At 36.0% G+C, this 144,179-nt stretch overlaps 1 long non-coding RNA gene across 1 annotated transcript; it reads left to right on the forward strand.

Annotated features, from left to right (window-relative positions):
- The first annotated feature begins 30,141 nt into the window (after positions 1–30,141).
- On the forward strand, positions 30,142–104,617 carry LOC133260220 (uncharacterized). The gene is made up of 3 exons (XR_009740692.1): positions 30,142–30,280; positions 39,949–40,047; positions 102,983–104,617. It is a non-coding gene; the product is annotated as an uncharacterized LOC133260220 (long non-coding RNA).
- Positions 104,618–144,179: the final 39,562 nt, after the last annotated feature.

Consider the following 144,179-nt stretch of genomic DNA (forward strand, 5'->3'; position numbering starts at 1 on the left):
CATGAAATTAAAAGACACTTACTCCTTGGAAGGAAAGTTATGACCAACCTAGATAGCATATTGAAAAGCAGAGACACTACTTTGCAACAAAGATTTGTCTAGTCAAGGCTATGGTTTTTCCTGTGGTCATGTATGGATGTGAGAGTTGGACTGTGAAGAAGGCTGAGTGCCAAAGAATTGATGCTTTTGAACTGTGGTGTTGGAGAGAGTCCCTTGGACTGCAAGGAGATCCAACCAGTCCATTCTGAAGGAGATCAGCCCTGGGATTTCTTTGGAAGGAATGATGCTAAAGCTGAAACTCCAGTACTTTGGCCACCTCATGTGAAGAGTTGACTCATTGGAAAAGACTCTGATGCTGGGAGGGATTGAGGGCAGGAGGAGAAGGGGATGACAGAGGATGAGATGGCTGGATGGCATCACTGACTCGATGGACGTGAGTCTGAGTGAACTCCGGGAGTTGGTGATGGACAGGGAGGCCTGGCGTGCTGCAATTCATGGGGTCGGAAAGAGTCGGACACGACTGAGCGACTGAACTGAACTGATTCTATTGTATGGATATTCCACACTTTATTTATTTATTTATCAATTGATGGACATTTAGGTTATTTCCATTTTTTAGTTATTGTGAATAATGCTGCTGTGAATATTCATGTGCAAGTCTTTGTGTGGACATGTTTTGTTATATAACCTGGTTATAGACTTAAGTGTGTTAGACTCTACAGTAATTTATAAGAAACTTTCAAACTGCTTTCCAAAGTAGCTGTACCATCTCATTTTCTCCCATAAATTGTATGAAATTTCTCCACATTGTCACCACTGTTAGTTATTGTTAGTCTTATTTTGTATAGCTGATCTAGTGGATATAAAATATTTCATGTGGTTTTAATTTATATTTCTCTAATTATGAACTTGTACTTATGAATTCTGATGTGTTTTTTTCAAGGCCACCAAGCAATTAGCTTAATCCTGACACCATCTGTCTGGAGATAGCATGAGATTGCACAGGTAAAGGGTTAAGTAATATAAGACTGCCCCCTACCCCACTCAAATGCACAAATTTCAGAGACCAAACGCACGCTGGATTGCTGCTTGTGCTTCTGACCAAACAGCTATAGATAAGAGGGTCCCATAACTTTCTTCTTGTGATTTGTCATTCAGTTGTATCACCCTCTTTATGACCCTTTGGACTGTAGCCCACCAGGCTCCTCTGTCCATGGAATTTTTAAGGCAAGAATACTGGAGTGGTTGCCATTTCCTTCTCCAGGGGAACTTCCTAACCCAGAGATCGAATGCGTACCTCCTGTGTCTCCTGATTTGCATGTAGGCTTATTCTTTATTCACTCAGCCTTGGGTTCTGTTAAAATGTTACAGTAGTTCACAGGATTTAGAGAAACATTTTACATATGATTATTTTATAAAAGTATATAGCTTAGGACTTTGTGGGAGGAGTTTCATTGAAAGCTCTCAAAATCCTGTCCTTTTCAGGTGTCTAAGATGGCTTCATTATATTGGTATGGTTGATTAGCAAGACCTTCTAGAACTAACATCTAATTAAGATGTCTTTTTCATCAGAGGAGACTGGAATGCAAAAGTAGGAGATCAAGACATACCTGGAGTAACAGGCAAGTTTGGATTTGGAGTACAAAATGAAGCAGTGCAAAGACTAACAGAGCTTTGCCAAGAGAAAACACTGGTCATAGCAAACACCCTCTTCCAATAACACAAGAGATGACTCTACACATGGACATCACCAGATGTTCAATACTGAAATCAGATTGATTATATTCTTTGCAGCTAATATATGGTCAGCAAAAATACTGACTGTGGCTCAGATCATGAACTTCTTATTGCCAAATTTAGACTGAAACTGAAAAAAAAGTAGGGAAAACCACTAGACCATTCAGGTGTGATTTAAATCAAATCCCTTATGATTATACAGTGGAAGTGACAAAGAGATTCAAGGGATTAGATCTGATAGTGTATGTGATGAACTATGGACTGAGGTTCATAACATTGTACAGGAGGCAGTGATCGAAACCATCCCCAAGAAATGCAAAAAGCAAAATGGTTATCTGAGGACGTCTTACAAATAGCTGAGAAATGAAGAGAAGTGAAAGGCAAAAGAGAAAAGGAAAGATATGACCATCTGAATGTAGAGTTCCAAAGAAGGGCAAGGAGAGATAAGAAAGTCTTCCTAAATAATCATTGCAAAGAAATAGAGAAAAACAATAGAATGAGAAAGGATAGAGATCTCTTCTAGAAAATTAGAGATACCAAGGGAATATTTCATGAAAAGATGGGCACAATAAAGGACAGAAACAGTATAGACCTAACAGAAGCAGAAGATATTAAGAAGAGGTGGCAATACACAGAAGAACCATACAAAACAGATCTTCAATTCAGTTCAGTCGTTCAGTCGTGTCCGACTTTTTGCAACCCCATGAATTGCAGCACACCAGGCCTCCCTGTCCATCACCAACTCCTGGAGTTCACTCAGACTCATGTCCATCGAGTCAGTGATGCCATCCAGCCATCTCATCCTCTGTCGTCCCCTTCTCCTCCTGCCCTCAATCCCTCCCAGCATCAGAGTCTTTTCCAATGAGTCAACACTTCACATGAGGTGGCCAAAGTACTGGAGTTTCAGCTTTAGCATCATTCCTTCCAAAGAAATCCCAGGACTGATCTCCTTCAGAATGGACTGGTTGGATCTCCTTGCAGTCCAAGGGACTCTCAAGAGTCTTCTCCAACACCACAGTTCAAAAGCATCAATTCTTCGGCGCTCAGCCGTCTTTACAGTCCAACTCTCACATCCATACATGACCACGGGAAAAACCATAGCCTTGACTAGACGAACCTTTGTTGCAAAGTAATGTCTCTGCTTTTCAATATGCTATCCAGGTTGGTCATAACTTTCCTTCCAAGGAGTAAGCGTATTTTAATTTCATGGCTGCAGTCACCATCTGCAGTGATTTTGGAGCCCCCAAAAATAAAGTCTGACACTGTTTCCACTGTTTCTCTATCTATTTCCCATGAAGTGATGGGACCGGATGCCATGATCTTCGTTTTATGAATGTTGAGCTTTAAGCCAACTTTTTCACTCTCCTCTTTCACTTTCATCAAGAGGCTTTTGAGTTCCTCTTCACTTTCTGCCATAAGGGTGGTGTCATCTGCATATCTGAGGTTATTGATATTTCTCCTGGCAATCTTGATTCCAGCTTGTGCTTCTTCCAGCCCATTGTTTCTCATGATGTACACTGCATATGAGTTAAATAAGTAGGGTGACAATATACAGCCTTGACGTACTCCTTTTCCTATTTGGAACCAGTCTGTTGTTCCATGTCCAGTTCTAACTGTTGCTTCCTGACCTGCATATAGGTTTTTCAAGAGGCAGATCAAGTGGTCTGGTATTCCCATCTCTTTCAGAATTTTCCACAGTTTATTGTGATCCACACAGTCAAAGGCTTTTTAAAAAAAGATCTTAATTAAGATCATTAAAAAAGATATTAATGACCCATTAATCATGATGGTGTGAACAGTCACCTAATGCCAGACTACCTGGAATATGAAGTCAAGTGAGCCTTAGGAAGCATCACTACAAACAAAGGTACTATAGATGAGGGAATGCAGCTGAGTTATTTCAAATCTTAAAAGATGATGCTGTTAAAATTCTGCACTCAATACAACAGCAAATTTGGAAAACTCAACAGTGGCCACAGGACTGGAAAAGGTCAATTTTCATTCCAATCACAAAAATAATGCCAAAGAATGTTCAAATTACTGCACAATTGCACTCATCTCATACACCAGCAAAATAATGCTCAAAATTTTCCAAGCTAGGCTTCAACAGTACATGAACTGAGAATTCTAGATGTTCAAGCTGCATTTAAAAAGGCAGAGGACCCATATTTTAAATTCCCATCATCTGTTGGATCATAGAAAAAGCAAGAGAGTTCCAGAAAAACATCCACTTCTGCTTCGTTGACTATGCTAAAGCCTTTGAGTGTGTGAATATCAAGAAACTGTGGAAAATTCTTCAAGAGATGGGCATACCATACCACCTTACCTGCCTTCTAAGAAAACTGTATGCAGGTCAAGAAGCAACAGTTAGAACTGGACATGGAACAAAAGACAGGTTCCAAATTGGGAAAGGAGTATGTCAAGGCTGTATATTGTCACCCTGCTTATTTAACTTACATGCAGAGTACACTATGTGAAATGCTGGGCTGGATGAAGTACAAGTTGGAATCAAGATTGCCAGCAGAAATATCAATAACCTCAGATATTCAGATGACACCACCCTTATTGCAGAAAGTGAAGAGGAACTAAAGAACTTCTTGATGAAAATGAAAGAGGAGAGTGAAAATCTGGCTTAAAACTCAAGATTCAAAAAATGAAAATCATGGCTTCTTGTCCCATCACTTCATGGCAAATAGATGGGGAAACAATGGAAACAGTGACAGACTTTCTTTTTTTTGAGCTCCAAAATCACTGCAGATGGTGACTTCAGCCATGAAATTAAAAGATGCTTGCTTCTTGGAAGAAAAGTTAGGAGCATCTAGACAGCATATTAAAAAGCAGAGACATTACTTTGCTGACAAAGGTCCGTCTAGTCAAAGCTATGATTTTTCTAGTAGTCATTTATGAATGTGAGAGTTGGACCATAAGGAAAGCTGAGCACTAAAGAATTGATGCTTTTGAACTGTGGTGTTGGAGAAGACTCTTGAGAGTCCCTTGGACAACAAGGAGTTCCAACCAGTCCATCCTAAAGGAAATCAGTCCTAAATATTTGTTGGAAGCACTGATTCTCAAACTGAAGCTCCAATACTTTGACCACCTGATGCAAAAAGCTGACTCATTGGAAAAGACCCTTTTGCTGGGAAAGATTGAAGGCAGGAGAAGGGGACAACAGAGGATGAGATGGTTGGATGGCATTACTGACTAGATAGACATGAGTTTGAGCAAGGTCCAGGAGTTGGTGATAGACAGGGAGCCCTGGTGTGCTGCAGTCCATGGGGTCACAAAGAGTCAGACATGACTGTATGACTAAACTGAAATGACTGATGGTTGATTAAGTCATTGCCCTTGGTGATGGAACTCGATTTCCACCCTTTTCCCTTCCCCAGAGGTGAGGGGCTGGTGGGATGGGACTGAAAGACCAACCAACTAAACACAGAATGGTCTCCCTTGGCAACCAGATCTCACCCTCTGTTACCTAGGGGCTCTCCAAAGTCACCTCACTAACATAACAAAAGAAGCCCTTAATGTTTTCCTTGCTTAGGGAATTCTAAAAGTTTTAGAAGCTCTGGGCCAGGAACTGGAGAAAGACCAAATCTGTATTTCTTATTATAAACCACAGGACTACATTATTTGGGTTTCCAGGTGGTGCTAGTGGTAAAGAACCCACCTGCCAATGCAAAATGCTTAAAAAATGCAAGATGGATCCCTGGGTCAGGAAGATCCCCTGGAGGAGGGCTTGGCAAGCCACTCCAGCATTCTGGCCTGGAGAATCTCATGGACAGACAAGCCAGGCAAGCTATGATCCATAGCGTCTCAAAGAGTGGGACACGACTGTTGTGACTTAGCATGCATGAACACTGTCCATTTCTACATCTTTGGTAAAATGTCTATTAAAATCTTTTGCTCATTTTATATACATATATATATATATATAGTCTTGAATATTATATAGTATAAAAGATAAAGTATTATGTATACATTACATACAATGTTACATATAGGTATATATTATGTTTAACAATTGTATGTAAATAATGCATAGAAAATAATTAAAATCTTTTTTATCAATTAATGAAATAAAACTAAAGCTTTTGGGGGAGAAAACTGATGACCTAACATATTTAGTTAATGGAAAACAAAAAAGTGAAAAACAGGTGAGTTAATCATTCAACTCAACAAATTTGAAATTACAAAAATTCACATAAGAAAAACTGAAAATAAACTATAAATATACAGAAATAAGTGGATTATGATAAATAAATTAATAAACAAATGACCTATCTTGGGGGAAAATTAAGAAAATATATGTCATATTCTAAATCAAACAAGGAAGATCGACATCACACACATATATGACATACAGACTAATAAGAGAATAATCACAGATACAGGGGATGTTAACTAAATCACAAGAGACTAATTTTCTCCATTCTATGCCTATGCATTTACAAACTTAAATTATATGTGCATATATATGTGTGTGTGTATGTGTGTGTATGCATCTTTTTAAAAATTTTTTTTTAGGAAAGTGTAAAATGCCACCACCAATCACAGAACAGACAGATAGTCTGAACTGAGTAATGTGAACTACAAAACAGATTTGCCAAAGCGATATACTAAAAAAAAAACCAAAAAACCAGACTGTTTCCCAGAGCAGTTCATTAAAAAACAGTTAATTCTAAGCTATTTAAAATCCTTTGAAGCACAAAAAGAGCTTCCAAATCTTTTTTACCAAGGTGGAAAAGTATTAACACAGAACAGTAATAAAAATATATATATAATCTATCTTCTACATAGCCCCTACACTTTCAAAAAGATGAAGAAAAATAAAGGGAACTCCAAACTAATCTCACCCATGACACCCATTTACAGAAATATTAAATAAAACCTACCAAATATTACCCAGAAGCATGGGTAATATTACCCAGTCTTAATTACCCATTAAGACTGAGACTTATTCCATGTATGTACCTATTCTGTTATCTCCTTGAACTTGACTGCTTTAGCACCAACATCTGCAACATTAAAGCATCTAAACAATATTTGGTAACATTCGATGCTTTTTTATTTGTGCTCACAGAGTGCCTAATGTCCAGGTAACTCTTAGGTGACTTGAATCATTGTTATTCTTTATAAATGACTTCATAGTGGATGATTCATTCTCCATTTCTTCTTTAAAAACTCAGAAATGTCCAAGTGTCCTATTTTCCTTTGCATTCTATCCTATATTTCATCTCAGATTTGTTTTGTATTTGTGTGAAGGGGCAGAGGTTTCCCTGGAGCATAATTAATTGTTAGGGCTTTCATTTGTACACTATTTACTTTAGTATGCAACTTTAGTATTTAACTAATTAGATATATAGCAGTAGTTTTGCATTAAATGCAATGTATACATTGATAGCTTTGCATTCAAAATAAACAAAACACCAATATAATATTTAAATGCAACATTTTCAAATTTTAAGAATAAGCAAACCAAAAAGGCCAATTATTAAACTAGTACACCTAGAGTAGTGATTAACAACTTTCTGCATCTCTCTTTGTTCCCCCCTCTCTTATATCAGTCTCTTATGTTTATCCATCTCTCTTTCTATAAAGCTATTATCTAACCATTTCCTTGAAATTCCTTAAAGTTCTACTCTCACAGAAGTCCTAAAAAGGCTTTTAGGATAAGCTGTACATTCAGATTCTTTTCTGAGGGCAATAGACATCATCTGATTATCTTACTAATGGAGGTAAATGTCTATCTTGATTGGGAGAAAAATACCACAGCCTTGTATCAAAGTGTATCATGGTATAATAAGAAATGAGTATAATGCATGGCTTTTATCTGCATTTTCTCTTCTTATTGAAAGAAGGAATGAGACTAGAATAGGTGCTGCAGAAGGCCATTAAAAATAAGGTTGTTCGCTCTGGGTCTTGCCTGGACTGGCATAAAGACACTGGGATAAGATGGGAACCAAGGTGTTGGGAAAGCACCTCATTAAAGATAGGCTGCCCAGAGAGAGCAGAAGGAATACTACGGCTTGAGAGCAGGGCAGTAGCAAGTCCAGACATACAGGGATTCATACACCTGAAGTCTGGAACAGTCAAACCAGCTTGAGGCCATCTATCGCCATAGTGGTTAGCAGCTGCAGGGGCTGTTTGAACCCTAGATTCCTGGAGAGAGTACAATACCAGAGTGACTACATCACAGAGCTTCTGACCCTGAGATCCAGTAAGTAAATGTTCATAAAGCAAGGATCAAGAGGTTTGGTTCTCCCTGGGCACTTGGCTCTGAGGGTGAACAGGCATTCATTAGAGAGATAAGACTCAAGTTTGAGAGATAGGTCTTAAGCATTAGCAAGAGCATATCTGAGGCTTCCTAAAGTAAAACAGCAGGCCACCCACCAGAGTGGAGAGGGCTCAGAGAAGGCACAGCTGTGGCTGTCATAGAACGATTGGACCAAGGAAAATTTTATTATAAATGAGGCTGTCTCTAAGAAAAGCAAAATTTACTGGGTGTGATAGTGTTAAACACTCATCCTTCCTATTCAATGTACAATGCAGCTTGTTTTTGACTAAAGACTTGAGTAACATTCTGTTCCTAGTATATCTAAAGAACAAGTATGCAAATTTTAAATTTTATGTTTTAAAAAATTTAAAAAAAAACTTGAGAGCTAGGAAGGATTGTCAAGATAATATATTCTATCACATACCCACAAAATCCATTTCCAAATGAGAAATGTGACACTCAGGGAGATTCTATAACTTGCCTAGAGTCATGAGTGGTAGTGAAATAATTAATAATCATATTGCTGATTCCTAGCACAAACTTAACTTCATTATGCAATATGGAATGCTGCTAATAGAAAATAAACTTGCTAAATAAAATTTCTACTTTATTCCACTTTTCAAAACATCAACAAAAACAACTAATGGTTTGCTACTTACAGGAACACAGGTTTTTTTGTGTTTTTAATAAAAATCCTTATAGATATAACTCATACTGGCACATTCTATATAGGTGTATAAAAATATATAATGTCACTATACATACACTGCATATATAGAGATATACTATCTAAATATATATCTATCCATCCAGATATATATAGACAGATATATATATAGCTTTATATATAAACAAATATATGGATATATATATGTATATGTACAGTTTTCATTGAAGATGTAATTTCAAGTTGTGAAACAGACTTCCCTGGTGTCTCAGAAGGTAAAGCATCTTGCTTACAATGCGGGAGACCTGGGTTCTATCCCTGGGTTGGGAAGATCCTCTGGAGAAGGAAATGGCAACCCACTCTAGTAATCTTGCCTGGAAAATCCCACGGACAGAGTAGCATGGTGGGCTATCAACTGAAGAGTAGAATCTGTGTGTGTTTAGTCACTTCAGTGGGTCTGACTTTTTGTGATCCTATGGACTGTAGCCTGACAGGCTCCTCTCTCCATGGGATTCTCCAGGCAAGAATACTGGAGTGGGTTGCTGTTCCCTTGTCCAGGGGATGTTCCCAACCCAGGGATCAAACCTGGATGTCCTATATTGCAGGCAGATTCTTTATTATCTCAGTCACCAGGGAAGCCCTTTTGTTTGCATGTTTTATCACTAAGTTATGTCCGACTCTTTTGTGACCTCATGGACTGTAGCCCACCAGGCTTCTCTGTCCATGAGGATTATCCAGGCAAGAATACTGGAGTGGGTTTCCTTGCCCTCCTACAGGGGATCTTCCGGATCCAGAGGTCAAACCAACATTGCTTTATATTTCCTGCATTGGCAAGCAAGTTCTTTACCACCAGCACCACCCGGGAAAGGAAGATAGAAAACACTGCCTCAGAAGGTGCCGTATTGGCATGTGGATTGTTTTGAGTGACAGGCAATCGAGATAGAGCAGATTTAAAAAAAAAAACTTTTTTGCCTTCACCTTAACTACCTAAAATAATTTAAATAAAGGGTCTGTTCTAGGAAGAAACTATCACCAGAGATAACTATGACGAGTATGGGTTACATGTGATAAGCTGGGGGTGCTCAGCAGGGTCTGTTCAAACTCCTCTCTGTCCCATTGTCTGTGCTTGGCATGGAAAACACTTGTTTGCCAAACATTTGCTCTTTCCATCTTGCTGTGATTTGTCATCATTTGAGGACCTAGACCCCTACCTTCTTCTCCTTAGTTAAGGATGACATACTTGCCTGTGTGCTCAATATAAGTCTCAATTGCCTGAGTGCCTGAGAACCTCTTATGTCTATGGGAGGTTCCTGTACACATGAACTTAATTTTGTTTTTCTCCTGTTAATCTGTCTTATGTCAATCTAATTATTAGATGAGTTAAAAAACTATGAAAGTAGAAAAAAAGTTTTCCTTCCTGACGCAACTTAAAAACTTGAACATAATACAACAAGCAAACATAGGAAGATTCTGACTGATTGGAAAGAAAATGTGGAGCTGACTAAGGACAATGAGATTTGATGAATGAAAATACAGTGAGCTTCCTGGCTGTCATTTTCAACTTTTATATAGCCAGGATGAGGCACAGGGGCCTGCAACCTGAAACTCAAAAGAGGTAGACAAAACCCCTAAGAGAAGCCTGCTCTACTTAGCCAAAGAAGAAGGAAAATGGTAGCTTAACAGAGTGGTAAAATTGTTGACGATACCCACTGTATTTTATCTAAATACCAGTGGAAAATTTTTCCTCTCCCCTTTCTTGGTGTCAGGGCAGCTGAGCACTGGGCCAAAGTTCCACACATTCTCCCCTCATCCATACCAACAATAGATAGCAACATATGGTGCTCTGATTATCACACCAGATTGTTCTTGTTTGAGCTAAGCAAAGAGCCAAACTTTGACCCTATTAGGCAGCAAAACTGTGGAATAAAGCAGTGCTCGTTGGTGTTATCCAGCACCCTGGCATCTGCGCCAGTATCCGGGAAGCTCAGTGGAGTGATGAACCTCCACCCTCACTGTTCTCCGCCTTGCTGTCAGCACTGAGGAAGCACAAAATGGTGTGAGGCAGCACTGAGTGACATTCTGCTTTTGCTCATAGGATAGTATTGGTGGAGATCATAAAGGGCTGAGTTTCTACCCCTGTCCACCAGTAGCAAGGTAGTAGAATGCCATGCTCTGCCCTTTCAAGGGCAGTGTCAGTAGAGCCCAGTGAGCATCTGAACCTCCACTTCCACCCTATCTCTACCATCACTAAACAGGGTGACTCTTCACTAAAACAGATTAAATTGTGAATCCAGAATCTCACAACATATTCTAGAAGTCCAAAATACAATCCAAAGTCACACACCAATCCAAGAACCAGAATAATCACAACTTGAATGATGAAAGATAATCTATAGATGCTAACACTGAGATAATTCAACTATTAGAATTATCTGACTAGTATTTGAAAAAAGTAATCATCTACTTGCTGCAGTCCATAGGGCTGCAAAAGTTGGATATGACTTAGCAACTGAACAACAGTAATAAATCATCTACTTCTTTCATGAACAATTATGAACTCTTTTAATAAGTGAAAAAATAGAAAAAGTCCAGGTTGAGATGCATCATGATCAAACTTCTGAAAACTAAAGACAGAAAAAAGCCTAAATACAGCAAAATAGAAATGATCCATTTCCTATACAGGAACAATGGTTTGAGTGACAGGATATTTCTGATCTGAAGCTATGGCTTCAGAAGGAAGTGCAATTTGTTTTTCAAGAAAAGAAATATCAACCTCAGATTCTATATATAGCAAAAATATTCTTAGAAATAAATGCACTCTCAGAAGAAAGAAAACTAAGAGAATTTGTCATCAGCCTACTTACCTTTAAAGAATGGTTATAAGAAGTTCTCCAAAGAGAAAGGAAAATAATAACTGTAAACTTTCATTTGTATGCCATAGTTGAATCACATATGGATTTAGCAGCCTAACACAGTTCCATTCCAATGGTAGTTTTTTCAGTGGGATTAATTTTGTTTATGTATGTAAGTACTCAGTTTGTTAGTTGTTCACATAATAGATACTAGGCAAATGATTGCAAGCCCTTGCCAAGTACTAAGCTAGGTAGTGGGAACACAGTGCATGTTAAAATTGCCCATGTTAGACTTTTATACATGCAGAGAACATAAAATTTCATGGGAGAAAATGGCATTGGACACATAATGAGACATTTTTTAAATTTTACAATTATTTAAGATCCTAATGAAAATATATAAGATCAAGGAGATGGTATGTCAGAGGAGCCTTACTTCATCTAGTGGATCGGGTAGGCAGGGTTTTCTGAGAAGCTGTGATTTAAGATATTTAAAAATGAGGGAGATAACAGGCTTACTGTTGATAGGAGCAGGGAAGGGTGAAGGAAGAGCGTTCAAAATAAAGGGACACCATGCACCAGGGCCTGATGTGGAAAGAAAGGAATTTGGGGACATTCTAAGAACTAAAAGAAAACCAGCACAACTGAGATTTTAGTGTGTAATATGGGAAAATGACATTTTTGAGATAAATGGAGCCTGAGTCACACAGTTCATTTTAAATTTTAAACTATATGTATGATCAACATGGAGCTGCAGTGTTTTGCTGTTACTATTTGTTTGTTTTTAATTGGGGTATAGTTGCTTTATGATGTTGTGTTAGTTTCTGTTGTACAAAGAAGTGAATTAGCTACGTACATACATATATACCCTCCCTCTTGGACCTCCCTGCCCCCTACATCCCATCCAGGTCATCAATGAGCACCATGCAAATCTCTCTGTTCTATACAGTAGGTGCCTACTAGCTATCGGTTTGACATCCGGTCCCATCACTTCCTGGTGGCTCAGACAGTAAAGCATCTGCCTACAATGCGGGAGACCTGGATTCAATCCCTGGGTGGGGAAGATCCCCTGGAGAAGGAAATGGCAACCCACTCCAGTATTCCTACCTGGAAAATCCCATGGACAGAGGAGCCTGGTAGGCTGCAGTCCATGGGGTCACAAAGAGTTGGACATGACTGAGTGACTTCACTTTCCCATCACTTCATGGCAAATACATGGGGAAACAGTGGAAACAGTGAAAGACTTTATTTTGGGGGCTCCAAAATCACTGCAGATGGTGACTGCAGCCATGAAATTAAAAGACGCTCGCTCCTTGGAAGAAAAGCTATGACCAACCTGCTGCTGCTGCTGCTAAGTCGTTTCAGTCGTGTGTGACTCTGTGTGACCCCATAGATGGCAGCCCACCAGGCTCCCCTGTCCCTGGGATTCTCCAGGCAAGAACACTGGAATGGGTTTCCATTTCCTTCTCCAATGCATCAAAGTGAAAAGGGAAAGTGAAGTTGCTCAGTCGTGTCCGACTCTTCACGACCCCATGGACTGCAGCCCACCAGTCTCCTTCGTCCATGGGATTTTCCAGGCAAGAGTACTGGAGTGGGGTGCCATTGCCTTCTCCAATGACCAACCTAGACAGCATATTAAAAGCAGAGACATTACTCCTCCAGCAAAGATCCATGTAGTCAAGGTTATGTTTTTTGGAGTAGTCATGCATGGGTGTGAGAGTCAGACTATAAAGAAACCTGAGTGCAGAAAAATCGATGTTTTTGAACTGTGGTGTTGGAGAAGGCTCTTGAGAGTCCCTTGGACTGCAAGGAGATCCAACCTGTCCATCCTAAAGGAAATCCATCCTAAATATTCATTGGTGGGACTGATGTTGAAGCTGAAACTCCAGTACTTTGGCCACCTGATGTGAAGAGTTGACTCATTGGAAAAGACCCTGATGCTGGAAAGATTGAGGGCAGGAGGAGAAGAGGACAACAGAGTATGAGATGGTTGGATGGCATCACGACTCAATGGACATGAGTTTGGGTAAATTCCGGGAGTTGGTGACAGACAGGGAGGCCTGGCATGCTACAGTTCATGGTGTCGGACATGACTGAGAGACTGAACTGAACTGAACTGATGGGGCCAGATGGCATGATCTTAGTTTTCTGAATGTTGAGTTTTAAGACAACTTTTTCACTCTCCTCCTTCACTTTTATTAAGAGGCTTTTTAGGTCTTCTTTGCTTTCTGCCATTAGGGTGGTGTCTTCTGCATATCTGAGGTTTTGATATTTCTCCCAGCAATTTTGATTCCAGCTTGTGCTTCATCCAGTCCAGCCTTTCTCATGATGTACTCTGCATATAAGTTAAATAAGCAGGGTGACAATATACAGCCTTGACATACTCCTTTCCTGATTTGGAACCAGTCCATTGTTCCATGTCCAGTTCTAACAGTTGCTTCTTGACCTACATACAGATTTCTCAGGAGGCAGGTCAGGTTTCTGGCATTCCCATCTCTTTAAGAATTTTCCACATAAACCCCAGTTTACACAAGTATTCATGAGCCTTTTACTGATAGGTGAGGAGAAGTAGCATCAGGAGATATACATAAAAATAAACTTTAGGAATATTAAATAAATTAACACAGTACTAGAGAAATTTCCATTGCAACCACTTGAAAAGGTTAGAATACATAACAATCAACTTGAGCTTGGAAAGCAAATACATTTCTGCTCTTACTCTCCAGACAGGGCTATCTGTGGGCATACAGCTGATGGAAACATGACTACAATCAGTAAGTAGTGTTATTCAAGCTTGCTTCCCTAGGACATCACAGGTGAACTTTAAAAAAAGTTGCATGCATGCATGCTAAGTCCCTTCAGTCACGTCCGACTCTTTGTGATCCTATAGACTGTAGCTTGCCAGGCTGCTCTGTCCATGGAGATTCTCCAGGCAAGAATACTAGAGAGGACTACCATGCCCTCCTACAGGGGATCTTTCCAACCCAGAGATTGAACCCTGTGTCTCTTAGGTCTCCTGCATTGGCAGGCAGGCTCTTTACCCCTGCCACCATCTGGGAAGCCCAAACCATAGGTACTACCTTAAATGAATGCATTTCCTTGCAGTTATGTGTCAAGGATTATTCTAAGTATAATTTTATTGATTTCATTTAACTAAGAAAATTAGAAGCATACTGGAAAAAGTCCTGTAGATAAGGTGTTGAAAAAGTAATGATTGATTGAAATGTTCTCCAGAAAATGGGCAATAAATTGATAAGGAAGATAGAAGTCACTTGGAATATTTGTTGTCAGTAGCTGCCCCTGTAACAGAGGAAACTGATGATAACTGCTATCCTTGGGAATCACTAAGAACTAAGAATCACCCTGTCATCCACCTGTGTTTCCTGAAAGAAAGAAGAGGCTTTGAAAAGCACTAACAGGAACCAATGGTTTGATCATAATGCTTTTGCATTCAAAACACTGCTGCATAATATATGATATTTATTTTTCTCTTCCTGAATTATTCACTCTGTATGACAGACTCTAGTGGAAATCTAGAAAAATGGTACTGATGAATCTATTTTCAGGGCAGGAATAGAGATACAGACGTAGAGAATGGACATGTAGATGCAAGGTGCGGAGGGGTTGAATTGAGAGATTGGGACTGATTTATGTGCACTGCCATGAAGAATTGATGGTTTTGAGCTGTGGTGTTGGAGAAGACTCTTTAGAGTCCCTTGGACTGCAAGGAGATCGAATCAGTCCATCCTAAAGGAGATCAGTCCTGAATATTCATTGGATGGACTGATGTTGAAGCTGAAACTTGAATACTTTGGCCACCTGATGTGAATAACTGACTCATTTGAAAATACCCTGGTGCTGGGAAAGATTGAGGGCAGGAGGAGAAGGGGACGACAGAGGATGAGATGGTTGGATGGCATCACCAGCTCAATGGACATTCAGTTCAGTTCTGTTCAGTCACTCAGTCGTGTCCAACTCTTTGTGACCCCATGAATCGCAGCACTCCAGGCCTCCCCTGTCCCTCACCAACTCCCGGAGTTCACTCAGACTCGCATTCATCGAGTCAGTGATGCCATGCAGCTATCTCATCCTCTGTCGTCCCCTTCTCCTCCTGCCCCCAATCCCTCCCAGCACCAGAGTCTTTTCCAATGAGTCAACTCTTCACATGAGGTGGCCAAAGTACTGGAGTTTCAGCTTTAATATCATTCCTTCTAAAGAAATCCCAGGGCTGATCTCCTTTAGAATGGACTGGTTGGATCTCCTTGCAGTCCAAGGGACTCTCAAGAGTCTTCTCCAACACCACAGTTCAAAATCATCAATTCTTTGGCACTCAGCCTTCTTCACAGTCCAACTCTCACATCCATACATGACCACTGGAAAAACCATAGCCTTGACCAGACGGACCTTTGTTGGCAAAGTAATGTCTCTTCTTTTCAATATGCTATCTAGGTTGGTTATAACTTTCCTTCCAAAGAGCAATGGACGTGAGTTTGAGTAAACTCTGGGAGTTGGTGATGGACAGGGAGGCCTGGCATGCTGCCATCCATGGGGTTGCAAAGAGTCGGACATGACTGAGCGACTAAATTGAACTGAACTGTACTGAATGAAGACTTCTGCGTATATCCCAGAGTTGTACATGGCAGAGAGGCAAACTCAACTTAATAGAAACAACCAAAAAAGTTCATGAACCAATCTGTGAAACAACAAGATGTTTATTTTTGCTTGGTTGTAAATAATATTAGTTTATCCAAGAATTCTTTATCGAGAGAGTAGGGTAGGCAGATCACTGAAATGTCGCCTACTGGCCACAGTTAAAAGAGAAGCTAGCTGCTGGCACCTATTCCTTTGTGGATATTCTGCCCTTTTCACATCTTAATCTCATTCTCACTGACACAAATTATTTTCCTTTCAGGATCCCATCACAGTTGTACTCATATACTTGCATAGAATCTTTCCCCCTCTCTTCTAGCCAATATCATAGCCTCTATGTTTTTATATCTGACTTGAAAACCAAATTCTGACCTGATGGTTTTATTTGTCTGTACCAACTGTGGTATAAGAGTGGTATAAAAATCTGCTTGCCAGTGAAAAAGATGCGAGAGATGGGAGTTCAGTTCTTTGGTTTGGAAGATCCCCTGGAGGAGAAAATGGCCACCCATTCCAGTACCCTTGTCTGGGAAATTCCATGGACAGAGGAGCCTGGCAGGCTGCAGCCCATGGATTAGCAAAGAGTTGGACATGACTTAACGACTGAGCAAACACACATATATTCCTTAATATTTGCCCTCTAGATTAAATCATGTAGGGTTAACATTTACTAACCAGAGTTATACTGCCAACTCTGAGAAAAAGCGCCAGACTCTTCCATTTGAAAATAAGCAAAAAATAATAATGGTGCATTGTTCTGTTAAACGTAATTTTTTTTATTGAATTATGACTTATTTCTTAACCTAACATCACATTGTTTTTAAAAATTCCATAGACTTCCTTTGATATATTTATTTTATATTATAAAAACATATCAAGGAGATACTTAAACACATTATCGTGGGGAAATCTTTCGAAAGATACTGATATAAGAAGCTAAGGAGAAAGTCACTTTTCAAAAATGAGATTAAAAAATAGAGTAATTTTTATACATGGCGGCTCTATAATAATTTTTAAACTCTTTAGTTGAAATGAACTTTTAATGTAAAAGATCACTCTATGATAATATTAACAGACTTTTATTGTGTGCCTACAGTGTCAGAAATGTACCAGATATATTACTATTTTTCTTTTTTTATCTTAGCATCTCTATGATATAAATATTATAGCTTCGCTTTAAGGTGAGCAAGTTGGGATTCAGGGAGGCTTAATGGCTTAATTAAGCTTACATGTTAATAAGTAGTGAAGCTTTGATGGAAACAAGTCTGATTGGAAACTCTGTTCTGGATTCCAGTTCAATAGCATGATATATTGATTTTGGCTACTTTTAAATTACAATTAAAATAAAAAAAACAACACTGAGACAGAAATTTCAGTGAGAATCAGTATAGCTCTGACAGTCACATACCCTGTATTTAAATAACAAAGACCATTTTTTGAAAACACTTGAAGACTATCACTTTTGTATCTCTAAACAAGACTGGCTATGAGGTTTTTTTTTTGTTTTTTTCCCCTAAATTTTGCTTTTAAAAGACTTATATGTTCTTTGTGATAAATATAATCTTCATGGTTATTCCTCAGAATTAGACATTTATTTTCACAAATTCATTGTATGCTTATGAGAGAATATTATAGGTTATAAGTCTAACTACAATTACTCACTACCTGTTCATTTTCCAGATTTTGGAAACTATGACTTATTTATTGCATAATTTTTATTACATAAAATTCCAAATTAGTGAATTTATCAGTTATATAATACTGTCTCTTTGTGGATATTATCCTCCCTACATAGTGATTGGGTGTACATTTACCAGGTCACTATCACATTTATTGTTGCTGCTGAAGACTTCAGTTCACTCCAACAGGTCTTTGAGCAATTTCCATGTGCCAAAACCAAAGCAAGGGCTGATGAATGAAAAACAACACAGTTCCTACCCTCAATAAAGGCCTAATTCTAGTACACTGGCTCAGATGGTAAAGAATTTGCCTGCATTGCAGGAGACCTGGGTTCTGTCCTTGGGTTGGGAAGATCCCCTGGAGGAGGGCATGCAACCCACTCCAGTATTTTTGCCTGGAGAATCCCCATGGGCAGAGGAGCCTGGAATGGGTTACAGTCCATGGGGGTCACGAAGAGTCAGACATGACTGAGTGACTCAGCACAGCATAGTACACTGTCAGATCAGATCAGATCAGTCGCTCAGTCGTGTCCAACTCTTTGCGACCCCATGAATCACAGCACACCAAGCTTGCCTGTCCATCACCAACTCCCGGAGTTCACTCAGACTCACGTCCATTGAGTCAGTGATGCCATCCAGCCATCTCATCCTCTGTCATCCCCTTCTCCTCTTGCCCCCAATCCCTCCCAGCATGAGAGTCTTTTCCAATGAGTCAACTCTTCGCATGAGGTGGCCAAAGTACTGGAGTTTCAGCTTTAGCATCATTCCTTCCAAAGAAAACCCAGGGCTGATCTCCTTCAGAATGGACTGGTTGGATCTCCTTGCAGTCCAAGGGACTCTCAGGAGTCTTCTCCAACACCACAGTTCAAAATCATCAATTCTTTGGCACTCAGCCTTCTTCACAGTCCAACTCTCACATCCATACATGACCACAGGAAAAACCATAGCCTTGACTAGATGAACATTTTTTGGCAAAGTAATGTCTCTGCTTTTGAATATGCTATCTAGGTTGGTCATAACTTTCCTTCCAAGGAGTAAGTGTCTTTTAATTTCATGGCTGCAGTCACCATCTGCAGTGATTTTGGAGACCAGAAAAATAAAGTCTGACACTATTTCCCCATCTATTTCCCATGGAGTGATGGGACCAGATGCCATGATCTTTGTTTTCTGAATGTTGAGCTTTAAGCCAACTTTTTCACTCTCCACTTTCACCTTCATCAAGAGGCTTTTTTTTTTTTTTTAGTATTTTTTTTTAATTTTATTTTATTTTTAAACTTTACATGATTGTATTAGTTTTGCCAAATATCAAAATGAATCCATCACAGGTATACATGTGTTCCCCATCCTGAACCCTCCTCCCTCCTCCCTCCCCATACCATCCCTCTGGGTCGTCCCAGTGCACTAGCCCCAAGCATCCAGTATCGTGCATTGAACCTGGACTGGCATCTCGTTTCATACATGATATTTTACATGTTTCAATGCCATTCTCCCAAATCTTCCCACCTTCTCCCTCTCCCACAGAGTCCATAAGACTGTCTCTTTTGCTGTCTCATATACAGGGTTATTGTTATCATCTTTCTAAATTCCATATATATGAGTTAGTATACTGTATTGGTGTTTTTCCTTCTGGCTTACTTCACTCTGTATAATAGGCTCCAGTTTCATCCACCTCATTAGAACTGAAGTTCCTCTTCACTTTCTGCCATAAGGGTGGTGTCATCGGCATATCTGAGGTTATTGATATTTCTCCCGGCAATCTTGATTCCAGCTTGTGTTTCTTCCAGTCTAGTGTTTCTCATGATGTACTCTGCATATAGGTTAAATAAACAGGGTGACAATATACAGCCTTGACATACTCCTTTACCTATTTGGAACCAGTCTGTTGTTCTATGTCCAGTTCTAAGTGTTGCTTCCTGACCTGCATACAAATTTCTCAAGAGGCAGGTCAGGTGGTCTGGTATTCCCCTCTCTTTCAGAATTTTCCACAGTTGATTGTGATCCACACAGTCAAAGGCTTTGGCATAGTCAATAAAGCAGAAATAGATGTTTTTCTGGCACTCTCTTGCTTTTTCCACGATCCAGCGGATGTTGGCAATTTGGTCTCTGGTTCCTCCGCCTTTTCTAAAACCAGCTTGAACACCAGGAAGTTCACAGTTCACATATTGCTGAAGCCTGGCTTGGAGAATTTTGAGCATTACTTTACTAGCGTGTGAGATGAGTGCAATTGTGCAGTAGTTTGAGCATTCTTTGGCATTGCCTTTCTTTGGGATTGGAATGAAAATTGACCTTTTCAAGTCCTGTGGCCACTGCTGAGTTTTCCAAATTTGCTGGCATGTTGAGTGCAGCACTTTCACAGCATCATCTTTCAGGATTTGGAATAGCTCAACTGGAATTCCATCACCTCCACTAGCTTTGTTCATAGTGATGCTTTCTAAGGTCCACTTGACTTCACATTTCAGGATGTCTGGCTCTAGGTCAGTGATCACACCATTGTGATTATCTGGGTCGTGAAGATCTTTTTTGTACAGTTCTTCTGTGTATTCTTGCCATCTCTTCTTAATATCTTCTGCTTCTGTTAGGTCCATACCATTTCTGTCCTTTATTGAGCCCATCTTTGCATGGAATGTTCCTTTGGTATCTCTGATTTTCTTGAAGAGGTCGCTAGTCTTTCCCATTCTGTTGTTTTCCTCTATTTCTTTGCATTGATTGCTGAAGAAGGCTTTCTTATCTCTTCTTGCTATTCTTTGGAACTCTGCATTCAGATGTTTATATCTTTCCTTTTCTCCTTTGCTTTTCACTGCTCTTCTTTTCACAGCTATTTGTAAGCCTTCCACAGAAAGCCATTTTGCTTTTTTGCATTTCTTTTCCATAGCGATGGTCTTGATCCCTGTCTCCAGTACAATGTCACGAACCTCATTCCATAGCTCATCAGGCACTCTATCTAAGATCTAGGCCCTTAAATCTATTTCTCACTTCTACTGTATAATCATAAGGGATTTGATTTAGGTCATGCTGAATGGTCTAGTAATGATAGGACACTGAAAGAGAAACTCCCCAGGTCAGTAGGTACCCAATATGCTACTGGAGATCAGTGGAGAAATAACTCCAGAAAGAATGAAGGATTGGAACCAAAGCAAAAACAATACCCAGCTGTGGATGTGACTGGTGATAGAAGCAAGGTCCAATGCTGTAAAGAGCAATATTGCATAGGAACCTGGAATGTCAGGTCCATGAATCAAGGCAAATTGGAAGTGGTCAAACAAGAGATGGCAAGAGTGAATGTCAACATTCTAGGAATCAGCGAAGTGAAATGGACTGGAATGGGTGAATTTAACTCAGATGACCATTATATCTACTACTGTGGGCAGGAATCCCTCAGAAGAAATGGAGTGGCCATCGTGGTCAACAAAAGAGTCCTAAATGCAGTACTTGGATGCAATCTCAAAAACAACAGAATGATCTCTGTTTGTTTCCAAGGCAAACCATTCAATATCACAGTAATCCAAGTCTATGCCCCAAGCAGTAATGCTGAAGAAGCTGAAGTTGAATGGTTCTATAAAGACCTACAAGACCTTTTAGGACTAACACCCAAAAAAGATATCCTTTTCATTATAGGGGACTGGAATGCAAAAGTAGGAAGTCAAGAAACACCTGTAGTGACAGGCAAATTTGGCCTTGGAATATGGAATGAAGCAGGGCAAAGACTGATAGAGTTTTGCCAAGAAAATGCACTGGTTATAACAAACACCCTCTTCCAACAACACAAGAGAAGACTCTATACATGGACATCACCAGATGGTCAACATCGAAATCAGATTGATTATATTCTTTGTAGCCAAAGATGGAGAAGCTCTATATAGTCAGCAAAAACAAGACCAGGAGTTGACTGTGGCTCAGACCATGATTTCTTTATTGCCAAATTTAGACTTAAATTTAGTACACTGTATAGAGTAGCAATTACAGAAGTTCATTTTTGAATTTCAAAAGTGATTAGTTAAGCTCCTAATAATGTAACTGGCTAGAATTAGAATTTTCAGATTTTATTACACATTAAGTGCAGCAATTTTCAGTTAGGGCCCTTTGTAAAATGAGATTTAGAGGAAATACTGACTCTGCTCTGTACTTACCTCACTGGGTACTCTCTGCCTACAGCCTAATATCTATTGATTTTAACTTATAATCTTCGATGTCTTGCAGTCTATTATTCCACCACAGGATTTTTTACTAACTGCCTATAGACTACTTTTTCTGATTCTACTTTGTGAAACACAGTGCCAACTGCTGTCAGGGTCATATCCCCAGTTCTTCAGGACTTTGAATTATTCTGTTATTCTTAAGCATGTTTCTATCTTTACTTATCTTCTGACCAACATCCCAGTTACAATATGGTCAAACTAAATATTTGTAGCTAATGGTGTTATCTAGCTTTTGATAAGGATTGTATTTCTGGTTTCAAGGAAATCCTCCAGCATGCAAATAGTAAAAATATAGCCCCATTAAAAAACAAGAAACAGAGAGATTTATTTTCTATTGCTAAGTGGAGATTATAGTTACTATTTAAAATAAGTACATGGTAGAGCTCAAATCACAATGCCAAAATTTTAGAGAGGACTCCTTTAGATACATGATTGATAATGGATTTGTGATGTATGTTGGGGCCAATGTTATCATTCTCAATGTTATATTATGATTATTAAAATATAAACATATTTTAATTAAAAATCATTTTGTTAATCGATTAATGAGTATCATGAAACTGATCTCTCAAGAAAAATAATAGCATGGTATAGTAGAAAGTGAAAGTGGAGAGTGAAAAAGTTGGCTTAAAGCTCAACATTCATAAAATGAAGATCATGGCATCCGGTCCCACCACTTCATGGGAAATAGATGGGGAAACAGTGGAAACAGTGTCAGACTTTATTTTTCTGGGCTCCAAAATCACTGCAGATAGTGACTGCAGCCATGAAATTAAAAGACGCTTACTCCTTGGAAGGAAAGTTATGACCAACCTAGATAGCATATACAAAAGCAGAGACGTTACTTTGCCAACAAAGGTTCGTCTAGTCAAGGCTATGGTTTTTCCAGTGATCATGTATGGATGTGAGAGTTGGAGTGTGAAGAAGGCTGAGCACTGAAGAATTGATGCTTTTTAACTGTGATGTTGGAGAAGACTCTTGAGAGTCCCTTGGACTGCAAGGAGATCCAACCAGTCCATTCTGAAGGAGATCAGCCCTGGGATTTCTTTGGAAGGAATGATGCTAAAGCTGAAACTCCAGTACTTTGGCCACCTCATGAGAAGAGTTGACTCATTGGAGAAGACTCTGATGCTGGGAGGGATTGGGGGCAGGAGGAGAAGGGGATGACAGAGGATGAGATGGCTGCATGGCATCACTGACTCGATGGACGTGAGTCTGAGTGAACTCCGGGAGTTGGTGAGGGACAGGGGAGGCCTGGAGTGCTGGGATTCATGGGGTCGCAAAGAGTCGGACACGACTGAGTGATTGATCTGATCTGATCTGATAGTAGAAAGACGAAGGGACTTGAAGTTTAGTTTCTAAAATGGAGTGATAATACTTTACAAATTTATAAGAAGGACAAAATAAGAAAGTCATATGAAACACTTTTATAAAATTCTATCGTAGTTTTAACTCAGATAACTATCAGGTAATTAATTGTAAAAATAGGACATCAAATTGACTAAACATATTGGAATGATTCTTATGAAAGGAGAAATATCTCAATTACACAAAACAAGTGTGTAGAAGTCCTACTTATAGATAGCTCCTTGATTCCCTAAGATGTCTAAACAGTAGATATGAAACTACCTCTGAGATAATTGGTTTCGCTTTTATATTGCTCAGTTTCTACATTTACATTAGCTGTACTAACAAAGAGGCAGGCTTGTTTATTTTTTTCAAAGTAGACCTATAATAATGTTTAGAGAATACAATGGACAGAATATATCTCATATCATGCACATTAATTTCTCATTTTAACCACAATTTTTAAATGCAATAAAAACAACTGTGTTTAAGAATGTGAGTCGATCACAGAGGAAGAGAAAACTGAAAGGGCTAATATACTTGACCAATATACTTGTATCTGGGGTCACGTGTGGGGGAGAAAGCGGTTCTTACCATTGAAAAGCTACAAAAGACCTTGTAGTCACTGCATTTGGATGTAATAGCTAACCAACAGAAACACAAAGTGGAACTTGCTCAGCTAGAACAGCAGATAACACAGCTTGAAAGCGACTTTACAGCTGCCAGGAAACTTTGTAGTTAGAAAGATCAGCTACACCCTTGAGATTGTGAGACATGGGGAAGCAGATATCTGTTAAAAAAATCACATTGCTATTGATAAGGAGAGGGAACTGGAAACATACTACTTTGTTCATTTTTTCTGAATTATTGAGAAGTATCTATTTTGCCATAAATTTTGTGAATCCATCTTTCTCTTGTTGTTTGTCTCTAAATTCAATATATACCACAAGTGCTGGTAATAGAAATGCCATCAGGTTTCATTTAGATAGAGATTAAAATGAAATAAAAATGCAGTATTTATTAACTTATGCCTGAAGATGGCTTGAAGATAAATCTGCCAAAACTGTAAGTGTAAATCCTTCCCTATTCTCTTTGTATTTCAGAGGCAAAGCAAACGACACACTTTTCCTGGTGGGGAAAATGACACGTGTCTGACAGGTGAAATTAACACCATCTATCCAATTCAATTGACTAAGCGCTTATTGTATAGAGAGCTAAATATAGGACTCTGGGCTAGATGCTGGCAACACGCAGATAGGCAAATAGGACAAAGTCCTGATCTACATGGAGCTTATCTCCTAATGGGAGTTCATTGAGTGGACTACTATGTGGTACACAGGCTGCTATTATGTTCATTAAAAAGTATGCAAGTTCACTTTACTAAGTATGCAATTTTTATTATTCATTAAGAGTAGGTTTCCTTTTTTAAAAATTAGCACGAAAATCAATTATCTGAAATCTAATCAACAAATACGTAATCTCTACATTTCAGAATTTTTCAATTTCTAAATTTTAAGCACACATGCATAAAACATGGATAAATGAGTTCTACTTCCTAGTTCTTTTAAAGCTGGTGTTACTATATAACTTTTATAATGCAGTGTTTTGGGGTTTTTGTTTTTTTTAATCTGGATATTTGCACAGCCTGCTCAGAATAAGGATATGGAAGAAATGGCCACTGAGAGATCTAGGACTTTGAAATTTCCCATAGAAAACAAACAAAACAATATAATTCTTAGATTTGTAACAACTGTTGAAGTACTTCATTATGTTGAATTATTTAAAGACTATTAGCTATAGTAATACCAAATCATTCTTGCATTGAACTTACAATTTAACAGTTGGTTAGGGAAAAGCCATGTAGAATCGAATAGACCGAACCCACACCTTTTATTAATAATATCGGAAGTAATAGAACAATGAAATACATATCCATACGAAGATATCATATGCCATTTACTAAGTTTTGTACACCTGAGAAAATGTTAATATAAATAATTGTTATGTTAAAAATATAGCCAAACGTGTGTAGGTTTTAAGCTGTCTAGTGTAATTCTACATTCTCAGTGAATAATGTTTAACATTTGAACCAAAAACAGTTTGGCACGAATAATTAAAGGCTTAAGTTAAATACATAGACAGTCATTTAAATTTAGATCTGCAATAACATTTACTATTATTCTCCAAGGCTTTGACTGTTTGACAGAAACAAAGTACTCTGGGATTAATTTCAAGAAATGGTGCCAACTGTGCCGCAATTTGCTGTAATTAAGACATGAAAGAACACTAAATATTCAGATTAAAAGAAGCATGATGGAGCATGATAGAAAGTCAAGGTGTGGCGGAGAGCCAAAAAAAAAAAAAAAAAGAGAGACACAGCCAGGAATACCATATTGATGGATATGAAAACAGCACAAGTAAAGGTTGGTGAATTTTCTTTTAAGGAAGCACATCATTTTCATCTTAGATTACTTTTTATGCCTTTCTTCACTCAAATTTAAAGCTGAGACCTGGTGTGTTAGAAAGATATAAAAATTGAAAAAGAAAGTGACAAACATTGTGTTCTTCTACAGCTAATTAGTTTAAGTGATGTGGAGAAGTCATTAGGAGGGTATCATAATTATCTTTATGGTGAAGGAATTTCCCTGTGTGTTACATTAGTGTAGTTTGCTTTAGAGCTAAATGAAAAAGCCATATAGGTGTTAACTACAAGAAATTAAATACACTTTCTGTGTTCATTAAATTCTTCTTTATAGTTTAAAGAGAAAGAATTCATTTTGATCTAACAAGTCTCCTTTTTAATTCCCTAAGAATCGTGGGAAATATTATTCTTTAGTCTTGGAATGTTTATGTATTAACACTTCATTTAGGATAATGATGGGTGAATCTTCTCCCCAATTGACTTTTTACATTTTTTTTCCTTTTATTTTCCTTGTTTGGAAGTCCCTTTAAGGTTTTGATCCTAGAAAAGAAGTAGATACTTGACCCAGTTGCTAATGAGGGGTTGAATAATCTCTAGTATCCTATAGCTCAAAATAGCAGGATGGCAGTGTAAAAAGTCCATCATAAAAGGCAATACGTAAAAAAAAAATAAGACTTTGTAAGAAAGTCAGAAGCTGGTCTCCGCAAGCTCACGAAGCCATCAAAGTCAAAGTGGGTGATGGGGAGGCGCCTGGACAGTGTGGTCAAGAAACTGAAAGAAAATCCAGAATCTACAAGGAGGGAAGTCTTAGTAAGATCAATCTTCCTCGTCAGAGCAGGTCTGCAGCAGCCACGTGGGGACATGCAGAGTCTGCAGAGAGCAGGGCTTTGTGAGAGAAACCAATGTACCCCAAATTGTGAGCTTCACCAGAATGGAAATCTGTTCAGCCTGACAAAAGAGAATTTCCTGTTCCAGGTATATGATTAAGGCTCGAAATAGAAAATGTGGATCTTTTCAGGCTTTGAAGAAGATGCTGCGAAGAGTCAGCATCTTCCGGAGAACCATAAAAATAAAACTGAGTTGTTTCCATACACAGAAATCTTTGCAGAAAATGTATAATGTCTTTTGAATACAGACTTTTTATCTTAGCTTTTCCCCTTGATGTTGCAAAAATCTTCATTTGGGAATACAAAACTTGAAATAAAGGTTTTATTATATAGTACTCTGAAGCAGTTCAAATTGATATTCTGTCTAGAATCTTACTATTCTAACAACAAAAAAAAGTAGTTGAAGAGACATCAAAGAATTTCATAGGCACTAGAATTTACATAACTTAGATAAGATAGAAATAAGATAATTTATTTTGTAGCAAAAATAAATCATTGGTATTACTTGTAATCTATGACACATAATATTCACACAACATTGAATCTCTATAGTTAAAAGTCTATATGTTTGCTAGGTGTTTTTGTTTCCATATAAGTAAATAGTATGAAGCTATGAGAATTATTATTATTACCTGTGAGCTGTTGTTTGACTAAAGTTTGTGGTGTAATACTTTTATGAACTAGAATATGAATGAAGTCATCGGGTACCTAATAGACAGTCATCATCAACCCCTTAATTTTTCCTTCTACTATTCACAACGTTTCCAAATACATGTTTCTGGATAAAACCCCCTAGAGGTCTCCTGCAAATTCTTTTTCAATACAACCAGATCATTGCAGATAATTGTATTACACAGTGTATCGATCCAAAATCGTTGTGCACCGGAAACATCTGAAAAAACATGATTATAGCTTTCTGTTTATTGTTCGTACATCATATAAGCAGGCTTTTGTGTGAATCACCTGTAAAAAAGGCAAGGTGGAAACATCAGAGAAATTACCTCTTTACAAGAATCTATTGATCACTTTAAATCAAAGAAGTATGTTTGACATAAGATTACCTGCCAGTTTGAACATTAGGTACACTATGTTATAGCCTGGGGCAGTTGTAAGTCTGACAAAGGGATTGTAAATAAAGCATGCAGCTGCGAGTGCCTCTGGCTTGGGATCAACTCCAGCTCAAGTCCAAGGCATAGGTAAACTTAAAATAATTTACCCCTTTTTAACCAGCATATAATGAATTAGAATAGACTCTTAGGAGAACCGTGAAGCATAAATCTCTTAGTCATTTTGAAATGGCAAACTTCATAGGAAATTCACAACATACATAGTTGATAAAAGGTCTTTTTTGCACATATGCCACAAGTTGACTCTAGTAGTCTAGAAGTCAATCTATTGGTACAAGTAGGTTCTTCAAACAAGAGACTTCCTGAAACAATGTTATATCTACAATATTTTGTACATAGCTTGATTGCTCAAAATCATGGCCATCAACCTCTCAATTTCAATATCAGAAAATTCTCCTTAAAATTATCTAAAAAGTTTTGGTGCAGTTTTTTTTTTTTTGATAAGAGATATGTATATTGTAAAAGGTGAAAAAGCGTATAAAATGAAATATCATACTTTATTTATGGAACTACATGTACAATGTTAAAAATCTATCACTATAAAAATACTGATTATTTTCACTTGATAACTTGTTTATAGTTTTTTATTGGTCAAGATCAAGGAAAGCTAAAGTACATTTATATATATTTTAAGCTTGATGGATTTTTTTAAAATTTTGAAATCAAGCTTGTAAGTTCTTTATTGGATTTTTTTCCCCATGCTTTAACATATGTTGAAATTATTAAACATTTAGCTCATTTGTTCAGAGAGATTTCAAGGTATTTGAAATTTAATAAAGATGAGCTCTGGGTGATGCATTCTTCCTTGTTAAATATTTAGCTGTTTGTGTTAGCTCTGTGGTTTCCTGAGGCACAAATTTAAACTGTTAATATAGAGCAGGTTTAAGCTATAAAAATAGTAGATGCCATAATTTCTTCTGTGGTAAACTGGTCATTTTGAATATTTGCAAGAAAACAAAGCAAATGTGTGTATATATTTATTAAAGTATAAGCACACAGTTGTTTATATATAATCTAGAATCTTAAAAAAATCTATAAATGAGAAACCAAGAATCAGATATTCTTAGATCTAATTTATAAAGGAGACATCATTCAACTTCAAAGATGAGTGATAAATGCAGAATATTTATATGAGTTTCTTCTTTATGAGGTTGACTGTAAAAGATACCTCTGATGTAAGACTGTAATACCGTGGTTTCCAACTTTATTGAAGCTTAAAATAAACACCATTTTTGGACATAACATGAGAATCATTAAAAGGGAAGATGCTCTTTTTATAAAAATCTGATCTTTTCTATTTCCATTTCTATTTTTATTGATTTGGAGATACTAAAAAGCATTTCTTTTTTCTTCTTCAGTTGGACTGCAAGACTGAAATTACTAATTTTTGTAAAATATCATGATCTTTAATGCAATGGATTATAAATCCAGTTATATTTAAGAGTACTTCTAAAAAGATACTTTTAAAATAAAGCAAATAAATAAATCTAAACATATGATTAAAAATAAAATTTAAAACCTGGTAACATTTGCAATTGATGATATGTATTTAAGCCAGTTGAAAAGAAAAAAAAACAGATAAACATTTTTATAAAGGGGGGATAGTCAAATAAAATATGCAGATATATATCTCTAAGAATACAGTCAACAAAGAACAAAGGAAAAATGTCTTTGTCTTAAATCACTTATTTTTTGAGAGCTTGAAGCATACCGCCTGTCTGCTTTGGTCCTAATGAAAGAGTGCCATCTATTGGATGACCTTGAAAAAGTGTTTAAATTTCATCAATATTATACATGAAAATAAATCAGTGGAGAGTCATCATTTTGGCATAATTTATAATGTGTCCGTCTTTGTCTATGTGAATATATATACACATACCCAAGGCCTATGCTAAAGAAAGAACAAGAGTACTATACATTAATGTTATTTTATAATACACTTACATTGTTGCAAAGGTCTTACAAATTATCTTGGGGAGTTGTCTGATGAAGACATTTAAGTTTTTCATTCAAATGTTTTATAAATTCAAGATTACTGACAAGCATCTTGTATTTCTTCATACATACCTTTGTTTACTTGTGCTTTAAATAAAGGAATCTGAAAATGTGAATACACGAATTTGTATTTGGACAAGAAGGATCTGTTTAAATCTTTCTCAAAGTTGCATTGCATAAAATTTAAACCAAAAACAAAAGAAAAAAAAAACAGATTAGCTTGGTTTTTTAAAAGGCAATGTTCTTGTTTTATCTTTCAGCCCAAGAACTTGCCAGTCAAGATGAAAAACTTCTTCTAATGGAATCCAGCTTTAAGGCTACTCAAGAGCAGCTAACTGAGCAAATAGCAGAAACAGTTCGCCAAGAACAGAACAGTAGAAAACCCCAGGCAGAGCCGAAGACAGTGACAGAAGGGATTATTGCTTCTGAAGAAGAAAAAAATGATTACAAGTGAGTTGTTTTTCAGTTTTTCAGAAAGTTTTACTTTAGAAAGTGAAATCAAGTCAGTCCTTTTGACTTCAGTTGCTAAATGTTTAATTCTCTCTGCTTGCAAAAGGTTATGTGTAAATATTCTAGCTTGTTCAATATATTGTTCTTTCCAAAATAGATAAACTTTCAGTCTGCAACATTTCTTAACTGAAATGGCACATGTTGAAAACGGTAACTGTCTTATTCCAGATTCTGAATAATGATGTGGCAGTCAACTTTCTTGTTAACTATCAAGAAATGTTGAAGGTAGGATTCAAGGGAAAGAGTACACTGTGTTTCTGTAACACCTATCTGCCAATGGCATTCTCATCTTTCTCCTTTCAGAGTCCAAAGGTTACATATGGCTCTTGTTGCTTTTCTTTTTTGTTAAAGTAGCAGCTCTAAGCAAGACACTATTAAATTGGGAGACATTGAGAGTGGAAAATTTTTGATCAGACCATTGAGGCATGGAAGAAACTCTGAAAAGTAATAAAGACTTATGTTGTTCTGAAACATTCATGAAAACTGTCCTTAGTGAAGCCTCTAGTATTTAATTTCTGTTTTTATTATCTAAATCTTAATGCAATTACTTTATATCTCTGCAATGTTTTCAGATTTTATCATTGGCAATTCAAATAAATATTAGTTTCTTTTTTATTTTGGTGTTCTGATAATTAAGTATTCTATCATCTTTGTGTTTTTTTTTCCTGTATTCATTCTCTTAGTCTGTTTTCAAAAAACAAATTGAAAGTAGCATAGCTCAGATGAACTTCTCTGTCTCTCTCTTTCTGTTTGTAAAGAATTGAACTTTACTCGCTGAACTTGCTTGAATCGAGTAATTGCAGTTAGATGAAGCATTCACACCTGAAGTTTTTTCCCCGGTTACTCATACCTTTGAACAAAGTCCTACAGCCAGAAGTAAATTTGGCCTATTTTATTTGATCTTAACTGCTCTTTGGAAGTCAAATTCTAAACTTATACTCCTTAATGCATATCTTGATATACCTATCAAAAGGATTTCAAAATAATATATATAGTAAACATTTCTTTCTTGATTTGTAGTGTATAGTGCACATAAAATATAAAAACACATTTTTGAAATTTATTCATGAGCAATTTATTTATGTTTTAATTCAATGATTTAATATTACAAGGCACCAAAACAATTATAAAATCTAGGATAACATTTTGTGTGCTTCCAAATAAAATCAAATCCTATAATAAACCCTGTTTGCCATTCATGTACCTTTAATCAGATGCCAGGACACACAAAACAACAAAAAAAGACACATTTAACAAATATTAAAAGGTAGAAATTGGTACCAAGAATTAAAAGCATATAGGGCAAAGTTTGTTTGGGAATGCATATATTGTTATATATTATTAACTATTGTTAATAGTTATGTACTATTGTTATAAATATTATGGTGTCTTAAAAAAGCAAAATTATATTAGGGGAATAATATGCCTAAGATATGTTTATAAAATAAGAAATATATAAAAATGGTTGTGAACTCATATAAAACTAATGATAGTATTTGATGTTAGCATATTGCTATTAAAATAATGCCAACATTTTTTTCTACAGTTAAATAGTACTATAAAGGCACATTATTCAGTATGCCCACAAAAACATAATTTTTGATCTGAAAACTGACATGCAGTGATCTGCTTTCAATCTTGAATTTTATAAGTAAATAGACTATACAGTGATTCATCTAGTTAAAATATAATGAAAAATCAAACTTAAGTTCTATATGTTTGATTTATATTTATCCACTTTAATTTCTAACATAGATTCATCATGAAATTAAGTATGATATTCTCTCTTAATGTGAAACTGCTGGCAAGGTATACAGATATCATCTAAGAGAGTATTTAAAATTGTAACTGCATGATTTCAAATCTAACTATTTGAAATGGTTTTTAGCAATTAAATATCTTAAAAATCATAAAATTAGAAATATTATTAAGACATAAGAAAATGTTATTAAAGTTTAAAGGGATTGATAAATGATCATAATCAAAACAGTGATTTCTTAGGAGGAACACATTTATCTTTCTTTTCAAATAGAGCTTCAACATAGATTGTCACAGGATATGAGTACATGTTAGATATATGTGTCTATATGTTTTCCAATGTACATGGAAAAATACACTATTGTTTAAATGTCAAATAAAAATCAAAACCTTTTTGGCTTAGCAAACAAAATATTCTGTTTATTAGTTTTGATTTTTTTTTTCCCACTCAATCGACAGGTGGCATGAATTGATCAAATTTACCAATTGATTTGGTTTGGGGCAGTGCCAGACACCATAGGTTTCGCCAGTCAGAAGAAAGAAAGACCATGTTAGGTGTCATAAGGCATGAAAGTATTATAGTTAGTTCCCTTAACCTGTCATCCCTTTATCTGGAAAACTCTTTGAATTTTGACTAGCAGATACAGGAACAAAATGTGTGGAGGGTAAATTTAAGGTCTTGAGTAGCTTCTAGAGTTTATAATCAATGTAGAATCTTTCTGCAGAGAGCAGATAATCTCACTTAGAACAAAACATTCTGGGATTTTTATTTAGAAAAACAGCAACTCATTTTTGAAATTATAATTTTTTATTTTAGAAAAAATTGAATACCTCAAACATGATTTTTTAAAATGTGTTGGGATAAGTCATAAAAACAACTAGAATGTGTATTTTAAGGGATCTGCTACAATTTGAAACATTTGTCACTCAGGGTCCTATATGTATCTCTCTAACAGTGATAATGTATTCAAGTGACTGTATGATAAGTTATCCTAAAGGTATTTCTTTCATTCATTTATTTTGGGAAACATTCAGAGTTAACCAGGTTGCTATATCACCTACATCTATTATTAGAGTAAGTCATTTCTTAACTAAATGTGAAACAGTTAAAAAAGAAATGTGCACAAAACTTGGCAATCAAAAGGAAGATGTTTTTAACATTAAAAGGTAACTCGTAAGTTATTTTCCATAGAGCTGAAGTTTTAAAGAACACATAGGATTTAGATTTTATTTTTCCCCTTCTCTTTTTGAAATAAATGTAGAGAACACACACCATATACTCAGTATAAGACTGTTACACTTGAAAGATTTGTTCTGAATGTCCAGTGGGAACCTGGAAATCGTAATAATTTGTAGTATCGATTGAGTGAAGCTATGCAGCTGGGGCCTCCAGTGAATAGACAGGAATAGACATTTTATTGATTAACTTTTACAGTCATATTTTCAAGACTCCACTGCAACATAATTTTCACTTCCCAGCTTTGTGTTGCTGCATCATGAAACTTGGATTCTTCTCTCTTAACATTTACCCACTTGAGGAAAAAAGTATGAAAGTATGGACATGTCTTGCCAGGGCTGTGATCTACAGAGATGCAAAACTTTCTGGAAAAATGATTTATCTCAAGTGCTATTCCACTACAAACAGTAGAAAGGAAGTAACTGGTTGTAACAGTTTTTAGAAATACCATGATGACAACTACGTAGAATTAAAATTCTTATTTTCCTCATTTTTTTCGTATTCGGGAATCTTAATTTTCCTAGCCTAACTCCATACATGTAACTATTAAAATGAAATATCTTGTGATGGCTTTGCTTTCATTCACATGTACTTTACGTCTCATTTAATGTAAGCCACAGAAAAAAAATTATTGTAATAATAGGCTAGAATTTAGTCTAAAATGAAAGCTGTTACATACTAAATCATTTTGGCCAATAATTCCAAAGTATGAATATGTGAGTATAGACCTATTGGACATATGTGCTATTTCTCTAGTCCTATGAAAGTTTTTAAAATTATTTGAACAGTAAAAGATTGTATTTGCACGGGTGAAAATATTGCAATATTTTCTTCTGTATATAGTCATATATTTATTTACCTCAGGTTCTTTTCTGCTTGCATATTTGGCCTCTGAAATTGCAGATTTTATACTCTCATTTACATACATGGAAATATTTCACTGCAATTTTATGTAAGAGTTGATGACAGAGATATTTAGACATTAGATTGGATTTTAAAATGAGATTAAGAAAGATGACATCAATTTCTTTTTTTAACTCATATCTGCATTTCTTTTATTTATGACTTTGAAAAATCTAATGTAAGTATAAATTGATCCAAAGACAAAATTCAGGAGCTTCATGTGACCACCCAGAGTCATGAAATATAACTAAATTAGACCAAAAATTTAGCACAAGCTTTAATAGTTATGCAAGATAATTCGTATTCCTTAATGTTTGTGTCTCACATAGTTAATTTTAGGAATTTTGTCTTTATTAAAACTCATGAATTATTAATATGGGATTTTGGTTATGAAATTCATAATTTGAGTTGAGAGGCATTTTAAGGTTCTAATTTACTTCTATTTCAATCCAAAGAAACGAGTAAAATCTCCTATCTTAATAGTGAGAATGTGAAACAAAATTTTTTCTCATACTGAATATTCCTTTTTTTTGATATTCAGCAAGCTTATGGCTTTTTTCCTATTGAATTTCAGAAATACAAATATTGAGAATTTGCTTTGATTTTTCTTACAGGGAGTACTAATTTATCCTGTTAAAAGTCTTATAAACACTTTTATGTGCAAAATATATATATATATATATATATATATATACATAGACTGTGCTGGTTGAAGCTTCACAGTTATCACAATTAATATAGCACATTAATGTGTGTCTAGATTTTTCAGTTACTCATATATATATACAAAGCTGTGTTTTTTCTTCTAATAGAATAGATCTTCATTTACAATGCAACGATATTTGAATAAAATATCTATGGCTAATTCTTTCCTACTTCACATTGAAAGAATGGACAGAATAACATATAAAGAATACAAGTTATTTTATAATATACATGGATCTTGAAAGACTCTAACCTCTGTAATCAACTAGGTGTTTTAAAATTATTTACCAAAATAAGGAATGCAATTAAGATGGATCTAGTAATAAACATAAAATACGAAAAGTCTGAATTGAGATTGATTTCAGCATAATCCTGTAGAGGAATCCCCACTTATTGATCAATTTTAAAGCCCATGCATAGCACTTAGAAAGATAAAGTAAGCAAGGTCAGATAATCAAAGCATTTAAATAGTAAAAACAGCAACTGCCACTGTAGACTGCTAAAATAAATCCATAATACAAATTGCTTTAGCAAAAAGTGGATGAGCAGCTGATCTTCCTATTGAACTCTGATACTGTTCAGTGACCACACTGGGAAAAGGATTGGGAGAAATGCCTTAAAGATCAATATTGAGTGAGATGTAGCAGGGATTCATTTTGAACATGAAAGCATTACAGGTGTGAGAGTATAGTCATCTTCAGGAGAGATGCCATCAAGAGGAGATTGTTTAATACCGTTAAAAAATGCCATCTATGCCTGATGTTCCCAAACCACACTCACAGAAATGCTCTCTTAACTGTTTCAAGAAATTGAATGAAGTTTAAAACAGCTCTCAACTTGAAAGTGGAGTAGGTTGACTTTATACTAAAATAGTGGTACAACTACTTACCAAAGACAGTTAATATATCTCTATAAATAAAGTCTATGTAAACTTGTGTCACTAATACATATTTGAGATATCAAATAATTATATGATAGTGGTCTCCAGTCTTGTACAAAAGTATATAAATTAATCATAGAATAAGGGAAGGAAGAAATATTTTTTGGAATTTTGTGAAAATGTACTATTGTTGTGAGTTTCTTTTAAAACTTGCTGCAATTTGGGCAGTCTTATTTTTCATGAGTATTTAAATTCTATTGGCTAATTATATTCTTGACTGTAGAGAACAATTGGAATTTCCAGTATATAGATCTATGAGTGACAGAATTAAGTTTAACAAACTTAACTACTCTTCTTATTGGAGAAGGAAATGGCAACCCACTCCAGTGTTCTTGCCTGGAGAATCCCAGGGATGGGGGAGCCTGGTGGGCTGCTGTCTATGGGGTCGCACAGAGTCAGACACGACTGAAGTGACTTAGCAGCAGCAGCAACTACTCTTCTCATACAACTTGAATTTAACTTCTACACTTAATGAGACATTGTCATGGCTATAATGAAGTTTCATGGGAAACTAAATGCACTAGCACAAATACACACAGTGTTACTGCATTTTGAAATAAAGTGGTTCTTCAATAATGCAATTGAATTGCTTCTTACCTTTTCTTCAGGTTCCCATAGGTGTCATTCTTATGTCATTATCTGTTTTCATAGCTTCTGAATTCATCCACATGCTCATTACATGAATGGTATGTGTCTTAATCTGTTAAGTACACCAATAGGGTTTTCTGTACAGATATGTCTGTGGAATATCATCACAGTCTCCTAGTAGTCTGACTATAGTATTTAGAGCCTTATAATATTATTGACTGGTGATTTTACTTCATTTGCAAAAACATTTCAATACTGAACTTCTCAAGTAAATAATATAAAACATTGAATTATTTTAATGTCTTTTCATCTGGAATAGAGAAGAAAGAATCTAAATGATGAGTGGTTACAGACAGAATTTCAACATCAAAATGATTAGCATTTACACACTACTGAATATAAAATAATCAAGAATGACCTACTGTATAGCACAGAGAACTCTATTCAATATTCTATAATAACCTATATGGGGAAAAAATCTGAAAAAGAAAGGACATAAGTATATGTATAACTGAATCACATTGTTGTACACCTGAAACTAATAGAACATTTTAAGTCAACTATACTCCAATATAAAGTAAAAATTAAATTAAAAAACTAAAAATAAATTCTAATGTAAGTCAGAAGTATAAATAAATACTGTGATCAAATGTGGGAAAAAATAAGAAAAATGAAATATAAAAATCAGGCTGAGGCTTAAAAGTTGCATAACTTAGGCTTAGTTTTTCCCATTCCTTTCTTGCCATAATGAATGGTTATTTACAACTATTGTAGTCTCCATGTTTGCTGTATGAATTGCTGATAGCAGCAATTTTAATGGTAAAACTATGGAACAATATTCATAGTTGTCAGAAAAAGGTCATTCTATTTGCATTCATTAGGAACCTGGAGGACTGTAGTCTGTGTTTCCTTTGGGATGTTGCAACTATTGATTTATATATAGCTGTAGGAAAAATTAATTAGGATTATATTTCACTTATTACTGCAGGCTGTGTAATAAGAAAGAAAACCATTTTTTTGGTTAGAAAGTTGAACTGAAAATCCTAACTGGAATCATTGTTTCTTAAATCACAACTACTTTATCATAAGATTTTTCTTTTATAATCTGGTTAAAGGCTGAGTGCATTTATGGAAATTTAATTAGCACATTGAAAAATGAGTGTTTTAGTATATATCCTATAACAATAATTATAATTCAAATTAAGCCAAAGAGACATTGTTTCCTTGTTAAATGAAACTTTCCTTTCTTTAAGCAAAATCCATGTATACTTGTCTGAGTTTGCAAGCACTGAGACGTTATTGACAAAAGAAGTAAATCAAAAACCAGAGACCAAGATCAGGTGAATTCTCAAGGTTAAGAAACAGATTCCCAAATCGAAAGCTTTAGAAGTATAACAAATGAGAAAGAAGTCTTAATTTTTACATTTTCAGTCTAAACCTGCTTATAATTAAGTTCTCCTGTGGATTTAATGCATCAAATAAACATGATGTATTTATATTTGAGAATATGTTACATTGATAATATCCCGTTAGTGTGATAATATCAGATTTCAGATTATTTGGAAAATATATGTGTCTCCTTTCTGTGAACACCCTGCATACTCCAAGTGAAAAAAAAATTGAATTCAGTTTTTCACATTGTTTATACATGACACATGTTTGAGATTAATCAAATTGTAGTCACTTCTAATTAACAGCAGAGAATAATTTCAAAATGGGACAAAACCAGATGACAAAAAATAGTTTGTGTGTGTTTAAGACATACTTTATGAATGGAAACACATGCTCGTTGTGATGTTTCTAACTTGAAATTTTTATTAACTCAGCTATCATCTTTTAGGTGCATCACATTTTCAGAGAAACCCACTGCCTGGCCTCTGGTGGACACTTAGGCATAGAATCAGCATTTAGGGAAAAGCCAAATCAAAGAGAGGTAACTCGATGCCCCTATAAAAGCTAAAACTAAAGTACAGTATCAAAATCCTTTCATATTATTGGAAGTTCTGGGTTGTACAAAAGGGGCAGAGGTCAAAAGCAAAACCGTACAAATACAGGCTTCTTCTCTCTATTGTACAGATTAGACGTTGTTTAAAATTAATGACTAGGATTGAAAACACACTACTTCCCTCTCCAAAACTTTTAACATAGTTTTTCTTAGCTATGATCATACGGATCTGCTCCTTAATTCCTTAATGTACCTAGTAGAATGTAAATTGGTAAACATTCTGTGCCTCACTTCTTCATTTCAAATATTTGGGACCCCTTTGAGAGAAAGTACTTATCTTGAGTAATATAGAACTTTGTTTTTCCAGGGTAATAAGTAATATTTTCCACCATGACACATTTTGTATTCTGTTACAAAAATTATATGAGGTAATTATACCGAGATTCATTGCAGGTCTTTGGCTTTTGTAGTGAATCTAACATTTCCAGTTTGTTTTCAAGCTAATGCTATGTTGGACTAATAATGAGGTAACTAACTAAGAATTTTATAAAATCACGGAGGTCTAGGGCAAAATTTTTGAATTACTTTTTTGACTAAAACAAAATGATCAGAACTGTATTTCTTAGGAAAATTTATTGATCAAACTATATATTGGCTCACAGTTTATTGAAAAGCTAATGTTTTAAAGGCACTGTTTCTTTGGGTTGTGAGGAACACAAAAAACAGCTAAGGTAGGGTTTTTTACCCTGAAGGGGTGGGCTGCAGTCCATGGGTCTCAAAGAGTTGAACACGACTGACTGAATAACACACACACACATTCATAAGCTAATGAGGAGAAGACTCTTGAGAGTCCCTTGGACTGCAAGGAGATCTAACCAGTCCATTCTGAAGGAGATCAGCCCTGGGATTTCTTTGGAAGGAATGATGCTAAATCTGAAACTCCAGTCCTTTGGCCATCTCACGTGAAGAGTTGACTCATTGGAAAAGACTCTGATGCTTGGAGGGATTGGGGGCAGGAGGAGAAGGGGACGACAGAGGATGAGATGGCTGGATGGCATCACTGACTCGATGGACGTGAGTCTGAGTGAACTCCGGGAGTTGGTGATGGACAGGGAGGCCTGGCGTGCTGTGATTCATGGGGTCACAATGAGTCGGACACGACTGAACGACTGAACTGAACTGACTGACATGATAAAAAACATTCACAAACCTAGGTAATGCGTGATTTGTCCTTTATATTGAAAAGAAAATTATCATAGTATTGAAATAATTGTCTCAGAAGGGGTAATTAATTAAAGAGGCAATAATTGGCAACTATCTTTTCAAATTGTGTAAATATTTGATGGGATGTTTTGTTGTTGTTGTTTAGTCACTCAGTCATGTCCAATTCTTTGCGACTCCATGGACTGCAGCCCACCAGGCTCCTCTGTCCATGAGATATCTCAACCAAGAATACTGGAATGGGTCGCCATTTCCTTCTCCAGGGGATCTTCCTGACCTGGGGATTGAATCTGTGTCTCTTGCATTGGCAGGTGAATTCTTTACCGCTGAGCTGGATGAGATGTTTACATGGACAAAAAGATTGAGAAGCAAAAACACAATGAGAAAGTGTATTTTTGGCCTAGAAAATGGTAAGTGATTTTATTTTATAGAGAATAGTTGGATGTATAGAAAGGCAGATTGAAACCACATTGTAGATAGTCTCCATGACCCTTCTGGGAATTTATAATTTGCTTAGAAGTAATGGGGAGATTTTCAAGAGTTATAATAGTCAAGGGCATATAATCGCACTAATGTTAGAGAAGCAATGGGCTGAATCTCTCACCATTTTCTCTTAATATTTCAACTAGCTAATTCCTATTCATCCTTAAATATTGGTATCTAGGTCACCTCCTCCCTATGACTGCCTCTTCACTCATTCCAAACTGAATTATGTTAAATATTTCACATTCTCTATGGGACCTAATGCATACACTACTATAGTAAGCATCTCCCTTATTTTACCTATTATTGTAATGGTAAGGCCCATTTACCCCAATGGCTAGCTCTGTGTTCATTGCTACCTTCCTGGACCATGATAGGCACTGCACTCTTTTAACTAATTTTTGGTAAACTAGTACTTAATGAAAGGAATGAACTTAGCTATGTGCCTGGTTCAATATATCATCCATCTCCTAGTAAAACATTCAGAATTGCTGTCCTGACTCCTAGCATGTATTGCAAATATCAAAAGAAGACTTGATTTTTTATCTAAGTGTAGTAACAATATTAGCCCTTGGCTGAGATATGGTCAGACAATTTATTCAAGTTTGAGAGAAATGGATTTGAAAAATGGAAGCTTTATTGACATAGATGAGAGTTGGTAAATTGCAACAAATTGACACAGAAATGTATAGTAAGCCAGAGGTACCTGCATTATTGCTTTAAATATTTGGTGATGCTATGGTCTCTACGTGTGTGTTCCCTCAAATTCTCAAGTTTAAATACTAATCCAAAGAGTGGTGGTATTAATAAGTGAGGTCTTTGGGTGATTATGTTATAGGGGTACAACCTTCATGAATAGAATTAGTGTTCTTATAAAAGAGCCCTGAGAAAGGTCCCTTGCCCCTTCTATCCTGTGAAGACATAAGAAAAAGGCAGTCATGTGTGAAGCGAGAAGCAGGCTTTCACAAAGCATGAAATCTGCCAGTGACTCCATCTCTGATTTCCTAGCCTCTAGAACTCTGAGAAATAAATTTCTGCCCTTTATAATCCATTGAGTTTATGGTGTTTGTTATAATAGCTCAAAGTCACTAAGACAGGTGGGGAGAAAGAAAAGAAAAGAGAGAAAAAGTAGAGTAGCTGATTAAAAGGAGTGAGGAAGGACTAAGTCCTCATGCAACATCGACTTGAATTTGACGATAGACGAAAGATAAAGAAAACGTGGACAAGGAAGATACAAGACTGAAAGTGAGTCATTGATGGGGCAAGTATTCAGAACATAGAGTAGACATTTACGAAGTGTAAAGATAGACACTTACAAGGATATCTGTTACATCTGAGAGAAGATATGAGTGAATGATGGGTACAGATGGCAGGAAAATGAGAGTAGCTTTTGAAATAAAGTCATCTGACAGAATGAATATAGCAGGGGTTTAGAGGACTGTAAACAGGACTGTCAAAAATGACTCAAACCATTGAGAATTGAGTGGAAAATGAGAAGGCAGCATATACTAATGTGTATGTGCTGAAGGTAAATTAGACTCATAAGATATTGAGGGGCAAGGATTAACTGAGCTAAAGTGAATTTGAAAATACCAAATTAGCTTGTTCAACAATTATTTCCTTAGATCCAGCTTTGCCTCTAACACTGATCTTATGTTTAAACAGTGAACACAATAACAATCCTTGCCCTCAAAAAGGTTACATTCTAGAAGGGAGTCAGATAACAAAAAAAGGAAAAAAAAGTTCAATAAAATTATACAATGGGGACTGTATCTTTTTTGGGTTTTATAAATATCTCTTTTTTGATCTTTTTAAACTCTTATTGAAATACAGTTGTGTTAGTTTCTGGTGCACAGCAAAGTGATTCAGTTATATATATATATTTTATAAATAAATATGTGTATATATACACTTTTTAAGATTCTTTTCCATATAGGTTATTACATAGTGTTGAGTATAGTTCCCTGTGCTATACAATAGGTCCTTATGTATAATTTTCTTTGTTATATTAAAAAAGACTTTGTTATTAGGGATGTGAAAGTGCTTGAATGGCATAGCATCCTCCAGTTCTGGGAATATTTTTTCCTCAGAAATCCATGTCTTTGGATTTTATGATTTGCATTCCTTCTGAAGACTAGAAAAGAGAATATTTTAATATTTCTTTATAATAAAAGCCATGAAAACTTTATGACAATGATTGACATACCATTACAATACATACTCAAATCACATTTTCACTTTCATTTGGAAACATCTTGTATTTTTTTATTTTGATGCAACTCTAAAATCTAAATTTTTCTTCTTTTCGCCATCCTCTTTACTGTTGATCTCATGGATTCACTTACAGAGATGAATCTAAAGTGTAAGAACCTGTGGACTATAGCACAGAAGTATTAAGGATTCTCTCTCCCCTGTGCTTCTTCTGCTCCCAGTAAAGTTATTTTAATTTTCATGTTGGAATTATTCTATTTTTATCATTTTTGGCATTGAATCTCTACTCTCCTGGAAGCCTGAGCTGTCTTCTCCATCAGTTCAGTTCAGTCACTCAGTCACGTCCGACTCTTTGCGACCCCATGAATCCCAGCACGCCAGGCCTCCCTGTCCATCACCAACTCCTGGAGTTCACTCAGACTCACATCCATCGAATCAGTGATGCCATCCAGCCATCTCATCCTCTGTCGTCCCCTTCTCCTCCTGCCCCCAATTCCTCCCAGCATCAGAGTCTTTTCCAATGAGTCAACTCTTTGCATGAGGTGGCCAAAGTACTGGAGTTTCAGCTTTAGCATCATTCCTTCCAAAGAACACCCAGGACTGATCTCTTTTAGAATGGACTGGTTGGATCTCTGGGCAGTCTTACTTTGCCAACAAAGGTCCATCTAGTCAAGGCTATGGTTTTTCCAGTGGTCATGTATGGATGTGGGAGTTGGACTGTGAAGAAAGCTGAGTGCCAAAGAATTGATGCTTTTGAACTGTGGTGTTGGAGAAGACTCTTGAGAGTCCCTTGGACCGCAAGGAGATCCAACCAGTCTTCTCCATAGTCCATACATAAAACACTTGATCAAAGATGGATTCAAACTAGTGGTGACTGCTCTTTGTCTGGATTATTCTTGATTTGGATTAAGACAACAGATAAACCAAGGCTGACTAAATATCTCAAGAGAGCACAGAGAATCTATTCATTAACCAATTAATTTAATATCAAATAATTTAATGTCAAAGAATGACAAATGATAAATATGGAACTTAGAAAGGGTTTAGACTTTACTGTCACAGTCAACAGCAAATGTTTCTATGACATTGTTCCTAACCTATCTAATTGAGCCGTGCTTTCAGTTGCCAATGTACCTATTGCTTGTGCTTCTCATGTAGCTCAATGGTAAAGAATCTGCCTGTTAATGCAGGAGACTCTGGAGATGCAACTTCAATCCCTGAGTCAGAAAATCCCCTGGCATAGGAAATGGCAACTCACTCTAGTATTCTTGCCTAGACAATCCCATGAACAGAGGAGCCTGGTCGGTTGCGGTCTATGGGGTCACAAAGAGTCAGACACAACTGAATGACTAACACCCTGGAAATGGAGTTCCATGTATACTTGGTAGACATTTAACAGAGCTAAGACTCTAGGATACTTTGAGAAAAATTCTGAACATTCACCCTCCAGTGAATTTTAAATTTCTTAAGGTGTAAAATGATGTTCACAAATATATTATCAAAATATAAAATATATATTGATGCATTTGTTTATTAAGTCCAAGAAAAGATTTGGAAAGATAAAATTAAAGCTCTTTTTTTTTTTTCTCCAATCAAAATAAATGACAAACAACACAACAAAAAGAACAAAGTGTAAAGATTGTAGGAAGTGTCTAGCTATGAAAATCACTACATTTGTGCATCTGACTTCAATAAATTAATACTTGGCCTAAAATCCAGTATGTCTGATGCTGCAGTTTTACTTGAGACAAGACACCTGGGGCAAACTTAAAATATTGAAATGGGAAGGAAAAATAAGGGAGATTCACCCTGTCCCACTATGCTGAAAAAACCTGACACATTTGAGGTTGCAATGGGACCACAAACTGTTTGTGGAAAGGATTGTAACTCCACTGGCAAAATGGACCAAAGGTGAATTTTAAAGGCCAAAAAAATGCTGTCAAATCATCAGCTGTTGGTATTTTTGAGAAACAAGTAGGCAGGGCTTTATTTTTTTTTTGAAGTCCAGGTAGTGCTGTGCTGTCATTATGACTTAACAAGGCTGAGTTTGTTTGCTTGTGTAAAAGACTTTTCAGGAAAATTTGCTCTTATTTTCAAGTTACGCACTTGAATAAATATACATTGCTTTGCCTAGATTTACTTTCCTCCTAACAAATTAGTCAGGCTTTCTGGTCTATTGTCTTATTGTAAACAACATTTTTTTTTTCTTTTCAACAAAAAGGAATTTGTGAAACCTTGCCCCTGCTTTCATAGGAATGAACTGATTATTAGGACCTCTCCCCTGCTCTCTCACCTTCAAGATGCTTTGTGCTCAGTGAGCACAGAAGTTAGCTTCTGTAACAAGTGAAGATACTTTAGGAGCGTACTACTTTCTATGGAATAGCTTTCATTTTTTTCCCCTGATGAATCTGGAAGTCTCAATCTACTTTAATAAAAATTATTAATTTGTTTATGACTGATCTGGGTCTTATTGCTGCCTGTGGGCTTTTCCTAGTTGTGGTAAGCAGGGCTTACTCTTCCTTGTCATGCACAGGCTTCTCATTGTGCTGGCTACTCTTGTGGAGCAGGGCTCTAGAGCGACGGCTCAGTAGTTGCGGCACACACATTTTGTTGCTCTGCATCATGTGGGATCTTCCCGGATGAGGGATCAAATCTGCTTTGGCAAGGGGATTCTTAACCACTGTACCACTAGAAAAGTCCTCTTCCCCACTTTTAAAAATTTTGTGGAAGTATAGTTGATTTGCAATGCTATGTTAGTTTCGGGTGCGCAGCAAAGTGAATCATATACAAAGTTATACATATACATATATCGACTCTATTTTAGATTCTTAGGAGTATTATGCAGAGTTGCCTATAACTCTACTTTTAAATTCAGCTGTGTGCTTAGACAAGCAAAGGTACCACAGTGCCATGCCTGTGGTTAAAGAGAACTTATACTAGCATTTAGGAAATATATCGGCACAAAAAGAAGAAAAGAACAAGATTGAAAAAATAAAAGAAACATGTCAACTTGAACTTTCAGTGTATTTTAGCCTCATCTATATGCTAGAATTTTAATTTATATTATCTCAGTAGAAAATTAATACATATATTAAGCATGGAGGTTTGCAGGATAGTCCATCCCATTTTTTTTTTTTTAATTATGGAGAAATAACAAAGAGAACTAGAGAAGGAAATGGGAACCTACTCCAGTAATCTTGTCTGAAAAATTCTGTGGACAGAAGGATCCTGGTGGGCTACAGTTCGTGGGCCTGCAAAGAATCGGACATGACTGAGAGACTGAACACACACGCAAAGGCATAGACAAAGTCTGTGAGCTACTCCCTGTCTTGTGCAGGATCTGAGACCAGAACACTGATTTTCTGACAAGTGTCAATAATCTTCTAATTTGGAGCTCCATTAAATGAAATCTGACCATTATAAAAATGTCTTTACCAAAGGACTCTATCTCCTCCTCATATGGCTTAGACTGAGTCTGAGAGTTGAAATTCAGTAGATAAGCAGTAAGAATGTGAAGTACAAAATAATTCTTAGCCTTAGGTGAGTATTTCAAATATGATATTCTGCACTTGAGGTTAAAGTAAATTTTTGCTTATGCAAGAAATAAATTTCACTTAGGTAAAATGTAGTGTATTATTTTTCTTCTTATAATTAATAAATGACCTTGAGGAATCAAAATCACCCAGTAGTATAAAAACACTTATTAATGGCGATACATTTATCCAAAGACATATTTGTTTTTTTCTGAAATGAAACTTCTTCAGGTAAGTTGTGTCACATAGTCAATCTCCATCCCCTTCCCCACCTTTAAAAATAATAAGTCATTAAAATTACACAGTAATGCTCAAAGCTGAACCTGACTGGGCTAAAGAGAAATGTTGCTTGACACTAGAGAAAGTTTGAGATGTCTTGCCTCAAATGTTTTTAGCTGGATTTGACTGTTGCAGGTAAAGGAACAGAGCCCTCAATTGCTCACAGAGGAAGTTGATATAAGGTGAACAAATACATTCATTTCAATAGTAATACAGGAGTGATTCTTCAAAGATTTTTACTGGAAATATTTGTAAGCAACATGTATGGTTAATGCCACACAAAATTCAGCTTGGTTTATAAAAAATATTTCACAGAAATAAAACCAACATTGTAAAGTAATTATCCTTCAATTAAAAATAAATTTTATAAAATTAAAAAAATATTTTAATGTGTTGAATGAATTATTTTTTTTCTTTAAAAATAATAGAATGAGACCTCCAAGACTAGAGCAGCATCTCATAATGGATAATAGAGTTCAGATACACCTGAATTCGAATCCTTTTAAGCTATAACCAGTTTGAACCAATTACTTTATTTATTTATTTATTTTGGCCATGTCCCACAACACATCTGGGATCTTAGTTTTCCAACTGAAACTGCACCCCCTGCAGTGGAAACTCAGAGTCTTAACCACTGCACCACCAGGGATGTTCCTCAATTACTTTACTTTTAGGATTCAGTATTTTCAGCTTTAACTTGGAGATAATATTTTCCTCATAGGGATGTTACAGGAAAATAGACAATTTTATAGGGGGCATGCACTGTGCTTGACATAGTCATGATTCTCAATTACTGGTAGACATTATCAAACTAGAAATAAAGGTTCTTTTTCATAAGATACAACATGTTATACATTTTCTAACAGCAAAACTCCACCATTAACCTCTGCATGGAGCCATGATGGATACAAGATTAAACAGATTAATGTATTTAAAGGATATTGCCCTTACTTAAACGGATATAAAGTAGCCTTTGGCAACCCCTAAATAAGGGTTTTTTGGTTATTGACTAGTATCAGCTCTCAAGAAAACAAAGGTTTTTCCTCCACAACTCAGCAGCATCATATTTGCAATATTATTAACCTCATTAGAAAAAAGAAAAATCTGGTTCTCTTAGAATTGTCTAGAACTATTCTCTTTAAACTTACAGTCTCCTAAATTTAGTATTTTGTTAACTATTTTAGATATAGTTTTAACATAGCCCCTGTAAAGAAGAAAGAGATTGATTAATTTGCTGCTGACAAGAGTTCACATTCTTTTTGTTTTTCTCAGAGAATGCATCTGCTTCCTATTCGGAACATGGTTCCACTTTTACAACCTAATTGCGCTACCCTACACTGCTGTACTATTTTCTGAGTCTGAGCCTACATTTTAGGCCAATCATCTCAGAGTCCAGGAAGTGTAGACTTGGAAATTGAAGGTTTCACAGATACATAGTACTGGATATATATGCATATATATATACAGATACATAGCACTGGATATATACATATGGCAGCATAGCTGCTTCATATTGTATAAGCATGTGGTTATATGTTTTAGACTTGTCCTCACAATTTCCTGAGATAGGTCAAGATTATTGTCTCCATATGATGTGTGATATTTGTCATCTAATAATAAGTGGTTGAATGATTTAAGCACTTACTTTGGCTTTAAACTTAATTTGCTCCTTTCACTGGATCTTGGGCTAAATAGTTAGAATATTTTGTCCAGATGTATAAACAGAGATTTTGAACAATTTAGGCTTCAACTTACTGCTCTATTAAGTTTAACTACTAAAATATCACTATGAGTAGTAATTAAATTAACATCCATGAAACACTATAGTCAATGAGATACAAGTTAGTGCAAATTTTTCAGATGCAGAAGCTAAATACAAAGTAAAATCCCCTTTTCTCCAGGTTAAAATTATGAATTAAAGTTTTGTTGCAATGTCATTTTATTCTGTAGAAAATCATCACAGTGATACCAAATTTAGCAATGTTGTTGTTGTTTAGTCATTAAGTCATGTCAGACTATAATCCTCCAGGCTCCTCTGTCCATGGAATTTCTCAGGCAAGAACACTGAAGTGGGTTGCCATTTCCTTCTCCAGGGGATCTTCCTGACCCACGAATTGAACCCATATCTCCTGCATTGGCAGGTGGATTCTTTACCACTGAGCCACTAAGGAAGCCCAATTTAACAATACTCCCATCATGTATTGGAATTAGGAGGTTTTGAGAGATTAAACTTTTGGAAGAATCTGTATGTTTGAGCTTGGTGCACATGGTTGAAGTTTTGATCTTCCGTTTCTTCTCTCTAGACACCAAATCTTTAATTAGCAACTTGCCTAATTACTTCTTCTGCTTAGCACAAGAAAACCTTTCTGCAACATTTAGTAGGATAGACAAATCCTCCTTCCCAACCAAATCATCAACCAAAAGATTACAGAAAGCAAAACTGTTCAAGCTCATCTTGTCAAGTTCTCTCTTGTGAAATTTGATCTAATTTATTATAATTCTAGATTCACTGATAATATACTAAACATGCAAGCACTAAACATTTATTAAAATAAGTTGCTAACATGTTCTACCAGAATGTTACTGGAAACTTTCATACATCAGAAATACAGTCTCAATGTGATTATTTTACAAGTGAGCAGAAGAATTCAGAGATATGATTTAACTCTGTTGAGGTCACTTAACTGATAAGCTCAGGTTAGAATTTTAAATCTAGGACCTCTAATGTCAAGGCCAACATTTTATTCAGTTATACTATACTTGACTCATAACACTATAAGATTTAATAGGATTTTGGAAAAAATGTATTTTCTTCATTAGTCTTGGTTTTCTCCCTGTTCAGTGGTTGAAAACAATGATCCAATTATTAGTAAGCTCATCGAAGGGCAGGGAGCAGGTCTTCTGCCCCTCTGTATATTCTCAGCATCTAGCACAGTGTTCTGCATGAGTGGACATCCAATAAGTGTTGACTCAGACAGACAGAAATCATTCCTTAAACCAAATATATGCCATACCTCACATTGTTGTCCCCACAGAACACGTCTAAGTTTCCCAGAAATAGAAATACTCATTCAATCTATTGCAAGGTTTCCTGCTTCTGTCTTATTTTAATGTGTTAGGTTTCTTTTTTTCTTTTTCACTATTACACCAGGAAATTTTTTGGCAAAATATATTGGATTTCCTCTAAGAAAAAATAAGATTAACCATAAAAATATTCCTATGATCATGATACAATATCATACTTCTTTCTTTATATTTGGAGATTAAGACAATATTAATAAAGCTACAGTAAAACTTGTTGCTGCTGCTGCTGCTAAGTCACTTCAGTCGTGTCCAACTCTGTGTGACCCCATAGACGGCAGCCCATCAGGCTCCTCCGTCCCTGGGATTCTCCAGGCAAGAACACTGGAATGGGTTGCCATTTCCTTCTCTAATGCATGAAAGTGAAAAGTGAAAGTGAAGTTGCTCAGTCGTGTCCGACTCTTAGCAACCCCATGGACTGTAGCCTACCAGGCTCCTCTGTCCATGGGATTTTCCAGGCAAGAGTACTGGAGTAGGGTGCCATTGCCGTGATAATAAAACGTGTTTGTTCTTTGTACTGTACTATTCTATATAGTGTGGTTTTCTGTGTATTGCAGTATACAAAATGGAAAATTAGAAAACTAAAATTCACAATAACTTTTACAAAGAAAACTCTCAGGCAATAATTGACAAGATAATCTTTACTTTGAATCCTCTATAATATTATTTTCAGTTCAGTTCCATTCAGGTCAGTCCCTCAGTTGTGTCCGACTCTTTGTGATCCCATGGACTGCAGCACACCAGGCTTCCCGTCCATCACCAACTCCTGGACCCTACTCAAACTCATGTCCATCACGTCGGTGATGCCATCCAACCTTTCATCTTCTGTCGTCCGCTTCTCCTCCTACCTTCAATCTTTCCCAGCATCAGCGTCTTTTCCAATGAATCAGTTCTTCACATCAGGTGGCCAAAGTATTGGAGTTTCATGTTCAACATCAATCCTTCCAATGAATATTCAGGACTGATCTCCTTTAGGATGGACTGGTTGGATCTCCTTGCTGTCCAAGGGACTCTCAAGAGTCTTCTCCAACACCACAGTTCAAAACCATCAATTCTTTGGTGCTCAGCTTTCTTTATAGTCCAACTGCTAGGTGCAGATGAATTCCATGTTTTTGAACAACAGTGAAAAATCTTACTGGTGGTGTGTGGAGACTGATTATTTTCCTGTACATTCAGAGAAATCATATATATTCTTAAAAGCAGCTCAATCACAAAATTTTCCTCTCACAGATGTTACTGATATAAGTACTGTTGTATCTGTTTATCTGCATATATATATTTATATATATATATATTTTATATATATATATATATACAGTGAAGTCGCTCAGTTGTGTCCGACTCTTTGCGACCCTGTGGACTGTAGCCTACCAGGCTTCTCCGTCCTGGGATTCTCCAGGCAAGAATACTGGAGTGGGTTGCCATTTCCTTCTCAGGGGATCTTCCCGACCCAGGGATTGAACCCAGATCTCCCGCATTGGAGGCAGACGCTTTAACCTCTGAGCCACCAGAGCTAATTCTATATATATATATATATATATACACACACACATACAATACATGTATATATATATATATATGTATATATACATGCATTCATATATATGTATATGCAGTGTTGATGACATCCATGAAAGAAACTATAATACACTATTCAAATAAAGAACAAAAACATATACATGAGTAACAGATAGGCTCTTAAAATAGCATTCTTCATGGTTATGTAGGGTGTTTTGTTTATATTATGTTTCCTTATATAAATAGTGCACTCTATTTTTAAGAAACCAGACATAATAATCACCATTCACTTAGAACCACAAATATTTCTGAATCTGTTACTTTCCTCATAGGTCTCTTTTCATTCATACTATGGTTTTGGACTGTAATTTTCAAATACATATATTTATATTTATGTGGTATCAAAATAAATTATTATATGTTTAATATTCCATTATTCGTTGACTCATTTTGTTACTGAGCAAATATCTATTGATATGGCAGTGTGCCAGGTACCTTTTAAAATCCTTGAGAATTATGACAGGAAATCAAGCAGACAAAACAATTCCTTTCCTGATGGGTATGTATGAAAGTCACTCAGTCGTGTCCAACTCTTTGTGATCCCATGGACTGTAGCCTGCTAGCCTCTTCTGTTCAAAGAATTCTCCAGGCAGAAATATACTGGAGTGGGTTTCCATTCCATTCTCCAGGGGATCTTCCTGACCCAGTGATCGAACCCAGGTCTCTTGCATTGCAGGCAGATTCTTTACCATCTGAGCCTCCAGGGAAGCCTATATCAAACAGAAGAGACAGACACAAAAGAAAATGACCAATTTTCACTTGTGGTTTGTTTTGCAAAGGAAAAACACATTTGTGATAAAAGCATATATAAAAATAATTTAAATCTTCACAATAGAGTCTTTTTAAATTAAAAGAAAAATAAATAATGGTTTGGTTTGCAAGCCAAGAATTGTGTAACTTTCAGTAGTATTTTGTGCACTGCTAGAGCACACATTTCTTTTGTGTGGGGTTTGTTCGAGATTTTTTGTTTCACATCCTGACAAAATTTTAGATATTAAAAAATAAACTGCATAATATCACAGTTTAGAAATTACAAAAATGACTTTTCAATCCTTCCCTTTCTTTCCATAGAAAAGGAAAGGTGAACCTTTTGATTCATATCTGCTTTTTGATAGGGTGAGCAAATTCATTAAAAAAAATCAAAACAACCATATAAATACTTAAAATGATCAATTTTACCATATATTAAATTAGAAAAACTTCAGAATTCTGAATTTTAAATTATTGTTAATATCATTAATTAAATGTAAACACACCCTGTGGAAGTTCTACTGGAGAATATTTCTGTGTTCCCATATTTTATATACATGGAATGTAATGGGAGCTTTGTGGTATATTTACAATTAGTATGTAAACAAGAAAAAAAAGTCTGTGTAAAAATTGTGCTGTTTATTGAACATTGAAAAATGTTAATAAATTTTAAATATCACAATAATTATAATTGGCCAACTGCAACATACCTGACTTTACAATGAGACTTTACATGATAGGGTTAATAGATATTTGCCAATATTTTCTTTTATAATATTTGCCTATAAATTATAGAGTTCATGATATTTAATTCATCTGTGTTTTTTAAACATCCATCTCCTGCTCTGACTGTAATTTATGTGAATACAAAATTCATGTCTGTTGTCCACCCAGTGCACAGCACTTGGGAGTTGGTATACAATCAGTTACTATCTGGTGAATAAATAAATGAGCAGATACATGAATAAAATGAAATGTGGGCTAACAGAGTAATAATGACCATCTTTTATCAGTGAATTTCAAAATCAGGTACCATTTATTGAATAATTATTATACTCCAGGTTTTGAGCTTAGCTTGAAATGATCATGTATATGATCATGTATATGAAAGTATACAAATTTAAATTTTTGATCTCTTCATGGAGGATTATAAATCATTATGAAATGTCCTTTTTTATCTATATTCTTCCTTTTTCTAAGTTTTCTTTTTCTGAAATGACTCTAAATGTTCTGTTTACTAGTGTTTGATGTTTTTTTCCATCTTGTCACTCACTCAATTTGTACCTTTATAATTAACATGTCTTTTATAAGCATTAAATTGTTGGGTTTTACTTTATCTATTATGACAATGTTTGTCTTTTATTTGGAGCATTTAATCCATTTACCAATGATCATTTATATCAGTCATTCTACTATTTGTTTTGTTTTTCCCATCTACTTTACTCTATTTCTTATCTTGTTCCTTGCCTTCATTTGTGTAACACAAGATAATATAACATTTTTGCTTTCCCCTACTAACAAGTTCATTACCTAATTCTTTATTATTACTTTAATGTTTATCCTAAATATTAAAACATGCATTTGCAACTCATGGAGCTTTCAAAATATCGTTTTTATTGCTTTGCCAAAAATTCTTTAACTTTGCTAACTTCCATTTTGTGTTTTGCATTACTGAGAACACAGTTCTTTGTTTGTTTGGTTTTGCTTTTTGTTTTCTCATATATTTGAAATTCTAGGAGGTAGTATGATTATTGTTTTGTATAGTTAATGTTTATGATGCCTCACAGAGTGTAGTATTTTCCTTAGAGAACATTGTTGTTTGGCCCAGAGAATTTCTTTTGCTATTTCTTTTAAAAAAGAACTACTGGTAATTTCTCTTAGCTGTGATTTATCTGAACACTTTATTTTGCCCTAATTTTAAAACTACTTTCTCTGGATATATAATACTATATTGGTAGTTGTTTGATTCAATACTTTAAATAGATCTTTTTTTTTTTTTTCCCAAGCTTCCATCATTTTTGGTGAGAGGTCAAATCTCTGTCTTATTATTTCTCATTTTTCTTTGACCTTTTTTCTTATTTTGTCTTTATTTTTCATAATTTGACTTTGGTAGATATGATGTTCTTTGTATTTATCTTTCTTATCTATGACTATATACCTTTTCTCAGTATTGAAAAATCTTAGATCAACTTTTCAAATACTGATTTTGTTCATTCTTCTTCCTCACTTTCTGAGACATCATCAACATGCAAGCTAGAATAATTGACTGAACCATTTATAGGTATTATGTTCCCATCTGTACTTTTTATTTTTTCTCTTTATTTTCAGTTTGCATATTTTTATTGACCCATCTTCAAATCTATCAATCCTGACTTCTGTTTTACTCTAATTGCTCTTAAACAGATATACTGAGGTTTCAAATTTCTTAGTCTGATTTTAAGTTTTAGGGTTATTTTATAGATTCCTCTAATTTGATGAAAATTTCCATTAAAACATTTTTTTCTGTCTCATTACAGCTATTTTTGAATATATGAATTATTATTTTAAAATCCTTTCAGATAACCCCAATAACTTCATCTCTTATTATGTCCTTTAGTCTTTGGTCATTTGGTCTCATCTTTTTTTTTGTCATTTGTATTGAATGATAAGACTTGCAAATGACTTGCAATTTTCACTTAATGGCATATATTTTATGTATTTATTTATTTTTAAGAGTGTGCTGCTGCTGCTGCTAAGTCGCTTCAGTCGTGTCCGACTCTGTGCTACCCCATAGACGGCAGCCCACCAGGCTCCCCATCCCTGGGATTCTCCAGTCAAGAACACTGGAGTGAGTTGCCATTTCCTTCTCCAATGCATGAAAGGGAAAAGTGAAAGTGAAGTCACTCAGTCGTGTCCAACTCTTCGCGACCCCATGGTCTGCAGCCCACCAGGCTCCTCCGTCCATGGGATTTTCCAGGCAAGAGTACTGGAGTGGGGTGCCATTGCCTTCTCCATTAAAGAGTGTAGCTCCCAGTAATATTAACTTCCTCCTGAGAGAAGACATCTTTTCCTCTAGAAGGCAGATACACGTGGGAGCTATCAGCTTAATCAAATCCAAGATTGCCTTGATTCAAAACCGGACCATGCTGTAGGTATGGTACCTTTTGTTTGCCTTATTTTTGAGGCATAAATCTCCAGGGAATTCAGTTGAATGCCTATTGTTTTCACCAAAGCCCCTCTACCAGTGTGACTTGAACTTTAAAGCTCCATTCTCAGCATTTTGAGAATGTTACAAAACATGCTCTGCTTTTCAAGGGTTTTTGGCTTAGACTTTAACCTACCATTCCCCACAGGTTCAGCATTTGGACAACTGTTTTAATGGTAAATCAAACTATTAACTTTAAACTCTTCAGGCACTGAGGCATTTTTTTTTTTTTAATTCTAAAAATGCCAAAAGCTTTGCTATTTTCTCTATCTCCACCCACAGCACTCAACTTGGGTTCTTGCTTCCTTGCCTACAGAGAAAATTACTGCTGTTTCAACTGCTAGTTAACTAACCTTTCCACAATTTATTCCAAAAACAAAACGAAACAACAACAAAAAATGGATAAAGGTAGCAGCTTTATGAGTTGATGAGTTGATTTCTATGTCTTTGCAATTTCAAAATTTGTAACAGTAAATACTAACATGTTTCAGGATATTGCAATTCAGATTAGTGTCTCCTCTAAAGAGTCATTAATAAAAGATGAAAAGATGTTGATGGAAAAATATAGCTCTTATTAAGCTGCATAATATAAATATAAATATCAGAAACTATTAATTAAATTTATTTCTTGGATTTTATTGTCATTGAATAGATGAGGTGACAAACTTAAATGTTCATGAAAATTTAAGTGTAAAAATTGAAATTGTTTTTAATAAGGCATTTTATCAGGCTTATGATGGCATATCTTACATGATTTGAACAGTATTGGTTTATCACTGTTTATATTTAGGAAGTATGTAAAAAATCTTTTTACATACAAATTATCATTTACAGTTTTATTTTTAATAGTGAGGAATTTTAATGAAGAATAAAAACTCTTATCAATAGAATACTTTCTTTATAGCCTTCTTGATGATTTTTTTTAAATTACAGAAAAATTAAAAAATATTTGTAAGCCACATTATGGACATAATTTAGAAAAAGTGAAAGTCACTCAACTGTGTCCAGTTCTTTGAGACCCCATGGACTGTAGCCCCACCAGGCTCCTCTAGGCATGGAATTCTCCAGGCAAGAGTACTGGAGTGGGTTGTCATTTCTTTCTCCAGGGGATCTTCCCAACCCAAGGAATGAACCCAGGTCTCCCATGGGAATGCATTTGAGTCAGTTCTAATGAGGTGGATGAACCTAGAACCTATTATACAGAGTGAAGTGAATCAGAAAGAGAAAGATAAATACTGTATTCTAACACATATATATGGAATCTAGAAAAATGGTACTGAAACATTTATTTACAGGGCAGCAATGAAGAAACAGACATAGAGAATAGACTTATGGACATGTGGAGAGGGGAGGAGAGGGTGAGATGGAAGGGACTAGGGAGGAGAGGGTTAGATGGACTTTTAGGAGGTCATGTGCTAATGCTGTGATTGAAGAGTATATGAAGATTATGGAAACACAAAGTTATGCCAATATCTTTCTTTAATTTAAGTGAATAGAGAATTATATGACATTGGTTTCTATTTATTTTCTTTTGGTTGTAATCACTACATAAGTGTAAACTATACCAGCAGTGAATTTAAAGTACTTTAAGGTAAAACTAATGGCTTTTTCTTAATTTAAAAATATAGGTGCAGTGATCAGTATGCCAAGATTATTTAGGAGAAAACATGGGAATTAAAGTAAATATCTCATGCTTTTATTTTTTAATTAATTTATTTTTTATTGAAGGATAATTGCCTTACAGAATTTTGTTGTTTTCTGTCAAATGTCAACATGAATCAGCCATAGGTATATATATACCACCTCCCTTTTGAACCTCCCTATCATCTCCCTCCCCATCCCACCCCTCTAGGTTTATACAGAGGCCCTGTTTGATTTCTGGAGCCATATAGCAAATTCCCATTGGCTATCCATTTTACATATGGTAAAATATGTAAAGGTAAGCTTCCATGTTACTCTTCCCATACATCTCACCCTCTCCTCCCCTCTCCACGTGTCCGTAAGTCTATTCTTTATGTCTGTTTCTCAATTGCTGCCATGTAAATAAATGTTTCAGTACTATTTTTCTAGATTCCATATATATGTGTTAGAATACAGTATTTATCTTTCTCTTTCTGATTCACTTCACTCTGTATAATAGGTTCTAGGTTCATCCACCTCATTAGAACTGACTCAAATGCATTCCTTTTAATGGCTGAGTAATATTTCATTGTGTATGTATATCACAGCTTCTTTATCCATTCATCTGTCAATGGACATCTAGGTTGCTTCTATGTACTAACTATTGTAAACAGTGCTGCAATGAACAATGGGATACATGTGTCTCTTTCAATTTTGGTTTCCTCAGGGTATATGCCTAGGAGTGGGATTGCTGGATCATATGGTGGTTTTATCCCTAGTTTTTTAAGGAATCTCCATACTGTCTTCCATAGTGTCTGTATCAATTTACATTCCCATCAACAGTGCAAGAGTGTTCCTTTTTCTTCACACCCTTTCCAGCATTTATTGTTTGTAGATTTTTTGATGAGAGCCATTTTGACTGGGTATGAGATGATATCTCGTTGTAGTTTTGATTTGTATTTCTCTAATAATGAGCAATGTTGAGCATATTTTCATGTGTTTGGTAGCCATCTGTATGTCTTCTTTGGAGAAATGTCTGTTTAGGTTTTTTTCCCACTTTCTGTTTGGGTTTTTATTTTTCTGGCTTTGAGTTGTATGAGCTGCTTGTATATTTTGGAAATCAATTCTTTGTCGGTTGTTTCATTTGCTATTATTTTCTCCCACTCTGAGGGTTGTCTTTTCACGTTGCTTAGAGCTTCCTTTGTTGTGCAAAAGCTTTTAACTTTAATCATGTCCCACTTGTTTACATTCGTTTTTATTTCCGTAACTCTAGGAGGTGGGTCATAGAGGCTCTTGCTTTGATTTATGTTATCGAATGTTCTGCCTATGTTTTCCTCTAAGAGTTTTACTGTTTCTGGTCTTATATTTAGGTCTTTAATTCGTTTTGAGTTTATCTTTGTGTATAGTGTGAGGAAGTGTCCTAATTTCATTCTTTTACATGTAACTGTCCAGTTTTCCCAGCACCATTTACTATACAGGCTGTCTTTGCCCCATTGTATATTCTTGATTCCTTTGTCAAAGATAAGGTACCCATAAATTCATGGGTTTAGTTCTGGGCTTTCTATCTTGTTCCATTGGTCTATATTTCTGTTTTTGTGCCAGTACCATACTGCCTTAATGACTGTAACTTTGTAGCATAACCTGAAGTCAGGAAGCTTGATTCCTCCAGCTCCATTCTTCTTTTTCAAGACTGCTTTGGCTATTCCGGGTTTTTTGTGTTTCCATATGAATTGTGAAATTTTTTGTTCTAGTTCTGTCAAGAATGCCATTGGTAATTTGATAGGGATGGCACTGAATCTGTCTATTGCATTTGGTAGCATAGTCATTTTCACAATATTGATTCTTCCTACCCAGGAACATGGAGTAGCTTTCCATCTGTTTATGACATCTTTGATTTCTTTCATTAGTGTCTTATAATTTTCTGTGTAGAGTTCTTTCTTCTCCTTAGGTAAGTTTATTCCTAGATATTCAATTCTTTTTGTTGCAATGGTGAATGGGATTGATTCCTTAATTTCTCTTTCTGATTTTTCATTGTTAGTATATAGAAATGCAAATGATTTCTGTGTATTGATTTTATATCCTGCAACTTTGCTAAATTCACTGATTAGCTCTAGTAATTTTCTGTTTCTATCTTTAGGGTATTCTATGAACAGTATCCTGTCATCTGCAAACAGTGAGAACTTTACTTCTTCTTTACCAATCTGGATTCCTTTTCTTTCTTTTTCTTCTCTGATTGCTTTAGCTAAAACTTCCAGAACTATGTTAAATAATAGTGGTGAAAGTGGATACCCTTGTCTTGTTCCTGATCTTAGGGGGAGAATGCTTTCAGGTTTTCAATATTGAAATAATGTTTGCTGAAGGCTTATCATACATGGCATTTACTGTGTTGAGGTAGGTTCCTTCTATGCCCATTTTCTGGAGTTTTAATCATAAATAGGTGCTGAATTTTGTCAAAGCTTTTTTCTGCATCAAGATGATCATATGGTTTTTATCTTTCAATTTCTTAATATGGTGTATCACATTGATTGATTTCGATATATGTGAAAGAATTCCTGCATCCCTGGAATAAACCCAACTTGATCATCTTGTATGAGCTTTTTGATGTGTTACTGAATTCTGTTATCTAAAATTTTGTTGAGGATTTTTGCATCTATATTCATCTGTAATATTGGACTGTAGTTTTCTTTTTTGTGTGTTGTCTTTGTCTGGTTTTGGTATCATGGTGATGGTGGCCTTGTAGAATGAATTTGGAAGTGTTTCTTCCTCTGTAATTTTTTTTTTTCCCTCTGTAATTTTTTGAAAGAGTTTTAAAAGGATACGCATTAGCTCTTCTCTAAATGTTTAATAGAATTCTACTGTGAAGCCATCTGGTCCTGGGCTTTTGTTTTTTGGGACATTTATGATCACAGCTTCAATTTCAGTGCTTGTAATTGGGTTGTTCATAATTTCTACTTCTTCCTGGTTCAGTCTTGGAAGAGTGAACTTTTCTAAGAATCTGTCCATTTCTTCCAGGTTATCTATTCTATTACCGTAAGTTGTTCATAATAGCCTCTTATAACCCTTTGTATTTCTGCATTGTCTGCTGTAACCTCTCCTTTTTCATTTCTAATTTTGTTGTTTTGATTCTTCTCTCTCTTTTTTTTTACTTGATTAGTCTGGCTAAAGGTTTGTCAACTTTGTTTATCTTCTCAAAGAAACAGCTTTTAGTTTTATTAATCTTTACTATTATTTCTTTCATTTCTTTTTCATTTACTTACGCTCGGATCTTTATGATTTCTTTCTTTCTACTAATTGTGGGTTTTTTACTTGCTGTTTTCCCAGTTGCTTTAGCTGTAATGTTAGGTTGTCTATTCAATGTTTTTCTGTTTCTGGAAATAGGATTGTATTGCTATAAACTTTCCTCTTAGAACTGCTTTTGCTGCATACCATAGGTTTAGACTTGTCGTGTGTTCATTGTCATTCGTTTCTAGAAATTTTTTGATCTCCCTTTTGATGCCTTCAGTAACCTGTTGGCTATTTAGAAATGTGCTGTTTAATCTCTATGTGTTTGTGTTTCTTACAGTTTTTTTCTTGTAATTCATATCTAGTTTCATGGCATTGTGGTCAGAGAAGATGCTTTATATGATTTCAATTTTCTTAAATTTACTGAGGTTTGATTTAAGACTCAAGATGTGGTCTATCCTGGAGAATGTTCCATGTGCACTTGAAAAGAAGGTGTATACTTTTGCATTTGGATGGAAAGTCCTGAAGATATCAATGGAATTCATCTCATCTAATATATCATTTAAGATGTGTTTCCTTTCTAACTTTCTGTTTTTATGGCCTGTCCATTGGTGTGAGTGGGGTGTTAAAGTCTCCTACTATTAGTGTGTTACTGTCAATTTCTCCCTTTATGTCTGTTAGTGTCTGTGTTATGTATTGCGATGCTCCTATGTTGGGTGCTTAGATATTTACAATTGTTATTTCTTCCTCTTGGATTGATCCCTTGATCATTATGTAGTATCCTTCCTTATCCCTTGTAATCTTCTTCATTTCAAGGTCTGTTTTGTCTGATATGAAGGCTGCTGCTCCAACCTTTTTTAACTTCCCATGTGCATGGAATATATTTTTCTATCCTCTCACTTTCAGTCAATATGTGTCTTGAGGTCTGAAGTGGGTTTCTTGTTCAGTTCAGTTCAGTTTAGTTGCTCTTTGTGTCTGACTCTTTGCGACTCCATGTACTGCAGCATGCCAGGCCTCCCTTTCCATCACCATCTCCCAAAGTTTACTAAAACTCATATGCATTGAGTCAGTGATGCCATCCAACCAATTCGTGCTCTGTTGTCACCTTCTCCTCCTGCCTTCAATCTTTCCCAGCATCAGGGTCTTTTCCCAAGAGTCAGTTCTTCGCATAAGGTGGCCAAAGTATTGGAGTTTCAGCTTCAGCATCAGTCCTACCAAAGAATATTCACAACTGATCTTCTTTAGAATGGACCGGTTGGATCTTCTTGCAGTCCAAGGGACTCTCAAGAGTCTTCTCCAACACCACAGTTCAAAAGCATAAATTTTTTGATGCTCAGCTTTCATTATAGTCCAGCTCTTACATCCATACATGACTACTAGAAAAACCATATCCTTGACTAGATGAAACTTTGTTGGCAAAGAAATGTCTCTGCTTTTTAATATGCTGTCTAGGTTGTTCATAGCTTTTCTTCCAAGAAGTAAGCATCTTTTAATTTCATGGCTGCAGTCTGCTTCTGCAGTAATTTTGAAGTCCCAAATAATAAAGTCTCTCATTGTTTCCACTGTTTGCCCAACTTTTTCACTCTCCTTTTTTACTTTCATCAAGAGGTTCTTTAGTTGTTCTTCACTTTCTGCCATAAGGGTGGTGTCATCAGAATATCTCAGGTTATTGATATTTCTCCTGGCAATCTTGATTCCAGCTTGTGCTTCTTCCAGCCCAGTGTTTCTCATGATGTACTCTGCATATAGGTTAAATAAACAGGGTAACGATATATAGCCTTGACATACTCTTTTCCCTATTTGGAACCAGTCTGTTTTTCCATGTCCAGTTCCAACTTTTGCTTCCTGACCTGCACACAGGTTTTTCAATAGGCAGGTCAGATGGTCTGGTATTCCCATCTCTTGAAGAATTTTCCACAGTTTGTTGTGATCCATATAGTCAAAGGTTTTGGCATATTCAATAAACCAGAAATAGGTGTTTTTCTGGAGCTCTCTTGCTTTTTTGATGATCCAGCGGATGTTGGCAATTTGATCTCTGGTTCCTCTGCCTTTTCTAAAACCAGCTTGAACGTCTGGAAGTTCACATCACATGTACTGTTGAAGCCTGGCTTTCAGAATTTTGAGCAATACTTTATTAGTATGTGAGACGATTGCAACTGAGCAGTAGTTTGAGCATTCTTTGGCAATGCCTTTCTTTGGGATTGGAATTAAAACTGACCTTTTCCAGTCCTGTGGCCACTGCTGAGTTTTCCAAATTTTCTGGCATATTGAGTGCAGCACTTTCACAGCATCATCTTTCAGGATTTGAAATAGCTCAACTGGAATTCCATCACCTCCACTAGCTTTGTTTGTAGTGATGCTTTCTAATGCCCACTTGACTTCACATTCCAGGATGTCTGGCTCTAGGTGAGTGATCACACCATCATGATTATCTGTGTCATGAAGATCTTGTTTGTATAGTTCTTCTGTGTATTCTTGCCACCCCTTCTTAATATCCTCTGCTTTTGTTACATCCATACCATTTCCCTCCTTTATTGAGCCTATGTTTGCATGAAATCTTCCTTTGGTATCTTTAATTTTCTCTAAGGGATCTCTAATCTTTCCCATTCTGTTGTTTTCCTCTATTTCTTTGCACTGATCACTGAGGAAGGCTTTCTTATCTCTCCTTGCTATTCTTTGGAACTCTGCATTCAGATGGGTATATCTTTCCTTTTCTCCTTTGCTTTTTGCTTCTCTTCTTTTCACAGCTATTTGTAAGGCCTCCTCAGACAGCCATTTTGCCTTTTTACATTTCTTTTTCTTGGGGATGGTTTTGCTCCTTGTCTCCTGTACAATGTCACGAACCTCCATCCATAGTTCATCAGGCACTCTTTCAGATCTAATTCCTTGAATTTCTTGTAGACAGCATATATATGGGCCTCATTTTTGTATCAGAGAAGGCAATGGCACCCCACTCCAGTACTCTTGCCTGGAAAATCCCATGGACGGAGGAGCCTGGTAGGCTGCAGTACATGGGGTCACGACTGAGCGACTTTACTTTCACTTTTCACTTTCATGCATTGGAGAAGGAAATGGCAACCCACTCCAGTGTTCTTGCCTGGAGAATCCCAGGGACAGGGGAGCCTGGTGGGCTGCCAACTATGGGGTCACACAGAGTTGGACACAACTGAAGTGACTTAGCAGCAGCAGCAGTAGCATTTTTGTATACATTCAGCTAGTCTGTGTCTTTTTGTTGGAGCATTTAATCCATTTAAATTGAAAGTAATTATTGATATTTATGTTCTTATTGCAATTTTCTAATTATTTGGGGTTCATTTTGTAGATCTCTTTTCTTCTGTTTTATTTCTTAACTATAGAAGTCCCTTTAACATTTGTTGCAAGGCTGGTTTGCTGGTACTGAATTCTCTTGACTTTGGCCCTTTTGAAAAGCTTTTTATTTCTCCATCAATTTTGAATGAGATCCTTGCTGGGAGAGTAATCTTGGTTGTAGATTTTTCCCTTTCAGTACTTTAATTATATCCTGCCATTCCCTTCTGGCCTGCAGAGTTTCTGCTGAAAGATCAGCTGTAAAGCTCATGGGGTTTCCCTTGCATGTTATTTATTTCTTCTCCCTTGCTGCTTTTAATATTCTTTCATTGTATTTAGTCTTTGTTAATTTGATTAATATGTTTCTTGACATGTTTCTCCTTGGGTTTATCCTGTATGGGACTCTTTGTGCCTCTTGGACTTGATTGGCTATTTCCTTTTCCATGTTGGGGAAATTTTCACCTATAAGCTCTTTAAAAATTTTCTCATACCTTTCTTTTTCTCTTCTTCTTCTAGGACCCCTATAATTTCAATGCAAGTGCATTTGATATTGTCCCAGTGGTCTCTGATACTCTCCTCAGCTCTTTTCATTCTTTTCACTTTTTCTGTTCTTCAGAAGTTATTTCTACCATTTTATCTTCCACCTCACCAATTCATTCTTCTGCTTCAGATATTCTGCTACTGATTCCATCTAGAGTATTTTTAACTTCAGTAATGGTGCTATTTGTTTTGTAGGCTTTTGCTTTAATTCTTCTAGGTCTTTGTTAATTGATTCTTGTGTTTTCTCCATTTTGTCTTCAAGGTTTCTGATCATCTTTACTATCGCTACTCTGAATTCTTTTTAAGTTAATTTTCCTATTTCCTCTTCATTTATTTGAACTTCTGTGTTTCTAGTTTCTTTATTCATTTGTGCAATATTTCTCTGCTTTTTCATTTTTTTTAAAGTTATTGTGTTTGTATCCTTTTCCCAAGCTTCAAGTAAAGTTGAATTCTTTCCTTGAAGGGTTTCTGCCCTCCTAAGTTTGGTCCAGTGGTTTATGTGAGTTTCGTATAGGGTGAGCTTTGTACTGAGTTTTTGTTTGTTAGTTTTTCCTCTGATGGGCAAGGCTGAGTGAGGTGGTACTCCTGTCTGCTGATGACTGGGTTTATATTTTTGCTTTGTTTGTTGCTTAGATGAGGTGTTCTGCACAGGGTACTACTGGTGGTTGGGTGATTCTGGGTCTTGTATTCAAGTGATTTCCTTTGTGTGAGTTCTCACTATTTGATAACTCCTTAGTTTAGTTCTCTGGTAGTCTAGAATGTTGGAGTCAGTACTCCCACTGCAAAGGCTCAGGGTTTGATCTCTGGTCAGGAGTGAAGATTCCACAAGTGGTTTGTTGTGGCATTAAGGGAGAGTAAAACAGATATCCGAAAATGAGAAACCAAAGATGAACCTCAGACAAATGGCAGCTGCAAAATCAGGCAAATAATAATTAAAACAATGGGATATACACATATACATATACACCCATGAGCAAAGTGAAAATAGTCCAACAAAAATAAAGTATAGTAGATTGTTAGGCGAGCAAAGGAAATAAAAAATTATATTTGCCAGTTATAAACAAAACTAATTTAAGCACAAACTGGAAAACAAAAATAAAGCAAGGGGCCAAGTGTCAAATAAAGCAATGAAAACAAAACTAACAAATATGTTGAGAGGAAAGGAAAGAAAGAAAAGAAAGTATAGATATGAAAGTTAAATAGAGGTAGATAAAGAAGATTTATATACATTAAAGATTAACTGCAAAGGGAAAAAACAGTAAGAAAGACAAATGAAGGAACCAATGTAGAAAAAAATATAATAGGTTTAACAAAATTAAAAATTCAAATTATAAAAAAAGAGCAAAGAGAAAATAAAAAACAGAAGAAGAAAGAAAAAGGGGGAAAAAAGAAAATTCCACAGAACTGCAAAAGCCCAATGTAAAGGCAGAGGTTGATAACAACAATAGAAACTGTGATTGAATATACACATTTATATACACACACACAAGCAAAATCAAAACAGTTCAACAGAGCCTAGATACAATAGATTGACCTGGTGAACAAAGGAAACCAGAAATTATATCTACCAGAACAAAACTAACTAAAGCACAAACTGGAAAACAAAACTAAAGCAAGGTGCCAATTGGGGAATAAAGCAATGAAAATAAAAGTAACAAATTTGTTGAGAGGAAAGGAGAGAAAGAAAAGAAAGAATAGATATGCAAAGTTAAATAGAGGTAGACAAAGAATATTTATATACATTAAAGATTAACTGCAAGAGGAAAAGAACAGTATGAGAAGCAAACAAAGGAACAAATGTAGGAAAAATAGTAATAGATTTAAAAATTTTAAATTAAAGAAGAGATAAAAGAAAAAAAAAAAAAAAGAGAGAAAAACACAGACCTGCAGAAGCCCAAATATAGAGGCAGAGGTTTGTGACAGCAATAAAAAATGTGACTGAGGTGAAAGAAAAAAATAATAAAACAACCTCAGAAGCTTAATTGAAATTCTTAGTATCAATAAAATCGACAATTACAACAGAGGGGGGAAAAGAAAAAAAATCTGAAAGAATCTACAGCAAGTCAAAAAATAAGAATAATAAATGTTTTTCTTGAGTCATTGCTGTCAGAGTCCTTTCCCACAATGGGAATCACAGTCCACCTTACCTCCCTGGGATGCCCTCCAACACTATACTGATCTCTGGACCTGCCATGGGGGCAGGTCAGATTCTAATCTGGTTCTACTCCTGTGCGTTCTTGCCTCCAATGTCCACAGCTATCAGAGCTAGTGTGTTTTCTTTTGTGGGAGCTCTTAATGGCTTTTTATGTATTCCATAGGCACAGAGTCTGTTTAGTTGATTGGGTGGATTTAATCTGCAGCTTGTACAGCTATTGGGAAAGTTTTGGGTCTTTTTGCTTAACCACACTGTCCCTGGGTTTCCATTGTGATTTTATTTCCACCTCTATGTGTGGGTCGTCCACTGGGGCTTAGCTCCTGAGGCTGCCCTGGAGGGCTTGGGTTTGCCCCTGTGAGGGCCAGGTGTGGAAGTGGCACAGCTGCTTGGGTCGCAGGGGTTCTGGGAGCATCAGCTATTCAGGGGGGTTGGTGGCTAGGGCAGCAGGAAATATAGTGCTCTAGAAGGGATGGCAACCAGTATTAGCCAATATGTGCCAGTATTCTTGCCTGGAGAACCCCCTCTCTGACAGAGAAACCTGGCAGGCCACCACCTACAAGGTTGCAGACCAAAGTGACCCTGCACACATAAACACAAGACTTTTTTTTTTTTTTTTTTCGCCTGTGACAGCTCTGCCCCAGTGAGAGTTGAGCATAAAAGTAGTGCAGTTGCTTGGCACGCAGGGACCCTGGTGGTGCCAAGTGTTCAGGGACACAGACGCCTCTGTGGCAGGACTTATGGCCCTATCAGAGCCTTTTTTCAAGCCTCTTGTAGCTGGCAGTCAGAGGTCTCTTTGGCCAGACTTTCTCCTTAGCTCTGCCTATTCAAGCACTTAGAGGAATCCCTTGCCTGGGGCCCTTCTCTACTGTTCAGCATGTCAGGCACATAGAGAGGCCCCTTTGGCTGGGGTCCTACTCTGTAGATCAGTGCATCAGTCACTGAAAGGAGTACCCTGGGAGGGGTCCTACTCTGCAGTTTAGTGCCTCAAGCAGTCAGGCATTTGATGGGCCAGCCTGTCTATTGTTCAGCTGTGATGCTGCCGTTTGGGGAGAGAGAGGCTTGGTGATGGCTCCACCCTCTACACATGACTCAGCAGTATTGCCTTGTTTTATGGCTGCCTGGCTTTCCTCCACAGGCATTTCCCATCACAATCTCCTCCCTCACATCCCCTCGATCCCTCTGTCTACAATCAACAGCAGCCCTCACAGTGGGTTTGCTCCACAATCCCTGAACTTCAGTTCCCAGCTGCTGCCCCTTCCAGGATACCCACGTTCCTACCAGGCATATGTATGGCTTTGACAAGGACTGTCTGATTCTCATTCCACTTAGGCTGCCACAGATCAGCTGTTTCACTCTCAGCCTTAAATGTTTCTCCTCTGACTCAGATAATTGCCCCACTATGGGGATCTGACCGCGCTTCAGTTCCCCCACCCACTGAAGGTAGGTCCACTCCTACTCCTGTTTTTCCCCCTAGTTCCTTCATCCTACTGAGTTTTGCGTGGTTCTATATATTCTTTTCCACTGGTCAGGTAGCCCTGTTTGCTCTCAGCTGGTGTTCTGCATGCGTTCTGTGTCTGATGGTGCATTCCTGATGTATCCGTGAAGAGAGATGTACTCCACGTCCACCTACTCCTCCGCCATCTTGTCCTCCAGTCTAAATATATCATGCTTTAACTTAAAAAAAGAATTTCAATTAAATCAAGAAATATTCTGAGAAAAATAGATTATTCATCTTTAGTTAGTGCATATTTTGACCACATTAGAAGAATAAAATATAATACTTATTATCAACAATAACAAAATAAATAGTCCAGCAAATTCCTGTTCCAGAAGACAGCTTTTACTCAATACTTTTCCTTATTTTATGTTGGAACTCTGCTTAAATATGTCACACAGCGACCCAGGCTTAAAAATTAACCACTATCTGTATGATTCTTCAACAGGTTACAAACTTCTCTACATCTTATGCCTCATTTATGAAATAAAATGATGTAACATAATTTCTAATCATTTTTTCTCTGAGATACTATGGAGCTCTATGTCCTTAAGGTAAGGTTTTCATATGGTAATTACATATACTCACATTTATTTGTTATTCTTTATCTACTAGAAAATTGACTCAGCATTATGAATCCAAACACCAAATCTCATTTTGTAATGACACAGTGTCTGTGCATGCATATGTGTGTTTTTAGGCCAAAACACAAAATTATCTAAATGTTCAGTCTGAATGATCAAGTGAGATAGAAATGAATTTTATCCTTTGAAAATTTCCAATTCATAATCCATATTTTCTCTTTTTCACATCTACTTTGAACAACAACATCTAGGAAGGTTAAATAGACCTAATGTATTAATTATTAATCTCTAACTCTGCTTTACCCTCATGGCAGTGACAACAATAATAATGGTCATTCCATCCCCATGAGGACTCATTCATTCCTTCATTAAAATAAGACATTCCTGGGCATAATGAGGGTCACTGGGGTGTTATCCATACAACTGGACGTATTGGAATGCCATAGAAATAACCAGGAGAAGTGTGAATGTTGTTTTGGGAGATAACAGGGACGATTTCTCAGAGGAGATTACACAATGGAACGACAGTTTCTAAACTTTGAATAAAGACTTTTTGTGTGTGTAAAAATAATATTCATTAAAAGGAAACCATTTTTCTTTTCAATGAACTCACACTTTCATCTGTCATTTCCCCTTCTTTCTTATGGGAAGACAGATACATTCTATTCTAAACCCAGCTGGTCCCTTGTTGCAGCTTTTACTTCCCCCAAGGTCTTATATCATTAATTATCACTTCCTTATTGAAGTTAATTCTCTCATTGTCCACTAACTCTGTGTCCTTCCAACTACAGCTATGTTCTATGATTTCCATGCATTAAAACAACAACAACAGCAACTGTCTTCCAACCTTCCCTTTACTTTAGCCACTTCTCTTTTGTACTCATAAGAAAACTTCTTGACCTATAAGCTTGCTCAAGCTTCTACTGAAATACATTCTATACATCAGTAGAGATTCCTTAATGCTAAATCCAACAACTTCTCTATCTAAAGCCTACTTGAATACTTAATATTGTACAATATTTGACTTTGAGGAACAGTCCTCCTGGAAAAAAAATAACTTTTCCTTTAGCTTCATCTATAATATTCTCTTTTGTTATTGTTTTTTAGTCACAAAGTAGTCTCCAACTCATTTTTTACACCATAGACTATAGTCTGCCAGGCTTATCTGTCTATGGAATTCTCCAGACAAAAATACTGGACTGGGTTGCCATTTCCTTATTCAGATGATCTTCCCGACCCAGGGTTCAAACCCACATCTCCTGCATTGGTCGGTGGGTTTTATACCACTGATCCACCAGGAAAACCCAATATTCTCTTTTAACTATTTATTTAAATTGATCATATAGGCTATTCTTTCTAAATTCTTTTCTTAAAAGCGTGTGTTACCTTATGTCTCTCTCACATTCTCCACATATAACGATTTGTGTGTTGAGTTCAAAGAGTTGCAGTGAAGATCAAGTAATATAGTGTATGCAAAATTATTGACACATGCCAAGTCTACTCCAGTATTCTTGCCTGGAGAATTACAAGAGGACAGAGGAGCCTGCTGGGTTATAGTCCATGGGGTTGCGAAGAGTAGAACATGATTGAGCTGATGAGCACACAAAAGCTTTAATTAATAAATGGGAAATATTATTATAATCATTAGTGTTCATAGTGATATATTCTAATCTAACATAATGATGACTGCTGGATCCAAGCTCTTTGAGCACTATAGATCCAAGAATTATTCAATACACTTTTCTGCTATGATGAAAATGTACAATTCTGGCATTCAATATGGCAGCCATTATCCACATGTAACTTGCAAAATGTTTGCAATGTGGCTACTGTGAAAGAGGAGCTGAAATTTTTAATTTTCCTTAATTTTAATTAATATAAATTTAAATAACCACATGTGACCAGGGAATACTGTACAGTATTAGATAGCACAGATCTAGGCCTATTTTTAACTTACATTCAGTTTGAAAAATTAAAATGTGTCCAACAATCAGATTCTCCTTCTGTGTATTATAGAACAAGCTACTTTTTTGAATTCCTTGTTTCAATTAATAGGATCACCATTTGCCAAGGCAACAATGTTCAAATGCTATGTGATGAATTAGGATTCATTTTGAAATGAAAAGAGCATGACCTTTGAATCAAACACACCTGGCTTCAAATAGGACATCTCCATTTCCTTGCCATTTGACCTTGGGCAAATTAAATAACCTGCAAGAGAATCTTTTTTTTTTTTTCATTTGTAAAATAGAAATAAATATGTGTATCACACAAGGCTATTATCAGGATTAAAAGTCACAGCTTATGTAAAACACCTGGCTTAATGGCTGGGCATATAAAGCACATATATTTCATAAATATACATTATCTCTTTTCTTGCCTCCCATTTCAAATGGATTAACAGATTCTATTGATCTCCTGTTGAAATATTTTATGTCTTTCCTCTTTTTCCATTCCCATTGAATATGTTCTTATTAATCTCCTTCTCATCAGCTTTTTCCAGTGGAATAGCCTCTTAATCAATATCTCTTCCCCAGTTATCTTTTGGTAATATCTCTTATCCAGCCATACTCTAAATTTCTACAAAATAGCTTTTCCAAAATGTTGATCTGATCTCATCACTATTTATTGCTTTATAATTTTGCTATATGAGTATGTAATTGTGTATTGCATGGTTCTAATTTTTATAAAGTAAGTGGTACCACAAGTGTATAATAGTACAAGTATTCTTCTACAACCCTCACTCTTGCATCTTTGGAGTCCATAATTATAATTTTCATTATGCATAACTCTAATTTCTTTATTTTTGTGTTCATGGCACATGTAAAAATGTGACAATTTAGTTATTTTTCTGTTGATAAATATTTAAGGCTGCTTTGAACATTCTAGTATACTTTTCTTAATGAACACATGCAAAATTTTTCTAGTATATGTGCCTGTTATATCAAACAAAGTGAACAAATGCTAAGAGTACAGCTCATTTAAAGTGTATACAGTTCATTAACCACCATCCAAATCAAGACACATAATGGTTCCAATCTCAGAAGGCCGTTATTACCTACCATCCCTAGGAACACAGTTCCGAGTTCTATTATTCTATATTCATGTTCTATAATTTCCTGTATATCAATATGTCCTTTTGATGTCTAGCCTTTTTTCCTAAAAATTATAAGATTCATGATTGTCCTGCATGCAGCTTCAGCTCTTCCTCCCCACCCCATTGCTCTTAAATATCTATTATATGAATACTCCATTACTTATTTATCCATCGTATGTCTCAAGTGTATTTGAATTATTTCTGGTTTTTTGTTATTATTTCCATAGAATGAACACATGCACTTATTTCTGTTCAGGCTATTCCTAAGAGTGAAATTACTAGGTCACAGGGTAATACATTTTTAGCTACAGTAGATACCCTCCACACCACTTTCCAATGTGGATTTCTTACTAGAAATTTCTGAGGGTTTCAATTGCTCCACATCCTCCATGATATTTGAAATCCTGTTGCAATTCTCATAGGATGGTCATGATAATACATTGTGGTTGTGCTTCTATTTCCTTGATAACTAATATTTTAAACAACTTTTCATGTGATTATTACCATTTGTATATCTTTTGTAAAGTGCACATTAGTGACATTTTCCACATTTTGTTCTTTTTTATACTTTTAGTTTTGATTTGTAAGACCTATTATATAATCTGGAATGAATCATTAGTTGAATATATGTATTGCAAATATCTTTACTAACTCTGTGACTTGACTTTCCCCTCTTATTGTGTATTTGATAAAAGTAAGTTCTAAATATTCATGAAGCACATTAAAAAAATTTTGTTGTTAGTGATATTATACTGTTTAATAACTCTAAGTTCATGAAAATTTCCTCCTATGTTTTCTTTTTAAGCTTTATTGTTTTAGATTTTGCATTTATTTCTATGATACATCTGGAATTAATTTTTGTGTATGGTTTGTATAGGGTCAGGGTCCATTTTTTTCCATATGGATATTCAATTGACCCACCTCCATTTATTGAAAAGACAATCGTTTCCCCCACTGAATTGTGGAGGTGGCTTTGTCATAAATCAGGTTACTATATACATGTGGGTCTGTTTCTGGAATCTGTAATTCCCTGCCATTGAAATATTTATCTTCATACAAACACCATACTGTATAAATCGCTGCAGTTTGGAAATAAATTTTATGGTGAACAAATCCTCTACTTTTGTTCTTTTGAAGACTTCCTTTCCTACTCTAAATTCTAGGTATTTTGCCTTTCCATGTACATTTTGGAGTTTGTTTGCCAGTATCTAGAAAAATCTGGACTATTTCCTAGCATATGAATATTTCTAGTATACAAATATTTCCTTATAAAAACTGCCTTTTGTATTTTTGACATGACATACCTTCATTACTGTGCTTCTTTGGTGGCTCAGTGGTAAAGAACCCACCCACAATGCAGGAGACACAGGGGATGTGGGTTTGATCCTTGTGTCAGGAAGATCCACTGGGGGCAGAACATGGTAACCCTCTCCAGGATTCTTCCCTAGAGAATCCTCTGGACAGAAGAGCCTGGTGATCTTCAGTCCATAGGGTCACAAAGAGACATGACTGGAGCGACTTAGCACACACACATATGCATCTTCATTACCATTCACTTCAAGTAATGTCTAAAGTAGTATGTTTTAAATTTCTAAATTTTTGGAATTTTTAATCTCTGTTTTTAATTTCTAATTTGACTTTTTATGGTCAGGTAGTCTATACATTTTCAGTCTATTGAAATATGAAGAGATATGTTTGATAAGACAGATTTTGATCACTTTTGGTAAATACAGAGCATGAACTATATGTGGTGGTGCTTCTCTCTTCAGGAGACCAGTGATATGTGTGCTTTCTGTGACAGGCTGTGTTTTTCAAAGATAGCCACACAATATCCCCCATCCTACATGATCATTTGCAATGTGACCGTCATGTTTTTTTCAGTGAAAAGTGGAGTCTGTGTCTCTTCTCTTGAACATGGTGGACTTGTGATTTCCTTATAACCAAAGCAATGTTGTGGAAACACTATATAACTTACAAAGTTAAGGCAGAAAGTGTATGCATTTCTGCCCTGTTTACTGGAACACTTCATTTTGGAGTGCCCGGTCAACACCTAAGAAGTCTAGTTAATTATCTTGAAGTCACTATGTTGTCAGAAAGTAAGACCACATAGAGAGGCCATTGCAGGTGCTCTGATCAGCAATTCTTTTTTTTTTTTTTTTAATTGGAGGAACATTGTTTTAGAATGCTGTGTTGATTTCTCCCATACAACAATGCAAATCAGCCATAATTATACATATATCACCTTCCTCTTGAGACTCCCTCCCCTCCCCCTATCTCACCTCTCTAAATCATCACAGAGCACCAGGCTGGACTCCCTGTGCTATATATGGTCAGCAGTTCTAATCTGTCTTCCCCACCAAGGCACTAGACATACAAGTGAATCAACCTTCACGTGATTCTAGTTCCAAGATACCAATCACGCATAGTCTTTCAAAACTAAAACTGATAAAACTAAGAGAGTTTACCAGCTATTCAATTTATTTTCAAACTACAGCAATGTATACCATATGATGTTTGTCATGTAAGAAACTGGACTATTCTGTGGTAATACTGCTGTGTAAAGATTAAGAAGGTGAAGATACCACATGTACTCTTATTGGCAATCCTAGTCTTTAATCCTTCTCAGCTTATAAAGGGAGACATGAAGGTTAGACAAAACTTCAAATGAGTTTATTCATCAGTCTTTGTGTCATAATATTTTGAATTTGTGGATTTAAGTTATTTGATGTGTTTTGATCTGTGTAATTAATATCTTTTTTTTAACATTCACAAATATTTTATTTAGTATTTATCTGAAAATAATATTTTGTAATGGGTACATGAAAATACACATGCATATTTTAAAATATTATATTTCCTCTGCAGGAAATATGCATCCAATGTCTTACATAAACTACTGTGATTAAAATCTGTACTTCAGTGATGGCACTGGGCAAATATTATATATAACATTCACACACATGATATATTAATAAGATTTTTTACCATAAGTAAAATGCTTATATATTAACACAACTCATTTTGAATTTTGAAGCCCCTTCTATTACAAAAATACATAGAGGTATTAGTGAAGTAACTAATAGTCAAGTAACCATAATAAATTATGCAAACCTAAGGCATCTTTTGTTGTTGATAATCAGATCAGATCAGATCAGTTGTTGATAATAGAAAACTATATTTTGGGGAATAAAACATGAGAGAGGAGTAGAAAGATCACAAAAATCCATCATATTTGTGCTTCCTAGTTATAATTAAAGATACATTAAAATTCTGTGTTTTCCTGGAGACTCAGATGGAGAAGGAAATGGTAATCCACTCCAGTATTCTTGCCTGGAAAATTCTATGGACAGAGAAGCCTGGCGGGCTAGAGTCCATGGGGTTTCAAAGAGTTGGTCACTCCGGAGCAACTTTTTTTTTTAAATTTTTCTATTAAAATATTAACCTTTAACAATGAATAAATCAATATTTTCATTTACTTGAGAATATATCTATATTATTTTTGAAGCAAAATTTTCCATAGTGATTTGTTACAGAATTCAGTATGCTCTCATCAACTAAAATTATCATTTATCATTTTTTAGTCTAGAAATATGAAATAAGTAGTTACTTGACTATATTCATATTATAATACTTTTTATTAAACTCGGAAATGTCTAGGAATACTCTGGTGCCCTGCCTATGTGTCGACAACATCACTACCTTAATATCTTTTTTGAAGTTCATTGGCTTCTCTCTCTTCATAGGTGGATTCATTGTGAAATGATTATAGTAGTAATTTCTTTCTTTCTCTTTGGTATAACAAGATGTTATACTCTCAGAATGGTTAATACCTAAAATCAGATGTTTCCCCAAAGAACTGTTTTTGTATGTGATTGTGTGAACAATAGTATTTTATTTTTTATTTTTTTTGACTTATTTTTTTATTTTATTTTATTTTTAAACTTTACAATATTGTATTAGTTTTGCCAAATATCGAAATGAATCCACCACAGGTATACCTGTGTTCCCCATCCTGAACCCTCCTCCCTCCTCCCTCCCCATACCATCCCTCTGGGTCGTCCCAGTGTACCAGCCCCAAACATCCAGTATCGTGCATCGAACCTGGACTGGCGACTCGTTTCATACATGATATTATATATGTTTCAATGCCATTCTCCCAAATCTCCCCACCCTCTCCCTCTCCCTCTCCCACAGAGTCCATAAGACTGATCTATACATCAGTGTCTCTTTTGCTGTCTGGTACACCGGGTTATTGTTACCATCTTTCTAAATTCCATATATATGCGTTAGTATACTGTATTTATGTTTTTCCTTCTGGCTTACTTCACTCTGTATAATAGGCTCCAGTTTCATCCACCTCATTAGAACTGATTCAAATGTATTCTTTTTAATGGCTGAGTAATACTCCATTGTGTATATGTACCACTGCTTTCTTTATCCATTCATCTGCTGATGGGCATCTAGGTTGCTTCCATGTCTTGGCTATTATAAACAGTGCTGCGATGAACATTGGGGTCCACGTGTCTCTTTCCCTTCTGGTTTCCTCAGTGTGTATGCCCAGCAGTGGGATTGCTGGATCGTAAGGCAGTTCTATTTCCAGTTTTTTAAGGAATCTCCACACTGTTCTCCATAGTGGCTGTACTAGTTTGCATTCCCACCAACAGTGTAAGAGAGTTCCCTTTTCTCCACACCGTCTCCAGCATTTATTGCTTGTAGACTTTTGGATCGCAGCCATTCTGACTGGCGTGAAATGGTACCTCGTAGTGGTTTTGATTTGCATTTCTCTGATAATGAGTGATGTTGAGCATCTTTTCATGTGTTTGTTAGCCATCTGTATGTCTTCTTTGGAGAAATGTCTATTTAGTTCTTTGGCCCATTTTTTGATTGGGTCGTTTATTTTTCTGGAGTTGAGCTGTAGGAGTTGCTTGTATATTTTTGAGATTAGTTGCTTGTCAGTTGCTTCATTTCCTATTATTTTCTCCCATTCTGAAGGCTGCCTTTTCACCTTGCTAATAGTTTCCTTTGTTGTGCAGAAGATTTAAGTTTAATTAGGTCCCATTTGTTTATTTTTGCTTTTATTTTGCAATCCCTATCAAGCTACCAACGGTATTCTTCACAGAGCTAGAACAAATAATTTCACAATTTGTATGGAAATACAAAAAACCTCGAATAGCCAAAGCTATCTTGAGAAAGAAGAATGGAACTGGAGGAATCAACCTACCTGACTTCAGGCTCTATTACAAAGCCACAGTTATCAAGACAGTATGGTACTGGCACACAGACAGAAATATTGATCAATGGAACAAAATAGAAAGCCCAGAGATAAATCCATGCACATATGGACACCTTATCTTTGACAAAGGACGCAAGAATATACAATGGATTAAAGACAATCTCTTTAACAAGTGGTGCTGGGAAAACTGGTCAACCACTTGTAAAAGAATGAAACTAGAACACTTTCTAACACCATTCACAAAAATAAACTCAAAATGGATTAAAGATCTCAACGTAAGACCAGAAACTATAAAACTCCTAGAGGAGAACATAGGCAAAACACTCTCTGACATACATCACAGCAGGATCCTCTATGACCCACCTCCCAGAATATTGGAAATAAGAACAATAGTATTTTAAAAGGAAACTCCAGGTACCAAGAATGATCATACCTTCTCAGTTGCCTAATGTTTCTAGATGGAGTGACTATACATATGAAGTGAAGTCGCTCAGTCGTGTCCGACTCTTTGTGACCCCATGGGCTGCAGCCTCCCAGGCTCCTCCATCCATGGGATTTTCAAGGCAAGAGTACTGGAGTGGGTTGCCATTTCCTTCTCCAGGGGATCTTCCCGACTCAGGGATTGAACCTGGGTCTCCCGTACTGTGGGCAGATGCTTTACCCTCTAAGCCACCAAGGAAGCCCGACTATACATACATATATATATATATATATATATATATATATAATTATACTTAGAAATAAATAATATTTAGATATAAAATATATTACATTATATATATACATAAATATATGTATGTGTATATAATCATCATGGATTTATATAGATATTTCCTGTTCAACACTAAAAAGATTATATAACATCTCTTATACTATAACAATGTCATCTTCCTTTCACACTGTGAATCTTGGTAATATAGATAGAGAGGAGAGTACCATTAGGGCATTCTATTATTAGCTGTTTTACACAGGCATCAGTCTAAGACTAATAATATTATACTACCACAAATACAATTACTATACTTATTATTTTCATGTGCTGTCCACTTTCTCCTATGTTTTTATAGATGCACTATATCTATGTTGTCAGGGCATATAACTATTATATATAATATTCTCATCTTTAGCCTTGATTTGGTCTTAATCATACAATTAATTATATATTTATCACACAGTTTATATTTAGTTTCATATCTTTAGCAATTTTGAATGCTTGAAGTTTATCCTCTAGTGGATTAATCATCAAGAGAGACTTATATAAAGAGTATTTCTTACATTGTTGTTTGCTGATAAGTCTATTTTTTTAATATATTTGAAAGTCTACTTGTTTAGAAATAGTCTTTAGTTCACATTTTAAATCCTTGTATGTCTTAAATATATCTTTTTCTGACTTAGGATGTCAAAATTACTGACGCTAATCAATTTCTTGTCTTATGAAACATTTGCTATTTGTTAATAAACATCAAAAGAATATTTGATTTTTCTCTACATTATAGTAATTTCGTACAAGATTTTGGTGTTGGTCTCTGTGGATCACTTTTTTAGTGATATAATGCATTAAATCAATTAGTGCTTATTTCTGCATGTTAGAATACTTTTCATGAAATACAATTTTATTATTTGCTCCCTTCCCTTGCTTTGATTTTCTTAAGAAATTCTGTTATCTGTTGTTGGATCATCTTTGTTTATCTTCAGTATTAGTCAGTTTCCCTCAAACACTTCATCTTTTTCTCCATTTCTCATAAATTTTAGAATCTTCTTTTTCATTTTTAATGAATTTTAAAGTGTTATCAGTTATGCTTATTTACTCTTGGTTTCTTTTAGTTTAGTCTTCATTGCTGATACTATTTTTCCCCTCTAATATGTAATCATTTCCTAAGTCCTCATATCTTATTTCTGAATTTTTCTAATTCTGATTTTTGCTATCAAATAGTTTGATTCAAACCATTTAATTCAAATGGTTTTTATATTTTTCTTGGAAAACATGGTTAACAGTTTTTTTAAATCTGTTTCTAAGTCATTTTCTGGTAGTATGGTTTTATTGTCTAACAGTCCTTTTTATCTTCTATCCTTTCTTCTCCTCAAAGCCACACAAAAAAGTATATACTACAGTATTTTGAAAAGAAGAAGTCTATAATTTTGGTGAAGTCTAGTGTATTTTTTTTCTTCTACCCATTATGCTTTTGGTGTCACATCTGAAACATCTTTGCCAAAACTAAGGATATAACAATATTTCTCATATATTTTCATTTAGAAATTTTATAGTTTTAGATTTTACTTTTCAACCTACTATATATTTTAATCAATTTTTGACATGACAATTTGTTTTTATTTTTGTTTCCTAATGAATCAACTCCAGTATTCTTGCCTGGAGAATCCCATGGACAGAGGAGCCTGGCGGGCTACAGTCCGTAGGGTCACAGAGTCGGACATGACTGGAGTGACTTACACACACAGTGAAGAAGCACTCGTTCTAGCACTGTGTTTTGGTAAAGACGATCCTTTCTTCACCCAGTTGCCTTTGTAGCCTTGTCAAACATTTGACTGCGTGTGTGTTTTGCTTAGTCTATTAATATGTCTTTATGCCAGTATCACAAAGTCTTGATTTTGGAGGTTTTATAATAATTCTTGACACAGGATACTTTTGGCACTTTGACTTTATTCTTTTTTTAAATTGTTTTAACTATCTTAAATTCTTTGGAGTCCCCTATATATTTTATATATTTTAGAAACAACTTGTTAATGTCAACCAAAAAGTTCTTCATAAATTTTATTGACTTGTGTTTAAACTTAATCAGATTTATTTCTAAGTATATAAGTATTTAATATTTTAAAAATCTCAATTTTGATTTTCGCTAATATATAAAAGTACACTGCTGCTGCTGCTGCTAAGTCGCTTCAGTCGTGTCTGACTCTGTGCGACCCCATAGACGGCAGCCCACCAGGCTCTGCCATCCCTGGGATTCTCCCAGCAAGAACACTGGAGTGGGTTGCCATTTCCTTACACTAGATTTTATAAATATTTGCTTGTATACTTGATATACTTTCTTATACATTCTAGAAAGGTGTGTGTGTGTGTGTGTGTTTTGTCCTTGAATTGCATTTACATAGATGACCATATTGTTATTAAATTGTTTTGCTTTTTTCCTTTTAAACTTTATTGACTTTAAAAATAAAACAGTCAATTATTTTACCAGCAAAAAATGGAATTTATTCAGGAATAGCAGAGGAATGGCAATTCAGGACAAGCAAGCTATAGCAAAAGTCATAGGCAAGTCAAACAAACACTGGAGAAAAACATTAATTTATAAAGAAGAGGAGGTTAGAATGGGCTGTTTTGAACAAAAGTCCACCAGAGGAAAGTAAGGGTTCAGGATGATGACAGTTTTTCACTGGTTGAGTTACTAGAGTAACTTGTAATTTCTTGTAGAAGATGCAAAGTACATATTGTCTTGTTGGGGCCTATAATTGATGATTTTTTCCCCCCTATTGATAGTTCTTCTGTTAGGGTCTATAATTGATAATTCGTACTATAATTGACACTGAGTGGCACTTCATGAGAGTTCCTGCTTCAATCCATTTTAGTGAAATTTCTCTTTGTTAATTTTCACAACTTTGAATACATCCTTTTCCCTGCATATTATACTCTCAAAGACCTTTAGTGCAATGTTGAAGACAAATGGTGAGAATAGATGTCTTAGACTTTTTCCTAAAATTGTAAAAGCATTCTATCTTTTACTATTAAATATGAAGTTAGCTATATGTTTTTAGATGACTTTACCTAAGGATACCTATTTCAATTCCTACTTCACTGTTTCTAGAAGAAATGGATGTTAACTTTTGTTAACTTATTTTTTTCTGTATCTTATAAGATGTTCATTAGCTTTATATTTTTAAGCTGGTTAATGCAATGGATTATATCAATTTATTTTAAATGTTAAACTAAATTAGTATCCCTATAATAAAACCTCCTTTGCATTGAAATACGATAATTTAAAACATTTATTTTGCCAAAATTTTAAGAATATTTGCAGCAGTGTTCATGGAGGTTAGCTGTCTGTAGTTTTTGTTATTTGTTCAGTGTTCATGGAGGACAGCTGTCTGTAGTCTGTGTTACTTGTGATATTTTTAGCTTGGGAATAAGAATGATGCTAGACTCATAAAATAGGAAACATTTCCTTCTCTTCAAGAAGAAATTTGTAATTATTTCATTTTTTGATTTTTAAGTGAGTTTCATGAGGAAAATTGCATGGACCTGAAGTTATTTGGGACTGATTCTTAACAAATGTTTTAACAAATAATTCAATTTAATACACATAAAGCTACACAGGTGCTTTTCAGCAAATTTTCCCTTTCATCTAAGTTCTAAGCTTTTGACATAATAAAGCTTTTTTTAATGACAGTTATTTATTTTTCTTTTAACATCCATCTATCTGTAGAGATACAACTTTTGTCATTAATAATATTGGTAATTTGCATCTTGTCTCTTTTTGTTTTCTTGGTCTAGCCAGAGGTTTATCAACTATATTAGTCTCATAAAGCTATATTTTGGTTTTGATTTTTCTCTTGTTCAGTTCAGTCACTTAGTCATGTCTGACTTTTTGCAACCCCATGTACTGTAGCACGTTAGGCCTCCCTGCCCATCACCAGCTCCCAGAACTTGCTCAAACTCATGTCCATTGAGTTAGTAAGGCCATCCAACCATCTCATCCTCTGTTGCCCCCTTCTCCTTTTGCCTTCAATCTCTCCCAGCATCAGTGTCTTTTCCAATAAGTTGGCTCTTTGCATCAGGTGGCTAAAGTATTGGTACTTCAGCTTCAGCCTCAGTCCTTTCAATGAACATTCAGGACTGATGTTCTTTAGGATGGACTGGTTGGGTCTCCTTTGCAGTCCTAGGGACTCTCAAGAGTCTTCTCCAACACCATAGTTCAAAAGCATCAATTCTTCGGCACTCTCTCTTATTAGACTTTCTAAATATTTAATCAATATAATTTATCATTTATATTCATCCTATTTCTGATTACTTACAGTTACATTTGATCTTCTTTTTTTAGTTTCACTTCAAGAGTTAAAGCTGAGATATTGATAAATGATTTAATATTAGTATTTAGTGTATTTATTGAAATAGTGATTTAAAACAGAGATTTAGTATATTTTTCATCTCAGACACTCCAGTTGTCTTTTCTAGAGTCTTGATTTAATTTTTTTTAACACTGTATCTGTCTCTACTTAACTTTTTGATCATGGGGGACATGGTAATAACTTTTAATATCCTTGTCTGCAAAGTCTAGTATCTATGTCAGTTCTGATTTATGTATTGATTTGTCTCATCATAAGTTTTATTCTTCTGCTTTTTTGAATTATTTGATATCAAAAGTTGAGCTCACCTTTCTGTGGTTTTCTTCTCTCTTGAAACTTTGCTTGAAATCTTTGCTTTCTCTGCAGATCTCCAATAACTTCACACATACTTTTTACTTTTTAATCTAAGCTTTCTAGTTGTTTTTATTAGATGGTTGGTACAAGAGAATCAAGCCTAACATTGCTGGTAGTGGGATTCATCAATTATTTCATTTTGATTAGAAAATAAAACAACAGTTTAGAGAAGACAGTCATTGCTAGCTGCAAACAAGTTGCTTGATAGCAAATGATCCTTAATAGGAACAGAACTGATAAAAATTTCCCTTTCCCTAAACAGAAAGATAAAAAAAAGTCTTTTGACTTTTGGAATGCTGGAGCTGTCTCCTAGTTCTTGATTCCATAGAGGCTAAATAATGCATTCATGCCATAGCAAGACTTCATTTGCAAAATTTTGACCGAAAACTTGTCAACTCTTGGATGGCAGAGACTTAGTCATCTTTAATTCCTACTGCACCTAGTCTAGCATCTTGAACTTCATATTTAAAATAAAGTAAGGGTTTCAGTTTAATAGATTATTTTGGAGAACAATATTTAAAACATTTTAAAAGCATTTAGAATGTTCTGATCATTGTGTGAAATGATTTAATCATAAAATCTTGTTAACTCTGCACAGCAACATTATAGTGTATATTTGGGGGAAAAAAAAAAAGTGAAACTTTTAGTCACTCATTAGTGTCTTTGCTGTGTCCAATTCTTTATGACCTCTGTCTATAGACTTCTCCAGGCAAGTGTATGTTTAAGGTAGGGTAAATTCAAATCTTTCACCCAAAGATTGTCTTATACTCTCTTCCCCAAAGAGAACATATCTTTTTTTTTTTGCTTTATTTATTTGAAATATCACAAATTACATAGTTATTTTTTATATCCTTACAGTTATATCAGAAAATCAGATGAGTGAATTTCTGAAAATTTTATTTTCACTTGCCATCGTGCAGTGAAAGTATTTTATTTTTTAATTAATTAATTTTTTAAACTGAAGGATAATTGCTTTACAGAATTTTGTTGTTTTCTGTCAAACATCAACAGCAATCAGCCATCAGTGTATATTTTAGAGTTAAAGGTTGATTTCAGCTTCACCAGTGGTCCTGGCTATACTATTATACTTCCTATTCTCTTCCCAGTAGCAGCAAATAGTGGCTTGGATCCTGTTATTATTCACCGATCCCTTATGTCAGCTGAATATTTCCTTGGCTTAGAGTGTGCACCTCCACTCTTCTACCATCCTCTACGTCAAGTTCCTTCTCTGTGTTCTCTCTCCTGGATCTGACAACCCAGCTGTCAAATCTCACTGCCCACTACTTACCTCCACAAGGAGTTCCGTTATGACTTGACATAGAGCTTTGTCTGCCATGACTTCCTAAAAAAATAACACTGATTTCTTCCCCAAAGGAGCAAATCTAGCCCTAAATTCTGTCACCACCACTCTCCCTGATGTGAAGATAAGGCTAGAATTTTACAGCTCCTTAAGTGCAGACCAAACACTGTAACTCAGAAGAGACAAGAGGTCTACTAGGTTAGGTCACTCATTCAGACAGAATTGGAGCTCATATCTCTTGGCTATACTTGATTATAAAATAATAAATCATAAAATTCATTGTGCACACCAGAAAAGATAGTCTATCTACTTATGCAAATCCACTGCATTATATCCAAGGACTTTCTAAAAAGAAGAGGCCCAAGTAGACATATAAAGATGTACAACATTCCCACAATTCAAAGATGAATGTTTTTCAAGATTTTAATATTTTTGAACCTTACTATTGTTAATATATATCAATTGCAGCACTTTTGCTTATTTGTTTTTCTTGAATAAATTTTTTAGATAACCTTATGTCTTAGAATACAGGACACTAGTGTTTATCAATTTGTCTCCAGATATTCATCTCAGTGTTTATTTCATAGACTTCAGAGTCACCCAATCTTGCTCTTAGTATGTGATTAAACCATTTTATATTGACGGGCTTTGGTCATAGCAAAGCACAAACAAGTTTAGGAAAATTTAGAAAAAATTTTTTTCCCTTCAGACTATAAATATCTTTGTCTTTAAGCATATATTTATAGTAGTACTATATTATATGATATTTGTTAATATTTTTCTATTTTAGTCATAATAACCACATTATGATTAAAATAAGTAATATGTCTGATTGAAATCATTCAAAGAATTTTTATGGATTTATATTTTCTTGCGCAAAGTACTTATGATCTTTTCATCCATTTAGACTATTGAAAGAAAGATGAAACAGGTTTAAAATGGGTATAAATTATTCATAGTATTTTTATTCAATTTTCCTTTAAAGAAAAGAAATCAAATGTATTTTTCTTCAGCCTTTAAAATGGAGATTTTGACTCTTGTGCTTACCAGATCGGTCACATGATGTCACCAGAATTTGACTTATATCACCTTGGTTTTCATACAGAGGCCCTTGTCTCAGGCCTTTGCCACTTTCACAGGAAGAATTCTTACACAAACTATGAAAATCACACCTAGTCTTAATTTTGCAATTGTATAAACCCAACCTGCTGTGGTAGGCACTAAATTAGGGGTTCTTAAGTTTGGTTTCATGTGATTTTCTTTGCTTTGTTTTCAGTACCTGGTATGAAATTGGCCATAGAGCATGAATTATTATGCACTTACGGTGTCTCTTCTGTGTGCTAGTATTCTGCTGGTATTAGAAGAAACTTAGCCTCATAAATTGAAAGTAAAAAAGTATATCTCTGGTTAAATTGTTCAAGAGTTACACTTTGTATTCCTCTAACAGCAAAAATAGAAACTTCATATACTGAAATACTGTCATACAACAAGGACTGTAAATTTATAATTTCTCCATCAAGAGAGCAAGAAAGTCAACATATGTAAACACTATAGTTTGAAAATCTATTTCAAAATTATCATGAAAGATGTGTTAGTAAGTGCACTATATGTTTGTATAATCTGTCTTCAAATTCAAGATTGCCAGAATTCAGGAAGTTTTAAAATTAAAGTTGTGGGGTTTTCCACATTGCTAATTTTAAAACATCTAGTATGCCAAATCAAAACAGCGTTGTTGCATATGCTGATGTGATGTTACATACCGACTCACACAACTTTAGTTATTTTGTTCATGGCTTTTTGTGTAGGTAATATCCTGAACAATGATTACTCTTTTAAATTTTCTCATGCTAGATCATGGGAACAAAATTTGCTTTGTTGCATAGAAAACTTCATTCATGTAACTTTTAACTAAGACTATTCAGTGGAATGTGACTTCCCTGGTAGCTCAGCTGGTAAAGAATCCATCTGCAATGCAGGAGACCCTGGTTCATATATATATTTAGGGTTAAATTTTATTTATTCATTTATATTTAAAAAATTATTAAAGTATAGTTGATTTACAATATTGTGTTAGTTTCAGGTGTACAGCAAAATGATTCAGTTACACATGTCTTTACATTTTTTTCAGATTCTTTTCCAATATAGTTATTACAGAAGATTGAGTAGAGTTCCCTGTGCTATACAGAAGGTCCTTGCTAGTTATCTCTCTTATATTTGTTTATATTAATCCCAAGCTCCTTATTTATCCCTCCCCTACCCTTACTTCCCCTTTGCTAATCATATTTTTTTTTCAAATCTGTGAGTCTGTTTATTTTTTGTAAATAAACAGCCCCAGTTTGATTCCTGGGTCTGGAAGAACCCCTGGAGAAAGCATAGGCTACCCACTCCAGTATTCATGGGCTTCCCTGGTGGCTCAGATGGTAAAGAATCTGCCTGCAATGTGGGAGATCAGGGTTTGATCCCTGGGTTGGGAAGATCTCCTGGAGGAGGGCATGGCCACCCACTCCAGTATTCTTACCTCAAGAATCCATATGGACAGAGGAGCCTGGTGGGGCTACAGTCCATGGGATTACAGAGTCAGACACGACTGAGTGACTAAGCATAGCACAGCCATTAGGTGCAACCCCAAATACAAACAGTGGGGAAAAAAAAAAAAGCTTGTATGAGAGGGTTCTTATTTTTACATAATACTATTAATAGTGATAATATAGTCCAGATGTTAAAAATACAGTTCCAAGGCTTTTAAATTGTAGACTGTGATAAGAATATGTTAGTGTCCATAATATTGTCTAATAAAATGCCTAATAAAGATTCAACATATATTATTCAATAGATGTGCTTTAGCAAAATCAATTTGTTTGCTTAGCCTATAGGTATAGATTTTGTCATCATGTCTCCAACATGCTAATTTATTTACTTAAAACCTATTGAATACTATTATATTCATTATGAAACATGTACAAAAAGAAGAATGGAAAAAGTGAAGTAAAACTGAACATCAATAGAACTAGTTTCTCTTCAAGCTTAGCTCTGGAGACCACTTATACTAGATTACTGAAACTGGCTAATTCTATCTATAGAAGTGTTACTCAAATCTCTGGCTTCTCTGATGGCTCAGACAGTAAAGAATCTGCCTGCAATGTAGAAGACCTGGCTTCAATCCCTGGAGCAGGAAGATCCCTGGAAAAGGAAATGGTGATCCACTTCGGTATTCTTGCCTGGAGAATTCCATGGACTGAGGAGCCTGGCAAGGCTACTGTCCATGGGGTCGCAAAGAGTTGGACAAGACTGAGCAACTCACACACACACACATTTAGCCTACTGAGAGACTTTTAAAAAAGTGTAAATAAATGCAACCCTCCCCCCCACTTTACTCTTCAAGAGCTACTCATTCTAGTCTAATCTTTCATTCATACTTACTTTAATTCATATTTCTGAGCATCTTATGACTCTTCCTATTTTCTTGAAACTTACAATATATGATTTTCTAGCAACTGACCAGGCTTCTCTAAATATTGGCACAATTATCCTACAAAAAGACTCTTATAATTAAGAAGTTATATAATTTTAAGTCCAAACAAACTTAATAATTATTAAATTGACTAAGGTAACACATAAACAGCACTGTCCTGTGAAATTACTGGCCTATATTTATCTAGCCAATAATGGTTATTATGAAGCATAAGTAAAATAACTATTCTTCTACTATATCTCACCATTGTTTGTGTGAAATTACGTATATATAATTGCTTAAATTTCTAACTAATTAGCCTACATTGTCTTTTAGCTCCCTCTGAGTTTGTTAGTAAAAAAGCTTGGTGTTTGACACTTTATGACTGTTTTGTTCCTTCTGAACTTTTAAAACCTTTCATATAAAAACTGTTTTTAAAAATTGAATAAAATAGGCTGTTATGGATTTTTTTTTCCTCTTCTTTCAGACAGTGGTGAGACAAAATGTATATAGAGAGGAAAATAACAGACAAAAAGTGAGTGTGTGTGTGTGTGTAACATAAAGGGAAAAGCCTAGACCCAATATATTCTTTGTTGACTATATTGTGATAAACTTGCTGTAGGGGCCAATTTGGACTTCCCAGGTGGCTCAGTGGTAGAGAATCCCCATTTTACAGGCCAATGCAGGAAACCCAGGAGGCACAGTTTCAATCCCTGGGTTGAGAAGATCCCCTGGAGAAGGGAGTGGCAATCCACTCCAGTATTCTTGCCTGGAAGATCTCATGGTCAGAGAAGCCTGGTGGGCTAGTTTACAGGATCACGAACAGTTGGACAAGACTGAGCAACAGAGCATGAATGTGAGGGACCAGTTTAGTGAATACTTGGAGTAAAAACAATTTTCAGTTTTGGAGAAAGTAGAAACATTTTTCTGTATGTCCATTTAATGACCACTTTAGAAAGAAAAGAACTACTTTGTTTTTTTCACTTTTATTCATGCTTGAGTCATAACAACACTACATATAATTTTATTAGACCAAGTTAATGGTATCTGACATGTTTTAGTGCAGAATCCTTGTCCTTTGTCATGCTAACTGCATAATTGTTATGGGTGAGAGGTGCATGGAGTCAGAAGACACGATTTGGCTGGATTGAACCAGCCAAACTGAAATTAATAAGTTTTGATCTATCAGATTTTAGAATATATTTTCATTTAATTAATTTAAGTTTAAATTGAGTTCATTTCTCAGAAAAATTCTTAGAAGCACAGTTAATTAGCTATGGTCCAAATTTGCCATCCGATTTTAATTTGATGAGGGATTTCTACTGGGCTCTTAATTGCTATATTTGCCTTTTTAAAATCACAAAACCAAAGTCCAAGATAAAGCTGCTAGCCAATTGTATTAATGCATTATAGAAAAAGCATATATTAACAAGAAACATTATTGGAACTGTGTGCATTATTTTGAAAAATGAAAATTAATATGTGTGATAACATAACTGTAATTATGTTTTTCAGATATCACTGGAAGTTCAGTATGAAAAACTCATTGTTTATTGAAAAAATAATGTATTCTACTTAATAAAAATGTTACAAAACAGTGAACATAATGCTTTTTAAGGCTGGTAAATTTAAAGAACTTTTTTTCATTTTACTTAAAAAAATCAACTACTATCAAAAATATTTTGCCTATGTAAATGTTCCTTCTGAAAGACACATGACAGAAAGTCATTTTAAGCAGTCCATTTTCATCCTCACTGTTTATTAAGTATTAATTTACAAATTAAAGTAGTATATCTGTTTCAATGTATTGCCTTAATGATCATTTTAAGACTAGAAACTTTCAGAATTTTTTTATAGAAAGCAATATGATCCTACATATTTACACTGAGTCAGAAATTCTGCTTATAGTTCTATGGGGAAATTTTGAAAAAAAAAAAAAAAGAACAATGTTTTTATTGAAAAATTTTTAGGTTAACTATAGTGAAGCTGTTTATTACAAGCAATGTCTCAAGAAAATAAATCTTAAAATTAGATAGTGACTATGTCTACACAGGCTTCCCTGGTAGCTCAGCTGGTAAAGAATCCACCTGCAATGCAGGAGACCCCAGTTCATATATATATTTAGAGTTAAATTTTATTTATCTTTAAAAATTTATTAAATTATAGTTGATTTACAGTGTTGTGTTAGTTTCAGGTGTACAGCAAAGTGATTCAGTTATACATGTCTTTACATTTTTTTCAGGTTCTTTTCCCATATAGTTATTACAGAAGATTGAGTAGAGTTCCCTGTGCTATACAGAAGGTCCTTGCTAGTTATCTATCTTACATATAAAAGTTTGTTTATGTTAATCCCAAGCTCCTTATTTATTCCTCCCCCACCCTTACTTTCCTTTGCTAATCATAATTTTTTTTCAAATCTGTGAGTCTGTTTATTTTTTGTAAATAAGTTCATTGATATTACTTTTTAAAATTGGATTCCAGTATGAGTGATATCATATGATACTTGTCTTTCTCTGTGTGATTTACTTCACTTAGTATGATAGTCTCTAGGTCTATCCATGTTCCTGCAAATGGTTATTTTGTTCTTTTTTATGGCTGAATAATATTCCATTGCACATAAGCATATTTTCATTATTCCTTTGGTCGATGGAGTAATGTTGATGTTGCTTCATGTCTTGGCTACTGCAAAGAGTTCTGCAATGAATTTTGGGGTGCATGTATGTATCCAGAGAAAACCATAATTAGATATATTTTTATTATGAGGCTATAGTGATGGAAACTGATACCTAAGGAATCTAAATTATTAACAATTTGAAAATTTGTAGTTGTTGTTCAAGGGTTTTCCCAGTATCTCAGTAGTAAAGAATCTTCCTGCAAATGTAGGAGATGTAGGTTCAATCCTTGGGTTGGGAAGATCCCTGTAAATGGCAATCCACTCCAGTATTCTTGCCTGGGAAATCTCATCGACAGAGGAGCCTAGCCGGCTACAGTTCATGGGGTTACAAAGAACTGGACACGACTTACTGACTAAACAACAACAAAAATAATTGTTGTTCGACCGTATTGAGATTTCATGGATATTTTGGTTCAGAGTTCAGTCAATGATTTTGTGTTTAAATAATATTATTGTACTTGTAAACACTTTCAAGACCATATATATATATATATATACTAGAATCTACTGTCCAGAAGACACAATTTAGAGTGAGTCAAGTCTGTGAGTCACCCCTTAGAAGAAAGGCTTTCAGAAGAAGTGTCTATCCAGGGACATATTCACTGGATTTTACTAGTGAGAAATAGACTTTATTATGTTAAACACTGAGATTTTGAAGTTGTTTGTTACAAAATTCAACTTGTTGTGACTAATACACTCTCCAAATAGATAATATTTACTCTGTGTTGTAGAGAATGAAATTAAGTTAATTATGGAAAGATGATAAAAATTACTTCTATGGAAGCTGAACATCTAGTTTAAAGTAGAGGAAATAACAAGTGCAAAGGACAAGAGAAGGGAGAGAGAATCAAGTGGGGCGAGTGGGGTTAGGTAAGTCTAGAGGAAATTTTTTCCATAATCTATAAGATAGCTGAAGATAGTATTAATTAACAAAGTATGAGTGAGGATGCAAATAAAATAATTGAACTTAAAGATGTTTTGAATATAAATTGAATGAATAAAACAGTATAAGAATAAAGTATAAGGGAGAAACACCCAAGTTTATTCTTGGCCACTTAGAAGCTGTGGGACTTTGGTTAAATGGTTTAACTTTTCTTAGGGGTCAATCTTCTCAGCTTAAAAAATATGTTTTCTTTAGCGGTTTTCAAATCTTTATGTCAGCAATAAATAAATGAATACAATAGTCTGCCATGAAGTCTCTTTGATTTAGAGAGTGAGGCTCCAAAGTCTCAAAGTCACCAACTCTTCCCATATTGCCTTTCTTTTTTTTCAAAATTAATTAATTAATTTTAATTGGATGCTAATTACTTTACAATATTGCTGTGGTTTTTGCCATACATTGATGTGAATCAGCCACATGTACATGTGTCCCCCATCCCGAAGCCCCCTCCCACCTCCCTCCCCATCCCATCCCTCTGGATCATCCCAGTGTACCAGCTTTGAGTGCCATGTTTCATGCATCGAACCTGGACTGGTCATTCTCTCAAATCTCCCCACCCTCACCTTCTTGCACAGAGTCCAAAAGTCTGTTCTTTATATCTGTGACTCTTTTGCTGTCTCACATATAGGGTCGCTGTTACCATCTTTCTAAATTCCATATATATGCGTTAATATATTGTATTGGTGTTTTTCTTTCTGACTTACCTCAAGCTGTATAATAGGCTGCAATTTAAAGGAAATCTTGTTGCCTTTCTTTTAACTCACATTGATTCCTAAAAATAAACTCAAAATGGATTAAAGATCTAAACGTAAGACCAGAAACTATAAAACTCCTAGAGGAGAACATAGGCAAAACACTCTCTGACATACATCACAGCAGGATCCTCTATGACCCACCTCCCAGAATATTGGAAATAAAATCAAAAATAAACAAATGGGACCTAATTAACCTTAAAAGCTTCTGCACATCAAAGGAAACTATTAGCAAGGTGAAAAGACAGCCTTCAGAATGGGAGAAAATAATAGGAAATGAAGCAACTGACAAACAACTAATCTCAAAAATATACAGGCAACTCCTACAGCTCAACTCCAGAAAAATAAACGACCCAATCAAAAAATGGGCCAAAGAACTAAATAGACATTTCTCCAAAGAAGACATACAGATGGCTAACAAACACAAGAAAAGATGCTCAACATCACCCATTATCAGAGAAATGCAAATCAAAACCACTATGAGGTACCATTTCACACCAGTCAGAATGGCTGCGATCCAAAAGTCTACAAGCAATAAATGCTGGAGAGGGTGTGGAGAAAAGGGAACCCTCTTACACCGTTGGTGGGAATGCAAACTAGTACAGCCACTATGGAGAACAGTGTGGAGATTCCTTAAAAAACTGGAAATAGAACTGCCTTATGATCCAGCAATCCCACTGCTGGGCATACACACTGAGGAAACCAGAAGGGAAAGAGACACGTGTACCCCAATGTTCATTGCAGCACTGTTTATAATAGCCAGGACATGGAAGCAACCTAGATGTCCATCAGCAGATGAATGGATAAGAAAGCAGTGGTACATATACACAATGGAGTATTTCTCAGTCATTAAAAAGAATACATTTGAATCAGTTCTAATGAGGTGGATGAAACTGGAGCCTATTATACAGAGTGAAGTAAGCCAGAAGGAAAAACATAAATACAGTATACTAATGCATATATATGGAATTTAGAAAGATGGTAACAATAACCCAGTGTACGAGACAGCAAAAGAGACACTGATGTATAGATCAGTCTTATGGACTCTGTGGGAGAGGGAGAGGGTGGGGAGATTTGGGAGAATGACATTGAAACATGTAAAATATCATGTAAGAAACGAGTTGCCAGTCCAGGTTTGATGCACGATACTGGATGCTTGGGGCTAGTACACTGGGACGACCCAGAGGGATGGTATGGGGAGGGAGGAGGGAGGAGGGTTCAGGATGGGGAGCACATGTATACCTGTGGCGGATTCATTTTGATATTTGGCAAAACTAATACAATTATGTAAAGTTTAAAAATAAAATAAAATTAAAAAAATAAAATAAAAAAAAAAGGAATACTTGGGATCTGAGAAGCCAATGAGGGGGGGGGGGCGGGGGGGGAAGGGTGGGGAGAAGGGGGTGGAAGTTAATCTCCTGGACCTTTATATTTGGTGTTATAGATACATCCCAAATTAAACTCATAATCATATTTCAAATCTATTTTTCCACATATTGTCTATTCCTCAGACTATTTGTTCTCTGAGAGTTATCTTATCCATTCTCCATTCTTTCTTTTCCTTTGCAACTATCTACTAATTACTCTCAAATCTATTATCTCCCTCCCATATATTTCTTATGAGGTCTAGTTAACAGTATCAAAATGACCTACTAGCCCATCATACTTAGCAAATTAAACTGAATGCATAAACTCCATTTGCACACCTTCTTCTAATCTTGTATTTTCTCATTAGAATAAATTCCTTTAAACTGTATTGAGCTGTTCATTCAAACAACTTAGGTAAGTCTTAGAATCCTCTCCCTATCTCCTTTTTATCTCTTTTTCTCTTTTGTTTAAATGTCAATGGTTAAGACCTCAACTTCAATTCCATGAAAAATATCTAGAGAGATACTATAGTGATTCAGTTCATCAATTAAATAATTATTGAAACCATGGAAAGTGATTAAATTAATCATGCAATGATGTATAATGAATGAGAAGACACTGGCCTGGGGAAATCTCTTATAAAGTTCATTTTAAAGACTAGAAAAAGAACAACAAGGAAAAAATCAATGAAAAAATAAGCAAACAAATACATAAGTGTGGGAAAAGGAAACTGAAGGTAAGAGGAGACCCATTTGAGTGTTAAACTACAATAACCTGGAAAGAGAGAGGTCAAAATTGTGAAATACTGTAGACAATAAAGCAGACAGGGAAATTTAGTAATAAAGAGAGGGTAGAAGTTCTTAATGAAGTCCCTTGCTGATGATGTTCCAAGAACCCACAGGGACCTGGGCACTTTCCTCTGGAATGGGCTGAATTCCTAGAACCATCATGAGCCTTACTTCAACTGTTGGAGACCAAAAGACACAAACTCAACCAAAAAGAATAAACAAACTAGGCCATGTGGCCCCTGTCCAGCAGGAAGGTGTTTCAGAAGAAACCTTCGGCCGCTTCACCCTACAGAATAAGGATGCAGAGTCTCTTAGAGAGGAATGAGGCAGTCTGGGACCTGGGACCATTTGTTGCAGAGCTGCAGTGCTTGCATCTGGACTTCTCCTGAGCAACAAAATACAAAAAATCTGTATGAAACTAAAAATAACTGCATGCATGTGCAGCTAAGGCAAATTCTGGACAAAGACACAAAGAGACCAAAAAACCCAAAACTGCCAGTTTTGAAGAGCCAGAAGCAAAAATAGAGGGTGGAGAAGCAAAAGCAGGATGCTGCACACAACACTACCTATGGGTGGGCAAACTACCTAAGCGACCCTTCAGTCTGACTCCTGGACACATCCCTACCCTCCCTTCATATAAGGAATAAGCTTGCCTCCCCTCAGGTGACAAGCAGGGGAGCCTGCTTTTGTTCTTGCTCCCTCCCTACTGCAGCAGAGGCCACAATAAGACCTTGACTGGAAAAAAAAAAGTCTATGTAAGAATTGATGGCATTCCACACATGGCATTCATGTTTTATTGTGTTGAAAGGTGCACGGGGTATGAGGAAGGATTGGCACAGGCACCTACCAAGAGTGCTGGCCAGGAAAGAGATGATAGCAATCACAGCCTTTCTGAGCCTCTGTTTTCTCTTCTGTTCAATTATTACTGTTTGTTAAAAATGATTAAGGAAGCCAATTTAGATGTTATAAATACACTTAATTTAACACTTCATAAAACAGAAAGGAAGCTAAAAGGAAGAAGAGGAAGCTTTAAAAGATAAAGAATGAGGAAGAGAAGAATAGAAAATATCAATGATTGGGGCCACATTGTTAACTTTATTTAGGGTCAGAAGGCAATTGGCCATCCGGATAAATTGTGCTTCTGATTATGAGGAGCATTTACAGTAAAACAAAAGTTGCCGAAATTTAGAATTACTAATGAAGGATCCTGGTAGGAGTAACTCCCTCTTGCGTCTACAAAGCTAATTCAACCTGTGATACATATTTGGTCTTCCTTACAGATTTTATGGGTAAGAATGAATTTATGGATGGTTCTAGAAACTTTTCAAATCATTTTTAAATTCCTGAAATATGTACCTCTTCTTTGTGCAGAAACAAATCTCACAAAAGTTAGCACGTTTTATTAAAATTATCTAATTTTGAAGACTTTGACCTTTTTGAAGACAGGCAATGTCTTATTCATTTTTGTATCTTCAGACTTGAGCATGGTATTTATCAAGCTCAGTATTAAGAGCAAAATCAATGTCGATTGTGTTCCCCAAACTGAAGTTTGGTATGAAATTAAAATTCTATGAAAGTAAGTAATGGGTTAATATCTTTGTTTCCAGTCAAGATCCAAGAAACTGCTAAAAATAAAAGGCAGAAAGTTGGATGCCATTCAAAAATTTTATCCAGCACATCCTTCCTTTTCTCTTCTCCTGGAGATAGGACTGAGTAGTTTACTAAACCCAAAATTGGCTGCCATACTTCCAGTTTTCAGTTGTGAACATTTATTTTGGAAAAAGATGTCTATAGGAAGACACATAAGAGGCAGTTCCTCTCCTCTATCAACAAAGATAGCTTTCTATATCTAATGAACAAAAAACAGTTACAGTGTGTTTTAGTAATATTTTATAAAATTCCAGAATGATACTGTACTTGGTTTTTGCAGAATGGAATTAAGAACCTCAAAACAGCCTCCTTCTATACAGCAGCTCTAATATGATGTAGAAAGTTACCAAGTTTGGAACTTTTGCAAAACCCTTAGAGTTCCCTGCTCTCAGATGTTATAGTACTTTCCCACTGATATTAATTAGAAATTAAATTTGGAATATGAGGAATCTTTAAATTTTCCTTTGCCTAACTTAATCTATTAGCTGTGTTGAGAAAATTTCCTTTGTGCTATATGGCACAGAATGGTATGGCCTAGGGAGGTATTGTTTTACCCATTAGAAATAGTCCATTAAACCAACGCAAATCCATGGCATTCCCTGGGAGAAGGAGTCAAATTTAAAGAACCTTTGTGGATTGCTTAGATTAAGAGAATCATAAGGGCCATGGTACATCAGAGTTCTTCAAAGCTCTGAATGATGGGTGAAATCATATACAATTTAGTATTACTTTCAGGTCCTGGCATTGCTCTAAGATCACCTCTTAAAGAGGCACCCCTGTCAGTGTCACACACGCTCCAGTTGTCCTTCAAACCAGCTGTGTGTTTACTATGTGTGTATACCAGTTATACTTCTGGTTCCTTTTGCGAACATGCCTGATCCAACTTATTTTCTCCAATCAATCACATCCTGGGATCCAATGTATAAATCCCATATCATATATCTTTGCATAACTGTTCTAAAGAATCTTATTTTATGTACTATTTGTGTTAGAATAGTGAACATTGTCATGTAAGTAAAAAATTTTGCATATAATAATGTGGTAAACCATCCAAGTGTCATATCAACTAAAACACCAAGTAACCCTAAAGAGAAAAAAAAGAAAAAACAGAAATAAAACCTCTTACACAAAATTGATATAATTCTTCACTTTAAAGAGGACCGATGAGGGTAGAAAACTGGGATTTTAGGGCTACCAAATTTTCTCCAAACTTGTTCCTGTCTTATTTTTCCCCTCTATTTTCTCTTATTGTTTTGTTTAGTTGCTAAGTCATGTCTGACTCTTTATGTTACTGTATGGACTGTAGTCCAACACCATGGACAGTAGACTGCCAGGCTCTTCTGTCCGTGGAATTTCCCAGACAAGAACACTGGAGTGGGTTATCCTTTCCTTCTCTTCTCTTTTTCTTAGGATCCCTCAGATGTGTAACTAGCTTTTTCTTTTTCTTTCCTTTTCTTTTTGTAAACCATGATGATAACTTTGAAACCAAGAAAAAAAAAAAAAGGTTAATTTGTGGATAACAGCCTTTGGGGATGTCATATTAAAATACTACTTAAATGTTTATAAAAAAGAATAGAAAATCCGAATGTTTCCTCCACAAGAGAGGAAAAGACATTTTAAGAGATAAGATGATGGGATATATTTTAAAGGAAGTTTAGCAGAGCTTATGTGATTTGCTTTTCACCAACACAGTAACATCTCACTTCACATCTTTTAAAAAATGGGTCCAAAAATACTCTGTTTATAGACAATGATAGCTACTGATGCTGCTATGGCTCAAAAACCTTTTGCCATTTCTGTGCCCCATTTCCCTGGCCTTGGGTGTCTTTGCTCCCAACAGCCCACATGGACTATGCTTTATTAGAGAAGTTCCCTCCTTCTACTGGAGTCACTTTCTATATGGATGCAGAGAGACCTGGAAGTGAGGGTCTGAGTTTACAGCACTCCACACTAACTTCCCTCAAGACAAACAACACTGAGGTATAATTTGCACTTCAGAGATCCTTTGCAAGATCAGACTGAAGCTAGCCTCTAAGAAAAAGACAACCTGAATCACTTCCTTGCCTGTTTTCCCCATTCTCCCTGTCTCTATTCTGTTCTCTCAGTTCCTTACTAGTTTATCCTGGGAACACTTCTTAATTAATCACTTGCATACAGATCCTTTTCTTAAGTCTATTTCTGGGGAATCCAATCCGAGGACAATCTTATGCAAAAATACTCTTGTACAATAATTTTCTTATTTTAGAATTATCCAGTGAATGATCTCTTTGTGAGAGAAAATGCATATAGTCAATGAATTCATTAAATGTATATTTGTTGAGAAACTACTAAGTGTAAAGCACTGTAGTAAGAACTTTGCACATAGGCAAGAACAAGAGCTCTTCCTGCCTAAATTCTACTGACAGACAGATACAAGCATTAAATGAATGATATACTTAAGAAGATACGTAATTATTTCTATGAAGGATCTATGAAAGCAAACATAGGAGAGGGGTAAAATAGCCTGGACTATCAGAGGAAGTTTCCTTAAAGAAGTAATATTGAAACTGAAACCTAAAAATGACTAGGAGAAAATCACATGAGTAGGATGGGGGGATTTCTCCAAAGTGGAAAACAAAGAGTAAGTCTTAGGAGCAGGACAGAAGGCCAGCATGGCCCTGGTAGAGTGAACATTGGTGTGATGTAAGGCAAGGCAGGTGGGCAGGTGCCAAATCATACATTTCCTCTGGCATATTAAGAATTTCTGTTTTATCCTAAAGGCAATGGGTAACCCTGAAGAATTTTAGGAAAAGTGCATGTGCTTAGTCACTCAGATGTGTCTGACTGTTTTCAACTCCAATGACCATGGCCAGCCATGATTCTCTATCCATGGAAATTCTCCAGGCAAGATTATTGGTGTGGGTTGCCATGCCCTCCTCCAGGGAATCTTCCCACCCCAAGGATTGAACCCAGGTCTCCCACACTGCATGCAGATTCTTTACTATCTAAGCCACCAGGGAAGCCAAGGAAGAGAAGGGATATGATCAAAAAATTGCTTTGTTTAGAGGTCCTGGTTTAGTCTAAACTGAAACAAGAGCATAACGTCTTTGGGGGACGTCTAGGTACAATCTTCCCTCATAGCTTAGTCAGTATCTGCCTGCAATTCAGGAGACGTGGTTTTGATTCCTGGGTTGGGAAGATCCCCTGGAGAAGGAAATGACAACCCACTCCAGCGTTCTTGCCTGAAGAATCCATGGACAGAGGGACAGAGGAACCTGTCTGGCTACAGTCCATGGGGTCGCAAGAGTCAGATACGACTTGGTGATTAAACTGCTACTACTAGGTACAATCTTTGGCTCTGATCTTGGCTTTGGCTGATGTTGCCAGAGGATATAGAGAAGTAAATGGTTGGATTCAAAAGACATTTTAACAGTAGCACTGAGTGGACAATTAGTTATAGACAGGAGAAGAGGAAAGTATCAAAAATCATAGTCCCATTTCTGTCACGAACACTAGGGTACATGTTCATGTTATCTAGGAGAATGTCAACCACAGGAATAAAGCTGCTTTGAAGGCCATAACAGATGCTAAAGGTATTGATTATGTATTCCAATTATATCCAATATAAAAAAACACATATAAGTGAGAAACACCTTTAATCTCTGCATATAAATATAAACACATATGGGAATATTTTTAGTTTTTGATGAAATATTTAACTTGGTTATGACTTCATTACATCTGTGCTCATTCAAAATATATTTCTATATTCTGCGTATAGTTAGCCACCTAGAAAATGAAAAGTATGTGAAGCTTTTCTGAAAAATATTGTAGGAAGAAGAAGGAAGGGAAGGAAAAGTGGGGAGATTTGCAAAGGAAAAGAAGGGAAAACAAAGAAAGAGGAATTAATGGAAAAAAGAATAAAGAAAGAAATAGAAAGTGGGAGGGATGGAAGGAAAGAAGAGAAGAAGAAAGGAAGGAGACAAGGATTTTTTTTCCCTATTAATTGTCACTGTCATATTTGACCTTCTACCAAGGTCATTCACCCACCTGTAATGAAGACAAATGTAATGTACTGGATTCTGCCTAGATGATGAAACAAATCCATTTTTTCATTTGACAGTTCAGACTTTTAATTTGGTGTTTCATCTTCAAAAAAGAAAGAAAGGTTGAATTGGGTTTGGTATGCTTGTAAATTTGGATTAAGGTTAGTCTGCTCTATTCTATAAGCAAAATAGCTTATTACTCTTGCAAACTTTAAGATGAGATCAAAGCAATACATTCTATTAACTAGACATTTTCCACTAAAGGTAAGTCATTTCTTGCTCCCAAGAGAATGCCTCAGAATAATTTAGAAAGAAAATTCTCCATGTTGCTCTGTATGAACGAGAAAAATCATACACATAGTGTAAGTACAATAGGAAATCTCTTCCATGTTTCTTGGTCCTGCAGTGTGGATTTTGTAGGGTGATATGTAGAACTCTCCACATGGCATTATAATTGAAACGTTGTATGTTACAAGACTCCGTTTTTCATCTCCCTTCCATAATAGTCACTCTTTAATCTTTTTTTCCCCCCTTCTGTTGCCTCATTTTGCCTTCTCAGAGTATTATGCATGCTGAATACCATTATTACTTTTGGTTATTAACTAGGGATGGATTTGGAAAAAGTAATTTTGTGCCAGCTTGATGCAGCAGAATAAGCTGTCAAACATCATAGCTGGTGACAGTGTGCTGTCCTTCTGTGAAGCTGCAGCACAGTGTGTGTTATAGCTGGGAGGTTATAGGTAATCAGAGAGGATTACTGAAGGCAGCTTTATTAAATATCTGTGAAGGTCTACTGTGGCTGCGACCAGATAATATGAGCTTCCAATATGAAAACAGGAAATTATTAATAAACTGGATTGGCTGTTCTGAATGCCCTTGCAAAAGTTTATCTAATTTTACTTTCCAGGGAGATGAATGTCAAGTATTAGATTTATTATTACTTAAGGTGTAGGCCTTTTATACTTTGAAGTGATTCTCTTTTAATTTGTTATATTTCCCTGGATGTTTGATGATATTAACATTGTTTAAACCAGGATGTTTCCATTCTCATTTTCTAGTAAGTAAATTTTGACAGTTCAGGGTAGAGCAGGTTTCATGTATTCTTTCTGATGGTATATGATAAAATATGGCTTACCAGGAGACTTAAATATATAAGTAGGCAAGACGTTTTTCCATGTTGGAATAAAGCATTTTATAAGCTTGTGTCCAATACAGTTCTTTAATCTTTTTTCGTGAAAATTTTCAAAAGTGAAAAAAAAAAGTCAGTTTGTTCTGTCTTTTAAAGGATCCTTTCATTTATGGCAGAAGAAACTGTTGATTTATTTTTGTTTAATTGCAGCACAAAATAATAAGGCATAGCATTTGAAGAACTCCTACAACTGCTTTGATGCACCTTCGTCTATTCAGGAATGTGAGAAAGGCAGCACCTTATGTTTAACACTGTGAAGTTTGACAAGCATTGAAACAAAAAAGGAAGTGTAAATTTTACTAATCAAAACATCTGTACGGTGCAGCCATTTACATTTTCCTATTAAGACATGAGAGAAATGTTAATTTTAGACGACTCTTTTTATGACCTATAATTACTGTCATTAAGAAAGCTCTGGAGACTTACAGGGGGCCTTTGACTGAAATACAGTTTGACATGTTCTATAATTAATGCTGAATTAACGTGCTACATGAAGTGCCTTTGGAAAAAAAAAAAAAGGCTTCTTTTTCTCAAAGAGAAGTCAAAGAAATTATATTACAGGCATGCCCACCAGCACAGCAGTATTTCAACATATATTTTTGAGCCTGTGAAAAGCTGACTTCTCAGGTACTTTAAAATGAGTATTAAAACTTTCTTTCGGTTTAGGTAGGATATGTATACAAAGGAAAATGTATTTGTTTCCAAGTTCTTTCTTTCATATTCTAGATGAGAAATTAATACATTAAAGTATTAAAAGATGTTTGCCCCTTGGAAGAAAAGATATGACCAACCTAGACAGCATATTAAAGAACAAAGATATTACTTTGCTGACGAAGGTCCGTCTAGTCAAAGCTATGGTTTTTCCAGTTGTCATGTATGGATGTAAGAGTTGGGCCATAAAGAAAGCTGAGCACTGAAGAATTGATGCTTTCAAACTGTGGTATTGGAGAAGACTCTTGAGAGTCCCTTGGATTGCAAGGAGATCAAATCAGTCAATCCTGAAGGAAATCAATCCTGAATATTCATTGGAAGGACTGATGCTGAAGCTGAAACTCTGATGCTTTGGCCACCTGATGCAAAGAACTGACTCATTGGAAAGGGCTCTGATGCTGGGAAAGACTGAAGGCAGTAGGAGAAGGGGATGACAGAGGATGAGATGGTTGGATGGCATCACCGACTCAATGGACATGAGTTTGAGCAAGCTCTGGGAGTGGGTGATGGACAGGGTAGCCTGGCGTGCTGCAGCTCGTGAGGTCACAAAGAGTCGGACATAACTGAGTGACTGAACTGAGCTGAACTGAAGTTTGGTCACTTTTGATATACTAAGAACACTGAGAAAACTGAAAAAAGAGAGAAAATTTGATCATAAAATGCACAATTAGTGCTCCTAGTGTAGTAATTCTAATGCTTTCTTACAAGAGTGTTACTGTAATCTTTTTCTAGAATATAAGATACATGAGGGCAGGTGATATTGTCTTTAAATCCTTTACAACTAGAATTTGCATGACATCTACTGGGTCCTTAAATTTGGTGAATGAACTAAAAGAGTAAGGAATATAATAATACTATTTCAAAAAAAATGCTATTTTGATATTTTGAAAGATCTTCTCTACACTACTGTAATATTCAATATGTTTTTGAAGTCCCTGACAAGAAATGTGATATAACATCTTCTGTAGGTGGGGTTTTGTGTTTGTGTGATATGAAAAAAGACAAATGATTTTTCAGAATAAACTTTTAAATGAAAACTGCTCAAATTAATTAAAAAGGAAAATCTAATTTTTGGGTAAAAGCACATTTTGTGGTAGTTCTAATAATTTTACATTAGCCATACTCAAAAAGAGTGAAACTGTAAAATATCCTTGAGGACATTTCCAGAGAGTATCTTAAACAATTTCATTCCTAATAATATTTTAAATAAAGATAATTATCAAAATTCCTTGGAATCAAAACTCAACATTATTTTCCTTATAATTTTAATTACACTACTATTAAGATTTTTGTTTAATGTTTATTATATTACAAAGCTGATGTTCTGAGGAAGACTGGAAATAACGTGTCCTCTACCAGAATCCACTTCTAAGTTTACTACACAGAGTCAGCCTCAGGGGACAGTTAATACACAAAGCATTAAAATACTTCTAGGTCAAATTCCTAATATTGACTTTGCTATTGGTTTTCTTGGTGGCTCGGACAGTAAAGAATCTGCCTACAGTGTAGGAGAACTGGGTCAGGAAGATCCCATAGAGAAGGGAATGGCAATGCATGCTGGTATTCCTGCCTAGAGGATTTCCTGTACAGAGAAGCCTGCCTGTCTATAGTCCATGGGGTCACAAAGAATCAGCCATGACTGAGCGATTCACACTTTCACTTCCCTGGTGACTCAGTGGTAAAGAATCTGCCTGCTAATGTAGGAGACATGGGTTTGATCCCTGGGTTGCAAAGATCCCCTAAACAAGGGAATGGCAATCCACTCCAGTATTCCTGCTGGGGAAATCCCATGGACAGGGGAGCCTGGCAGGTTATAGTCCCTGGGGTTGCAAAAGAGTCAGATATGACTTAGCTCATAAACAACAACAACAATTTTTGGTTTGAAAAATTAGATGTCTCAGATTATTTTGTTGTTCGAAAATTTCCCAGAGTAGCTCAGCGCCTGAACTGATTCCTCCTTGCAATAGAAGCAGGACTGGACTAATCTGCTGTCAGTTAAAAAACAAAAAAAATGCATGACACAAAATAAATAAAGAAAAACCAAAACAACAACAAGAACAACAACAAAAAAACCCAAACAAAAGGATATCCAAATAGCCTCAGTAAAGGCAAAAGGGACTCTGACATATTTTAAACCAAAACAAAAATCTATGATAAACCCCCAAAGGAATCTCTTCTTCAACTCCTGCTTCTGTGTGAGCAAATGTTTGTTTTTATTAAAATTGGCTTAGAAAAAATGTCATAATAAATATGTGTAATCATATTGGACAGAGAGCTATTATTCTCAATCTGGAAAGCACACTCTCATGAGTTCTAAAATAATCTGCATTCAAATGAGATGTGTACATGAAAATACAAGGAAATAGCTTGCATATATACAAAATTAGAAAAGGAAACCAAGATTTGCAAAGTATGGGCAATCAAAATTAAGGAGCATGTAACAATGCTTTTAGATTTAAATTTTACTTATCACTGGGTATTAAAATTGTTCAAGCCTTTGAAAAAAATTTTCCATAAAAGTTTCAATTATTCTTCTTTTGATTGCTATTGTAGTTAAACTCTATATTGTTTGGGGCAAAGGAATATCTAATTTTTCATGTTGGGATATTAATAGGGACCTATAAGATATATTTGAAATGCCCTAATTTATTGTTTCCTTCCTCATTTTTTGTCAGAAATTAAGCTCAAATTTTTTTCTTTTTGATCCATCCAGGAAAGAGAGAAGGAAAAATATCACTCCAGTCAGAATGAGCACAGTGAACTGAAGTTAAATACAGTATATTTTATTTTGGTAAGCAGCTTTTGCTACTTCCTTTTGGGAAATAAGAAAATGAAAATAAATAAATAAATAAATGATAGATCCAGTCCTTTCCTGGGCCTCTTTTTTGTATTTCACAAACGTCTCTCATTTGCTTGTGAGCTTCTGGAGGATGAGGGTCATGTTCTGTTCCTTTAAGAATTCTAAATGTAACCTTGGTGTTGATACAGCCCCATCGCAAGTTCTAGGTGAATGCCATTGACACAGACATTAAGTCTGGGAACTAAGTTTCCTTCATATAAGAAATGAGGATACAGCTGATCTTTGCAAAACTTTGACGTCTTCTCTGAAGAAAATAAACAGATGTAAAAAGTGCAACTGTGGAAAGAATAGAAATACATAATGTTTTCTTCAAAAGGTGAATGATGTATGAATGAATGCCTGTGTGTGTGTGTGTGTGTGTGTGTGTGTGTGTGTGTGATTGAAGCAACCACTGAATAAATGGTATGTTAAATACATTGCTTGTGGGCTATGATTAAAATAAAAAGTTTCTCTGAAATTGCTGCTACCTCAACAATAAATATCCTAAAGTGTTTTCAAGTGCCAAATTAGAGTCTCTACTTAGCAATTAGAATATATCCAGTCCAATATATTCATCAACATTTTATTTTTAGTCAAGTTAAAAGCTTATTACCTCTTTAAACCATGATAAGGTTGTAACTGGGGGTGTCTTTCTAGAAGGAGCGTGTTCAATGATGTCAGCTCTCCCCATTCATTTCCTCCCTTTCCCATGGCAGCAATGAGGTAGGAGAAGGCTGGAGAGGTCGGGGATAGAACTGAAGTTTTTATTTTCTAGATGACTTCACACTTCCAGACCTTGAAGTTGATTAAGGTGACTTTTGTCCTTTTTGAGGGCATTTGTGGGAAATTCAAAGTCCATCACCAGAGGATACATTTGAAGCCCTCTTGACTCTAATCCAGTGTCACTCCTGAACGACTTTGCAGTCCCTGTGTGGCCCAGGCTCTCTTCTTAGGTGGGGCACAATGATGGTGTGCAGGTCTATTAATGCTGCCATTTCTGGCCTACTGCTTTCCCAAGGGTGAGTCAGGAACCATCCTTTCTCCCTGGCCCCACTTAGGTTTAGTGGGCCCAGAGCAGATTCTTTCCAGGGGCCTGTGAATGCCCTTTCACAAAACTTAAGGTAAAGGATGTGGAGCCTTCAGCCCTCTCTACTTTGGAGAAGGTGATGGCTTCATTTGTCAGTTTCTCTCCAAAGATGTGGCTTTACAACTCTCTCTCAACTACTGTGGTGTGGTGGTTTAGTCACTAAGTAATGTCCGACTCTTTGCGCCCCCATGACTGTAGCCTGCCAGGCTCCTCTGCCCATGAGATTTCTCAGGCGAGAATACTGGCGGGAGTTGCCATTTCCTTCTCCAGGGGATCTTTCCAACCCAGGGATCGAATCCTTGTCTCTTATGTCTCCTGCGTTGACAGGTGGGTTCCTAAGCACTAGTGCCACCAGGGAAGCCCTCTTCCAACTATAATCCTTCCTTATTTCCCTGATATGACCCACGGTCCCACAGTTGCAAAACTCATCATTTGTCCCTATAGTAAATTGTGCATTTCAAACCGTCTACGTTTTTTTGTTTTCTCTACAGTGTCTCCCATTTTCTTATGTTACAACTTCATTGAAAGAGATGTGCATGCATGCTAAGTCCCTTCAGTCATGCCTGATTTTTTGTGACTCTGTGGACTGTAGTCGGCCAGGCTTTTCTGCCCACAGGATTCTCCAAACCAGAATACTGGAGTAAGTTGCAAGAGAGGTGAGAGGAAGACAATTAAGTTGGTAAGTATTTGGAAGAGAGAATGAAATATTTGGCTATGTTTCTAAACAGTGAAACTATTTCATCAAATAAAATCTGACTTTTGTTCAAAAAAGGAAAGAATTGTATTCATTGAAGTTGGAAAGCTTGATAGGTGAATCTCCTTCCTTCTCTCTCCAATTCTCTGCCCTTGAAACAATTCTTTCTACAGAAACCACTGGATATGAGAGTATATGTGGAAAGACCTCTCTCTCCTAAAGGCCATATATGATTCAGGACAAATAGAAGGTTTATTCTAAGGAAGACTAAAAATCAGATAAATGTTGAGGAGAGACTAAAGAGTATGAAAACAATTAGGAAACAATAAAGTGACCCCAGAAAAGGCAGAAAGAAAGTATATAAAGGGGCATTAATAGTGATTTAGTTAGCTTGTTAGGTAGGTAGTTGTTAGAAGAGCAAAATAACACAAGCTTTTTCTTGTATTTCTTTTGTTTCTTCTTCTTGAGGAGTAGCAGCATGGTTTATGGCTATATCTTTGTAGCTCCAAAGGCATGTCTTACTCTTCTTCCCCCTTTGTCCTCATGGAAATGTTTACTTTCAATGTAATTCTATTAACACATTACATGTTAGCAGAGAATTTAATGCAGATTTTGAGAAGTGATAGATTCATGATGGGATCCAGTTACTAAAATTTGACCACATCATCTCCTCTATCTTCAAACATGCTGCCAATTTTCATTCTTTTGCTTTTTAATGAAAAATAATTACTGAAGAATATCATTATTTCTTCTGTAAGAATGAGGCTTGGAAGATTATAGGGATTTTTCAAATAATAACAGCTCTTGGGCTCTGACTTTATTTCCATATCTCATAAATCTAAATGTACCATTTTTGTTAGCTATTTTTTTCTTTTTTAACAAAGGTATATATGTGAACTCAATGTTTGGAATATGATTCCAAAATTTTATGTGTATTTCACATCAACTGCATCTTTTTTCCCTTTTATCTTTTGACCACTTCTCCCATTTCCACATCCCCCACCTTCTCCCTGAGGCAACCATCTTTATTTCTGTATATTAGGTTATTTTTTATTTTCCCTTCTTTCTTTTAATTTTCTTTGTAAAAAAGATTCCATGTACAAGACAGCGCATATGGTTATTTGTCTTTCTCTGTCAGACTAACTTCACTTAGCATAATGCCTCCTGCCCCCAATTGTTGTCCACATGTCTGTTTCCTATGTCTGGATCTCTATTCCTACAGTTTTCAATATCTGAGTCTATGACTTAGTCCTGTTGGTTTCAAAGCTGAAATGTCCATATACCAGAAAAACTACCATTCAAATACTAAGTATCCATATGTCTGAACTTGAATGCTTTTTCATTGTCTCAACACCCCTGAGTACCAATCTCCACAAAAAAAGTAAAGGGATAAATAAACCTGCAAACATACTAAAGAAATCATCATTTTCTAGTGCTGTATTTCATTTGTCTTCAGATGACACTTCAGTTCACCCAGTGCTATTAGCAGGTAGCATGAGACTTATCTCTGACTACTTCCTCCCTCTAATTAAATGAGTACTTTTCCTGAATACTTCAGAGTGCCTACCAGTGCCTAACATTTGTCAGTGCCTTCATTTTTAGATAAAGTTTAAGATCCTCAGCATGCCAAACTGATCCTTCATGATCCAATCTTGGTTAACTCATGCAGCATCATCTTTCATCATTGTTTTCTACATTATAATTTATTTTCTAGTAGTAATGAACAAACTCTTAATTCCCCAGACTTATGCTAATAGTACCAGAATCTGTGTCTTGAGTGTCTTGGTTCCTTATCTGTCTAGAAACTATTGATTTTACTTTTAAAGCATGATCGAGCTTTAAAAAATTTTATTTAATGACGCTTTATCCTAGTTCAATAGCTAACAAATCCTAAAATTGCTACAAATGTAGGTAGAGGTCTGTTTACCTACAGATATTATTACATCTCAAGTAACATTTTCCCATTCTATTGTTTTCCATTTTTCTTTGCATTGCTCCCTGAGGAAGGCTTTCTTATCTCTCATTGCTATTCTTTGGAACTCTGCATTCAAATGGGTATATCTTTCCTTTTCTCCTTTGCTTTTTGCTTCCTTTTTTTTTTTCACAGCTATTTGTAAGGCCTCCTCAGACAGCCATTTTGCTTTTTTGCATTTCTTTTTCTTGGGGATGGTCTTGATTCCTGTCTCCTGTACAATATCATGAACCTTCGTCCATAGTTCATCAGGCACTCTGTCTATCAGATCTAGTCCCTTAACTATTTCTCACTTTCACTGTATAATCGTAAGGGATTTGATGTAGGTCATACCTGAATGGTCTAGTGGTTTTCCCTACTTTCTTCAATTTAAGTCTGAATTTGGCAATAAGGAGTTCATGATCTGAGCCAGTCAGCTTCTGATCTTGTTTTTGCTGACTATATAGAGCTTCTCCATCTTTGGCTGCAAATAATATAATCAATCTGATATCGGTGTTGACCATCTGGTGATGTCCATGTGTAGAGTCTTCTCTTGTGTTGTTGGAAGAGGGTATTTGCTATGACCAGTGCGTTCTCTTGGCAGAACTCTGTTAGCCTTTGCCCTGCTTCATTCTGTAGTCTAAGTCCAAAATTGCCTGTTACTCCAGGTATTTCTTGACTTCCTACTTTTGCATTCCAGTCCCCTATAATGAAAAGGATATCTTTTTTGAATGTTAGTTCTAGAAGGTCTTGTAGGTCTTCACAGAACTGTTCAGCTTCTTCAGCATTACTGGTTGGGGCATAGGCTTGATTACCATGATATTGAATGGTTTGCCTTGGAAACAAACAGAGATCATTCTGTCATTTTTGAGATTGCATCCAAGTACTGCATTTTGGGTGTTAGTTCTAAAAGGTCTTGTAGTTCTTCACAGAACCATTCAACTTCAGCTTCTTCAGCATTACTGGTTGGGGCATAGAATTGGATTACTGTGATATTGAATGGTTTGCCTTGGAAACGAACAGAGACCATTCTGTCATCTTTGAGATTGTATCCAAGTACTGCATTTCGGACTCTTTTGTTGACCATGATGGCTACTCCATTTCTTCTAAGGGATTCCTGCCCACAGTAGTAGATATAATGGTCATCTGAGTTAAATTCACCCATTCCAGTCCATTTTAGTTCTCTGATTCCTAGAATGTCGACGTTCACTCTTGCCATCTCCTGTTTGACCACTTCCAATCTGCCTTGATTCATGGACCTAACATTTCAGGTTCCTATGCAATATTGCTCTTTACAGCATTGGACCTTGTTTCTATCACCAGTCACACCCACAACTGAGTATTGTTTTTGCTTTGGCTCCATCCCTTCATTCTTTCTGGAGTTATTTCTCCACTGATCTCCAGAAGCATATGTGGCATCTACCGACCTGGGGAGCTCTTCTTTCAGTATCCTATCATTTTGCCTTTTCCTAATGTTCATGGGGTTCTCAAGGCAAGAATACTGAAGTGTTTGCCATTCCCTTCTCCGGTGGACCACATTCTGTCAGACCTCTCCACCATGACCCACCTGTCTTGAGTTGCCCCACATGGCATGGCTTAGTTTAATTGAGTTAGACAAGGCTGTGGTCATGTGATCAGACTGACTAGTTTTCTGTGATTATGGTTTCAGTGTGTCTGCCCTCTGATGCCCTTTAGCAACACTTACCATCTTGCTTGGGTTTCTCTTACGTTGGACATGAGGTATCTCTTCAGGGCTGTTCCAGCAAAGCACAGCTGCTGCTCCTTACCTTGAATGAGGGGTACCTCCTCATGGTGCTCCTCCTGACCTTGAATGTGGAGTAGCTCCTCTCGGCCTTCCTGCACCCATGCAGCTGCTGCTCTTTGGACATGGGGTTGCTCCTATTGGCTGCCCCCTGACCTCTGGTGTGGGTTAACTCCCCTCTGCCCCTGCCCCTATCAATAATCTCAGATATGCAGATGACACCATCCTTATGGCAGAAAGTGAAGAGGGACTAAAAAACCTCTTGATGAAAGTGGAAGAGGAGACTGAAAAAGTTAGCTTAAAGCTCAACATTCAGAAAACTAAGATTGTGGCATCTGGTCCCGTCACTTCATGGCAAATAGATGGGGAAACAGTGGACAGAGTGTCAGACTTTATTTTGGGGGGCTCCAAAATCACTGCAGATGGTGATTGCAGCTGTGAAATTTAAAGACTCTTACTCCTACCTTGCCAACAAAGGTCCGTCTAGTCAAGGCTATGGTTTTTCCTGTGGTCATGTATGGATGTGAGAGTTGGACTGTGAAGAAAGCTGAGCACCAAAGAATTGATGCTTTTGAACTGTGGTGTTGGAGAAGACTCTTGAGAGTCCCTTGGACTGCAAGGAGATCCAACCAGTCCATTCTGAAAGAGATCAGCCCTGGGATTTCTTTGGAAGGAATGATGCTAAAGCTGAAACTCCAGTACTTTGGCCACCTCATGCGAAGAGTTGATTCATTGGAAAAGACTCTGATGCTGGGAGGGATTTGGGGCAGGCGAAGAAGGGGATGACAGAGGATGAGATGGCTGGATGACATCACTGACTCGATGGACGTGAGTCTGAGTGAACTCTGGGAGTTGGTGGTGGACAAGGAGGCCTGGCGTGCTGCGATTCATGGGGTCTCAAAGAGTCAGACACGACTGAGCAACTCAACTGAACTGAACTGCATTTTGGACTCTCTTGTTGACTATGATGGCTACTCCATTTCTTCTAAGGGATCCTGGCCCACAGTAGTAGATATAATAGTCATCTGAGTTAAAGTCACCCATTCCACTGCATCTTAGTTCACTGATTCCTAAAATGTCGATGTTCACTCTTGTCACCTCCTGTTTGACCATGTCTAATTTGCCTTAATTCATGGACCTAACATTCCAGGTTCCTATGCAATATTGCTCTTTACAGCATCGGACCTTGCTTCTATCACCAGTCACACCCACAACTGGGTGTTGTTTTTGCTTTGGCTCCATCCCTTCATTCTTTCTGGAGTTATTTCTCCACTGATCTCCAGTAGCATATTGGGCACCTACTGACCTGGGGAGTTCCTCTTTCAGTGTCCTATGTTTTTGCCTTTTAATACTGTTCTCAAGGCAAGAATACTGAAGTGGTTTGCCATTCCCTTCTCCAGTGGACCACATTCTGTCAGCAATACGTGAACCACAAACGTCCACATATTAAGCCGGTTTTAGAAAAGGCAAAGGAAACAAAGATCAAATTGCCAACATCTGCTGGATCATCAAAAAAAATCAAAAGAGTTCCAGAAAAATATATATTTCTGCTTTATTGACTATGCCAAAACCTTTGACTGTGTGGATCACAATAAACTGTGGAAAAATCTGAAAGTGATGGGAATACCAGACCACCTGACCTGCCTCTTGAGAAACCTGTATGCAGGTTAGGAAGCAACAGTTAGAAATGGACATGGAACAACAGACTGGTTCCAAATAGGAAAAGGAGTACATCAAGGCTGTATATTGTCACCCTGCTTATTTAACTTATATGCAGAGTACATCATGAGAAACGCTGGGCTGGAGGAAGCACAAGCTGGAATCAGGATTACCAGGAGAAATATCAATAACCTCAGATATGCAGATGACACCACCCTTATGGCAGAAAGTGAAGAATAACTAAAGAGCCTCTTGGTGAAAGTGAAAGAGGAGAGTGAAAAAGTTGGCTTAAAGCTCAACATTCAGAAAACAAAGATCATGGCATCTGGTCCCATCACTTCATGGCAAATAGATGGGGAAACAGTGGAAACAGTGTAAGACTTTATTCTTTTGGGCTCCAAAACCACTGCAGATGGTGATTGCAGCCATGAAATTAAGAGACCCTTGTGATTGCAGCCATGAAATTAAGAGACCCTTACTTCTTGGAAATAAAGTTATGACCAACCTGGACAGCATATTAAAAAGCAGAGACATTACTTTGTCAACAAAGGTCCTTCTAGTCAAGGCTATGGTTTTTCCAGTGGTCATGTACGGATGTGAGGTTTGGACTATAAAGAAAGCTGAGTGCCGAAGAATTGATGCTTTTGAACTGTGGTGTTGAAGAAGAATCTTGAGAATCCCTTGGACTGCAAGGAAGTCCAAGCAGTCCATCCTAAAGGAGATCAGTCCTGGGTGTTCATTGGAAGGACTGATGTTGAAGCTGAAACTCCAATACTTTGGCCACCTCATGCGAAGAGCTGACTCATTTGAAAAGACCCTGATTCACAGAAAGATTGAGGGCTGTGGAGAAGGGGACTTCAGGGAATGAGATGGTTAGATGGCATCACTGATTCAATGAACATGGGTTTGGGTAAACTCCGGGAGTTGGTGATGGACAGGGAAGCCTAGCATGCTTTGTTTCATGGGTTTGCAAGGAGTCGGACACGACTGAGCAACTGAACTGAAAGTAACATTTTAGTAATATAGAGAATTATAATGTGATCAACATGTGTAATTTTAAAATTTCTAGAATTTCTGTTAAGAAAAAGGGAAAAATAAAACAGATGAACTTAATTTTAGTAATATATGCAATCATATCAAAAGCTTATTATTTCAAAATAAAATTATTTTTTAAAAGTTATACTAAGTCTTTTTAAAATCTGGTGTATATTTTACACTTACAGTATATTTCCATTTGAGTTACTTAAACTTAACTGCTTGGCCTTCCTCAGTGTCTCAGTGGTAAAGAATCTGCCTGTAATGCAGGACATGCATGAGACACTGGTTCGATCACTGGGTTGGGAAGATCCCCTGGAGGAGGGCATGACAACCCTTTTGTATTCTTTCCTGGAGAAACCCATGGACAGAGGAGCCTGGCAGGCTACAGTCCATAGGGTTACAAAGAGTTGGACATGACTGAAGCTACTGAGCACTCACACACAAGCAAACTTTAGTGCTTAGTAGGTATGTATGGCTAGTGACTCATTGGATGACTGGCCAGGTTCATCCAATGAGCTAGGCTGTATTTTTACATTTAAATTGATGAAAATAATAATAAGATTAATAATATTTATTGACATGATATGAAATGTCAATTTCAGTATTCTTAATAAAGATTCATTGGACTATAACAATGCTTATGCATTTATATTCTCTGTAGCAAATTCCATGCTAAAAATTGACAGTGAATTAGCTTTGAGAAACTATGTGGCCCTCCAAAGTTTAAGATACTTACTACCTGGCCCTTTGCAGAAAAAGTGTATTTCTCTGTTTTTTAGTGGTCCTTTTGGTTAGGACTGTATTACTTATTTTAGTTTGCACTCAACACATAGCTGACACACAAAGTAGACTCTATGTTTTCAAAATAGTATATATTTTATGCATTCAATTTACAAGCCCTTATAGAACAACCATAATCCTAAAACTCAATCTAACTAGAAACTGTATCTTGGAATTCTTCTAGCCCAGAACATGTGTCACCAGAATAATATTTCCCACTCTTTGAGACTCTTTCCAGCTCTTTGCCACCCCATGGACTATACAGTCTATGGAAATCTCTAGGCCAGAGTTGGTAGTCTTTCCCTTCTCCAGGGATCTTCCCAACCCAGGGATCAAACCCAGGTCTCCTGCATTGCAGGTAGAGTCTTTACCAGCTGAGCTATCAGGGAAGCCCAAAATAATAATAAAACATTGTCAAAAAAAGAATTCTCAATTCCGATGTCTGCATCCAAACTTCAAGTCTTCCTCATCTGCCATCTGGAGCAATTTACTTACCTTCTGTAATTCTTCGTTTTAATATCTTTAAAATGGGTCAAAATAATGCTAACTCATAGGGCTGTGCAATGATTAAATGAGATGATGCATATAATAACAGTATAGTGAGTGAAATCTGGTAAGTATTCAATATATATTAGATATTTTTAGTACGTATATCTAAAGTTTCTTAACCTAAAAGTGTATTCCTTTCAGTAGCTTTTAGTGTCTGCTTTTCAATGAAATGATATTTTAATTAATGGAGTTCATAAAACTGTAAATATTTATCCATTTCATCAAATATTAGCATAACTATGTAGATAAGTTATAAGTAATTTGAACACTGAAACATATTACTGAAATATTATAATTAAACGTCTTTTAAATGTATATAAATGGAAATGAAGAATAATTTCAAAGGAGAAATGGGATTAATCCATAAGAAACATGAAAGAAGTATTACTTAGAAAGTTTTAAGGATTTTAGAATGAGGAACATACATTTTAGTAATATACTATATAGCTCTACACTAGGCCCATAAAATATTTTTTAAATAAGAATTTAAAAGTTAATAAGCAATGTGTAAATGTTACAAATTATGATTTTTCATATTATAAAATTATTCAAATCAAATGGCTCCATTTATTTCCCTTGTTGACTTGTTAACATAGCTAAAAATAATTACTTGGACAGTTATGTTTAATTTAGGTTTTATGACTCCTTGGAGTGAAGAGAGGAAGAATGTTGTAATATTCTGGACATGGAGAATCATTTGCTATGGTAAACTGGATAAATGTTTGTGCTGCCTCACGGGAGTGGAAGAGAAAAGAGTAGCTGCTTCTGTTCTGCTGAGACACCAAGGTCTCCATATTCTTTCAAAATCAGTGGCCTTAGAGGGATCGTGAATTGCTGAGGTAGAACAATCCTTACTCTTCTTTATCTCTCATCTACTGCCTTTGAAATCAGCTAGAGCTGTGTATTTGGAAGCAGCACAAAGGGTACGACTAGAAATAAAAATATGGCCTAGGATTTGTGATGCTCAAGTGATTCAGACTCATTTCTCCAATAGCAGCAGTACTGAAATATGCTAGACTTATCACTGATATATGGCAGTTCATAGTGTTCTAATTCATTTCACAGAAGTAATCCTGCCCAGCCCTACCATTACTCTTTTAAATAGAACTTACACTTGGTTCCATTTGAAATAATTCATCATTAAGCTCAGAATACCTAAGTCCATCAAATTATGCAGATACAGAAAGTGTCCAGACCTTCTTTATGGACAAAATCACAGTGGTTAAAAGCTCCTCTGATATGTAATGCTCAACTGTGATATAAAATGAACTTCCAGCATGCCAAAGCTTTTTCTTCCTTCAAGTAGTTTCTAAAATTCTGCATATTTGTTTCCCAGTGACTAAAAATGGGAATAAGCAAGTCCCTTAGCTTCTGTATTCAGCATGCAACAAAATTTGCTTATTTTTTTCTTATGTGTAAGACTGACATTTTAACAATAGTCTCTTAACATCTTCTTTATTGTATGAATCCACTGCATAGGTTAGTATTGTGTACTTTAGAGACAACATGTCTGTGCTTATTAATTTTATTACATTAATATATATTAATTTTGATTTGTATTATTGGTTCTTCAGCATCAATTATGCAGATTTTATTTTACCATTTCACCAAAGAAAGAAATGAAATGTATCCCGTGTGTTAGAAAAAATACTTATATGAGTAATCTAGAAAATAATTATCACTATGTAGTATTTCACGGTGCAATGTTACAGATTATTACTGAAATCACTATGTTAACTTTGCTTTTTTTTCCCTTTTAATTTGTAACCCTGTTGTCCACTTTGCTGGATTTATTTTATGGATCACAAATAGACCTAATTTCTTAAACATTTATTGCTGTAAAAGACCACTTAACAACAATAACAAAATAATTATACTGTCTTTAGATTCGTAGGATTTAGGGATTTTCTTCTTAAAAAAACCAATCAGATAGATTTAAATAAAAGAAGCCAACCATTTAAGAAGAGAAATAACATAAAGTGCCCAAACTTCAACTTCCTGTTACTTATAAATACATAATGTCTTATGTTTATAAACAAGTTCAGATAAAAAATACTCTAGTTTTTTTTCCAAAGCTATCACACCATGGAACTAATATTTTATTAAAGTGTATAATTATTAATCAGTTTCAATTCAAAACATAGCAATTCTTTGGTTTCTGCACACTCTAGTTACACATTGAGTAGTCTCTTATTTTAAGTCAAACTCCTATCACTAATCATGGAGGAACAAAGATGTGTCCAAATTTTGAAGGAACATGGGTGTCCCAAAGCTCAGATAATGAATTTTAGCTCTCTCTGGAGAAAAGCCTTTCCTGTATGTAGTCTGGCAATATTCCAAGATTTCTTTTAAAAAGTAACTCCATATGTGTACTGAAAATAAGCTAGTGATGTTTTAAATCAACTGGAAAGAGAGGCTGTTCTTTTCAATATTTTTTTCCTAAGCATAACTTTGAAGTGCAGCATTTGGGGATTATGAAGGTTTGGGTTACCTGCTGAATGAAGGCATGGAAAATTATTTGAAAGTACCTTCCTTTTTTTGAAACAGTCCTTTAAACTTATGAAATATCACCTGTGGTTAAGAAAAAAGTATGCAATTGAAAGCATTTTTTTCAACCTAAAGACAAAGAGTTAATTTTAAATTGTGATTATATTTTCCAAATTTTCTATGGCTGCAGGATCACAATCAAAAGTTTGTGGTTCACTTATTTTAGAGGTAGGAGATGATGGGGACAAGTGAATGTTATTAAATTAGAGAAAATATGGATAAATTTATAATGAGTTAGGTACTGTGAGCAAAACTGAAGCAAAGACCACAGCTTACTATGCTCTAATGATTGTCTCATAGCAGGATTTTAAGTGATTTCATTCTCAAATAAATTCAACTTGCATCTATTTCTCAGTAATGTGTTCTAAATTTATGTAAAGCATTTAAATATTTGAAATATATGTATATGTACATATAGTCCATTTTGTATTACTTCTGGCTAGCAAAAAGTTGGTACATTGCCAGATTTGTATATCATGTGTATATATGTATTTGAATAAGAATTCTTCAGAAAGTAAAGGAATTGTAATAATATATGTCTTATTTACATCGTAAAAGATATCCTTTGCCTAATGTGTCACAGACACAGTTGATGGAGTTGGATATTGTCTAACAGCCTTTTGAAAAGATATGAATGGTTCTGTAGTTAAATATTTATTTTAACACACAAAATTTGTTTTTCACTATATCCAAAAAGGAAGATGGTGGCATCTTTTTTATTTTACTAGCTATATAAATTGATAAAAAAGTAACCAAAAAAGCAACCTGATACTTCTTAAATGGAAACTGTGTTAAAAATCATGTTTTAGAGATACTGTAAAGCTATCTCTTCAGAAACTCATTTTTAAAGTATTTCAACATTTATAATTGGCAAATAATTTTTAATTTATATATTTAAACAATGTGACATAGTGCATAACTTATGTTAAAACTAACATTCACTAGATATATTTTTCATAAAATTAAGAAATACTGAATGTATCTTTCATGTAATTGGTGCTGTGCTAAGAGCTAAGGAATCAACCAAATATGTTGTTGCTGTGTTCAATTACTAAGTCATGTCTGACTCTTTGAAACCAATGAACTGCAACACATTGGTTATATTGCATATTATCTACTGATTAGTGTTAAGGAGAAAAAGATATTGCAGAAAAGGGAAATAGAATATTCTGGGTGTGTTTCACGGAAAGATTATTGAAATTTTTGATAGAAAGGCTGAAAATCACCTCTGAAGTAGCTTTTGAATGAAGACCTAAGTTGAACTTCAAAGTAGATATTGTATATGTCTGGAAGAAGTGTACTACCTCAAGGTATACATAGGGGAAGTTTCTTGTATTTTACAAACAGAGAAGATGGCAATATGGCTGTAGAAAGGCAGAGAAATATGTAGCAGAAGAAGTCTGAAAAGTAATAGAGTCATGATCAAATAGGATCTTGAATGCCATGCAAAGACTGGATTTTAACTAGGGTAGTTGGAGGATCCTAAGAACATGAATAACATAATGTGAATTATGTGTTAGTAGACCACAACAATTTTGAGAATAGACTATTAGCTGGCAAAGATGGAGGCAACAAGATAATTTAGAAATCCATCGCAACAATCAGGGGAGAGATGTTTTCCTTAGCAGTGGATTGTGACAGTGGTGAAGGTGAAGATAATAAAATGTGGTTGAATATTAAACCTATGGTATTTTGAAAATAGAGACAGCAGGGCTTGCTGATTAATTTCATGTGGGATACAAGAAAATAAGAAGAGTTAATAACAGCAAAGGCCGAGGTTGGAAGGTTGGGGTTCTCACTGACTGTGATGAAAAAGACTGTTGAAGGGAGTGGGTTTGGGGAGAACAAGTCTGATATTTGGATGATAAAGTCCAAGATGCTAGTAGACGTTCAGGTTGATAGTACAATAGTTTATTATTTATATAAGTCTGGAGCTTATTTGGAAGCCTAGAGTTGAGATATAAATTTAGGAGTCATTAGCGGGGAAGGCAATGGCACCCCACTCCAGTACTTTTGCCTTGAAAATCCCATGGACGGAGAAGCCTGGTAGGCTGCAGTCCATGGGGTCGCTAGAGTCGGACACGACTGAGCAACTTCACTGTCACTTTTCACTTTCATGCATTGGAGAAGGAAATGGCAACCCACTCCAGTGTTCTTGCCTAGAGAATCCCAGGGACGGGGAAGCCTGGTGGGCTGCCGTCTATGGGGTCGCAGAGTTGGACACGAGTGAAGCGACTTAGCAGCAGTAGCAGCAGCAGCATGTTGTTGGCTTCCCTGGTGGCTCAGAGGGTAAAGCGTCTGCCCGCAATGCAGGAGACCCGGGTTTGATCCCTGAGTCAGGAAGATCCCCTGGAGAAGGAAATGGCAACCCACTCCAGTACTCTTGCCTGGAAAATCCCATGGACAGAGGAGCCTGGTAGGCTACAGTCCATAGGGTCCCAAAGAGTCGGACTCAACTGAGTGACTTCACTTACTTAGCATGTTGTTGTTGTTGTTTAGCTGCTACATAGTGTCTCTTTGAGACCCTATGGACTGTAGCCTGCCAGACTCCTCTGTCCATGGGATTTCCTGGGCAAGAATACTGGAGTAGGCAACCATCTAGGGTGTCTTCCCGACCCAGGGACCGAACCTGGGTCTCCTCATTGGCAAGCAGATTCTTTTACCTCTGAGCCACCAGGGAAGCCCAAATTCAAAGCACATTAGATTGTATTAAAACAGTTACCCTGGATGAGTATACCCAGTGTGTCTAGATAAAGATAAATATCCAATTTCTTATTACAAAGTTAAATATAATTCTTTATTACTTTTTATTTTTATATTTTTCAGACTCATCTATATAAAAAAGCTTAATAGAAAAAACTGGAAAATGCAATATCAAGAAAAAAACAACTAGATATTGACACATAAAAAGGAGAGCTGGCAGAATCACCACAACTACCCTGTAGAATGTTGTATTATTATGTATTGGTTTTGAAAATGTATATGCCTTATGATACAAAATTCACATTTACAGTGTATACTGGGGAAATATTATAAAGAATATTTATTATATGTGCCCTAAAGACATACAACTATTTTATTGCAATATTTCAAATCAACATCTATCAGAAGAGAAATGGGAGACTGACTGAGGAATGAAATATTACATAGCTGTCAAAAATAGATACACCAGAACAATTTTTATATACATGAGTCCAACTTTGATTGGACTCACAGACCTAATACTGAGTAAACAAAACAAATGCAGAACACTTTATACTTTATAGTTATGAAATAATAGTATCTCAATTAAAAATCATAAATATTGTACATACGTAGATCTCTGCTATGATAATGTTTGTACTAAATATAAAAACATGAATAGCCTCAAATTTAATCATAATTATTGCTTATAGAGTAGGAGAAGGGGAACATGGATAATTATAATATTATCTGTAGTTGATGTACTATCAAACATATAATATTATCGGATACAACTATAACAAAAATGTTTTTCTTAGTTGCGTTATCCTATTTTTTCTACATATTTTTGTATCGTTTTAAACAGAAGATCTGATGGTTTTGTGTGTGTGTGAAAATTGTATTAGGAACACTTCCAGAAATTGAGTCATCATGCTATAGAGTTGGATTGCTGCTAGAACTATTAAATAAATTGAAAAATACTTGGCTCTTAGTAAAGAATTTTGCCAAACTCTATTATTAACTTCTCTCAATGTATGTATCTGCATTTTCCTTCCACTAGTTTCTAGTAGTCAAATATAAATTCATAGCATCACACAGCCCAAAATGAAAAGGGAGGAAAGAGTCTACATCTTAAAAGAAAAATCCCAGCCCTGACACAACTCAGTTTAAAAATTGAAATAGACATCATGGGGAGAAAATTCCCAAACAGCAGATGTTGTGGTTCACTTTTCAACTGTTGATATTAAACAAGAACACCTCTGAGATTTCACATCCTGTGTTTATAGATTGTAGTTAAAATGGTAAAGTGGTATATTCTGGTACTTTTAAATATTTTATGATATAAGGAATTTATGATGAAGAATCATTTTGCTCACAAAATGTTAGATTTCCTCTAACATTCTGTTTTAACTTGGAAGGAAACTATACCTATAACCTATACTGAATGGATTGGAAACAATGAACAGATAGTGATATAAAATGATTTTGTACAAAGTAAATGTTTTCATTTTCAGATAGGTAAATGTTCAACACAACATGGAATATGATTATCTTTTAATATTGTATCTACAAGGATTAGCTAAACATAAAGAATAATGAAATTGATAAATTAATATGTAAAATCATTCAATTTAGTAGTTTGAAATAAATATGAGAAAATACTCTCTATTACAAACATAGATCATTACTAATACTGATATAAAGTATTCTCTTTTTAAATTGATAAGGCAGAAGAAAGTAAAGCTTGCCAAGTTACACATTAATCTTCTATTAGATCTAATTAGGTTTACATTCTAGACGTTTTAAAAGTTACATGAAGAAAAACTGTTTTCTACAGTTTCTATTTTTAATTCTTTATAACCATTTTCACATCCCTGCTATTAATTACAAGGGCATGAGGAAATAAAGTTATCTTTTGGAATGAGTTTTCTTTGACTTGAAAAGAAAAAAAAAAAACAAAACACAATGACCCTGCCAAGCATATTCAGATCAGATCAGTGGCTCAGTGGTGTTTGACTCTTGTGACCCCATGAATCGCAGCACGCCAGGCCTCCCTGTCCATCACCAACTCCCAGAGTTCACTCAGACTCACGTCCATCGAGTCAGTGATGCCATCCAGCCATCTCATCCTCTGGCGTCCCCTTCTCCTCCTGCCCCCAATCCCTCCCAGCATCAGAGTCTTTTCCAATGAGTCAACTCTTCACATGAGGTGGCCAAAGTACTGGACTTTCAGCTTTAGCATCATTCCTTCCAAAGAAATCCTAGGGCTGATCTCCTTCAGAATGGACTGGTTGGATCTCCTTGCAGTCCAAGGGACTTTCAAGAGTCTTCTCCAACACCACAGTTCAAAAGCATCAATTCTTAGGCGCTCAGCCTTCTTCACAGTCCAACTCTCACATCCATACATGACCACTGGAAAAACCATAGCCTTGACTAGACGAACCTTTGTTGCAAAGTAATGTCTCTGCTTTTCAATATGCTATCTAGGTTGGTCATAACTTTCCTTCTGAGGAGTAAGCGTCTTTTAATTTCATGGCTGCAGTCACCATCTGCAGTGATTTTGGAGCCCAGAAAAATAAAGTCTGACACTGTTTCCGCTGTTTCCCCATCTATTTTTCATGAAGTGATGAGACCGGATGCCATGATCTTCGTTTTCTGAATGTTGAGCTTTAAGCCAACTTTCTCATTCTCCACTTTCACTTTCATCAAGAGGCTTTTGAGTTCCTTTTCACTTTCTGCTATAAGGGTGGTGTCATCTGCGTATCTGAAGTTATTGATATTTCTCCCGGCAATCTTGATTCCAGCTTGTGCTTCTTCCAGTCCAGCGTTTCTCATGATGTACTCTGCATAGAAGTTAAATAAGCAGGGTGACAATATACAGCCTTGACGTACTCCTTTTCCTATTTGCAACCAGTCTGTTGTTCCATGTCCAGTTCTAACTGTTGCTTCCTGACCTGAATACAGATTTCTCAAGAGGCAGGTCAGGTGGTCTGGTATTCCCATCTCTTTCAGAATTTCCCACAGTTGATTGTGATCCACACAGTCAAAGGCTTTGGCATAGTCAATAAAGCAGAAATAGATGTTTTTTCTGGAACTCTCTTGCTTTTTCCATGATCCAGCAGATGTTGGCAATTTGATCTCTGGTTCCTCTGCCTTTTCTAAAACCAGCTGAACATAAGGAAGTTCTCGGTTCGCGTACTGCTGAAGCCTGGCTTGGAGAATTTTGAGCATTACTTTACTAGCATGTGAGATGAGTGCAATTGTGCAGTAGTTTGAGCATTCTTTGGCATTGCCTTTCTTTGGGATTGGAATGAAAACTGATCTTTTCCATCTGGATGCAGATTGCCTAGATTTGAATTTTTTAATCTCAGTCATCTTTTTCACCTTTAAAGTGAGGCTTATCATTTTGTGAAGATTCAGTGGGATAATACATAAAGGTACCTAGTGTTTGGCACCTGAGAAGCACCCAGCTCTCATCTATCTACAGTATAATTAGTACTGATTTTGTTGTTGGAAAGGAACTAATTTTAAAAATCGTCTCTGGTCTTACAGCATCTTCTTTACACTCCCTTAACTCATTCTCTTTTAAGGATCATTTAGAAAATCACATGTGGTTAGGTTCTTTTCCCAGTTAAAATCATTAACAATTTTCATTTACTTTTAGGCCAAAGACCAAATATGTCTCTTTGGTCATAACATGTCTATTAGGGTCCTACACAATGTCACCTTTGCCTTCCTCAACAGCTTCATTGTTAACAACTTTTCCCACTGCTTTTGCCCCCCAGAAACACTTTGTTCTCTCAAAGTTACCAACTTCCTTCCTCCTATGGACAAACCTATACACATGCAAGTCCTTCTAGCCAGTCAATCCCTGCTTACCCTTTAGATCTCTGTCCTAAGTTCAGCTTCTCTGAGTCTTCCTGGACAGTCTCTGAACCCTCCAGCCCTGGTCAATCTGTTCTACAACACATGTTTCTTAAAGTTTTGTGATTAGTTTTATGGTGGTGTGGTATTTTAATATATTGGAAAAGAGAGTTTTTCCACCCAGAAAATATATGTTAAGTTAAAAGAATAGTCACTGGATCCCCTGCAATTGCCCATGGCTATATAAAACTCTTCCCAACCAGAGAAAGGGAGAAGAGGAATCAGAGAGGGAATAAAAGAGCTTATACCTTTTTGGGTCCCAGAGTCAGGGTAGGTAGAGTAATGAAAATAAAAACAAGAACAAACAAATGGGATCTAATTAAATTTAAAAGTTTTTGCACAGCAAAGGAAACCATCAACAAAAGAAAAAGACAACCCTCAGAATGGGAGAAAATATTCACAAATGAAACAATATACAAGGGATTAATTTCCAAAATGCACAAACATCTCATGTAGACTCAATAAAATAAATAAATAATTGAATAAAAAATGGGCAGAATATCTAAATAGACATTTATCCAAAGAAGACATACAGATGGCTAAAAAGCACATGAAAAGATGCTCAACACCACAAACTATTAGAGAAACATAAATCAAAACTACTGTGAAATATCACCTCACACCTATCAGAATGGCCATCAGTTAAGAAAAAATTACAAATAATAAATGCTGAAGAGAGTGTGGAGAGAAAGGGAACCTTCTTACACAGTTTGTGGAAATGTAAATTGGTACAGCCACTAAAGACAACAGTTTGGAGGTTCCTTATAAAACTAAAACTAGAACTACCATATGACCTAGCACTCTCACTCTTAAGCACATACCTGGAGAAACCTATAATTTGAAAAGATACATGCACACAAATGTTCACTGCAACACTATGTACAATATCCATGACATGCAAGCAACTTAAATGTACATCAACAGAGGAATGGGCAAAGAAGATGTGGTACATATACTGTTGTTATTGTTCAGTCACCCAGCCATCACCAACTCTTTGCAACCCCATGGACTGCAGCACGCCAGGTCTCCCTGTCCCTCACCATCTCCTGAAGGCTTGCCCAAGTTCATGTCCATTGCATCAATGATGCCATCCAGCTATATTATCCTCTGACACCCTCTTCTCCTTCTACCCTCAATCTTTCCCAGCATCAGAGTCTTTTCTGATGAATCAGCTTCTCATCACATGACCAAACTACTGGAGCTTCAGCTTCACCATCAGTCCTTCCAATGAATATTTAGGGTTGATTTCCTTTAAGATTGACTGTTTTGATCTCTTTGCAGTCCAAGGGACACTCAGAAATCTTCTCAAGCACCACAGTTTGAAAGCATCAATTCTTTGGCACTCTGCCAGATTCTTTACAGTCCAGTTCTCACAACTGTACGTGACCACTGAGGGGACCATAGCCATGACTATACTAATCCTTGTTGGCAGAGTGATGTCTCTGCTTTTCAACATACTGTCTAGGTTTGTCATAGCTTTCCTGCTGAGAAGCAACCGTCTTCTGATGTCATGGCTGCAGTCACCATCTGCAGTAATTTTAGAGCCCAAGAAGAAGAAATCTGTCACGACTTCCACCTTTTCCTCTTGTATTTGCCATGAAGTAGTACATGAAGAGGTATACACACACACACACACATACACACAATGGAATGTTATTCAACTATATATATATATACACACATTCAATATATATATATATTGTTGAATATATATATATATTGTTGAATATATATATTGTTGAATAACATTCATATATATATATATATATATACACACACACAATGGAGTGTTATTCAACCACACAAAGACCAAGTAATGCCATTGCAGCAATATGGATGGACCTAGGGATTGTCATGCTAACTGAAGTAAGTCAGACATAGAAAGACAAATATCATTAATATGGGACATCTAAAAAAAAAGGTACAGATATACTTATTTACAAAACAGAAGTAGAGTCACAGATGTAGAAAAGAAACATATGGTTACCAGGGCATCAGGGTGGAAAGAAGGGATAAAATGGGAACTTGAGATTGATATATACATTCCACTACATATAAAATAGATAACTAATAAGAACCTACCATTTAACACAAGGAACCCTACTCAATACTCTGTAATGCCCTGTAAGGGAAAAGAATCATAAAAAATAGTGGATAAATGTATAGGTATAACTGATCCACTTTGTTGTATACCTAAAACTAACACAACATTGTAAATCAGCTATACTCTAATAAAAATAAATTTTTAAAAAATAAACTGGCCAAATCCTAAATTCCCTTACCCTTACATGATGCTGAGAAAGCAGGAAAAAAATCTTAATGCTGTTTCTAGGCATTTGACCCTAAAACAGCTCCAGATCTCCGTTACGGTCCTAGAATTCTGCAGATAGGTAACCGCAGCATAGATGTTCCTTTGAGAGCTATTATAACTTGAAACAGGTAAGAATAAAATTTACTGGAAATAAACAAATAGAGCTGGAAGGAAAATTACTGAGTATGTGGCAGGCATGAATGGATGCTTTATGAAAACCCTCTCTTCTCATCACCTCGACCACCACGTTGATGACATTGACTGTCATGTCTAGGCTGGTGCACCAAGCATTCTCCAGAATCTGAACAAATCCTCAGAGAAAATGATTCCACCAAATTGGAAACTTGATATAATTATAGGAAGATAATACAGTGAATTGGTTGCAGTATATGCTTACTAAATATGTTACTTCATTCTCTAAAATTACGTAACTTGATGCTAGATTGTAAGTTCTATAAAGACAGGGATTTTTTTCTACCTTATTTACTTTTCTGTCTTCACAAGCACAGTCTCAGGCACAAGTAAGTGAATACCCATTTTATGCTTGGATAGAGAGTGGTGATGAATGAATGATAAGTATATGGTCTACTGGCTATGAACTGGAGGCTATGAAAACATGTATTTGAATTAAAATTTAAATATTATAAAAAGATTCCTTAACTTAAAGGCAAAGATGTTACCACCCAACTTGGAACACTTGGCATATCTAGTCTCCAGTTCTGACATATGTAAATTTGAGATGATACAATATCTCAGTGTAGAGAAGGATTAAAAATAAATAATGTATGTAAACTGCATATAAGGTTTTTTAAGCTCTCCATTACTTTTCTTCTGAGTAATTTTTTCTAAGCAAGTATGACACCAGAAAACATTACTTTTTGACTCTATTCTTAAGAAATAAAACAATTCCTAGCCATGAAATTAAAAGGCGCTTACTCCTTGGAAGGAAAGTTATGACCAACCTAGATAGCATATTAGAAAGCAGAGACATTACTTTGCCAACAAAGGTTCGTCTAGTCAAGGCTATGGTTTTTCCTGTGGTCATGTATGGATGTGAGAGTTGGACTGTGAAGAAGGCTGAGCGCCTAAGAATTGATGCTTTTGAACTGTGGTGTTGGAGAAGACTCTTGAGAGTCCCTTGGACTGCAAGGAGATCCAACCAGTCCATTCTGAAGGAGATCAGCCCTGGGATTTCTTTGGAAGGAATGATGCTAAAGTTGAAACTCCAGCACTTTGGCCACCTCATGCAAAGAGTTGACTCATTGGAAAAGACTCTGATGCTGGGAGGGATTGGGGGCAGGAGGAGAAGGGGAAGACAGAGGATGAGATGGCTGGATGGCATCACTGACTCGATGGACGTGAGTCTGAGTGAATTCCAGGAGTTGGTGATGGACAGGGAGGCCTGGCGTGCTGCGATTCATGGGGTCACAAAGAGTTGGACATGACTGAGTGACTGATCTGATCTGATACTTTGGCCTAGTGACATGTATATAATCATGTGATTATAAGTAAAAGTTCTTCATAATTGAAAGCAGTTTCTTTTAATAGATGAATATACCTTGAGAAATTCTAGTTGTTTTATCGGTACATAGTGTGTGTGCTCAGTAGCATCTGACTCTTCATAACCCCATGACCTGTAGCCTGCCAGGCTCCTTTGTCCCTAGAATTTTGTAGGCAAGAACAGTAGAGTGGATTGCCATTTCCTAAGTAGTCAGGCAATATTCCTGACCCAGAGATCAAATCCACATCTTCTGTGTGTTTTTGCATTGGAGGTGAATTTTCTGACACTGAGCCAGCCACCTGGTAAGCCCATTGGTGCATAGAATGTGAGTTAAATATTACAGCAAATACCAACTGTTTTAAGTTATTCTCTGAAAATACTTTTAAAAATATCACATCTGTTTAGTTCTAAATGTTAATATTCATGGAGTTATTCTTTCCCAAGTCAAGGGATTTTTTAAGGGATTTTTTTAGAGGTTAAAATATGTGTGGCAATCAGAGCGTTTGACTAAATTACTGTTATAACCAAGTTGTGTCTCCTTCTCAAAATTCATATGCTGAAGCCTTATCCCCTAATACTTTAGAATGTATATTTGTAAACAGAGCCTTTAAAGAAGTAATTAGGTTACAGTGAGGCCATTAGGGTGGGTCCCATTTCAATATGACTGATCTCCACATAATAGGAAGAGATTAGAGAGACATCACCTATATGCAGATAAGGAAAAGGCCATGTGAAGACAGCAAGAAGGGTGCCATCTGCAAGCCATGAAGAGAGGCTTGGAAAGAAACCCAACCTACCAACGCTTTGATCTTGGACCTCTAGCTTCTAAAACAGTGAGAAAATTTCTTTCACTTAAGCCAGCTCAATCAGGTATTTTGTTATAGGAGCCCTAGGAAACTAATACAACATCATCAGCATTAGTTTTTCTGTAACACTCTACAGTGTGAAAATATAAAAGCAAATTTTAAATTCAAAAATAATACTATCTAACACCTCCTGGCGCTAAACATGTTTCAAGATTTCACTTAGGATATATGCCCATTAGAAGGTCTTCCCAAGACCTATTGGTAAAGAACTCGCCTGCCAATGCAGGAGACATGAGAGATACCAGTTTGATCCTTGGGTCTGGAAGATCCCCTGGAGGAGGGCATGACAACCCACTCCAGTGTTCTTGCCTGAAAATTCCCATGGACAGAGGAGCCTGGCAGGCTACAGTTCACTGGGTCACAAAAAGTCAGACATGACTGAAGCAGCATGTACACACACCCATTAGAAATGTATGCCCAACAGAAATGTATGCCAGCATTCATTATAAAGATATTCATAGCAATTTAATTCTATTCGGCCTCAAACTAGAAGCAACCTAAATGTGCAACAGCATGAAACAGAATAAACATATTATAGTGAAATGTAACTCAAATAATGAAAACAAAACAAATGCTGATACATGTGACAATGAAGAAGAATCTCAAAATATAATTTTGATGAAAGAAGCCAGACACAATATATATGGTATATGATTGTATTTAAATGGACTTCATAAACAGCATAAGTTAATTTAGGATGATAGAAGTCAGACTAATGATTACTCTTGGTAGGTAGGTAGTGAACACGAAAAGGAGTAAGAGGGAAAGAAATGCTGAAAATTTGCATCCATAATCTAGTTGGTGGCAATATGAGTGATTATCTAGGTAAAAAGAATCATGAAACTGAACACAATATTAGCATGGTTTATATGTTATACTTCAATTAAAAAGTTAAAAAATACCATCCATTTTATGTTATTTTTAAATGTATATTTCATGACAAATAAGTCACTATGCTTATAATGAATTACTGGTATATATTGTATTTCGGATTTATACCTTGGACAGGAATCAGGAGATTACATACTTTGCTTAGGCAAGTCTTCCTCAAAAATAATGTCATTTTTAAAATTACAAAATTTTTCTTAAACACTTGATCTTTCACATTGTTTCTTTACACATTGTGTTCCCTGTTTGCCCAGGACACTTTCTCATCCTCTCCTCTAATATGAAAATTACTTTTTTCTTCCAGAGACTGTCCAAAGGGCACCTTTGCTTCCTCTCTGAGTTCCCTTTCTAGTGAATCAGGCAGAATTCATTAGTTGTCTATATTCTTGAACTTATCATACCATATTGCAGTATATGTGTTTCCTGCACATAAAAGTTACACAAATTGTTTCTTAAATGAATAAATTAATGAAATAAATTACGTAAGAGTTAACCATGGGATGTGCCCAGGTGGCCTGCCTGGCTTCCCCAGGAAGGTGACTGCAACCTCTTCTGTCCCGTTTTAGGGTAAAGGAGGAGTGGACTTCATGATCGAGTGCAGGAGGAAAGGCATTCCCCAGGCCAAGTACTGCAAGAATGGCTTCATATACACCAGCATGAGGCTGCTAAGCAGCTGTCTCTCTAGGCAGTGTGCTTTCCAAGGAGAGAGACAAATGGAGGAGTGAGTTTGTGTTAGAACTTTCCAGCGATCACTGGAAGAAGCTTCCCAGATTCTTTGAAGGAGCAGACACATCTGAAAGAATGGCACATCATTAGTACTCTGATTCAAATCATTTCTAAGTATATTGAACTATTTTCAAGCCGTGAGGAGTCTGGATCTACCAAAAAACAGATCTCCCATCTTCCAGCTGAAATCAAGATCAAGCCCTGAGCCTTTGGAATGGGAGCACTGACTGCAAGACCCTAAACTACCAGAGAAATAGCCCTAGGGAATACCAAATAGTGAAAACTCACACAAAGGAAACCACTTGAATACAAGACCCAGCATCACCCAACCACCAGTAGTACCCCTACAGGATGCCTCATTCTAAACAACAAACAAAACAAAAACACAAACCCAATCATCAGCAGAAAGGATTACCACCTCACTCAGCCTTGCCCATTAGAGGAAAAACAAACAAACAAACAAACAAACAAATCTCAGCACAAATATCACCCTATAAGACGCTTACACAAACCACTGGACCAACCTTAGGAGGGCAGAAACCAAAAGGAAGAAAGAATTCAACCTTGAAGCCTGGGAAAGGGAGACCTCAAACACAATAAGTTAGAAAAAGAAATAATGAAAAGGCAGAGAAATACACAAATGAAGGAACAAACTAGAAATACAGAAGTCCAAATAAATGAAGAGGAAATTGGCAAACTACATGAAAAAGAATTCAGAATAATGGTAGTAAAGATGATCAAAAATCTTGAAAACAAAATGGAGAAAATGCAAGAATCAATAACAAAGACCTAGAAGAATTAAATAATAAACATACAGAGACAAAGCAATTACAAGCAATTGCTTGTAATTCTGCTATTAAAAGCAATAGCAGAATATCTGAAGCAGAAGAATGCATCAGTTAGCTGGAAGATAAAATGGTAGAAATAAATTCTGAAGAGCAGAATGAAGTAAAAAGAATGAAAAGAGCCAAGGATAGTCTAAGACACATCTGGGACAATATCAAACATTGGAATTATAGAGGTCCCATTACTTTGCCAATAAAGGTCCGTCTAGTCAAGGCTGTGGTTTTTCCAGTGGTCATGTATGCATGTGAGAGTTGGACTATAAAGAAAGCTGAGTGCCGAAGAATTGATGCTTTTGAATTGTGGTGTTGGAGAAGACTCTTGAGAGTCCCTTGGACTGCAAGGAGATCCAACCAGTCCATTCTAAAGGAAATCAGTCCTGGGTGTTCATTGGAAGGACTGATGCTAAAGCTGAAACTCCAGTACTTTGGCCACCTCATGTGAAGAGTTGACTCATTGGAAAAGACTCTGATGCTGTGAGGGATTGGGGGCAGGAGAAGAAGGGGACAACAGAGGATGAGATGGTTGGATGGCATCAATGACTCAATGGACATGAGTTTGGGTGAACTCCGGGAGTTGGTTATGGACAGGGAGGCCTGGTGTGCTGCAGTTCATGGGGTCACAAAGAGTCGGACATGACTGAGTGACTGAACTAACTAACTAACAGAAGAAGAAGAGAAAAAAAAGGGGTATGAGAAAAATTTTAAAGACTTTATAGCTGAAAATTTCCCCAACATGGAAAAGGAAACAGTCAATCAAGCCCAAGAGGCACAGAGTCCCATACAGGATAAACCCAAGGAGAAACATGCCCAGACACATATTACTCAAACTAACAAAGACTAAACACAATGAAAGAATATTAAAAGCAGGAAGGGAGAAGCAACAATATACAAGGGAAACCCCATACACTTAACAGCTGATCTTAAGCAGAAACTCTGAAGGCCAGAAGGGAATGGCAGAATATAATTAAATTACTGGAAGGGAGAAATCTACAACCAAAATTACTCTACCCAGCAAGAATCTCACTCAAAATTGATGGAGAAATAAAAAACTTTCCATACAAGCAAAAGTTAAGAGAATTTAGTACCACCAAACCTCTTTACAACAAATGTTAAAGAGACGTATATAGTCAAGAAATATAAAAGAAGAAAAAATATCTATGAAATCAATCCCAAACAATTAAGAAAATGGCAATAAGAACATATATATATATATATATATATATATATCAATAATTACTTTCAATGTAAATGGATTAAATGCTCCAACCAAAAGACACAGACTGGCTGAATGGATACAAAAACAAGACCCATATATATGCTGTCTACAAGAAACCCACTCAGACTTCAAGACACATATAGACTGAAAATGAGAGAATGGAAAAACATGTTCCATACAAATGGCAAGCAAAACAAAGCTGGAGTAGCAATCCTCATATCAGACAAAATAGACCTTAAAATAAAGATTACAAGAGATAAGGAAGGACACTACATAATGATCAAGAGATCAAGCCAATAGGAAGACATGACAATTGTAAATATCTATGCACCCAACATAGGAACACCCCAATACATAAGACAAACACATACATAAAAGGAGAAATTGACAGTAATACAATAAGAGTAGCAGACTTTAACACCCCACTCACACCAATGGACAGATCATCAAAACAAAAAATTTAAAAGGAAACACAAATCTTAAATGATACATTAGATGAGATGGATCATTGATATCTTCAGGACATTCCACCCAGATGCAGAAGAATACACCTTCTTCTCAAGTGCACCAGAACATTTTCCTGGATAGACCATAACTTGGGTCACAAATCAAATCTCAGTAAATTTAAGAAAATTTAAATCGTATCAAGCATCTTCTCCAACCACAATGCTATTAGACTAGATATCAATTACAAGAAAAAAACTGGTAAGAAATAGAAACATATGAAGATTAAATAACATGTTTCTAAATAACCAACAGGTTGCTGAAGAAATCAATGGGAAATCAAAAAATTCTAGAAACAAATGACAATGAAAACATGACAACTCAAAACCTATAGGATGCAGTGAAAGCAGTTCTAAGAGGGACGTTTACAGCAATACAATTCTACCTCAAGAAACAAGAAAAACATCAAATAGAAAACCTAACTTTTCAAATAAAACAACCGGAAAAAGAAGAATATAAAACCTAAAATTGGTAGAAGGAAAAAAATCATAAAGATCCAAGCAGAAATAAATGAAAGAGAAATGAAAGAAACAATAGTAAAGATAAATTAAATGCAAAGCTGGTTCTTTGAGAAGATAAACAAACTTGACAAACCGTTAGCCAGACTCATCAAGAAAAAAGAGAGAAGAATCAAATCGACAAATTTAGAAATGAAAAAGGAGAGGTTACAACAGACAATGCAGAAATAAAAAGGATTATAAGAGACTATTATGAACAACAATATGGTAACAAAATGGATAACCTGGAAGAAATGGACAGATTCTTAGAAAAGTTCAATCTTCCAAGACTGAACCAGGAAGAAATAGAAATTATGAACAACCCAATTACAAGCACTGAAATTGAAGCTGTGATTAAAAAAAAAAAAAAAACCTCCCCAAAAATAAAGCCCAGGACCAGATGGCAACCTGGGAGAGTTCTATCAAACATTTAGAGAAGAGCTAATGCTTATCCTTCTAAAACTCTTCCAAAGAATTACAGAGGAAAGACCACTTCCAAACGAATTCTATGAGGCCACTATCACCGTGATACCAAAACCAGACAAAGACAACACAAAAAAAGAAAACTACAGGCCAATATCACAGATTAACATAGATAACAAAATCCTCAACAAAATTTTAGCAAACAGAATTCAGCAACACACCGAAAAGCTCACATACCATGATCAATTTGTATTTATTCCAGGAATGCAAGGATTCTTCAATATATGCAAGTCAATGTGATACACCTAATAAATTGAAAGATAAAGACCATATGATCATCTTAGTAGATGCAGAAAAAGGCTTTGACGAAATTCAGCACCTATTTATGATTAAAACTCTTCAAAAAATGGGCATAGAAGGAACCTACCTCAACATAGTAAAAGCCATATATGATAAGCCTACCGCAAACATTATTTCAATGTTGAAAAACTGAAAGCATTCCCCCTAAGATCAGGAACAAGACAAGAGTGTCCACTTTCACCATTATTTTTCAATGTAGTTCTGAAAGTGCCAGCTACAGCAATCAGAGAAGAAAAAGGAAAAAAAAAGGAATTCAGATTGGAAAAGAAGTAAAGCACTCACTGTTTGCAGATAACATGATACTGTATATAGAATACTCTAAAGATAATATCAGAAAATTACTAGAGCTGATCAGTGAATTTAGAAAAGTTGCAGGATACAAAATCAATACACAGAAATCATTTGCATGTCTATATATTAGCAATTAAAAATCAGAAAGAGAAATTAAGGAATCAATCCCATTCACCACTGCAACCAAAAGAATTAAATATTTTGGAATAAACTTACCTAAGGAGAAAAAAGAACTGTACACAGAAAATTATAAGACACTGATGAAAGAAATCAAAGATGACATATATAGATGGGGAAATATTCCATGTTCCTGAAGAATCATTATTGTGAAAATGATATAATACCAAATGCAATCTACAGATTCAATGTGATCCCTGTCACATTACCAATGGCATTCTTGACAGAACTAGAACAAAAAAATTCACAATTCATATGGAAACGCAAAAGACCCCGAATAGACAAAGCAGTCTTGAGAAAGAAAAATGGAGCTGTAGGAGTCAACCTTCCTGACTTCAGACTATACTATAAAGCTACAGTCATCAAGACAGTATGCATGGTACTGGCACAAAAACAGAAATATAGACCAGTGGAAAAAGATAGAAAGCCCAGAAATAAACCCATGCTTCTATAGGTACCTTATTTTTGACAAGGAGGCAAGAATATACAATGGGACAAAGACAGCCTCCCCAATAAATGGTGCTGGGAAAACTAGGTATCTACATGTACAAGAATGAAATTAGAACACTTCCTAACACCATACAAAAAGATAAACTCAAAATGGATTTAAGACATAAATGTAAGACCAGAGACTATAAAACTCTTAGAGGAAAACATAAGCAGAACACTAGATGACATAAATCAAAGCAAGATCCTCTATGACCCACCTCCAGAGTAACAGAAATAAAAACAAGAATAAACAAGTAGGACATGGTTAAACTTAAGAGCTTTTGCATAGCAAAGGAAACTATCAGTTCAGTTCAGTTCAGTTGCTCAGTCATGTCCGACTCTTTGCCATCCCATGAATCGCAGCACGCCAGGCCTCCCTGTCCATCACCAACTCCCGGAGTTCACCCAAACTCATATCCATCGAGTCGGTGATGCCATCCAGCCATCTCATCCTCTGTTGTCCCCTCTTCCTCCTGCCCCCAATCCCTCCCAGCATCAGAGTCTTTTCCAGTGAGTTAACTCTTGTCATGAGGTGGCCAAAGTACTGGAGTTTCAGCTTTAGCATCAGTCCTTCCAATGAACACCCAGGGCTGATCTCCTTTAGAATGGACTGGTTGGATCTCCTTGCAGTCCAAGGGACTCTCAAGCAAAGTGAAAAGACAACCCTCAGAATAGGAGAAAATAAGAGCAAATGAAACAACTGACAAAGGATTAATTTCCAAAATATACAAGCAGCTCATACAGCTCAATGCCAGAAAAACAAACAACCCAATCAAAAAGTGAGAAAAAAAACCTAAACAGACATTTCTCCAAAGAAGATATTCAGATGGCTAACATGTGAAAAGATGCTCAACATTGCTCATTATTAGAGAACTGGAAATCAAAACTACAATGAGATATCACCTCTCACCAGTCAGAACCGTCATCATCAAAAAGTCTACAAACAATAATCGCTAGAGAGGGTGTGGAGAAAAGAGAACACTCTTGCACTGTTGGTGGGAATGTAAATTGATACAGCCACTATGGAAGACAGTATGGATATTCTTTAAAAATGTAGGGATAAACCACTATATGACCCAGCAATCCCACTCCTAGGCATATACCCTGCTGCTGCTGCTAAATCGCTTCAGTCGTGTCCAACTCTGTGCGACCCCATAGATGGCAGCCCACTAGGATCCACCATCCCTGGGATTCTCCAGGCAAGAACACTGGAGTGGTTTGCCATTTCTTTCTCCAATGCACGAAAGTGAAAGTGAAGTCGCTCACTTGTGTCCGACTCTTGGCGACCCCATGGATTGCAGCCTACCAGGCTCCTCCGTCCATGGGATTTTCCAGGCAAGAGTACTGGAGTGGGTTGCCATTGCCTTCTCCCTGAGGAAACCAAAATTGAAAAAAAAAAATACCTGTATCCCATTGTTCATTGCGGCAGTTTTTACAATATCTAGAACATGGAAGCAACCTAGATGTCCATTGACAGATGAATGGATAAAGTTGTGGTACATATGCAAAATGGACTATTACTCAGCCATAAAAAAGACTGCATTTGAGTCAGTTCTAATGAGGTGGATGAATCTAGAACCTATTATACCGAGTGAAGTAAGTCAGAAAGAGAAAGATAAATATCATATTCTAATACATATATACAGAATCTAGTAAAATGGTACAGAAGAATTTATTTACAGGGCAGCAATTGAGAAACAGACATATGGACATGGGGAGAGGGGAGGAGAGGGTGGATGTATGGAAAGAGTAACATGGAAATTTACATTACCATATATAAAATAGATAGCCAATGGGAATTTGTTGTGTGACTCAGGAACCTCAAACAGGGGCTCTGTATCAACCTAGAGGGGTGGGATGGGGAGGGAGATGGGAGGGAGGTTCAAAAGGGAGCAGATGTAGGTATACCTATGGTTGATTCATGTTGACATTTGACAAAAAACAAAATTTTGTAAAGCAATTATCCTTCAATAAAAAATAAATTAAAAAGAAAAAAGGTTAACCATGTGATAGGAGTGAGGTTGGCTCTGATTTCTGTAAGAGAACATTGTTCCTTTAATCATAAAAAGGCTATCTTTTTTTTATTGCTTACATGGTAATTCATACATTTCTTCTGATATCTTGAATCAAAATATAATTTATATGTTAATCACTCTTGTATGCTATAAAATGCCACAAGTACAGCATTGTACTTTATTTATTCTTATTTTCTCATTACCGCACTTAGTTCCATTGCAGACATAGTTGGCACTTCACAGATGTCTTGTACATCATTATGAATCAATAAACTTAGGAGCAGTACTTAAACAATGAACATGAAAATCATTATATTTATCCATTCATGAGATTTGTCATACTATTAATTAACATTTTCAAAGCTGAGTTAAAAAATTTGGAAGATCTTTACTAGGAGTACAATTTGTATCAGAAAATTTGAGAAGTCAATCATGGTAACACACATTTCCCACTAAATGATGAAATATAAAGAATTTACCATGAACATATCTTGATAAACAAAATTATAATTATGAAAATAATTTCATTAGTAATGAATTATGTTCAGTGGGGTCATTAAAGTTAATAGTTAAGGATATTGCTCAATTTTTTATTTTTATGATGCACATATCCATTTTAGTATGTAAACAATTCAGAAGTCTTCTCCCAAGGAAACACTGTGCTATGCTTAGTCACTCAGTCGCCCTTTGTGACCTCATGGAATAGCCAGCAAGGCTCCTTTGTCCATGGGAATTCTCCAGGCAAGACTACTGGAGTGGGTCACCATGCCCTCCTCCCGTGAAGCACTAATATCTCATAAAACACAGTTTACAAAATGTTTTATATAAGCAGGCACTTTTTTTGTCCTTAAATTATTTTATTCTTCATCTTTTGTCAGATACTTACCATTTGGAATAAATTTGGATCTTCATTTCCTAAACTTATTTATTTAAAAGAAGTAGATAACTATATAATACATTATTTTTCAGCTTGCTGCTGCTGCTGCTGCTAAGTCGCTTCAGTCGTGTCCGACTCTGTGTGACCCCATAGACGGCAGCCTATCAGGCCCTCCCGTCCCTGGGATTCTCCAGGCAAGAACACTGGAGTGGGTTTTTTACCCCTAAAACATATTTTCAATGGCAGGGTTTATGCAAATTAAATTAAAATGCACATTCAGTTCAGTTCAGTTGCTCAGTCGTGTCCGACTCTTTGCGACTTCATGAATTGCAGCACGCCAGGCCTCCCTGTCCATCACCAACTCCCAGAATTCACTCAGACTCACGTCCATCGAGTCAGTGATGCCATCCAGCCATCTCATCCTCTGTCTTCCCCTTCTCCTCCTGCCCCCAATCCCTCCCAGCATCAGAGTCTTTTCCAATGAGTCAACTCTTTACATGAGGTGGCCAAAGTGCTGGAGTTTCAACTTTAGCATCATTCCTTCCAAAGAATACCCAGGGTTGATCTCCTTCAGAATGGACTGGTTGGATCTCCTTGCAGTCCAAGGGACTCTTAAGAGTCTTCTCCAACACCACCGTTCAAAAGCATCAATTCCTTGGTGCTCAGCCTTCTTCACAGTCCAACTCTCACATCCATACATGACCACTGGAAAAACCATAGCCTTGACTAGATGAACCTTTGTTGGCAAAGTAATGTCTCTGCTTTTGAATATGCTATCTAGGTTGGTCATAACTTTCCTTCCAAGGAGTAAGCGTCTTTTAATTTCATGGCTGCAGTTACCATCTGCAGTGATTTTGGAGCCCCAAAAAATAAAGTCTGACACTGTTTCCTCATCTATTTCCCATGAAGTGATGGGACCGGATGATCCCATCATGATCTTCATTTTCTGAATGTTGAGCTTTAAGCCAACTTTTTCACTGTCCACTTTCACTTTCATCAAGAGGCTTTTGAGTTCCTCTTCACTTTCTGCCATAAGGGTGGTGTCATCTGCATATCTGAGGTTATTGATATTTCTCCCGGCAATCTTGATTCCAGCTTGTGCTTCTTCCATTCCAGCGTTTCTCATGATGTACTCTGCATATAAGTTAAATAAACAGAGTGACAATATACAGCCTTGACGAACTCCTGTTCCTATCTGGAACCAGTCTGTTGTTCCTTGTCCAGTTCTGACTGTTGCTTCCTGAACTGCATACAGACTTCTCAAGAGGCAGGTCAGGTGGTCTGGTATTCCCATCTCTTTCAGAATTTCCCACAGTTTGTTGTGATCCACACAGTCAAAGGCTTTGGCATAGTCAATAAAGCAGAAACAGATGTTTTTCTGGAACTCTCTTGCTTTTTCGATGATCCAGCGGATATTGGCAATTTGGTCTCTGATCAAAGAAATCAATCTAGTTTCAAATGTTTCCCCTGAATATGAAAGTTACAACATGTCTGTTAAGAAACTTTTAAAAAAAGATTTTCTAATTTCAGGCAAAATGCAACAACAAGAATTTTTCTTAAGTGTAATAAAGTAAAATGTGTGTGCCTAACCTAAAATGATTAAACAACAAAAATAATATTGTGAAATAAATATTCATGTTTTTAAAAGATCCTGTCTTTTACAGCTACTCTAAAGTCTTAAGTGCCAAACATAGCCCCAAGACAGATGTTATGCAGTTTATGCTCCATAAATTAAAACACATTTTATAATCTAAAAAGGAAATACATTCATCCACTGTCTTTTCCTACAATAGGAAAAGTGTCCTGAAATGTTTGTAGAGATTTTTTAAGATAATAATCTTCAATATTAGGACAAGACAGAAAGAAGCAGGTAAATATTTCATCAATGTTTGGTATCTTAACAATTTCAGTCAACTGTGTTCTAACTCTGTAGAAAGTAAAGCGACTTTACTGTATATCTATTTTTCAGAGATCAGACAGAAATTTCGATAAAACAAAGCAATTCAATATTTGTAGAAAGGCACATTGGTAGTGTCAATCTCTTGTTCTGCCTCTTCTCTGCAGCTCCAGGAAGTGGTATAAAGCCCTATAAAAACACAGCATTGCTAGGGAACTAATAGGTTGATGTAAGAGGAAATTCCATATAAGCTGGTTTGACAAATGTGGGGAAATTTAACGTTGAGCCCATGGGATTTTTGGCCAGACTTTTAAATTTGATTGATAGATTTAAGAATTTTATATATATGGATTCAATACAAGAGGGTATCATGGTATCATAAAAACAATATTATCAACTAAAGAAGTTGCAAAACTCTGTCTCCTGGGCATTGGATGTGTAATGTCTTTTTAGCTAGTAAAGTTAACAGTTGCAACTCACCTGTTTTTACCTCCTCTGATGTGGTTTTGCAATTTACTGTTTCTCCTTGAGTTTTTTGCATGTTGTCTTTTAATCAAATGAACATTTGATAAAATGCTAAGCATAATCTTTTTATTTTCTTCCTTTTTTAGTTTTTCTTTGATTACAGTTTTGTTTTCTAATGCTATTTTGATATTCAGTTAAAAATATCTTTTAATTTAATTTCTGAAAGGAAGTTCCTTCAAATATTGTATATACTGTTCCAGATATCCTTTTCTTTGATCTAACAAAATGCAAAAAAAAAAAAAAAAGTAACCTATATCAATGCTAAAGGAAATCAACCATGAATATTCATTGGGAGGACTGATGCTGAAGCTCTAATATTTTGGTCACCTGATGTAAAGAGCTGACTCATTGGAAAAAACCCTGATACTGGGAAAGATTGAGGGCAGGAGTAGAAGGGGCCAACAGAGGATGAGATGGTTGGATGATATCATTGACTCAATGGACATGAGTTTGAGCAAACTCCAGGAGATAGTGAAGGACAGGGAAGCATGGAGTGCTGCAGTTCATGGAGTCACAAAGAGTCAGACATGACTTAGTGATTGAACAACAATAATTACTTCTTCTATACTTTGTAAAGCCATAATAAAGATAGACTTGCACTCCTTACAGATGCTTTTCTCACTTCTTTAATTCCAGTGCTTATGTTATCTCTGGCATATAGACACTCTGTTTTCAAAGGACTTCAGTGAGGAGGGTTATCATTTTGAACCCACTGGAAAAGGTCAGTTTTCATTCCAATCCCAAAGAAAGGCAATGCCAAAGAATGCTCAAACTACTGCACAATTGCACTCATCTCACATGCTAGTAAAGTAATGCTCAAAATTCTCCAAGCCAGGCTTCAGCAATACATGAACCATGAACTTCCTGATGTTCAAGCTGGTTTTACAAAAGGCAGAGGAACCAGAGATTAAATTGCCAACATCCGCTGGATCATGGAAAAAGCAAGAGAGTTCCAGAAAAAACATCTATTTCTGCTTTATTGACTATGCCAAAGCCTTTGACTGTGTGGATCACAATAAACTGTGGAAAATTCTCCAAGAGATGGGAATACCAGACCACCTGATCTGCCTCTTGAGAAATTTGTATGCAGATCAGGAAGCAACAGTTAGAACTGGACATTGAACAACAGACTGGTTCCAAATAGGAACAGGAGTTCGTCAAGGCTGTATATTGTCACTCTGTTTATTTAACTTATATGCAGAGTACATCATGAGAAACGCTGGACTGGAAGAAGCACAAGCTGGAATCAAGATTGCCGGGAGAAATATCAATAACCTCAGATATGCAGATGACACCACGCTTATGGCAGAAAGTGAAGAGGAACTCAAAAGCCTCTTGATGAAAGTGAAAGTGGACAGTGAAAAAGTTGGCTTAAAGCTCAACATTCAGAAAACGAAGATCACGGCATCCGGTCCCATCACTTCATGGGAAATAGATGGGGAAACAGTGGAAACTGTCAGACTATTTTTTTGGGGCTCCAAAATCACTGCAGATGGTGACTGCAGCCATGAAATTAAAAGATGCTTACTCCTTGGAAGAAAAGTTACGACCAACCTAGATAGCATATTGAAAAGCAGAGACATTACTTTGCCAACAAAAGTTCGTCTAGTCAAGGCTATGGTATTTCCAGTGGTCATGTATGGATGTGAGAGTTGGACTGTGAAGAAGGCTGAGCGCCGAAGAGCTGATGCTTTTGAACTGTGGTGTTGGAGAAGACTCTTAAGAGTCCCTTGGACTGCAAGGAGATCCAGCCAGTCCATTCTGAAGGAGATCAGCCCTGGGATTTCTTTGGAAGGAATGATACTGAAGCTGAAACTCCAATACTTTGGCCACCTCATGCGAAGATTTGACTCATTGGAAAAGACTCTGATGCTGGGAGGGATTGAGGGCAGGAGGAGAAGGGGAAGACAGAGGATGAGATGGCTGGATGGCATCTCTGACTCGGATGTGAGTCTGAGTGAACTCCAGGAGTTGCTGATGGACAGGGAGGCCTGGCGTGCTGCGACATGGGGTCGCAAAGAGTCGGACATGACTGAGTGACTGAACTGAACTGAATGGAACGTTACTCTAAATATTTCCTGCAGTTTGTCAGATTTTCATTTTGATTTTCATTTGGTCTGATTGACAAGCATTTCTAACAATCTTTCCTCTTAGCAATGTAATGATATAGACTAAAACTGAATAGATAGGCATTTTAAAAACACAGTTCTATGGTAATGACATTTACTTTGTTCTTTTTAAAAATTAAAGGTAAAATTTTATAGATTTTTAGTGATCTATTTTAAAACTTAAAGCTACTTTGTGTGCTTAGTCACTCAGTCATGTCCAACTCTTTTCAACCCCATGGACTATAGCCCTCCAGGCTCCTCTGTCCATGGGGATTCTCAATGCAAGAATACTAGAGTTGTTTGCCATGACCTCCTCCAGGGGATCTTCCCAACCCAGGGATTAAACCCAGGTCTCCCACATTGCAGGTAGATTCTTTACTGTCTGAGCCACTAAAAGTTATTTATTTAGTCTATTTTTATGGTTTTTCTTTTTAACTTATGTGAATGCTTGCTTTTGAAATAATTACCTGTTTATGAAATTTTCCAGGATATAAATTAAAAGTAGATTTTCTATGAGCCAATTGGCTTAGAAGAGCAAGGAAATTTAATTAGCAGTCATGAAGAAATCAACAATGATATTTTTTTAACATATTCCTTTGTGTTGTATTTTATTACTTTCTAACTGTATATATGACATTATGTCTTGGTTACACACTTCTGTTATCTCTTTCCTAGGTTTTTTGGTCTTTCTTGCTTCAATCCTGATATTCTGAACCTCAGTTTTGCTTCATGACTTTGGAAGGTGCCCTTAATTTGAACCTCAGATGTCTATTCTTGGTTGAGAAGAAAACTCTTCACTAAAGTCCTTTAAGAATGGGATCCAAATTGTTTTTGGTCTCTCATTGAATTCCCAGGTAACAGTGAGTTACTTGGGGGAAAACAAGGTAGTTTCAGTAAAAATAATCAAATATTCCATTGGATATTTTTAATGTGTCAATGCAATTGCTATTTTAACTACTGTTTTATTAATAAGATCCACCCAAATGATGCTTGTATTAGAAACATTAAAATAATTCACTTCAGTGATGAGTGAAATACATTATGTATGAAAGCGACTAAAATATCTAGGACATATGAATATTAATTAAATATCAAAGATTGTTGTCATTATTTCTAAAACATTTAAAAAATATAAAATAGGATTTGTGGCAGGCAGAATACCACCCCGCCCCCCTTCTCATCCTGCCAAAAAAAATCTACACACTCATGGCTGGAACTTGTGAATATGTTCCTTTGTGTGACAAAATAACTTGGAGGTAGAATTAAATTTATTTAACATATAAAACAGAGAGATTTCTAATTAATATAGGTATGCCTAATGTGAACAAATGTGGAAATGAATTCTTGCCCAGAGCATTGTGTGAGGGTCTTGTTCTTGCCTATACCTTGAATTCTGCCTGTGAGACCCTAGGGAGAGGACTCAGTGGAGTCCACCTTCATTTCTAACCTGTAGAAATAATGAGATAATAAACGCATGTTAATGCTAAATTTGTCATAATTTGTTATAACAGAAATAAAAAAAAACGAATACAGAAGTCTTCTGAAATAAATAAAATATTACTTACATATGCTAAGGGATTTCCAAGTGACTCAGTGATAAAGAATCTACCTGCTGATGCAGGAGATGTGGGTTAGACCCCTGGGTAGGGAAATTTCCCTGAAGGAGGAAATGGCAACCCACTTCAGTATTCTTGCTGGGAAAATCCTGAGGACAGAGGGGCCTGGTCAGCTACAGTCTCTGGGGTCACAAAGAGTTGGACTTGACTGAGCAACTGAACACACATGCACACACATATATTAAATCTCCAAATACTTGTGTCCATTTGTCATTCCTAAAAAAAACTAATATATATGTTAAACACAAATATATTAGACAAACACCATTTGTTTATCTTATTATATGTTTTCCAGTCAAAATACAAGTGAATAGAATTTTAACATAAGCAAAGTCTTTAAGATCAAATTTCCAATTCAGTCTTCTAATGATAAAAACCAGAATTGCAGAAGAAATACTCTGGAGGAAATAAAGTTTGTAAAATTTCACCCAAGACAGTTATTACTTTTGAAGAGCCAAATTTGAATAAATATTAAAAACTGTGGAAAGCCTAGAATCTAATTTGTTTACTTGAAGAATAATATTCAAATGGAGGCTTTGAATGAGTAATTGATTGTTACATATTACATCAGGATTTATCAACCTCAGCACTATTGATATTTTGGACTAGATAATTCTTTGTTGATAGGGATCAGAGGCATAGAGGAAATTATCCTGTGCATTGTAAGATCTTCACTGGCATGCTTGGCCCTACTCAACAGACCCACGCGCAACCAAACAACTTGTAATAATCAAAGAGGTCTCCTGATATTGCCAATACTTCCTTCAATGAATAGAGAAGCAAATAAACCCTAGTTGGGAAGCATGACAATACACAAAAAATGCATTTGATTTTAATCTGCACCCAATATCAATTATTGGGTTCAAATGAAAATTCTTATTTTGCTTTTGTTTTAGCTCATCATATTCAATTAGCGGCTGTTATTATTTGTTTCATTACTGTTATTGCTTTAGTTCTCCCATTGTGATTTTATGCATGGCTTCCACTGAGCTGTGACTGTTTTATTCCAGGTAGTATCTGAATGAGCAGGTTTGCTTCTTACTAATAATTTTGAAACCAGTTTTCCCTCAAGTTATGATTTTTGCTTTATGCTTACAATCTCAAGTGAAAGAAATGTAAGGAAAAGAACTGTATTTTTACATTCATGATCAAAAGAGAAAAAGTATACTCTTCTTTTAGATATCTATACACTGATTTATATTTAACTCGTTCATTCATTCACTCATCCATTGAACAGCTACTGGTGACTCACATGTGCTTGGTTTTGAGTATCCTATGGCAAACAAAATCTAATCTTTTCCTTTAAAGACTTTAATAGATGGAGAAAATTGACATTTAAGAGTAAATATCTACTAGCAGAAATAGTAATATATAATTAGTACTAGGTGATAAGGGAATGGTAAGAGGTATAACTAATCCAACTTCTTTACGACCTGAAGGGTAAGATCTTATCTTACCCCTGGAGTTTATCGCTGGGAAACTTTTAGGTACCTCATTAAATCAGAATAGCAAGTCTATAGATTTCTAACTAGCACAACAGTAGAAAAAGTTTTCATTTGGAAAAGCAAAGTTTGTATGCTTTGACACTCTTTAAGAGTGTCCCTCAAAAATGCTACCACATAGAGGTACATGGTAATCAATTTGGTTTGATATAAGAGGAAACTGAATTTGCAAACAAAATTTTTTTATCATTCAGGATGATTTTTCTTAATGGAAGGAACAAAGCAAAATCACAAAATTTTTTGCCAATGCTACCAAATACTATAAATTTTTGAAAATAGTTTGTTTCTAACTTTACTGAGGTATCACTGATATATGACATTGCATAAGCTTAAAGTATGCAACACGTTGACTTAATACACTTAATTAGTAAACTGATTACACAATAGCTTATAACTAACACCTCCATTACATCACATAGTTATCATTTCCAATTTTTAGTGAGAACATTTAAAATTAAAGTCTCAGCAAATCTCAAGTATATAAAACAGTATGATTGACTATAATCACAATTCTGTACATTCAGTTCAATTCAGTCACTCAGTCATGTCCGACTCTTTGTGACCCCATGGACTGCAGCAGGCCAGGCCCCGCTGTCCATCACCAGCTCCTGGAATTTACCCAAACTCATGTCTATTGATTCAGCGATGCCATCCAACCATCTCATCCTCTGTCAGCCCCTTTTCCTCCTGCCTTCAATCCTTCCCAGGATCAGGGTCTTTTCCAATGAATCAGCTCTTTGCATCAAGTGGCCACAGTATTGGAA

The sequence above is a fragment of the Bos javanicus genome, chromosome 14 (assembly GCF_032452875.1).
Source record: "Bos javanicus breed banteng chromosome 14, ARS-OSU_banteng_1.0, whole genome shotgun sequence".
Taxonomy (NCBI): domain Eukaryota; kingdom Metazoa; phylum Chordata; class Mammalia; order Artiodactyla; family Bovidae; genus Bos; species Bos javanicus.